The sequence below is a fragment of the Microtus oregoni genome, unplaced genomic scaffold (assembly GCF_018167655.1).
Source record: "Microtus oregoni isolate MIOR12 unplaced genomic scaffold, Mior012 000050F_ref0000143, whole genome shotgun sequence".
In the NCBI taxonomy this organism is placed as follows: Eukaryota; Metazoa; Chordata; class Mammalia; order Rodentia; family Cricetidae; genus Microtus; species Microtus oregoni.
Window position 1 is genome coordinate 10674331 of NW_024543256.1, and position 144179 is coordinate 10818509.

The following is a 144179-nucleotide window of genomic DNA, read 5'->3' on the forward strand; positions in this document are numbered from 1 at the left end:
GTAAACTTCTCAAAAGATAACAGATACATTTTATAAAATTCAACACTCATTTTGGGTTCAAATGTCTCAAAACACCTGCACTATAGCTCAATAGTAGATCAATTGTTTACATGAGGACCTGGGTTTGATCCTCACCAGGAAAAGCTTTAAAAACATATGTCAGAAAACTACGGCTAGAGAGGGAGCTTCTATAGTCAAAGTAACACATCTATGAAAACTACAGCTGTCGTGGTACTTAATAGTAAAACTGGTGCTTTCCGACTACTGTCAGACATCATTCAAGAATAATGCTCTTACCGCTGCTATTCTACAATGTACTAGGAATCCTCGTTAACAATCAGGCAAAGAAAAGCCAGTATGTATGTGGATAGGGAAAAGAAGTAAAATTATATATATTTGCAGAAAATCATGAGTGTATACATAGAGCAGTCCAAGAAACAATGAAAGATTTTAAAACTATTAAGTGAACTTAGCATGATGTCAAGATAAAGGGTCACAAAAATCAAGTACACATTTTATCCTAGAAATAAACAGCTTAAAGTTGAAAAAATTAAATGCCATTTGCAATTGCATAAGAATATATAGTAGTTAGGGTTAGATTTTATGAAATGTATGAACATTTGCACTGGGAAACTATAGTAGATCAAGATTAGCTATGAAACACCTAAATGAATGGATTGGCATACCATTCTCATGAATCAGGAGATTCAATAGTATTAAGTGTCATTTCTTCTCAGTTGATCTGCCATATTCAGGTTCATTTCAGCGACGAGTCCCTCAGGTGTCTAATTCAACAAAGTGATGTTAAGCTTTATGTATAGAACTACAAACATTGTATCTACCATTCCAGTTTGCCATTTTTGAATATATTATTCCTGATGTCTCAAGCATATGACTGAAATGGTCCCCTCATTTATGAAAGCTCTGCAAGATTCATGTAAAATGTAAGCAAGTAATGTGCATAAATACATGGGGTCAGCACTGGATTCTGATCATCAAATGAGGCCATTCCTTCAGTCCCATTCGTAACTTACTTCCAACACAGAATTACATTCTAAAGACAAATGACCAAGGCTGGAGAGATGGCTTAGCCATTACAAACACATAATGCTTTTTGCAGAGGACCTGAACTGCTTCCAACACTGATGTTGGGTGGGCTCACAACTGCCTATAACTCCAGCTTCAGTTGGTATGCCTTCTGGTCATCTCAGACACCTGTGTGTATAGTACACACACACACACACACACACACACACAGAGGTACATACACACATGCATACATGTATGCACACATACATGCACACACATATGTATAAGTTAAAACATAATTTCAAATCTTTAAAAAGTATAAACAAATGGCCCTAAGACCTAATTATATCATGCCTACTTCTTTATATTTATCAGCCACTTCCTTTCAACCATTACTTATGAGCTAGACTAAATTCAATGACTTTCTGGGGTCCTGAAAGATTTCCCATACCACTGGCATACCCTACAACCCACAGGGACCAGCCATTGTGGAGAGGACCAAGAGAGCTCTTAAGTAGCTGTGTTGGCAAGGACTATCTCACTAGAGGCTAGGAGAGATCTTCATCTAGCCTTGACAAAGGTCCTTTTTCATAAGAACTTTCTCAGTTTTTTTTTTTTTTTTTGGTTTTTCGAGACAGGGTTTCTCTGTAGCTTTGGTGCCTGTCCCGGAACTAGCTCTTGTAGACCAGGCTGGCCTCGAACTCCCAGAGATCCGCCTGCCTCTGCCTCCCGAGTGCTGGGATTAACAAGGGACTCAGCCCAGCTTACAAGCACTGGGAATCCCTTCCAAGAAACACACCCCTGCCCCTGGTGATATGGAGAGATCCTATCTCCTTCCAGTGGCAGCCACCAGCCACCCTGCTAACCTATGGGAGAGGCTATGCTTGTTTTTTCCTCAGACTGCCACAACACCAGTGTGGGACCCAGTAAGAGACATATGTCCAGCCACCGATCAGCCTGCTTCCACCAAGGAGGGAATAACCCAGGAAGGGTCATGTATATACTCGCCTTCCTTGCTCTCATTGCCCCCTAACAAATTGATTTATTAAGGGCAGAGGTTATGGCCTTTGACTCATCATTTAAAAAAACAGTTTGGCATAATATAAAAAGGCTGGTCCAAATCAGGAGCAGAAGGAGACGGAGCACGAGCAAGGAACTCAGGACCACGAGGGGTGCACCCACACACTAAGACAATGGGGATGTTCTATTGGGATCTCACCAAGGCCAGCTGGCCTAGGTCTGAAAAAGCATGGGATTAATCCGGACTAGCTGAACATAGCGGACAATGAGGAATACTGAGAACTCAAGAACAATTGCAGTGGGTTTTTGATCCTACTGCACGTACTGGTTTTGTGGGAGCCTAGGCAGTTTGGATGCTCACCTTATGAGACCTGGATAGAGGTGGGCAGTCCTTGGGCTTCCCACAGGTCAGGGAACCCTGATTGCTCTTCGAGCAGATGAGGGAGGGGGACTTGATCGGGGGAGGGGGAGGGAAATGGGAAGCGGTTGCAGGGACGAGGCAGAAATCCTTAATAAATAAATAAATTTAAATAAAAAAAAGGCTGCCAGATCCCTCCTGGATGTTCACATATGCATTAATTGACGGAGTGGTATTGTTTACCCCTTTTCTCCTTAAATGTCTCCTGCAGCAGTCCAACATCAGCAAACAGCAACTAAGGCAACTCTTCAGGTGTTAATGGCTCCTAGGCATCCTTCTTGCTGTCCTCCACAGGAGGCTATGCATGCCTGGTTATTTGTAATTCAAAAGACTACTGCTTAGTACCCCCCAGCCCTGGCTCTGCTCTCCAGGAATGAATGCTCAAGGGTGAGTAGTCAAGACTAAGAGCTTGTTCAGCAGGCCAATCTAAGACAAACACAGTCCAGTTGCTGAGCCCTCCTGAGGTGGGGGTCAATAAGGCCTGAGCAAAGAACTCTGGCTCCCACTGAACACCCTAAGTAATAAATAAAACAGGGTGGGTATGTAGGAAGTTAAGACCTACCAGGCTAAAAGGAATCAACCTGGAGTCTGCTTGCAACTGTCAAAGGTCCTGTCTGTGCCTAGCCAATAAGGAGCCACCAAGTGGTATTTTCTAAGTGCCTAGCAGCAGGTGTTGTCAGAGGTCCTGATCAAGCCTAGTCAATAAGAGACAAGCATGAGATGTCAACTGTCAACTATTACCCAGTCTGGGTGCTGGGAAGGTATTTAAGTTTTTCCCTGTTGTTAAATACACAAGTCTGCTATAAGCCTTCTGCCTGATTCCTAGTGTTCTTTGACGTTGTGCCTTTTCACTCCTTCCCCCAAGGAAAACATTAGGACCCAGCAACATGTGTGGACTGATAAGCATAGACAGAAAGCATGTCTGCTCTCTTGGGAGGTGGTCCAGAGTTCTGTTTGCAGCTTCCAGCACCCACCGAGCAGAGAACTGCAGCTCTCTACTTTTGTTGTGAGTTTTTCCACAAATAAATATTTGTTCTCCTTTGTTCTAGGCTCTCATGGACTTCCTTAACTATGCCTACAGTAGTAGACTGAATATGGCCAGCAGACTGGACCTGACCATAAAAGAAACAACAGCAGAGCAAAGAGATGAGGGAGCATCTTGAGGGGAGATGGAAGGGAGTGAGGGAGACCTGAGAGGAAAACAAAGACAGAGTGGGCAAAAAGATGGGCTTAGCTGTAGTAGGAAGGTTATATAGAAAATGAGTGAGGGCGAGGCAAGGCCATGAGCTGGAGAAGCTTAGGGTAGGGGAACAGTCTAGAAGAGCTGAGAAAAGTTAGGATGCCAGCATGGACTCTGAAATGCGCGACAGGTACTTGTGATACTGAAGGAGCCTATGGCCAGCATGAGATGTGGTGTGCTAATAGGCACCACAGAGAGTCACTTGTCTCTTCCATCAGTGATAAGGGAAATGGCTTCTTGTGGTAGAAGGGAACCAGCTTCACAAGTCCCTGAGGAAAGATGGCTTCTGTGCAACCACCAAAATCTGGGGAAAGGGAGTTTCCTTGGGACCAGACAGTCTATATAGTAAATTCCAGGCCAACCAGAGATACATGTTAAAACTCTGCCTCAAAAAGGTTTATAAATCATACTAATAATATAAAGCCTTTATACGTTGTGTTGAAACAACATTGTTCCTCTGTAACCTATTTCTCAAAGCCCATAAATCTAGTTTCACAATGGGAAAAACAGAACATTTTCTGTACTGGAGCAGTCTACAAGACATCAGACCAGTACCATGGTGAAGGTCATCAAAAGCAAAGAAAAACCTAAACTGACCAACTAAGAGTAAGACATTGTTATAAGAGGGAAATTTACAACAGAAAAAGAATATTCATAAAACAAAGGACATTGGAACAAACTCGTTAAAATAGCAAGGCATTAATAATGAGAGAAATGTGGTTTGCAATGGGTGGGAACTCTCTGTACTCTCTTTTCAATTTTTCTACATATCTGTAACAATTCTCAAAAACCAAGTCTATTTTAAAAGCAAAGAAAAGGCCATGGCAAAAGAGAAACGCCACAGCACAAACTTTATGTCGTGTTACATTTAATAGTTCTCGCTCTTTTCTAAATAAAAGGCCTTCCACTGTCAGTTCAAATTGATACAAATTGTATGTCCAGTCCTTCTCATGCCATCTCCAATAATGGTTAGGGATATTTTGGGGGGGGTTTAGGAATCCCCAAGTTGAAGACTAGCTGTTGTCCTGCCCAGAAAGATAGAAAAGCTTAAGCGCTGTATTCCCAATTTATCTGGATTCCACATAGTGCTTCAACTGCTTCAGTCTGGGAATGTCTCCAGTAGGCCAAACTTTATTCCTGGGAAGCCTGGTTTAGTGTGGTGGAATGTGAAGTAACTGCAGTCTGGAACTACTTTTACTACAGGCTGACCTGACTTCCAGGGAGGAGAGCATAAATAGAAGCAAAGAGAGGGTTTGGAGGATCCTAGATAGATCTCCAGAACTTCCATTATTAGTGAATAATACCATGAATTCTGCCCAGCCCCAAGCCTGCTGCTGGCTTCCTTCGGCCCCTGTGTAGACCACCTTCTCTGTTGCCATGTTTTCAAAAGCTCAAGGTGTCTATCCCTCCTCCGCCCTCCCCCCTCCCCCCCCCGCTGTTCTTTACAGTCCTTTCTTTCTCTGGAAACATGCAGGGCACTTACATAGTGTGTGTGTGTTTGTGTACATATAGGCTCTGGTTAAGATGAGACCAGAAGCAGAAAAGGAAAGGCTCATGTCAATGCATTCCCATTTTGACACTCCCCTAACGCCTGGGTCAGGGGATCAGGAATGCTGAGATACAAAGGTGTAAGCATTGCAGCTTGAATGAAAAGGGATCCTGGCAGTCCTGAGCCAAGGATATCACAAAGACATCGTAAACATAGCAGCTTACAGCCCTGCTCCAGGGAAAGGTTTCCCCAAAGCAACAGCTCTGCTCCAGCAGGGGGAGGGGTTTCTAAGAGAAGTTGCTACAGTTTTGCTCAGGTCCCCAGGGGTGTAACACCTCTGCTCCATTAGGGGAAGGTTTCCTAATGAAAGTGTTATGGTCCTGCTCTGCTCCGCCAAGGTTCCATCTCTACTCAGGCGAAAGAAGGTCTCACCCAAACCTCATTCTGGAGATTTGTTGGGAGGGAAGACCATGGTTGCCTCTGCCAGGGTGGGAAAAGGCAGCAATCCAATGACCAGGCACAGGGCTTCTATAAGGGCTTCTTAGGGGTATTTTCTCCAGCGTGAAGATTTTCAGGGTGGAAATTATTCGGATCTCAATCCCTGAATTTAGACAAACTCAGAGACTGACTGGATTTGGTGCTCAGGGATTGGTTGGGTTTTGTGCTGAGTTGGTCAAGGGCAGAGTGCATTCTTTGGCTCTAGTTTCAGGGCCAGAATCTGCTTCTCTCACTGGCCCTATTAACTTTCTGACTGTTTGCAGGACCAGTGTTTCTTTCACTGACTCTATGTCAGGGCCAATGTATGTTTCTTTGGTTCTGGTTTCAGGATCAAGGTGTGTTTCTTTAGCTGGCCTTTTTACATAACAGAAAGAGAACAGGAGAGCTAAAGGCTGGGCAGGGCCCACTGCAGTGAACAGATGCTTGCCTGATAGCAAGAACTGCCATCATGTGCTTTGGGGAAAGAATACAGAGGAGGCAGCAACAGAGCGCCCTGGGCTGAGGGAACCCAGGCGGACAAGTCCTGCTGTGTGAAAATAGAGGCAATTAGAGGGAAGGCAGGCTCTGTTCCTGCTATTGGAGCAGGGAGCCGCGGACTAGAAATTCTCCCTGGACTCCATCAGATTCCACCAGAGAAAGCAAGGGCCTGGTGACTGTTGCCATGGCAGCAGTTATCCAGGGTTAACAGCTTCTCCTTTCTCTGCATGGACGCCCTGTCTGTCTTCTGAAACCCTCAGTTTCTGCTTCCAGAAAAAGGCTTTTTATCCTGCCTCGGCTGTGTGTAAACATGGCTGGAAACATTCAGGAGCAGCTTTTAAAAGTATTTACATGCAAGACTATTCCTACGCAATGCTTAGGTGTTGTGTTTTGCATAGTTTTGTTTCAGTGCTATGTATCTAACCCTTCACCGATGCTAGGTATGTGCTCGACCGTTCAGATATGCTCCCAGCCTCTGTCCACTGTGTGCGTGTGTGTGTGTGTGTGTGTTGTACACATGTCTGTACAAGTGTACTCTCCCGTGTATGTGTAGAGCTATAGCAATAGCCAGCATTTTATCTGCTGGACCAGCTCCCCCAAACCCCCATACTCAGGTTTAATAACCCATTTGGGGGGATAATATTAAATTTTATTTCAAATTTATAGAAATTGTGAACAATATTGCATTCTCCCACATCAAAACACAATTTACTGAACTATTTCTTGGCCTAAATAAGACCTTACTGATGTATATAACTGAAATAAGTTTATGCTTTTCAAGGTAAAGCAAAATAGTAAATGACTGCTTTAAATTTTTAAATCCAGACATAAACATATGACTGCATTATTAGTACCCTACTTGCTCCATTACTGCACTTGCATTATTAGTTAGCACCCATTTATAATAGATACATTCTTTTTCTATTACTGAAAATAGATTTGTTTCAGACAATATATTATGATTATGGTTGCCTCTCCCCCAACTTTTCCAATATCCTCCCCACCTCCCCTCCCATCTTGATCCACACCCTTTCTGTCTCCTATTAGAAAAAAGAAGCAAGCATCTGAAGAGTAATAAAAAATAAAATAAGATAAAAACAAAGTAAACAAATCGGAATAGGACAAAAGAAGCAAAGAAAAGAAAAAGCATAAGAAACACATAAAGGCGCATATACTCAGTTCACACCCACAGAAAACCCACACAAACACATATCCAGAAGCCATTATGTTTATATACACACAAAGGGCCTGAAAGGTTTTAAAAAATGTCCTGACTTTACAGTATGAGACAAAAAACCATCACAAATAATCGCTTTAAGAATGTAATTGAGTTTGTTTTGTGTTGGTCATCTACTGCTGGGAATGGGTCTGCCTTTAAATGTGGTTTTGTCCCCCGTGAGATTCTGTTGAAGAAAACTAATTTTTTATTTGCAAGTGGTTATCAATTAAAGACAGCTTCGGAATTAGGGACAGGAGCTTGTGTCCACTCTTCCTCTCAGTACTGGGACCTCATCTGTCACAGAACTGTGCAGGCCCTGTGCATGCCACCACAATTTCTGTGAGTTCATATGTGAGCCAGTCCTGTGGTGTTTAGGTTTTGTTTCTTTCTTTTTTTTTTTTTTTTTTTTGTGGGAGAGCCGTACCCATGAGAATTGCCATTTATTTCCGAAGTTGCCAAAATCATCACCAAGGATTCACCAAGGGGTGCCAAGGGAACGAGGAGGCTCAAACACTGATTGGGGGTTGTCAGGAGTTTGGAGGAAGGTGGAATGGGTGGGGGAACCCAGGCTGTTCCTCCCCCATCTAATGCCACAGAAAAGATCCTCCTCTGGCCGGCTCCCCTCCCCATCCCCCATGTCCAGTTTTTCTCAGGAGGAGGTGGGTTGGGGACTTGGGAAGAGGGTGTAGTGTGAGTGGGCCCCAGGAGGGGGAAGGGCACTGGGGGAAGGGTCCCCCGTTTCACATGCACTCACAACACTGATCTCCAAGGGAACAGAAGTTAGGGAAGCCAGCTGAACCAGGCCTTCCTCCTACCCTGGTTTATAGGAGGAAGGGATTAGTGTTGGGGGCTGGGGGACCCGGGGGCATCATAGGAGGCAGGCCAGGGCCTCCACCAAGAGGAGAAATGTAGGTGGGTGGCGCTCCAGGAACTGGGGGCACAGGACTGAGACGGAGCTGGTTCAAGGTAAGCGTTGCAGGGGGTGCTGGCTGGAAAGGATTGGTGACGGAGGGGCCAGTAGCTGGAGCTCCGCTTGGCAGGAATGGGTTGGAAGCCTTGGATCCTGGTGGTGTGGGGCCTGGCCGGCTCACCAGCGAGTCCAGGTCCACGAGAGCTGCGTTGGGGCCTAGGAATGACTCCGGAGTCTTCCGTGTGGGAGGGGTGGGAGTCGGGGTTGCAGCAGGTGGAGGACTCCCCACAGCCTCAGCCAGAGACCCCCCAACCCCACTCATGTCGAATGCACCAGGGCTACGGGCGGGCACCTCTCCTGCGAGCAACTCCAGTTCCCCTGTGCTGCTCCCAGAAGTTGGCAGGGTAGTGCGGAGTCGGTCAAAGTCTGAGAACTCATCAGGCTCTGTGTCAAAGCCCCCGACTGCTGCAGTGCCATTGCTGCTGGGCTTGGCAGGTGAACCTCCCCAGGGGTCTGAGAAAGCCGGGGCAGGTGCCCAGGGGTCAGAAGATGGGGGTCCACTGACAGGGGCCCCACCATCAGAGCTTCCCCATGGGTCAGGTGTGGGCCCCTCTCCAGCTGCAGGAGCTGGAGTCCCACCCCAAGGGTCAACAGAGGGCCCTGTAGGGGCTGCAGGCCTCCAGGGATCTCCAGAGGCTGGCGTGGGGGCTGGACCACCCCAAGGATCAGCAGCTGGAGGGACAGCAGGTCCCCCCCAAGGGTCTGAGGCAGAAGCAGCCAGAGGGATGGCAGTAGCCACAGATGCTGGGCCCCCCCAGGGGTCTGAGGCCTGTGGAGGCGCTGGGGTCGTGAAGACGTCAGCAAGATCCATGAGAGATGACTCCTCTTTGCCCCCAGTCTCCCTCTTGCTCTCTTCTATTGCCATCTGCAGCCTCAGGTCATCCCCACGGCGGATCCGTTCTTCCTTATCGTGCTCCTCTCGGCTCAAACTAAGGGCCAGCTGGAGCTGGACGTCATCCTCGGGACCGCAGGACGGGGGCTGGTCAGCTTCCTCCTTGCTCATGGCCAGGGCCAGCTGGAGCTGCAGCTCCTCCTCCCCACTGCTTTGTGGCCAGGCCTGCTCTGCCTCAGGGGGTGGCCCAGAGCCCACAGCTGCTGAGGAGGCCGTGGCAGTCTGTGCCAGTTTCTCCTTGGTCTTGAGCGCATGGGCGCGCTCCTCCCGAAGCCGATCCTCATCACGCAGCAAAGCCACCAGCTGCTTGGCCTTCTCCCGCACATTCACACCCTGGTCCTTGCCATCACGGTCCACATACTGGAAGTCCTTCAGCGTCTGCACAGCATACATGTTCTCTTTGCACTGTTGTGATACACGCTCAGAGCCAGTCTTGATGAGGTACTCCATCAACGTCATGGCCTTGTAGACGTGCCTCCAGTTCTTGCCGTGGTCATTGAGCCGCTTCCAGATCATGCTCATGATCTCGGAGAAGGCCACAACATTGTAGGTGAGGTCAGCAATTTCTGACATGAGGGAGCTGGATGGGCCCCAGGGATCATTGCTTGTGGCTTCCCGGACCTTGATCTCAGCCTCTGAGTAGTTGTGGACGATATTCTTCATCTGACGCCGAAGCGATGAGGTCGACATTTTGCCCAGTGGTGTTGGTGTCAAGGGGCACCAGGCCCCTGGGGCATGGAGAGATGAGGCGACTCACAGAGGGAGACCGTAATGGATGCTGGTAGATCACCACATCTCACAACTGGAGCAGCCTGGGTCCAGAGTAGGCTCCGATCAGTCTAGGCCTCTCCAACAAGCCATGGAGGGAGATTTACTGAGCCCTACCATGATCCGACCTCGGCCCGCTCACACCGGGCTCCCGGGGGTCATGACGGTCAGCCCCCTGCCCCCGCTCGGCCTCGGTGTCACGGGGCGCGCGCCGGGCAGCGGGAGGCAGAGGTGCGCACAGGCGCACGCACAGACGCAAGGACGCACGGAGGGACGCACGGCGACTGCCCCGCCGCCCCGGCGCCTGGGAGGGGCGCTGAGAGCCGGGCGGGGGGAGGGGGAGGGGACTAGGTTTTGTTTCTTTGGTGTTCTCCATATCCTCTGTTGCAATCTTTCTGCATCCTCTCCTGCAGAATTCCATGAACCCTGAGGATCTGATTAGAGATTTCCATTTTAGGACTGAATGTTCCAAGATATCTCTCTCTCTCTCTCTCTCTCTCTCCCTCTCTCCTGTCCATTTATCACTTTCTCTGAGCACATTGTCAATCTGTGGGTCTCTGCGTTTGTTCCCATCTAATGCAGGAGGCAACCTCTCCAATGATGGCTGAGCAAGGCATTGATCTATGACTATAGCAGAATGTTGTTATGATTCATTTTATTGCTATGATCGTTTAGCAGAACAGTAGTATTTTGTTTTCCCCTAGATTGATGGCCTATCTGCTCTCCTGTTCTTGGCCACCAAAGCCATGGGGATGGGTTCCATCTTATAGAGTGTTCCTAGTATCATCTCAGATATTGGTTGGTTTCCGCATAAGCTTTGTGCCACTATTGCACTAGCACATCTTGCAGGTAGGTCATCACTGTAGATCAAAGGTATTGGTGTTTACCTTTCTCCTTTGGTAGTTATATCTTCTTCAGTTTCTTTCTTCAAAGTCTTAAAGTTTTTATCATACAAGTGTAAGTGAGTGTGAGTGTTACAGCTCTGGAGCTGCAAAGCTGTCCTGACTTATGGGGAAGCCAGGGTATACCTAGAGCCATAGTAGGACAGCTCTGGAGGGGTAGAGTCGCAATAGGACTGTTCTGAAGACTGGAGCCTCAATAGGATAGCTCAGCCCTGAGTTCAAGGTCAGGGATTGGTTGATTTCCTGCTCAGGGATTGGTTGGTTTTGTGTTTCTGTCGGTCAGGGGCAGAGTTGGCTCTGGTTTTAGATCCTGTGTGTGTTTCTTCACGAACTCTGGATGCAGAGTCCGAGTGGGTTTCTTTGGCTGCACATTTTATCCTACAACAAGTCTTTCATTTGCTTGGTTAGAATAACTCCAATATATTTTACATTATTTGAGGTTACTGTGAAAGGTGTTTTCCTGATTTCTTTCTCGGTCTATTTGTCATTTGTATATAAGAAGACTACTGATTTTTGTGTATTAATTTCGTATCCTGCTACTTTGCTGAAAGTGTTTATCAGCTCTAGGACTTTCCTGGTGGAATTTTTTTAAGTTGTTGATGCATACAAGCATATCATCTACAAATAAAGATGCTTTCACTTCTTTTCTTCCTATTCGCATCCCTTTGATCTTCTTCAGTTGTCTTATTGTTCTAGCTAAGACTTTAAGTACTACATTGAATATGTATGGAGACAGTGAACAACTTTGTCTTGTTTCTGATTTAAGTAGAATTGCTTTGAGTTTATCTCCATATGGGTTAATGTTGGTTATGGGCTTGCTACAAATTTCCTTTATTATGTTGAGCTACATCCATTGTATCCCTAATCTTTCTGGGACTTTTATCATGAAGGGTTAGATTTTGTCAAAGGCCTTTCTGTAGCAAATAAGATGATCATGTGGTCTTGTTTTTCAGTCTGTTTATATGGTGGGTTATATTTATCAGTTTAAGGATGTTGAGACAACCTTGCCTGTCTGTGATGAGACCTACTTTATCATGGTGGCTGGTCTTTTTGATGTATTCTCAGATTCAGTTTCCAAGCATTTTGTAGAGAACTTTTGTATCAATGTACATAAGGGAAATTGGTCTGTACTTCTTTCTCTTTGTTGGGTCTTTATGTAGTTTAGGTACCAGGGTAACTGTGACCTTGTAAAAATAATTGAGCATTTGAGCATTGTTCCTTTTGTTCCTGTTTTGTAAAACAATTTAAGGAATATTGACATTCCCGTCTTTGAAAGTCTGGTAGAATTCTGCACTAAAACGTTCTGGCGCTGGATTTTTTGGGTTGGGAGACTTTTATTGTTGGCTTCTAATTCACTAGGGATTATAGGACTGTTTAAATTGCTTATCTGATGTTGATTTAACTTTGCTAGATCACATACATTCAGAACACTATACCTTTCATTTAAATTTCCCAATTTTCTGTAGTCTAGGTTTTTAAGCTATATTCTTACGATTCTCTGGATTTTTTTGGTGTCTATTGTTATGTCCCCTTTTTAATCCCTAATTTTGTTAATTTGGATCTTTGCTCTCCACCATTTAGTTAATTTTGCTAAGGTTTTGTCAATCTTATTGATTTTTCTCAATGAAATAGCTCATCTCATTGATCTTTTTTATTTTTGTGTGTTCATTTCTATTTTATTGATTTCAGTCTGCGTTCTTGCCATCTACTCCTCTTGCATGTTATTTCTTCTTTTTGTTCCTGAGCTTTCAGGTGTGCTGTTGAATTACTAATATCTCTCCTCTTTTATGCATACATTTAGTCTATGAACTTGCTTCTTAGAGCAGCTTTCATTGTATTCCTTAAGTTTGTATGTGTTGTGTTTTCATTTACATTCAATTCTAAAAAGTTTCTAATTTCTTTCTTAATTTCTGTTTTAACCCATTTTTCGTTCAGTGGTCACGCTGTCTTAATATTATCTGGTCATTTGGAATATAGCACAAAAGGTAAACAATTCATAAATCACTCTGGTTTTTACTCCATTTTCAACTGTGTGGCAAATATATCATATATAAAAGAAACATTCTAATTAACATTTAGTACCCTTAACTTCATTTTAATATTTTCCCTCTATTCTGGATATTTTGACAATTTAAAATTAAATGATTGCTATTTTAATATTTTTGAAGGTGGCTAAATTTCAAAATATAACTTGACTAAAATAAAAATTCCAATTAGCTCACTGTCAGATAAAAATTAAAACAAAAGTTTCTGATTGCCCATCTTGTACATTAGCTGGTTTTCAAACATAACACATGTGCAGACAAGAACTATTCTGTAAAAAGATCTAATAATTTTAGGAATTTGTTTCTAAAACCGGTTGCCAACATGTCTGAACACACAAAAAAAATGAATTAAACTTTGAGGTTTTTACAGAGAAATAAATACTACCTGGACCAAAGATTCTGAAAACTATACAGGTAAAATCTGGGCTAATTTATTTGAAATAGGGCTAGTTATTAGAAATATGTAGTGTATTAAAGCAGTATGCTTCCTTCTTTTGAAGTTACCTGACTTGAAATGCTATATGCCTGTGACGCACAATCACAATGTATGATGATAGATTTCTATAACAGAGAGACAATATTGGGTAAGCTATGCAAAAATCAAGAAAGAACATTTTTTTCCTTGAAAGGGGAAAAATATTAAATAGAAGTGTCAAAGGAAAGAAAAACATGATCAAATAAAAAGACCTTTAATTTAAGGCAGCAATACTCCTTTGGCATTTAAAAGCATTTGCCTCGTATATCATCTAATGTATCACAACCACCATGAATACATTTTTTAAAAATATAGATACTGAATGATGACTAAGCAATGATGGAATAAATTCATAGTCTAAACCACATAGGTAACAAGTCACTTATATCTTAACTGCTTGCTTAGCACTAAATGATTTTTTTAAATAAACACTCTCGTTTTCAAATCACATTATAAAAATTCTGTTTGCAGTGTTTTATTTTGCTGAATTACATTTGAAAGGAAGAAGTTATCTGCTTCACCTACTTTGATACTAGTATATTCTGGATTCTGTTATACAAATCTATGTATAGACATCGTTTAGTCTGTATCATTGGTATGCATTTGCAAAACATTTTTACACTGTAAACTTTACAAATTTTCATATTAAGCATGGGGAAAGGATTATATGCTACTACAATAATGCTAGTGTATGTCTACACAAGGCATCATAGTGATATCAATTTGAAGCAGGAGTTTATCAATGATTTGCTTGACAGCCATCATTTCCTGAAGAGATGAACTATGCGTCTTGCCTTCATAGATTTTTGAAGATTACATTGCCTGCTTTTACCACCGCTTTTAGATTTTAATAGTAAGAGAAACAAACATTAGAAGAACCAAAGAGTCACAATCTCCATAGCAGTGGAGAATAGAAATATCTTTAATAAAACTGATATAGCTCTGAGAAAAATCTTCCTAAAATTATTGTTAGAAGAAAGCCATTCTTCATCTCTTGATCCATCAAAGATTTTCCATTTTCTGCTGTTTAATCACAGATCATGATCCTGGAAATATGGTTAAAGTTCAATAATATGAAAGAAAGAAGGCATAGTCAAATTCACATTTAATGTAATCAGTTCTGCAGAGAGAACATTAAGAGCAGTTATATTCCACCTTCTGTATTTATTGTCACCAACATTTTTATGAGAACAATTTGTACCTTTCTAGAACTTACCGTTAAAATGTTTTCCTTTTTTGTATAGTGAGAATTGAACCCAGTACCTCATGCACGCTAGGCAAATGTGTCACTGCTGGGCCCTAAGGTGTATTCTGTAGATTTACACCTTCCTTTGAAAGTAGGACCCAGCAATATCTTCATCACAGGTTATAAGTTACAAGTATTAAGTCGGATCTTTTCACTTCCACACTCAGACCCCAAATGTTCAGAAATAAATCCCGCTTTTATTTCCTCAAAATTCCTCTATCTTACCCTCCAACTTACCATGTTCTAACCAAGAATAAATTTTATACAACTTTAGAAACTTTCAAAGACAATTCTATCTTCTTTTTTTCATCCTACAACTCTTCCCAGATCCTCCCCCACCTCCCCACCCAACAAACTCCAGGCTTCCTTTCTCTTTCTCATCATATAATAAACAAAAAACAAGCCAGAATTTTAAAAAAGACTCCCCCACAAAACCATAAAATCACTATATTGGTAACCATAGTCTACAAGCAAAATACCAGCAGGATTTATTTTATTAAATGCCCAAATAAAGCAACATGAGACCAAAAAAAAATGTTCAAAAATGCTATTGAATTAGCTTTTTTTTAGGTTTTTGTTGTTGTTATTGTTGTAGTTGTTGAGTTTTTTGGTTTTTGGTTTTTTGGGTTTTTTGTTTTTGTTTTTGTGAGACAGAGTTTCTCTGAGCAGTCCTAGCTGTCCTGGATTAGATTAGGCTCTCCTGGAACTCATAGATCTGCCACTTGGAGATCCACCTGCCTCTGCCTCTGCCTCTGCTGGGATTTAACATACCACCACCTGGTCCATTGAGTTAATTTTGTGTTGGTCATTCAACATATGGCATGAACCCTGTCCTTAAGTGTGGTTTATATACCCAGTAAGACTCCATTCGAAAGAACTAAATTTTCCTTCCAATCTTCAATCTGCAGAAAAGGAAAGTATGCATTCCCACCCTGAGAAGCTGTGCTTAAAAATAAGAGGAAGGGAACCAAATTACAGGGGGACCTCTTGAATGCCTCACACAGAAAGGAAAAGATATTCTTTTTGCACAGAATCAATTTTTTTTAACTGAGATTTCTCCTGAACTTGCTAAGTTCATCTTATTGTTTGGTACTGTTGGCAGACCTTAAATGAATATTTTGTAGCAGGCATTCTTGAGTCTCACTGGGGAAACAAATCACTCTTAAGGGAAGACCCGATCCCCAGAAGTAGATGGCTAACACAAAGCAAACTCAACACCATCTTTGAAAGTTTTTTCTCATAATGTTGTCAGGGTATTTTATTTATTGTTGTTGTTATCATCATCATCATCCTTATAGGTCCTTTTGTATATGTATCACGGTTTCTAGTTTTGTGTATTTATGGTATCCCTATGTGTGTAATCCTGTGTGTTTCTGTGTACACATGCACTTTGTATGCTTATTCTTTGGTTCCTTTTCCTTTAGTTGTTTTGTCTTATTCAAATTTGTTTGCTTTTATTTTAATAGCTTATTTTGTTACTATTCCTTAGTTGCCTGTTTCTTTTCCAAAAGAAAAGGACAGGGTGTTGATCCAGATATGAGAGGAGGTGAGAAGGAACTTGGAAGGGCAGGGTGATGTGGGATTCCCCTCTATATGCTGTGAATATCATTAGTTAATAAAGTAACTGCTTTGGCCTATAGCAAGGCAGAACTTTACTAGGCAGGGAAAACTAAAATGAATGCTGGGGAAAAGAAGGCAGTCAGGAGAAACCATGTAGCCCCACAGGAGACAAATGCTGGAACTTTACCCAGTAAGCCACAGCTTTGTGGCGATACACAGATTAATGGGGATGGGTTAATTTAAGATATGAGTTAGCCAGAAAAACGCTTAATCTATTGGCCAAACACTATTGCAAATAATATGATTTCTGTGTGATTATTCCGCGGCTGAGTAGCTGGGAACAAGCAAGCAGCCTCCATACAACAGCAGGGGGAGGGAAAACCATAATCAGAATATATTATATGAAAAAAATCTATTTTTAATAAAAGAAAACTGTACTACAAACTAGACATCTACAGCCGTCTAGTGTCTATACTAGAATGAATAGAATGAAGAGGGTGGAAGAAACCACTGTGCTCCACATTAAGCAGAATATGCAATATTTTTGGACAGTTACAAATTCAGGAGGATGTAAAAATCTGTCACCTCGTCAATCATCTGGATTGATTCAGTTGATCTGGCTGGCTTAGGTAGGTGTCTCCTTACTCCCTCACCACTCCGTGAGGACTCCTTCCTGAGGCAGTATATTCGGTGGAAGAGAGCAACCTTCCCTAATGGAGGAAGCAACTGTTCTTTAGTCAGGAGTCCATGAATAGCTGAGGGTCCCTGCTAGAATTTTTCAACAAGCTCAGCAACTCAGGAACCTGTAGGGAGTACCCTTCAACATAAATGCCAATTCAGAAATAGCTGAAATAATTAATTTGGGGAAGTTAACCCTAAAAATGAGGCCTCAGAGGGACTATATTTGTATAAATAGTACATAAAGTATCACTTTGAGATTAAGCCAAGTAGTACTGTTACTAAATCCAAGTCCATTTACTCATGGCTGAAAAGGGAATCAAAGAAATGAGAACAAGTTGTTAGGCCAAGAAAAAATGATTTATTTGTAATACCAACAAAATGAGAAAAGACTAGGACTTCCCAGGGGAAAAACATTTCAACTCAGTCCAGGTTTCAAGGTCTTTTTTATCCTCAGGAAAGGAGAAATAAATGACTGTAGATTAAGGCACCCCTCCAGTGGTCTGAAATGGAGTATTGTGAAACCTAGATGTTGGTACACACAGAAGCATGGAATTGTGATGCTTCTGTGAACCTTGGAAATATTTTTGGTTGCCTTTGTCTTGTCATTTTCGGCCTCAGAAGGAGAAGTTTCCGTGCATTTCTTGTGCAGCTAACATGACTATGTGCTGAGTTGAACAGAAATCAGACCCAAAAGTTAAGCTAGCAAAAATAGCGTGAACACAGAAGTGACAAGCTTTTCTAAAACCTTGTTTTTGTCACAATTTGTAGCCTCAAATGAAGAATGAGTACTTTCAGCGAAAGTGGACTTCATGTCCCTGAAAAGTAACTTAAGCAAAATGCACACATCAGATTATTATCTACAGCAATGCTAGTGGGAGACTCATATTATTTGGCAGTGTGACCTTCAAATGTAGTGACTTTATTTTCAAGGGTGTTAAATGAACCGCTATTTTTCTCTAATGGGAGTCCAGAAATCATCAGACATTGGAAGAATTTCCTTTTTTTTTAAACTTTCTTTTTATTTAGTCTTTGTGTCTTTCACATCAGGCATCTTGATTCCATTCATCTCCCCATCCCTTCATATCTGCCTTCTGCTCTTGCAACCTCCTCCCCCAAAAAATAAAATAAAATTTGAAAGAAATAAGAGAGAGAGAGAAATCTCATCGTGGAAGCTGTAGTGTGACAGAGTTTATCCTTCTGTCCATACATTTTTACTTGCGGATGTTCATTGCAAAGAGTCATTTCTCTGGTCCAAGGTCTCTGGTTTCAGCTATACCTTAAATACTGGTTGCTCACTGGGGCTCCTCTTGGATGCCCTGTTGTTGCCCTGTGTCATGAAGATCCTGCAGCTTTGGGTCTCCAGGACCGGCACCTTCATACGCTCCAGCAGATCATAGATGGGGTGGATATTAGGGTGGATCATCTCATAACCCTGGTTCTGAGCCTGGGTAGCTATAGGGTTGGCCAGCCTGCTAGATCTCTTGTCCCTTGCCCCTACCACCTACAGCAGATAAGGGAGCTGATCCTCCCTCTCTCCAGCTGCAGCACTCCAGAAAGTGTGCCCTGTAACTTTTCTCGGCAGCACAGTAGACCTGACCTTTTTGACAAGGGTGCAGGGGAAAAACCCTAAGAATGTGAGCCTGGGAGATCTGGTCCCATCCCTCATCTGCCATATGGTAGCACGGGCAAATGAGAGTAATCTTCCATCTCCCCATCCCTTGCTGCCTATGGCAGTTGGGAAATTGGCCCTGAGGTCATAAAAGCAGGAGAGCTGTCCCTGTCCCTCACCAGCTGCAGCACTTGAGAGACTGACCACTACACCTCGCCTAGATAACACAGTAGAGCTGGCCCTGAAGATGTAAAAGTGGAAGAGCCAACCCTGAGAAAACACAAAAGCAGGAGAAATACAGTGACTTTTAAAGCAAGTGAACCAAGGGAGTTTATTCAGCATTTCATTTGGTTAAAATATTTATAGTAAGTTCTTGCCCACTACCACTTCTTCCCTTCTCTTTTGGACTATGTCTCCTTATGTAGATCCAGCTGATTCAGAATCCTCTATGTAGACTAGACTGGTCTCAAACTCAAAGAGGGATGACTGCCTCTGTGTCTGCCTCTACATGTACCTCCTGAGTGCTGAGATTAAAGAGATGCACGACCACAACTGGTTAGCAATACTTAAAGTAAAAGAAGACTTAGAGTATTGATAATACTATGCCATGCTACCTTAACTACACCTACTACATTAGAGTTAACTTACAGAACACTTTCCATATGCTAATCACTATATACTATCTCGTTGACTTGTTTACTCCTCTTATTGATCCTACAGGGTAGGTACTATTATTTTATACAATTTTTTTCATAAAGAAGTTAAGTCACTGAAAAATCTACTAAAGATTACTCACTATGCAGATGGAAGTTTCTGCCCCACCTGGTCCCGCAACCATTCAGTCCCGAAGAAACACACAAAGGCATATATATAAACTATTTGGCCTATTAGCTCAGGCTCATTATTAACTAGCTCTTAGGACTTAAATTCAGCCATCTGGCTTAGTACCTTTTCTCAGTGCAGCATTCTCATCTTGCTTCCTCTACATCTGGCTGGTGACTGCATCTCTGCCTTTCTTCTTCCCAGAATTCTCCTAGTCTGGTCACCCTGCCTATACTTCCTGCCTGGTTACTGTCCAATCAGCATTTCATTAAACCAATATGAGTGACAAATCTTTACAGTGAACAAGAACATTATCCCACAGCATCACTGTATCTCACAGATGGGAAAGGGAAATAACCAAACAAAAAATTCTAGCAGTTTACATGGTATCAAGGGTTCTTACCAAGGCTAACAGGTATTTGTTACTTTATGCATTTTTGTAACATCCCACAGGACAGAGCAAGTGCCAATGTATGTAAACAATAGAGAGTGAGATTTCAACTGAAGACAAGTGTAAATAATCAGTTTCTGTATAAACTTTGAATGTCAAAAACTAAATGGAATGTCTTAGCCACTGTACATTGTTCACAGGATGTAAAGAGAATAATGACAGGAATGAAAACATTAATGAATTTGGAATTCTCTAAAAAAGAAACCACACAAATGAAAAATAAACCCTTCATGATAGACTAAAGAAAGCACAGGTGAACTTGATTTTAAAGACACACAGCACAGAAAAAAATGGAAAATCCAAAAATTTTGGATAAACTATACAAGTAAATTAACTTGTATTTCAATACAAACTAAGTCCACAGTAAAGCAATAAAAAGTTAATAAAACTGGATATTTCACATGTGAATTTCTGTTCAGAAACATAGTAAATAGCCAATGTTTTGACAAAGAATAAATTTCAAAATCCTCACAAATTTGATATTTCAAATATGAATTTATGTTCAGAAAGATCTCAAAACTGCTTAGGTTTAGAAAAAAAGTAGATTTCAGAACTCTCACAGATCTGATGCCTAGTTACCCTGGAAGTATAAAACAGAAAAAAAAAAAGAGTTCCCTCTCTGGAAGAAAAATCTGCATAAGGAAGTGGCATTCATGCTTTTTAGATAGGTGAGAAGTAGGCTTCAGGTTAAAGATCATAAAAAGGTACAGGCCAAAACATGTACCATTTGTGACAACAACAAACTATGTATACATGATTTTAATCCTGCTATTATGTGGTCAGCTGAGTTATTACATAGTTTAATACACAATGTCTTATCTGTTGCATCTATCTTTTGGGGTTCGGCTACCTCAAGACCCAAATATTTGTTGGTTTAACAAATTAATGTCAGCCTTTTCAACCACAAGACCGAAAGTTCATTATTAAGAGTTTAGGGTTTCTGTGAAATCTATTTCTTCCACTATGAAATGAGGGTGATTTATACGGAGGGGAGAATAATAACACATTGTGCACTAAGTGCTCTCCCACTTCACAGAACAAAAAAGTTCTCTTGACTATTGTAGATGGACACATGCGTGTTTTGATGTATATCAAAGTACAGTCATTAGATTTACATACTTTATACACTTAAGAGGTGTAGAATTGGATGCTGACTAATTTATCCTAGACTTTCTATTTATGACATAGTTGACGGGCTCAAAAACAAAAAAAAAAGAGTTGGAAAGAAAAATGAAAGATTAACTATCATGGAAATGACAGGATATTAGAAAGGTGAAGTAATGGGGATGTAGGTTAAGCACAAAAATCAGTATTTGAGGGGTATTTTTTTCAGATTCATTTACCTTATGTGTGAGTTTTACTGGATGTGTGTCTGTGCACTATGCGTGTGCCTGCTGTCGTTGGGGGTAGGATACCTAGAAACAGTTATGGGGGGTTGTGAGCTCCTGCGTGGGCGCTAGGAATCACACACAGTTCCTCTGCAAAGACAAGTACTCTTACGTGCTCAGCCATCTGTCCTGTGCCCTTGAAAAGTTTTGTTTTGTTTTGCTGCCAGAATTTTGCTGTGTAGTTCAGAGTGACCTGGTACTGGCTATGGAGAGAGAACAGGTTGCCCTCTCATTTGAGGCAATTCTATTGTCTCTGTACCCCGAGTGCTGGGATTACAGGCATCTGTCATGTTGCCGATACTGACCACGTTAACTTGGTTTATGGGGGTGGAACAGTGACATTTCAGTGCAGGGTCTAAAGGAAAGGGGACACCTGAAGTCTCAGTAGCTGAGTGGAAAGTGAGACTGAGACATAGCTTTGGCGATGCAGTGGGAAAGAGGTAACCCTGGGGAACAAGATGCCAGTCCTCTCTAGCAACCCAGAAAAGGCAAATAAAGGGGGGGAGTGTAAGTGAAAATGTCCGTTGTGTCTGAGGTCAAAAGATTCTGGCAAATGGTGCCAAATTGTCGCCAAAGTGGTTACTAGGGATCTGAGCCTGGGAGTGATGCGCGCCCCTCATGTGACCAGGAGCCTACATCTGCCCAAGTCCCTCTCGTCCCAGTCATTTTTGCCTGTCCAGACACCGTCTTTCTATTACCCTTTGGTCGAGAAGGAAAGCAGAAGTAAGTAAGTTCCCTGGATCCTCTAGATTTGGTGATTGTCAGAGGTGACTTGTAACCAGCGGGATCGTACCTGCATGGCAGAATCCGAGCTTCCACTAACCTCCAGCCCCGCCCCCTCCCCCTCCCCCCCTCACAATTTCGGTGCAGAAAATGGTGGTCTTGGGAGTGGGGTGGGGTACAAAGGATGATGTTCTATGTGAGGTCTGAGGAAGGTGAACCCCAAGGGATCTGTCTCTGGGTTAGCTGATCCCCCACAAAAAGGGGTGTGCATCACCGGGTCCGCTTCTCCCCCTATCCCCGCCCCGTACTCTGTCTGGCGTCTATTTGTAGATTTTCGGGTCTCACGCAGGCTCCTCAAAAGGGGCCACACGGGCCGGAGTCGGGGTAAGGTTGGGCAGTGGGACAGGATTGGGGGGTGGGGGGGCGGACTGAGACCGAACTCGGAGGGGAACAGTTCGCAGACCTCACCGCTCAGCCCCGGTTACTGCAGGAGAGGCCTTGTGGCAAGGCCTGCCGGGAAAAATGGTGGTCTTTCGTGAAGGAGGGGCTGCTCCGCAGCCGCAGGCGGGAGAGCCTAAGAGTCTGGGAGTAAGCTAAGGTTTAAAACCACCCGCTCAATCGGGCAAAGGCAGGGATTGAAACTCGGAGCCAGGGTGTTTATGCAGCCCACCAAGTATTGTGACTCTGGTCTGCTTTTTCTTGTCTCAAGAACAGCTGCTTGAAGAAGAAAATTCTCAGCATGGAAAACTCGGGCAAAGAATATGAAGAACTAACACAGAGCACTCAGACCGAGGAAGAGCAGCCTCCTGAAAATCAGTTCTCCGAGGAGGAGCAGTCCTCAGAGGATCTGTCCTCCGAGGAGGAGTCCTCAGTTGAGGAGTTCTTTCCTGAAGAGCTGCTGCCAGAGGTGCTGCTGTCGGAAGATCGTCCTCCGCAGGAGTGCCTCTCGCACAAGAACCTATTCGAGGGCCATCCAGCCATGGAGCAACCTCCCTGTGGGTTGGGCGAACACAAGCTAGAGGAGGGAAGTTTCAAAGAAAGGCTGGCCCGTTTCTGCCCTCGGTTCAGAGGAGTCATCCATGGCAGAAATTTAAGCAATGAAGAAATGATACAGGCAGCGATGAGTTGGAAGAGATGAAGCGAGTACGAAATAAACTGATGATAATGCATTGGAAGGCAAAACGGAACCGCCCTTACCCTATTTAATGTGTTCCACCTTTCTTTGTTTTGCTTGATAAGAGTATTGCTCCCTGAACTCATCTTCTTACATGCCTTTTTCTTTCTTAGTTGTAATTTTTTGTGCAGTTTTATTTCAGGTATTTGACTTGTAACTGGCACAGGATTCCTTTTATTGTTTTTTTCTTTAACGTTCTAAAATCCGAGTCCGATCCATTTGCATGGAAAGAGAAACATTATATATGTGAGGTGATAAAAGCAAAAGGTATATACATAAATAGCATCCCATTTTTGTAATAGTAAAACACATTTATATATTAATATGCAAAGAAAAGCTTAAAACTATATACTTAAAGGCTAACTGACATTGGTTATCTGTGTGGTAAAGGATAATAGGTGATTTTTATATTTTTTAAATTTTGCTTTATCTAAAGTCTCACTTTTCATGATGAATACATTTTATTTATGTTGCTTAACAAACAATGTAGTGAAAATGTGAAGCAATTCTAAAAAAACAAAACTTGCTAGTCAGCTTATAAAGACAATGTGATCCTTAATAAATATTTATCAGAACTTAAAAGTTAATACTATGTTTCTTCTGAATCTTTTTCTAAGATTTTTTTATTTTATTTTATGTGTATGGGTGTTTTGCCTACACCAGGTGTATGCGTAGTGCCTGTGGAGGTCAGAAGAAGATATCCGAGCCTCTGGAACTAGAGTTTCAGATGGTTGTGAGCCCCCATGTGGTGCTGGGATTTGAACCCAAGTCCTCTGGAAAAGCAACACATGCTCTTAACCAGTGAGCCATCTCCCTAGCCCCTCTTCTGAATCTCTTAGGCAGAAATATAAATGAGCTCTTTACTATCAGTAGGAAAAACATTTTCCAAGTTAAATACTAGTAAAAAAAAAAAAAAAACCTTCCAGAGCTGCTGGGAAACTAAGAGGAAAAGATCCTTTGAACTCTTTTTTTTTTTCTGTAGGTCCTTCCAATCTCTAGAGAATCCTTTGGAGCACAGGAGAATAAGAACTAAAGAAATCTCTCTTGTGCTCACCCAAGATTCCTGTGAGATTCCAAGTGAGTGCCATAGTCTGTTCATGCTCTGCTGTGCTCATATGCATTGCCATACCTACCAGGCCTAGCTGCCCTTGCTGCTAGATCCTGATGTTTCCACTGGACCATATTCTGCAAATATCCTCACGGTGGAATACCAGGTTTGTAATCCCTAGTGAGCCACAACTGTAGTGTGCCTCCTCTGTATCTATGGAGAATATTCTTTCCTCCAGCTTTACTATTAAACACACCCAAGTGTATATAGTCACAAGGCTGTTAAGGCTTTGATACAGTAAAAGAATGCATAATTTTTTTTAAGATGCTAGGCAAAATGGCTCATTCCATGATTTTTTTTCTCTTAAAGTCTCTTGTTCCTTCCTGTACTCAAGCATGAGGTCACAGAGACCTGGGATAGGAAGTCAGATTTGTAAGATGCTGTGTGATTAGAGTAGAAACTCCCTTTCCACATAACCAAGGTTAACTGTAATCTCAATCGCCTTATCGACCTTAGAGTGTGTTTTCTCTCAGGAGCTTCTTGCATAATTGCCTCATCTATTCAGTTAACAGGTGTAAAGTAAAGAGGAAGATAGACGTTAATGCCCATGTGATAGTAAATGAAGCCTGAAATCCCAACTCTTGGGAAGTTGAGGAAGAGGGTTGCCTCAAGATGGGGGCCAGACTGGGCTACACAGTGAGTTCTAGGCCAGTATGAGTGAGACTCTATGTGAAAAATAAATCAAAACAAAGTCTCCCAACAAAATACAAACTGGTACATTCCTGTCTTTAATAGTATATGGAAAACAGTAGGCAGGCAGTTCTCTGTAAGTTCAAGACTGCTCTGCTCTACATAGTGAGTTCTGCGTCAACCAGAGCTACACAGTGAGGTCTTGTCTCAAAAATGTCTCAAAAATGTGAATAACAAATATTAAAAATATTGTATTAATACATGTAAAACTGAAATAAAATATTGGAAATATGTTATATATTCACAAAAGAAACACCTCAGTTTATCTATTGGAAAATGGTCAAATAAGTTAATCCACATGAGAAGCAATGAAAATCCTATAGAAAATAAGCACACATGTATACTATTTTCCATATACAAAACGCAATCATAGATGGCATTGTATATGTGTATATAACATGCATACATATAAATGTATATTAATAGGATCTAACTGACACTGCATTAAAAATGCCACATCCTGTATTTCATCCATTGAAACATTTTTTATGGACAGCACGGTAGAGATGACCTTAGTGCGTGGGGATTGCACGGGGGGGGGGGCAGTGGAAAGGTGAGCTTGAGAGATCTGGTCCCGCCCCTCATCTGCCTTATGATGGTGTGGGAGGGGAGAGATGCCCCTCAGGGACTGTGGCAGGTGGGAGAGCTGTCCCTGCCATTCACCAGTTGCAGCACTTGGGAGAGTGGTCCCCATACCTTGCCTGAAGGTGTAGGTGTGGATGAGCTGACCCCGAGGGAAAGCACGAAAAATGGCCCTGCCATTCCCTCATCACTGTTAGGCTTGAACTAGCCAGGGCAATGCTGGAGAACATATCTTAGAGGCGAGGACAGGGTAGAACTAGCAGGCTCACCAACCCTGCAACTACCCAGACCCAGAACTAGAGTTATGAGTTGGCCCATGCCAACATCCACCCTAGCTATGATCTGCCAGAGTATGTGAAGGTGCTGATCCTGGAGACCCAACACTGAGCAGCAACAGGATATCCAAGAGGAGCCCCAGTGAGGGCTCGGCATTGACAGTGTAGCAGAAACCAGAGGCCTTGAAGCAGACCAATGAATGACTCTTTGCCTAAACATATATGGACAAAAGGGTATACTGTGTGACTCACTGTGTCACGCTACAGCTTCCATGACGAGATTTTTCTTTTTTATTTCTCTTAAATTTTATTTTATTTTTAGGGGTGCGGAGGTTGCAAAGGGCAGAGGGCAGATGCAAAGGTACAAGGAAATGAATGGGATTGAGAGTCATGGTGTGGAAGACACAAGGAATAAATAAAAAGGAAGTTCAAAAAGAAATATTTTAACCCAATAATATGTCCTGAAAATCCGCACATTGCATATGAACCTAGTACAGATATAAATGATGTGTATGTTGCATACTCTGAACATATTGTAGTTTATTACAGTGGCCATTCATTTTTAAAATTTGTATTAAATTTGCTCTCTGACAATTTCAAACAGACATAAAAATGCATTCTGATTACTAAAACTCTCCACCTTCTCCAGTCTCACTTCTACCTCTATTAATCATCCTTCTTTCCTCCACGTTTTTTTTTTCATTCCAAATGTTCCTTTTTCGTTTTTGAGAACCATGGAGTTTATCCAGGATCATCCGTGTTACCTTTGGCATGGAACTATCCACTGGGGCCTCATGAGCTCATCATTGAGTGAAGACAATGACTTCCCTTCACCGGAATCCATCAGTAGCCAAGAGTTTATCAGGGAAAGGGAGGACATTCCCTGGTCTATGAGCAACTGTTGACAGACCTACTACTATGTAGACCTAGAGCATATAAGCACAGAGGTTGTGAAGTCATGCCTGAAATTGACTTTGCCCTGCCCAGAAGTTTTCACAAACATTCTTCTCATTTTTGAAACAGAGTTTTTCTGTGTAGCCCTGGCTGTCCTGGAACTTACTCTGTAGACCAAGCTGGAAGGTTTATTTTATTATTTTCATCTCTGTCTTGCTCTGTGTCTCTGTCTCTCCATCCATATCTGTCTCTCATGCTCCCTTTCTCTCTCTCTCTCTCTCTCTCTCTCTCTCTCTCTCTCTCTCTCTCCTATGTGTGTGCTGGTGCCCACAGAGGGCAGAGGAGGATTTGGATTCTCTGAAGTGGAATTTACAGTCAGCTGTGAGTCACCTGACAACATGGGTGCAGAGAACTAAATTCAGGTCCTCTCAAAGAAAAGCAACTTCTCTTAACTTCTGAGCCATCTCTCTAGCACCATTCTCTTCCAGCTTTTATGTTCTTTCTGACCCCTTTTCTTGGATGATCACTGACTACTGGATGGGGTGTTATGGATGTTCTGTTTAAGGCTGAGTACTTTGAGCACACAGGTGTTATTCACCACCACACAATAGCCAGTCCTGATTATACTTCCTTGTATTTTTTATTTATTTCTCCCTGTATAATATGTCTTTGTTCAAGCCCCTGCATCTGCCTAGAAGGTCCTCACCCCTTCTGTTCAGCAAAATCCCATTCAGTCAGTCCCAGAGGATATCCCTAACAGTCACCAAACCAAGTTGTTAAGTGTTCTTTCCTGGCACTTCTAACGCACCAAGCACCTTAAACTTTCATTATTATTGTTGTTGTTATGTGTCGAAATTATTTTAGGCATCTACTTTCTCTGTAAATCAGTGCGCTTCTCAAAGAATCCTGTCTCTTGCTCCCTAGCACACCCAGGACATAGCGCAGAGCAAATAGTCATTAAATATAATCTCCTTGAACCAGATAGTCTGATGCTATCTCCTCCACTCCAACCTCAGCTACCCACATCTCAGGCTGCGGTTGGTTATTCTGGGTCTTTAGTGAGTTCCTGGTATACAAAGTAGCTGTATAATGCACTAGAGCACAGCAATGAAAGCCACCCTGGAGCAAATACTTTCCTTTGAGACTATCTGGATTCCAGGAAAGGTGGTAGAAACCTGCCTGGAGGACATTTTCATACAAATCAAATGGTGCTTTTGTTATCTCACAATAGCTGAGTCATCTCACTAAATCATAGAGGCCAGTTATTGGAAAGGCATAGTGGTGGTACAGAATAGACTTTAGTGTAATGAGCTAAGTGATCAGACCTGGCTGCATGATCATCTTAAGGAACACCCATGCTAACAAATTCACGTGAAGATCTTATGTAAGAACTTTAAATTGCTGGTTGTTATTTCATATGTATGAGTATTTCTTGTATGTGTAGGTGTGTACCACATACATGCAGTGACTGCAGAGACCACAGAAGGACATTAGAATCCCTGGAACTGTGGTTACAGAAGGTTTTGAAGTGCTATATGGGTAGTGGGAATCAAACCTGGGTCCCTCTTCAGCAAATGCTCTTAACTGCCGAGCCATCTCTCCAGAACCGTATTTCAGAACTTTTATGGCAGTGGAATTTAGTCACTGATGAATCAGTGCCAGGGCACGCATTAATCAGGCAGTGGTCCATTTCTGAGGCACATCCTGATATTATCTGAAGGTCACCAGATGGTCTGGGTCCCATAAATCTGAAGGAAGATTACAGATTATGAAGTCTTATGACCAATACTTCTCTTGTCCCTTTTTTTTCTGGAATCCTTGACCCTAGAAACTAATATTTTAATCATTTAAGGGCATATTTTCTCCATAATTTAAAATGTTGGGCAAAGGTAAAGAAAATAAACAGTAAGTTTACAAGGACAATCTGCAAAGGTCGAGTTAGCTCATTAGAAGGTTTCATTACCAAAGGGGGCCTCTTTTCAATGTGTCGGGAGTGCAGCAACACATCATTCTAAACCTAGGAGTCACCTCATTTATGCTTCTACTACAGCCTCATTTTAGGGAACAAAAGAGAATAGACAGAGGCAAGAAGAGGAGTTCAAGGCGCCAATGTATGCATTCAGAATCTCCACTGAATGAATTCCAGCATGAAGTCTGCCAAGGCCCCAGAGTGTAACTGGCTCCTTTCAGACCAGATGGGACCATATTCTCTGTCCCCATTGTTTCCAAAAGCTCGAGTTGCTATCCAACCCTTCTTCAGAGGCCATCTTTGCTTTTCTGGAAACATCCAGGTGTGTGTGTGTGTGTGTGTGTGTGTGTGTGTGTGTGTCTGTGTGTGTGTGTCTGTGTGTGTGTGTCTGTGTTTCTAGGCCCCAGTTAAGATAATACAAGAAGAAAAAAGAGAAGGTTCATGTCATTGCAAGACTGAGGCTGAGACAGTAGAACAGGAGAGCTAAAGGCTGGGCAGGGCCCACTGCAGTGAACAGAGGCTTGCCTGATAGCAAGAACTGCCATCATGTGCTTTGGGGAAAGAATACAGAGGAGGCAGCAACAGAGTGCCCTGGGCTGAGGGAACCCAGGCAGACAAGTCCTGCTGTGTGAAAATAGAGGCAATTAGAGGGAAGGCAGGCTCTGTTCCTGCTATTGGAGCAGGGAGCCGCGGACTAAAAATTCTCCCTGGACTCCATCAGATTCCACCAGAGAAAGCAGAGGCCTGGTGACTGTTGCCATGGCAGCAGTTATCCAGGGTTAACAGCTTCTCCTTTCTCTGCATGGATGCCCTGTCTGTCTTCTGAAACCTTCAGTTTCTGCTTCCAGAAAAAGGCCTGTTCAGCTTCCCCTGACTGTGGGGATTGTGGCTGGGACTCATTTACATAGGTTTGGTTTTAGCAGAATACCTCAGTGCTATATTCCAGAACAAAGTATAGAAGGTGAAGTGTGGGGAGAAATGTCTTCCTGAATCACACAAACTAGTCATAGCCTAGAAGGAATCACTCATCGTAGAAAGAATCGCTCATCTTCCACAGCCGCGTTACAATGTTAACTCTTTATGTGACTTTCTTTTTTTTCCGTTTATTTATTTATTAAAGATTTCTGTCTCTTCCCCGCCACCTCCTCCCATTTCCCTCCTCCTCCCCCAATCAAGTTCCCCTCCCTTGTCAGCCCATAGAGCTATCAGGGTTCCCTGCCCAGTGGGAAGTCCAAGGACCACCCACCTCCATCCAGGTCTAGTAAGGTGAGCTTCCAAACTGCCTAGGCTCCCACAAAGCCAGTACGTGCAGTAGGATCAAAAACCCACTGCCATTGTTCTTGAGTTCTCAGTAGTCCTCACTAAAATGAACCTAGCCATTTAATTCTGTTTCTGTTTTCTCAATGCTAAGTGTGATTAGAATCAGTTTATAGTCCTTAGAACAAGATGTGCTTGGCAGCATCTTCTCCCAAAATAAAATGGAATTATGTTCTTATAGCATGTACAAATATATGTTTACAAATTTTCAGAGTCTAGTCTAAATCTAGGACTGTGCACAAATGGCAGTTTGTAACTGGTTCAAATTAGCATTGGATTGATTGATACTAAGGCAACAAATATGCATTGCAACTAATAGATGGTGGGGCCTCATCATCTCAATAGTCCACATAAGTAACATGCTGGCCAGATCAGAGGAATGGGAGAATTGTAGATAAAATCAACTTTCTTTTCCCTGTGTTAGAAATTAAATCCAGGCCTTGTCTTAGGGTTACTGCTTTTTAAACTCTCTGTCCTTTAAGGTCTCAAAAACAACTTTGATATAGCCCACAAGGAAATCCATCTGCTGTTTATTAAGCCATTTCACTTAGGCTCTTGGTCTAAACCTTCTTTCTCTGACTGAACTTGAAACAGCATTCCTTATCTGTGTTTGCTCTGCAAGGGAATTTTCCATGCATACCAGCTTAGGGGCTTTTTATAACAAGGTTGGCCATAGTCTACGTCAGTGGAGGATAATTCTTTTCACCTATGCTCAGTCTGGCATAAGAAATGTCTTGGGATATTTATTTTGGAGTGACTAGGAAGGAATTAGCTAAGGATTCATGACTGAATGGGGGAAGAGATCAAAGGTGCTCCAGCTGAAGATCTGTTTGTAACCTTGCAGTGATGAAACCAGATACAAGAAGTGGGTCCACAATGTTCTGCAAAAATCTCTTTCGCAAGCCTGAACTAAACTATTGGATTCCTTCAGAAATATGGCCGCGTTATCACTGAACTGGTTACTAATGGCTCTTGGGCTGTGTGGTCTATTTTAATGTTTCAGAAATATCTCCCAAAGAAAGTCATTTATGTGATGCTGATCTTGAGAACGCCAGACTTAGGGAAGTTACTTATTCTAGAGGCAAAGGTCCAGAAAGAAATGCATAAAGTATGGTTGTGTTACACTGATTGGGTGGTCTCTGTTGGCTAATGCAGAGGAAAATCCATGACAAAACCTAGAATTTATGATCCAGCCCAGATTCTTAAAAGCTTTGCAAATAAGGGGATGAAATCAGGGAAGGGGAATACATTTAGTCATTTTTATGGGCTTAGAAAAAAACTTGTTCTAGCAATTCCAGTCTACACTGCCACCACTTTCTTCAAATTCCTATTGACCTGGTAAGAATTCACTTTTACAGAGTAATGAAAAAGGCGGGTGTGGGCTAACCCCTATGCCTACATGAAGCAGACATGTGAGCATGTCTGTAGAGAATTATCTTACTGATGTCTGACACTGGAGGGCCCAGCTCACTGTGCAGTGGCACCATTCCTAAGCAGGTAGCCTTGGACTGTGTGAGGAAGCTAGTCCAGGGCAAGAGACGAGGCAAGGCACTCAGCAGCACTCCGCCATGTTTTCTGGTCCAGATTCCTGCCTCAGTTTCCTGCCTTGAGTTCCTGTTTTGGCTTCTCTTGCTGATGGATTGTAATTGGAGCACCTAGGCCAAATAAACCTTTTCTTCCACAAGTTACTTTTATTCAGAATGGTTTATGAAAATAACAGAAAAGCAGACTAGAATAAGTTGACTGACTGGTTACAACTTCAGTGATGTGAAGAAGTTGGAATGCTGCAAGCCCAGGGCCAAATTTTCTTGAACTATCTTTAGGCCCTTTAGGAGTCATTTATTGCCCTCCTTTGTAGATGAGCTAACATCTTTGTGATCACTAGGTAAATCATCTGGAATGTACAAACAGACCCCTGGTTTCCACCAAGTCAAAGGCTAAGATTGCAAACAGATAGTATCTGGGGCCTATAGCTGAGATTTCTCTGCTTTTCTGTAGCTTGCCAATGTGATGTGCCCACCAAAGTATCTGAAGTCTCTTGATTTACGGCTTTCATTGTTCTATTATTATATGGCTTCATGGAACTGTTACCACTTTGGAACATGGTATCTTGGAGACCCCTGAGTCTGTGTTCCTCATGGCCACTCCTATTTGGCTCTAAAATATACTATCTCTCCTGTTGGTTTGAGTTTAGAGCCGATTCTTTCATCAGCACTAACAAGCTTCTAAACTCTGAAAGCTCAATTTGCTTCTGTACTGAGGCATCATGTGGCTCAAGTAGCTGACTTCATGGAAAAGCCTCTCACATACACAAGGGGCCCTTAGGGGAGCTCCAGCTGCTCTGTACATTTCAAACTTCCAAAATAGTGGTGGCTTAAGAGGATCTATATTTGTATTATCACTGAGCAGCAGAAACAGGTGGCGGAGTTATTTGCTTATCCACATGAACTCTTTCATCCACCTCTTGTTTCTCAAATGGAAACAGATCTTTTTCTATTTTCTAATGACAAACAGGATGCAGGCTGACAATAGCAGCAGGAAGATTAAGTAGTGAGAAGGGACAGCGTGGACGAATAGTGAAGAGAAATAGCAGAAATCTCTCTCTCTTTCCCTTGCGACCTCATTCCCTGGGCCCTGTCTTTGCAGTATCTGTATAGGACTGCAAGGGAAGTGGGAGATTTTCGGGTCTTGGGGGTGGGGAGGTGGAAAGTCTTGGGGAATGAGAAATAAAAAAAAGGAATAGAAATTCTAGGAAGGTAGTATACTTTTAGTGTCTCCAGCAGGAACAGAAAGGATTAACGAATGAGAGGTAGGGAAAGGCTCCTGGGCTCCTGATGGAGTGCTGTTGGGTTAATTGAAAACCTAAGCTTACTGATAATACAGACTTCACTGAACAAAGAAAGAGCTGGCATGCATTTAAGTTACCATGGAATCAGTCCGAGTCTTCTTTTCCACCTGAGTGTCGTCTCCCTGTTGCCTTAGTAGCAGACAAATGTGTTACTAGGCAAAAAAAAAAAAAAAAAAAAAAAAAAAAAAAAAAGCAGTGCCTGCTCTGGATTTTAAGTGGTTTTAATGAGCTGGCGCTAGCTTAAGGCAGAGGCTAGGATAAAGATCACAGCAAGTCCGGGACTGCACAGCTGCATTTCAAATTAGAAATGTATAGTGAAAATTAAAGAATGGCTTTGGGGAGAGGTAGCTGGTAAGGGGACTGAACTCAGGTTTGGGCACAGAGCAGGATAGCCTCCGGCCCAGGTAAAGAGGAGAAGTGCTCGCAGCAAATCAGGGTGAAAAGTAGGAACCACTTGCAAAATTCTGGAATGGAAAAGACGTGGGAAATGGATGCTGCAGCTGGCCACGTACTGCCGTGCTGACACACCAGCTAAGCGCTCTGGCCGTTTCGATTCAGAAAATGGTGGGCACAAGGATTGTTGGGGAAGTGATCTGAATCCTGCATGGGTGTCAGCTTCCTTTTATAGAGGCTATGGGCATGTCGAGCATAAATGGGGAAAGAGGGAAGCAACTGAATCCCTGTTGGTGGGTACGAGAGTGGTTGGTGCCTGTAGCTCCCTGGTGGGTGTTGAGGAAGCTGATGCTTTCCTAGACTGCATTCCCTACAATTGCCCCCCCCATCTCCTCATTCCTTTTGGTTAAAAAAACAAAAACAAACCAAAAAATCATAGTGCCTCAACATGCCCAAGTTCTATTAGTAAAAGTTAAGGGTCAAAGAGGCCTGCTCCACTCCCCATGGTTTATTAGGGACTTGGGAAAATCAAGATTCACAATCTGGGTTATTACTGATCATTGTGGCAGTGGAGACCTTCCTGAAAGTCTCCGACTCACCACACAGTAGTCTAAAGAGAGCCTGTTACTACTCACAGCCTATTAGCAGAAACTGAAAAAGTGCCTTCACCTACCACCGAGGTCTAGATGGCTTGAAATATAGTTTCCTGTGTAGGAGAGGTAAACTATAAAGTGAGAAATTTTTCTTACAAAATATTGATAAGAATTCAAAGGAAAACACTTTTCTAATGCATTAAAAAGGAACAGACAAAAAACCGAAGAGAAAAGTTATGTTTCTATAAAGTAAGTAAAAATATGCCCTTTATTCATACATACTCCCTTCTCCTTCCCTCCACTCCGACGCTATTTTGGGAACTGTTCATGTCTTCAGGTCTCTCTCTTTAAGGCTATGGCAGCCTGCTGCATGCTGGAGGGGCTGGAATTCCTTCTAGAGTGAGGTAAGGTTTCGGGCACAAGTGCCAGGTTTATTATAAGAAAGGGTAAATCCACCCCCTTAGGGTTCAAAGGGGGCAATCTTACAGGAAGAGCTTCCCAATCCTCGGTGGGATGCTTCTGCTCTTTGTGCTCCAGCCTTCAGGAGGCATCAGGTCCTCTAGGGTTGATGACAGGGCTGTTCCAGATAGATTTACTTGGAGACCAACTGTCTTCTTTGCTGGTTAGAGTATGCTGCCCTGCTCCTCATTGTCCTTCCTTTTTTCAGTCCTTGTTTTACAGGGGAGGAGGAACACTCCAGAGCTCCCTCAGTAGACACAGTGATCGGGGACTGTCTTTGGGTCTATTTGGTGTCTCATTGGGCCTGACTATAGCACTTGGGGTTGAAGCAGAAAGAAGTAGCTGATCTTTTTCCCCAGAGTCCAGTGAAGTAGCCTCTAGAATTACTGGCAAAAATGAGCTTAGCCAGCAGACAAGACCTTGCCCATCCCTCACCTATTCACCTTGCTCTGACTTGAGGCGGGCTTGGGATGTGCCCTGGCCTGTTTCCGTGATTCTGTGATGACTTAGCTCTGTGGCTGCCTGGTGCAGACCATCTTTAGTCTGAGTCATCACAGGCTCAGAAGTATGGGAGACCCCACCAAAGGGGACTTGCAAAGACCTGTGTGTGTGGGCCTCTAACATAGTAGGAAAAGGCTGCTGCCTCTTGTTCAAACGTCCCCGTGCACTGCATGGGGCACTTGACTTGAACACCAAGGCAGTCAGACTCTGAACTGGGGTTTGAAAAACTTGGCTCCAGGCCACGCTTCATTTCCTTTCCCACAAAAAAGGCTAGTATCTCAGTCACATGTCCAAGAACTGATTTGCCTGACTAACTTTTTGACAGAAAACATCACTAAGGTCTCAGGAATCTAGAAGGAAAGAAAGGGGGGGGGACAAGAAAGAAAGAGAAAGAAAGAGCTCTATGCTAACTATAATCACCCTGCAAGAGTCTTAGGAGACAGTAACTTGAGAGGCAGCTTCTACGATGATGATGTAGCATAGAACAGATAAGACTCATGGCCTTAGCAACATAGTGAGGCCTTGCTCAGTGGGAGGTATGTGGATAACTACAAGGAAACTGTCCCTGTAATGACCCTTACACAGATTACTCACAAGGTTGTGAATCCTGAGACTATTACAAATACCATGACTGAGCCTACTAGATTATGAGAACTAAGTCTTTACAGCTTGATGTGGGGGTCTTTCATATTTGCTTACATTTTCATTAGGCTGTTGGTGGTTCTCATTAATACACTGTTGTCTGAAACTCCTCTTGCTTACGTTCTTCCTTCTGTCTTCCACAAGTGTGAGATATGTAACACTCTCCTCGTCTCCCTCCTTTTATCCATGCAAAGCCCCTCCCCAGCTTTTCTTTGGTGTCTGTCGACTCAGATCTTGGCATAAAGCTTCTAGGAGGACCCACACTCTCCTTCACAGATAGTCTAAGGTCTCACTGTTTCACGTAGTCCTACAGCTTTTCCGAGGCAGGAGAGTACAGAGGTTAAAAGTACTCAAAATAACTGCGGACTGGATTTAAGTCTTCTACTACTCTGAGCTGTGTGTCTTTGTCCCCTAAGCTGCCATTTTTTGGTGGTGATGATTGAACTCAGAGCCTCATCCAAGCTAAACACATGCTCGAAGCCGGGCGGTGGTGGCGCACGCCTTTAATCCCAGCACTCGGGAGGCAGAGGCAGGTGGATATCTATGAGTTCGAGGTCAGCCTCATCTACAAAGGGAGTTCCAGGACAAGCTCCAAAGCTACAGAGAAACCCTGTCTCAAAAAACCAAAAATAACAAAATAAAACAAAACAAAAAAAAAAACAAAAACGTATGCTCGACCACTGAACTATACTGTTTTATTGCATTTTGAAATGATCATGGTTACATAACTGCACCTTAGGGTTGTTGTAACGTTTATGTAGATCACTTAATGCCAGCACGTGGTGTGCTCTATCTTCTATTTTCCATCTTCAAAAGATGAGGTCGGAGGTGGAGCAAAGCTCTCACTAGGCCTTAAAACTTTTGTTGAGTTTAGAGCTGGAAATCTTGTTCTTAATCTATGGAGCTCAAAGTATATTTACTTCAATGTGTTTTTAAATTTAGAATTTAAATTAAGATTCAGGAAAACACATGAAACAAAAACAATGATTTCTGTCTTCTATTTTTGACTCTCCAAATGAAAATGTTATTTCTTATACATAATCCACTACATATTTTTTCTGGGATACAGTAATGGCCTGGAAGATCATATCTGCGTTTTTCATTTCTTGTTGTATCTTACTAAGACAAGCAGTGGTTTTCAACCTGAGGATTGAATGACCCTTTCACAGTGGTTGCCTAAGACCACTGGAAAACACAAATATTTACATTATGAATCATAACATTAGCAAAATTAGAGTTATGAAGTAGCAATAGAAATAATTATATGGGGGGTCACCACAACATGAGGAACTGTATTAAAGGGTAACAGTATCAGGAAGGTTGAGAACCACTTAAAGGAAGGGAAGAGGCAAATTATGTAGGAAACATGTGCTTGAGTGTCCAGCAATGGTTACATGCAGTGTTTGGTGCTCTATGTTGGTTTTATCTCTGATTCTTGTAAACAAAAAGAATCCTATAAGATAGCAATGATCCTGCCAAATGAAGAAGAAACAGAATTCAGAGGTTGACTACATAGATTAAGTCCTTAATCTAGTAAATTGTAGAGCCTGGATTTTTGGCACTTTTGTCATAGTTCTCAAGCCCGTGCTTTCCACCCTACTCAGTCTTTTGACCCTTTTCATGTGCATTGGTGTTTTGCCAGCATGTTATGTTTGTGAGGGTGTTGGATCCCCTGGGACTGGAGCTCCAGATGCATGTGAGCTGCCATGAGGGTGCTGGGAATTGAAGCCAGGTCCTTTGGAAGAACAGCTACTGCTCTTAACTGCTGAGCCATCTCTCCACCCCCGGGTCCCCCCACACTGCCTTTTAAATGTCTCTTAGACATTGGATGGTAACGTTCCAGGACTAAGGGCATGGCCTGTTTAAATTCACAGGACAATACGTCAAATCAGAAGTTTATTCGTAAGTATTAAGATGTGACAGCTATGTAGTTAAATCCATATTTCAAACAACAAGCCAGCAGCTCTAGAACCAATAAGGAGGTTTCAAAGGTCAAGAGTAGAGCTATGAAGAGGGAAGTTTTATTTTTTTTTTGAAGAGTTTTTCTTTTTTCTTCTTTGGGGTGGTGTAATGCTGGATGTTGGGGATGAAGCCCAGGGCCTTGTAAATGTTAGGCAAGTACACCATTGGGATATATTCCTAACCCATTCTGAACAGGATATCTCTTAGCTAGGCTTTCAAGGATACAGAGTTGTATTGCTCTTCCCTTCACCCAAAAGGTTCAGCTAGACCTCTTGAAGTTGAAACTGAGAAGCACAATGGAATATTATGCTTGCGGCGTGAGGAAACTTGGCGCTTAAAGAATGGAGCTGTGTGGGGGCGGGAGAGATGGCTCAGTGGTTAAGAGCATTGCCTGCTCTTCCAAAGGTCCTGAGTTCAATTCCTGGCAACCACATGGTGGCTCACAACCATCTGGAATGAGGTCTGGTGCCCTCTTCTGGCCTGCAGACATACACACAGACAGAATATTGTATACATAATAAATAAATATTTTAAAAAAGTTTCTGAGTCTGAGTTTCTAGTTCATCAAGAAGAAAAAGATACATGAGTTGTCCTGTGTGCCAGAGATGGGTCAGGAAGGAGAGCAAAGCGCTTGGTATTGAAACTTTCCAGAGAAATGTTTGGCTGTGCTATGAGTCTCAACAGAGAAACTGTATGGAATGCACAGGTGATTGGGGGAACAATAGAATGTTTCACTGCTGTGCAAATTTCGGTCCAGTAGCCTGTAATGAGAGTGTGCTTGAAGTAGCGGCTAGACCCAATAGCTGTGAAATAGGTTTGCTATGCTACATGTCAAGAAGCCGAAGCCGTTGTCCTGCTTACTTCCTTTTCACCCCAATGGTGGACCTGCCTACAGTCAAAATCAGTCAGCTGGGGGAGGAGGATGGGCCACGAGAAGAAACTTGGCACATTCCCTACCAGTGGGGAGGGTCATCGAAAGTTGGTGCGAGCTGAACAGAGAAGGCTGAATCCTAAATCAAGCTCAGGAGGCCCTTTATTATTTAGTATTGGATATTCTAATCACTTAAGGCTCAATTTGTGATTAAAAGTAAATTGTACAGCTATTTAGAGGACAGAAAAAAATCATAAACCTGAGGGAAAAAATAAGTTTAAATGTATCATATTACACAAACTTAAAGCTGCATTTTCGTATCTTCTTCCCAGTATTTTTGTCAATATATGTGCATTTGCTTGGCACAGTGTCTGTCACATTCCATGTTTCTATGAATGAATACTATTGGTGATTTAACTATGATTATTGTGGGATGATGTACACCGTGTGAAGATGTTTTCTTATGATTAGTTTAATAAAAAGCTGAACAGCCAATAGTCAGACAGGAGAAAGGAAGAGGGGCAGGAATCTAGGCGTGCAAGAGACGCCAGGAGATATGGAGAGGAAAAAGGAGGTGCAAGATGGAAGAGGTTAACACCACATGGTAGAATGTAGATTAATAAAAATGTATGGGTTTATTTAGGTTCTATGAGCTAGTCAGGAACAAGTCTAAGCTAAGGCCAAGGGTTCATAATTAACAAGTCTTCGAGTCGTTATTTGGGGGCTGACCATCCAAAGATAGTCCGACAAGAAAGCTTGCTACATATGACTTTGTTGTTCCAACTTCCTTCTGCTTATTGTTTGCCTGCTATATATTTATCCGTCGTATTTTTTTTGGTGCTGGATATTGAACTAAGCAAGCTTCCTGTCACTGAAATACACTTCATCCTCTTCCCCTTGTTTTATTTTAAACTCTTCCAGGTATTTCTAATTACACCTTAAAAACAATCCTGAACTCTATGTCCTGTAAAATAATTCAGCCTGGGGTTTTCTTTCAATAAGAGGGTTTAATTCATATGGATTATTGGCATATTATACATCTATTTCTGCCTTCACAGTTCTTTGTGTTTGCTATTTGCCATGTTTTCTATGCATCTTTCCATCCCTTTTTTTCTTGCCTACTGAGTATTCTTTGAAAACTGAAAGAATTTTTTTGGGGGGGTTGGTTTTTCAAGACAGGGTTTCTCTATGTAGAAATTTTTTTTTCCAAAGTAGAAAGATAACTTTACTCAAAGGAAACAGTATAGATTAGCAAAAGATATACTGTCAAAATTGACAGTGGCTAAAATCAGGTTACAACTCGGGGTGTCCTTTTATGAGGTCTAAAAGAAGCTTTGTTACTTGTACATCTGTTTTTAATTTTTAATAATAATTAAAAAGAGTTTTCCAAAATTATTTAGCTATCTATATTTTTAGCATGAACTAGAGTAAAATATCTCCCAAGCCTATTATATTCTTCCTTGTACATATTTTTACATTATATTTTGGAATATATACTGCATATATATTATTATGTTTACCTTGGAAATTAATTTAAATGACAAAAATGAGGACAAAGGAACTCTCCCTTTTCTGTTGTTGTACATCTACTATAAGTGTTTTTCTATAAGTCTTCATTAACACTCCAAGTTTTTGAGACAGAATCATTTTATGTAGGCCAGGCTTGAGCCTCTAGCTGTGTAAGTGCTGGGATTACATGCATAAACTATCATACCTAGTTTTCTTCAATTCTTTGTGGTATCTTTACAAAGCCTTAGTCTGGAGAACTGGGAACTTTCTCTTAGGCTGGGAACTTTATCTCTTGATGATAGATACACTTTACCTTTGGTAAGGGAGAAAGGACAGAGAATAATCATTTCTGAATATTTATTCTGTGCCAAAAATAGCCCTGGCTGGCCTGGTATTTGCTATATAAGCAGCTGGCCTCAAACTCACAGAGATCCTCCTGTGTCTGCCTCCTGAGCGCTGGGATTAAAGGCGTGTACCACTACATATGGCTGATTCATTTTATTTCTAAATATGTGTATGAATGTATATCTGTATGTTGGTATGCACATATACTGGGTACAGGTGCCTATGGAGGCCGGATGAGGGTGTCAGATTCCCTGGATCCAGTGTAATTCTCCTGGCTTGGGTGTGGGAACTGAACACAGGTCCTCTGTAAAAGCGGTATGAACTTATACTGCTGAGACATCTCTCTAGTCCCTAAAAGCAATTTAAAAATGTAATATCTCTTACATACTTAGGCATGTGAGCTAAACCCTACTCTGGTAGGCCTCTCGTTTGAAGTTTTCATAACAAATTCTGTTCATCCTTTGGGATGTTTCATGAGTATCATTTATACAGTGCTTCCTGAACTGGATTAAAGTCCTTCTTAAGAATTCATCTGGTTAACAAAATAAAGTGGCTATCATAAACCCTATTAAAAAGTTTTAAAAGATTTACCTTAAAAAAAAAAGCTCATCTGGATGGTATAATCCTAGATTGCAAAGAGGATGTGAAGACCAAGGGTCTCCAAACTTGTCAATCACTAATTTAGAATTTGAATACCTTCAGCCATCTGATCTAAAGAATTCACCTATCTAAATGAGGTACTTACTAAGATACAAAGAATAAATGAAATTATGCCCTGGAGATGCTGAAGCATGCATGGGCAGCCCATATATGTCAGTTCTGTTGAACATGTCCATATTGGGTTTCATGGTCTAAGTTGATGAGGACGACTGACCAGGTCTCTTCCTCAAGATACAAAGACTCTATTCACTGAGCAATTTACATGTTCCATGCATGAGGGTTAAAAAGTGATAGTAATTAGGTAATCAATAAAGTGCATAGAATTATCAACAAAACCCCTTTATTGTTTATGCAGGTCCTGCTGCTACTCCTCCTCTGTCCCTTAACCAAAACAACTGGAATTTTGGAAGGACTAATTAACATATAGTATGTTTAGTCATTGCACAATGGCCATACTGGAGCTGGCTTCTACTATCGTCGGACAAATATACTGATGGAGTGCCTAAAAGCGTTTTCAGGCAAGTAACTGCCCATTACAAAAAGCTGATGGTGATGGTAGGAAGGATTTTTATTTTGTGGGGTAATGGTGGCACACACCTTTAATCCCAGGACTCAGGGGCAGAGGCAGGTGGATCTCTGTGAGTTCAAGGCCAGTCTGGTCTACAGAGGGAGTTCCAGGACAGGCTCCAAAGCTACACAGAAAAACCCTGTCTCAAAAATCTTTTTTAAAAAAGGATATATTATTTTAGATCTAAGGCTGCATATGGTGAGGAATGCCTTTAATCCTAAAATTTGGGAGGCAGAGACAGGCAGATCTCTGTTCTAGTTAGGATTACTATTGCTGTGAAAAAACATGGCCAAAATCAAGTTGGAGAGGAAAAGGTTTGGCTTACACTTCCACATTGAAGCCCATCATTTAAAGGAAGTGGGGACAGGAACTCAAGCAGGACAGTAATCTGGAGGCAGGGGCTGATGCAGAGGCCATGGAAGAGTGCTGCTTACTGGCTTGCTTAGGCTTTTCTTATAGAACCCAGGACCATCAGTTCCACAATGTATAGGGCCCTTCTCTGTCAATCACTAAGGAAATCCTCTACAGGCTTGTCCATAGCCAATCTATTTATAAAGGCATGTTCTCAGCTGAGGGTCCCATCTCTCAAATGACTTTAGCTTATTTAGTTGACAAAAAACTAGTCAGTACAAAGGCCATCCTGGTCTACATGGCAAGTATCAGATCAGCCAGGGCAACACAGAGAGATGCTGTCTCAAAAGAATTTATGACTAGGATAAAGAAAAGCTACTTTTTAAAAATTACCCTGTATTTTTAAGCTTTACTTTCCTAGTCCACTGTTACTCGTAGAAAAATAATTAAGGATACCAACTATGTGGCCTTCATATATGCTGTGGATATATGAACATGCTATTGATATTATGACCAGTCTCACAACTTCCTCCATGTCGCTTCATGATGAAGCTATTTAAATATTTATGTACTTAAATCTACCCATTTTTGATGGACACTTTGCCAATAATCTTATGTTCAGAAAGGGCATATCTGAGTCAAGATGATACAAACCTCTACTTTAGGGCAGCATCCTTTGGTCTCATTGATGAAATGTGAACCATTAATCCATTTAGAATGTATTCTATATAGTAAAATATAATGCAAAGAACTCCTTCCTCAAACCACTCCCAGAAATAGTTTCTCAAAATGTTTCTTGATTCTATTATTCTTTCACTGATTCCTATGTCCCAACACATGAAATACATATATTCATTCACTTAAAAATTCTGTTCCTCTATTTTGGTGGCTAAAATACTTTTTTAATTAAGTGCCACTTTATACCAAATTTTGCTCTGCAAAAACTTTTTTAAAATATTTATTTTGTTTTCTGTGTGTTTTGCATGCATGTGTGATCCTCAGAACTGAAGTTATACATGGCTGTGTGCTACCATGTAGGTGCTGGGATCAAGCCCATGTCCTCTGCAAGGGCAACAAGTGCTCTTACTGCTGAGCTGACTCTTTAGGCCTCTCCTTACTTTTCAGAATTTTCCCACTTGACATATTCTTTCCACTCCCAATTTAAAAAGAGACCATGAGTTTGACAGCAAGCAAGGCAGGGTATATGGAAAGGATCAAAGGGAAGAAAATGGAAATATATAGTTCCAAAAATCTTAAAAGTAGCTTTTTAAAAATGGAAAGAGAAAAGCACCTCCCAAAGCCACAAAATAGGAGTCCTTTTTATATCAATCTCAGGGACAAAAACATTTAAATTATATATATATATATATATATATATATATATATATATCTCACCTTTATTAAAATATGCATTCATAATTCTATGGGCATATGGTAAAGTAGTAATTATGGTTATTTCGTGTACGCTAGACAGCCCCATTGTACCTCACCACCTTCATCCATTTCTCTTTGCTCGTGTACCTGAGGCTTCCCAATATAGCCTACATATAAAAGGTCCTCCTTCTCTGGCTTCCAGTTTGGTAAAAGGGAGGAGGCTATCTGTATACTGGGAATATGCAGAAGTAAAATAGAGGTTAGTCATTTCTTAGTTTGGCATCTTTGTTTTCAGGATTCAGATGTACATCACAACTGCTGTCAGATGGCCCCTTCCCCCACAGCTGTATACCATTCCAGTAACCTTTGCCCCACACCCCATCTCCCCCTTTGCCTATTACAACTCAAAACGTAGTTACATTTCAAAACAGTCTTTACAGAAATAATTAAGTGATGTTACCACACCAGGCCCTAATCCAATGACTGGGACCTTGTAAGAAATTTGGAAATAAATATACAGAGATGGTCGTGGACACTGCTTAAGAGCCAGCTGTCAGCATCATGATCCTTTGTGGTACAGAACTAAGAAATTTCTGTCCACCAGTCTATAGCATTGTTATGCTTGTCCAAACTGAACAATATACGCCATGACTCTGCCTCTCTGCCAATGAGAAAAAAGCTCCAGGACTCTGCCTGATTTCATAGGATTCAGGAGTCTTCCAATTTGCCCTTAATCACATTTTCCAAATTTCAACAAAAATCCTTTTAATACTTTTCCGGCTAAAAGTGTAAAAACAGCCATATGGGGAAAAAACATGACCAGGAACTTCTCCTAGGACTTAGAAAAGCAATCAATCTAGCCCAGAGAAGCCACACTGAGGGGAAGTGAACTGACAGGACAAAACCCTATCTCCTACAGCAAGCATTTTGAAAAGATTTTCTCTTTTAATTATGTGTATGTGTGGGCCATGTCCATGCAATTACCTGAGATGGCCAGAAGGTACCAGATCCCTTGGGGCTGCTGCTACAGGTGGTCATGAACTGCTGGGAACCAAACCTGGGTCCTCTGAAAGAGCAGTACAGGCTGAGCCATCTCCAGTCCAAGTAAGGGACTTTTCTTCTGGGAGACAAATGCTTCTGTGCCATCTAAATATTTAATGAGCCTGCATTTGTTAGACTCAGTAATACAAAAGGCACACCAGAAAAGTTTTTGCTTAGAAATTTAGAAACAAGTTTATTTAAGATCTGAAATACAATTCCTAAAATATCAACTTTTCAGAAAACTGTGGCTACACACTAATGCATTGCCTCTATCATGTTAGAACGTGCATTAGACTCAAACACAAAAGCCAGAAAACAAATCACCATCCTTCCACAATTTGAGCAAAGAGAGAATGAATGCCTAAGGAACAACAAAGATGGATTGCAGAGGATGGGCTGTTTACATCAAGCACAAAAAAAAAAGAAGCACAAATGCATGGGTTTGCGGGTATATACATTAAGTTGAACCTTTGGCACTAGGAACCAGGGCATCTTATCATGTAGCATTAACACATATTAGAAAACTGTGTAGTGTCAAAGGGATAGGACCACCAGCATTCAAGCAATGTTGTCAACTAGGCAATAAAATGTTCTACTGAATTTCTTCTTTGTCTAATTACTGCATACACTGGTAGCAACTCTGAAATGAGGAAAGGAGCCGAGCACTCCTTTTATTTTCTGCTTACAACAGAACAGCAAACAAACTGAAACATAAGCCCTGTTTTACACTGACAGTTTTAAGGAACATCAATTATACAATGAAAGGACTAAACAGAAGTGTTTACAGATACCAGACAATAGTGAGCGGTCAGTAGACCTTCACAGGGCTTTGCGATGATACTCAGCAGAAGCCACTTTGTAATCACTGGCAGTAAAGAGAGAGGCAGAATTCTTTGCCAGATACTTAAGGAAATCATGCAAATAGCCCAACAGTAATGCAAGGCTTTTCTCATCAAGGGGCGTATAAGCCAACATTGCCCCAATTCTCACAAATAATCTCAGTAGGTGTGGTGCCCCATAGATCTGCGACATTGGCGCATCGGGGTGAGCCAGAAGGATCTCAGCATACTGAGGCCTCTCAAACTTGTAGAGCAGCTGAGTGCCCAGCATCACATTGAAGTACTCCTTTATCCCTCCCACCACCTCATTCACTGCATACTCCTTATTATCAACATTTCCCTGCGATCTCTTACAATTGGCATACTCCTCAAGAATGGCATCCACATTCTTTTTAGCAGGGAGCTGGAACAACTGCTTCTGCCGAGTAACCAAGTCCCAGTCCTCCACCAGCCATGGTTTTAATTCTTCAGGAATCTTCACTTTCACCTCCATTCTATTCTTAAATGCCTCCTCACTCTCCATAGTGGGGTCAGCCCGTGCCCTCTTCTTACGTGGGGGCTGGGGCATTTCGCTGGTGCTGCCGCCATCGCCGTTACCAGGAGCTTTCTGCTTGTTCTTGCGTGTCTTCCGCACAGAACCAGAAGGGGGGGGTTCTCAGCAGAGCGACCGCCCCATCTTCCTGGGAGGGCTGGTTCAAGATTCTTTGGCTGGGAACCAGCTGACTTCTTTCTGGAGGCAGCTCCCCTCATCTTGCTTCTCTGCATGTTGCCTCGAGTTGGCTTCTTAAAGTTGTCTTCTTCAGCAGATTGTTGTCCACGAGTTTGAGAAGTCTGCTTTCTGGAACTCATTCAACCCTGTTTTTATTCCAACCACTGTAATATATAAAGTATTTTATTTGGTTGTTTACTATTGTGACTTTGAGGCCCATCAGAACACAACACATGCCCAAATCTGTTGGCTATGGATTCCAGGTCCTATTTCTGGACCATTTATAAGTGCATTTCTATCTTCTCCTTTCTCTAATCCTTACTACCACCCACAACCCTTGCCTCACTCAACAACTCATGAGACATGCCCACAAAATCGTTTCTTGATGCTATTTAAAAGACAGGGATTTAATTTTAGAAAAAGATATTGTGACAAAACCATAGAAGGAAGTGGAGGTGAAATTCAAGACTGGAACAAGAGTAAGAATTTCAAAGTATAAGGAAGAATGGCTTAATGGGTTGTAGGTAAAATGAATTAACAGTAAAAGTCTGTGTGTACAAGTCTAGGTATGCCTTAAGTAGTGTAATGGCAAAGAAACGACACACACCTCACACAGAGGAATACAATAATTGAAGGTTAGAGTCAAACTGGCTTCTGTAGCACTAGGTCTGGGTAGCTAATTAAAGCACAGATTTTTAAGGGTTAGTTTGACACCATCAGAAAACAAGATTAGCCCAGTGATCGTTACACAAAGAAAACAGCTCAGTAACTGCTTACTGGAAGAGGAGAGCCTCGGGTAGGTGTGAGCCACAACTTTCAGGTTTTGAGGATGGATGACCTTATTTGTACCATCATCAGATGAGATGTATGCACAAGTAAAGTGCTCAGAGGAGAAAGATGCTTGGTTTGGGACTTTTTATATTGGGGGCGTGCACTTGAACAGAGAAATGTTCACACTCAGGTAAGAGGCAAAGAAGCAGAGATTTAAGTAGCTGTTGTACAGCTGGTAGCATATACTATGAACCAGTGAACCATTTCATTGAGAACAGAGGAATTTCATATAGAATTCTGGAAAACCTAAGGAAGGCATTAGGTATTAAAAAGGAATTATCAAGAAAGAGACCACAGATAAAATAAAATGGTGAGATCTTCATTGGAGAGGAAGAATGTGATTTTGGAAGCCAAAGTTAGGTTTCAAGAGAAAGAATGTTCAGTGAAAATGAGCTAAAAAATAAATCTCCTGCTACTCTTATAGCATGACTCATTAAACAATCCCCTGGACTTACACAATCTTCCTTCTTTCCCTTCCAAGGACTCCTAGTAATTTCCCAGATGGAATCTTAGAGATCTCCTAGGATGGTCTGGAAGGAAGAAGTGAGAATACAACCTAAAAAGGAAAGTAGGTATCCGCAATGAAGATGAACTTTTGTGAAAACATTCAAGAAAAAAAATTACAAATGTGTCTTACACATATGAAGGAAAATATTAAGATTTTTTGATCTGCCAAATGGAGTTGGAAGAACTCAAACAAATGATACATGGCAAACGATTCCTGGTCTGTTACAGGTGGCTATAAGCATGTCATGCTGTGGCTGAACAGCTTAGCACAGCACCTCACACAAACATTTCCACATGTGAATGTAGATACAAAGATTTCACTCAAGTGGCTGCACACATTTACATATTCAACAGGCAGACAGTAATATGAACTACATATACATACTACTGAATAAAGGTTCATATACTGACACTTAAAACTCCATTGGTTAAATAGGTAAGAAGCACAGAAAGGGACCCTAAAATGGACAGATAGCACAGGAAGAACTCAGCCCAATTCTTATGACCAATGCGATCCCATTTGTTTTAAACAGGTGTGTAAATGTGTAAAACATGGCTGTTACATATCCATGGCAACCTCTGAGAATAGGATGACAGCCTATCGTTAATTAAAGCCAGATTCAGCCAATCATGTGGGTAGGTATCGTGGAATTCCCGTGGGGGAAAATTCAGACTTAAAGACTGGCTTAGAAATGAAAGCCACAGGTGCTTAGAATATTAGGCAGTTCAAGGAAATACCGTTTAATTCAAAAGACACGAAGGAAGCTCCATGCAGATAGTGAAAGGTGATACCAGCCCTTTAAGCACTGAAATTGGTGAATACAGAAGCTAACAGTATGGGAATGAAAATCATTATGCTAAGAGATAAAAAAAATATGCCCTGTAAAAGTTTGGTGGTGATGGTAGCTAGAAATGCTATTTTCTTGTAAACTCTCATCCTCACAAAATGCTGCTGCTAGGTTTTTCTTTTCTTCTTTAAAATGTAGATTTGTGAGTAGGAGAGAAAGAGTGAAATCCAAAAAGCTCATCCTGGGGCTATTTAACTAAACTAAAAAAATAATATATAAAACAAAACACCCAGGAACCATTTTGGAAGCCACAGTGATCATCAGCACTTCTTTACCAATGAACTTGAGAATGACAGCTGAACTTATTAGATTGCTATTGATTATATTCTATTATCCATACATATTCATATGCTAAATGCAATGGCTTGACATTTCTATACACTCCAGAACTGGGATTAAAGTTCTACATCCAGTTCTATTCTCTATGCTCTGTACCTTTCCCACAAATTTACCACCACCCCATGAACTTTGTATGTCTCTTCCCTGCACCTCAAACATTGCTACTAAATGTTGTTCAATTAGCTTACCTACCTTTTACTCCAGACTTCCTCTCCCTCATTTAAATAAAATTCAAAGTTCTAACAGTAAATCTTGGATCTTTTGCAGTAGCACACAGGTCTTAGACCAATACACCACTTCCCCACTAAATCCCTGCATACTAGCTCTAGAATAATCCAAACAATCTATTATTTTGTTTGCCCCTATTTGTGTATTGAAGTAGAGGTAAGCACATGTTATCTAATCTTGGATCTCATCCTCTAAAAAAAAATCTTTTAAAGAAAATTATGTCCCCATGTTAAGGTTATAATACGCACCTTAGGCTATGTTCAGACATTTTTTCTTATATTTCTTCTAACACTCCAAGCTGCTTTACTTAGTGGACCAAGGTGCAACATATCTAAGGTGTTTTACCTGGTGCTAAATTGTTTTCCCTTAAAAAAACTATGAATTTACAAACCTAACTGAGTAAACATGACCAGTTACACACTACATCCTCTGGTAAACACTAGAAAATCTTTTTATTTTTGCCCTGCATGTAAAGCAAGTCTTCTACTGCTGAGTTATATTCCCGAGCCTTAACACCTTTAATTCAGGGCCTCCCACATCTTAGGCAAGCACTCAACTGCTAAGGCAACTAGATCCCAAGCTGCGAACATTATTTGCTTTTTCATTTGAAATGCATGATCTCAAGCCATCTTTTCTTATTTCACTGGTCAGACCTCTTTTTCTCACATGAGCATTTTTATTTCCTTTTCTTCTAGGGTGCTTCTTGTTTCACATTGATCATACCACCAGTTTTTTTGTTAAGATCCCAGCTGGCTTTTCCTTTGCAACCTTTGGCTTTGTTATGCTCAGGGGAAATGATGCTAAACAAATTTTGTAAATTAGTGCCTCTATTATTTCTTTGTATGTTTTTAGGTTCTCCCAAATTTACAGAAGTATTTTCTCAATGTTCATTACTGATGAGCCCATTCTTTCCTCAATGAGAAATGCTATTCTATAAATATAGGTATTCATAAGTTTAAGTGACTTGACTTTTAAGGGGCTCTCTTCCCAAGCCCAGGCTAGCCTGAAATTTGCATCAAACCTCCTGCTTTTGCTTTCCAGCCACTGAAATTACAGGCCCAAGCTGCCACACCCATTTGTAGGCCGTATCAGTGATAATTCTGGTTGTGCTCGTAACAGTATAATGGTTCAATTATTATGGTTTAAGGGCATAAATGTTGCTCTAGAATATTATCTGTAAATGGATATAAAAGGTAGTTTATGTGTTATTATTTTAGCAGCAAAATACTGGGGATAACCTTACAGTGATTTGAGGAAAGGTGATACATTTGTAATGTGGAATATCATGTCAGATAAAGAAATGTCACTGTGAAAGAAATACCATGAAAGAAGTTAGACACGAGATCTATGAATGGAAAAAAAAGACACTCAACGACTATTTGTTAAACAAACATAGGTAATTAACAGTATCTATATTGAAACCATAGTCTGTACTTAATAAAAACCATAAAATATTCTTGTGCACATCTGTACACTTTAGATTGTAATTAGGTAATCTAGAAGGAAATGAAGAAAGCTGGTAATTGACTGTAGAGAGAAGGGTTAGTGAGAAAAAAAAAACACACACACACCCCAAAACCCTGAGCCATACACATTATTCATGACTTTGTGATGTGCTCATCCATGGATTTTACATATATTTTCATTTCATTACCACTGCACACTGTGTGCTTCATAGGCACACTACTCAGATGGTTCCCAAAGGCCCAAGTCAAGAGCCTTTTCCTCTGTGAGGTTTCCCTATTTCCGAGCTCTCTGGCCCTTGCTTTGTCAGTCCCTATTGATCCACTTTCAGCCCCCAATCATTCTCCAAATTGCTCTTCTACCAGGGAAGCGCTCTCCGCAGAAACCTAGCTTTTACAAAGGAGAAAAATTAAGAGAATTATATAACTCCTTTAAAAATGTTGCTGTGAATAGACTGGGACACACCCCTTCCTTTCACTGCTTCATGCAATCCGACTCCAAATGCAGTTATCAATCCCGACAATTCACTGGCAGAAACCTTTAGTTAACTGTACATGTGGGGACCACATCGTTTACACCATTTTTCCCATCTCTTGGTCTCTGTGTAAAATCAGGCATATATAAATCTCATTTGCATTATGAAACATTTCTTATGCTTAAAACCATTTTTTTTAGAAAGGGTCTCATCTCAAGTGCTCCAGGTTAAACTCAAACCCACTATAAAGCTGAGGGTAACTCTGAGCCTCTGAAATTCCTGCCTCCACCCCCCCCAAATATTTGATTGCAGGCATGTGCTCCCACAGTTGGCTTGTGCACAGCTGGGGAATCAAACGTGGAACTTCATGTATGCTAGGGAAGTACTCATTCCCAACCCAACAGATCATTTTCAGTCTGAACAAAAGAGGAAAATGATATTAAAGAAAATGGTTAGCTGATGGTAGCTAAAATTATAGTTCTGGAAATTTCCTCAAAAGTAATTATACTTAAAACTTTGATCAGATAAAGCCAGAAGTCTTAATTTCAGAATTCAGCTCTAGTAGTAAATTGCTGCTTCTGGAAAATGAGAGAAACAAAAAATATTAATTAAAAAAATTCCATGAAAATTATATTCATGATTTCACAAAAATGTGTTCTTGTGTGTGTGTATAAAATGTTTCATGACTACTAAAGCTAGAAGTATTATTCCATCAAATACTTGTATGAGGACATTCTGGAACAAAGGAAGTTTCTTGTTCACAATTACACAGTAAGTGGCACCGCCGGTAATCAAATCCATCAATCCCTCATTTGCTCTTGAGAAAAAATATTCCATTATTTGAATCTGTGAAACCATTACGTAGCACTAATTTTCAATTTTTTTTTGAGATGAAGATTACATGGCCCATATCTAATGTGTATCCTCACCCTTTCAGAATTTAGAGCACTTTCTCAGATGGGAGCTTATTAATCTTCAAAATATTCCTAGCCATTTAGGAAGGTTATGTGATATGATCTTGTTTGTGAACTGAGGCCAGAAGGAAAGCACTTACCCTGTATTCTGCAAACAGGAATGGTTCTGCAACCAGGGTCAGATCTCCTGATCCTTATTGTATAGCAAACTTAGCTTTTCTGATGATGACCTAGAAGGTCAAACAAAAAGATGGAAAAGGACAGAAAAGATGTGAGACGGTGATTTTCTTTTCCATCCGTCACTGCAATTTTATCTCACACAAAGGACATCAAAGCTGATAAATGCGCAATTTTTATTTTCCTGTGGTTATATTTTCAAATGTACTTTATTGTTTCTTTATCAATTTTTGAAAAAAAATTAATAATTTCTCTTAAGGATAATGTGAAATAAATAAAACTGTAACGGAACACCATTACAAATGGATGCGAATCCATCATCCAGCTTCAACAATTACCAACTGAAGGCCATCTTGTTTCATCTGTAACCCCACCCACTGCCCCCCCCCGTTTTTTAAGCTACCGAAAAAATGACTTAAGAATTATGAAAAAATTCAAATATATACCAGGGGGAAAAGACAAATACAGGAAACCCCATCTGCCCACCCCTCAGCTTAAAAACGATTATTAATCGAAGGTCCCAGTTATACCCCTCCCATCTCTCTCCACCGCTGAAATTATTCTGAAGCAAATCCTAGTCATCCACGTATTCTGAAGCCATTTTCAGACATTATTTAATCTTTACGCAAATATATACAAATATACATAGATTTCCACAAAATAAAGCAATCTGAAAACATAACCACACCGCTACCAGAAACGTCTAAAAAAAATCTGACACCCGATTTCATTAAAGAATATTAATTCCGCATTTAAAAATTCCCGATGAGTCTTAAAGAAAATTTTACAATTGGCGTGCTCGATCAGGTTTCCAACAAGGCCTACTCATCGCATGTGCTTCATACCTAGCTTGTTCTCATTCTCCTTCCCCTACCTTTCTCTCCCGCCGCTCGCTCGCGCGCGCTCTCTCTCTCTCTCTCTTTTTTTTTTTGGTTTAATGTGGGAAAATTCCAACCCCCAGCTATTTTGAAGCGATTCTCGGCTAGCAAATTTTATTCATAAAATAATTTCTTCTAAAAAAAAAAGGATGCGACGAAAATGATAGCGAATCTGCGTAATTTATAATTTTCTTCGGCTGAGCAAATATCTTTAATAACAACTGCTAATATCTTTCGAGAGACAGGCTTCACAATTAATGCCGAACATGCACTATTTTGCTGTGCACATTTGAGTGCACTGCTGAGATGGATACTATTATCGCCGTTTCACAAACATGGAAACCGAGACACAGGAGCCTTGCCCGAGTTGGGCGTTGGCGAGCAGGAATACGAATCCAGCTTTGCCTGAATGTGAAGCCGCTAGCTAATCCTGTCCAAAGACGCGGAGAAAAGAGGAAATCATCGACCCTTCCTCCCCACCCCCACCCCGAAACCTGAAGCGAGAATCCAGTTCTTTCCAGCAGCTGACGTGTGTTCACCGCTGCTGCTCCAACTGCCATAGTAAAGCCAGGTTTCTCTGGCAACTGATATCCATAGGCAGACAGGGCACCCTGGGGGGCGGGCTTAGCCTTTCAGCCAATCACAGTCGTCTTGTCTCCGGTTTAGAATGTTCCATAACCAAATGATTGGCCTGCCACCCCATGTCAGCAGTGATGCTCCGCCGCAGTAAAGGCGGGTGCTAGCAACCTGCTTCTTCATGGTTCGGGCCTAAATCAAACCAATTACCGTCCTTCTTCAGTGCCGATTCCAGCCAATGACAGTCTCCCTTTTAGGCTCTTAGCCCGCCCTCCAAATGCGCTGCAGCTGTTGGGTCAGAAGTCTATAGGGCAGCGTGTTCACGTGGCCTGTTTTCACGACCCAGAGTTCCCCTGACCGTGGGTTTTTTTTTTCCCCACCTCCTTTCCCTAGCTCTCTCCTTTTCTCCTGCAGGGAGGCATTATGGGTTTGTGTGTCCGTTCCCCTCCCCCGCCCAGGCACCACTGGGAAAGGAAGTGTCTACGTGGCTTGCGGAAATAGGATAGGCGGAAATGAGCTAAGGTTCCCGCGAGTGGGAAGAGCGAGGTCAAAGCGAGGGCCACGCCCCCGAGCCTGTTGCGCAACTCTCGGAACAGGAGAAAAAAAAGGAATAATGAAGGTTTTGATGTGTGTGTGTGTATGTGTGTGTGAGGGTGGTGAGTGCCACAAGCGGATGGCATGAGAACCTGGGTGTAGGTGCACGGGCACGCTCGCGTGGCCGTGGACTGTGGGTGTGGGCGCCTACCAGCCCTCGTGGCGCCGGAGGTGGTGGGTGTGCGCAGGCATGCACGCCGTGCGGTGGCGGGAGGGGCCCGATTGTGTGTTGTAGGTGAGATGCTTTATATTGGATTTCTGCTTTTTTATATTGGCAAACTGCATTAATGGAAAGGAAGATAATTAAGACTAAGTACTAGTAACATAAGTAAAGGGCTTTTGTTAGAAAAGGCCTGCGATTTCATTTAAGTTATTTACTCCCCTCCCCCTCCCTTTTTTTTTTCTTGAGACCCGGTCTCACTATGGGTCTTGGCTGGCCTGAAATTCGAGACCCACCAGTCTCTTTTTCTTCCTCTCGAGTACCTGGGATTAAAAGCATGCGCCATTCCACCCAGTCTGATTTAATTTTAGACCATATAGATGCCCTTTATTCCCACGTTTTAGTTCACCAAAATGAACCCCTCTGGTTAAGATACAACACTATATTAGCTACTTAAAACGGCGCGTCTTTAAAATTTTCAAGTATACTCCCCTTCTCGCCATCACTGAGACCTCCCCTTTGCAGCTCACGCATTTTACTGCATAATCAGCAGAAATAATTTGCAAAGCGAACATACGGAATTAAATTCCCCTCTGATAGAGCCACCTCCAAATTTTTGCGGGCTCTAAGCTTCACCTACCTTTTGTCCTAGTCTCCAAGCATCGTGATCCTCAGGCAAATAGGCTTTCGGTCAGTTTTCCAGAAAGTTCACTGGGTGAGGTTTATATCTCTTGAATCTGCCACTAGATGTCACCAAATTCCAGCAAAGGATTTGCTGTTTGGTTCCCGGGGATGGTGAGATTTATTTCTTTTTGCCCTACCCACTTCTTATTTGATGAATTCAATAACCTCTGGTTTCACATATATCATAAATCCCCAAAGAAGAATGAAATCACTAGGCAGGGAATTATATATCCAGATATTTTTGTTATTTCCTTTCCTTACAAAGAAAAAAGTCATCGGTTCTTCCAGATTTTCCTTCTCCCTTGTATTTTTTTTTAACTCAGAGTTGATAGGAGCCTAAACACTGGTGCTAAAGTCCTCTGTGGGCTTTGGTGGTGCATCTGTAATAACAACCCTCAGGAGGTAGAAGGACCCCAAGTTGAAAGCCAGTTTAGATTATATGTTGAGATCCTGTCTCTATATTTAAAAAAAAGCCTAATGAAAGAATATCCTTTTTGGGTTTTTGCCCACTTCATTTTCAAATACTGACTGTTCCTCCCAGTGGTAATTGCAGACGACTATATTCAGTCTGTAAAGATAACCCAGAGGTAAAGTTAGACCTCCGTATTGAAAATTATTGTCCTTTCCTCTTGAAATTTTTAGCAGATACGCGTGTTTGCTCCCTAATTTAATGCGATGTCTCCGTGTTGCTGACAGTAAGATAGGTATGCTTAGTCGGCTTAAGAAAGTTCTATTTTCTTATGCGGAGGGCCATCACACAAAGTTCACACTCTTTAAGTTCCTAATTATAGTCTTAAGCCTTTCTCCCCAAGGTTGCTCACCTGTGCGGTGTATCTTCGAAGATCAGGTCCAGTCTCTAACAGAAGTCTCTGATTAGAGGGACGGGATCCCAGGGAGACGCTCCAGCCGAAGGCTAAATCAAGGTGCCGTCTCCAGGTGCACAGAGGAAGAACAGTGCTCGTGGTCTCTTTTTATAGACTGCTCAGAGGGCGTCAGAGGATTCTAGTCCTGTGTCTGGTTATCTTGAAAGTGATGTCACTGGGTTCTGGTTATCAGGTATAGCCTTGGGTGTAGTGGACTTCCTGACGAAGCTCTTTTTGTGTGTCTAAAAGGCGTTTTTTTTTCCTATGCTCATTGCATTTTGCATAACTTGGTTGTGTCTTTAAAAATCAGATCGTAGATAGTGAAACATGTTTCACACTTAATTGTGCTATGTTTCAGGGCAACTGAGGAGGTAGCCCTGTGGGGTTTTTTTTTGTTTTTTGTTCTTTTTTCTTTTGCTTTCTGTGTGTATGCACATGTGTGTAGGAGTGTTTGTGCATATGCATGTTGGGGCTAAAGGTAATCTTCATTTTAGGTCTCTTCCTCTGTTTCTGTCCACCTTATATTTTAAGAGGCAGGGTCTCTCAGTGAACTTAGGCTGTTCTACATGGGCTATACTGGCTTGTCGATGAACTCCTGGGATCTGCCTGTCTCTACCAGTAGTCCCCTTAAAACACTATATGTGCCCCATGTTAGCTTTTATGTAGGTGCTAGGGAATTGAACTGAGGTCCTCTTGCTTGAGCAACAGACACACTTTACCCCCTGAGACATCTCCCCAGCCAGACCCTCAATTTTTAAATATTTTCTGTATAGTAGATGTTGAAGTCAATGCTTTTTTCTTAACAAAATTGTATACCATTTTCAACCAGCAAATATCAGCTTCACTTATCAATGATATGTACTTGTGCACATGCCGGTAAAGGTTGTTTTTTTAGGATTTTAATTTCATTGTTTTTAATTATGTATAGGTGTATATATCTACATATGGGTATGTGACATGAGTTCAGAGGTCAGAGGCTTTGGATCCCCTGGAGCTGGAATTGCAGACTGTTCTGAGACACCTGGCATGCGTGATGGGAACCTAACTCGGGTCTTCCGGAAGAGCAGCGAGTGGACCTCCTTGCTGAGCCCTCTCTCCAGCCACAATGGTGAAAGGTTTTTACAGCAGCCTGCAGCTATATTTCCCAGGCCGACCGGAAGCATCAGTATCACCCGGTAAGTGGTCAGAAAATTAGACTCGTAGGCCCAACCTCAAATCTCATAAACCAAAGATTCTCTGGATGGAGTTTGGAAATCCATGCCACTACAAGTTGTTCCACTGAATCCAAGGCTCTCTAAAATTTAAGAACCACGGCTTTGTAGGGCAAAAATGCATCCCTTACATCTGTACACCACTAGAGGGCGCCATAGAATGCAAAGCAGAATCAAAAGGACCTCTGTTTGGACATACCCTGCATAGTATCAGTCTTGTTTTGCAGATTAAGGAATGTAAAAGTGTCACCATAAGTGTTTATCTTTCAGAGTCTGAAGCAATCTTTGCATTACAGATTGTTCTCTGCTTTGACTATGTTGACTGAACCATTAAGAAGATAGTAGAAAAGCAAACTAAGTATGTGGAAATGAATAGCTTGATGATTTTCATATCTTTCCTCCTCTCCCTTCTATAATATAACACAAAAGTCTAGGAGTAGTCTCCTTGCTATTGCTTATTTCTCAATGTTCTTTCTGTTCTGTAGTTACCCATTTTAGCGTGTGTCATAATATTTTATATATATATAATAAAGGCCTGAGGGTGGTGAGTAAAACAGAAATTTGAAAAACCCAATACAGTGGGTCACCCACTGTATTTCCCTATACACAGAAGTCCCAATAGTAAGCTTATAACTTAGGTGAAACTTAACATCTTTTTATAGTGATGAGAGTGAGTTCTGGGGTCCAGTTGCTTTCATTCATCATATAATTTACAGGTGATAAGATCTGACTAATTCCTGCATTTGTAATTCTAATATTCAGTTAAGCTTTCTAGTTCTCTGGTTTAGTTTCTATTTAAGTGATTTTCCTTCTTTCTTATTTGCGAGACATTGATACTTTTTGACCCAAGAGAAAATGTAGAGAAGTATCTCTCTTATGTTTTGGCCAGGTTTGATCTGACCCCAGATACGCACTCTCTGGGCCCCCTCCTCTCAGCCCTCCAATGGTAGGATTTTGGCTCATCCAAGCACTTTTTAGAACCAGTTGAAGGAATCTGACATTGAGTGAGGCTGATCAAGTATTATGACACACCACATTGGGGTGCTTTGTAGAATAACAAGTGTATTCAAGACCAGAAGTGTTTCAGACTTCAAAGTTAGTCAAATTTAAGTGATTAAAAAAAAACAAGTTCTAGATTTTATAAGTTTTAGTGTCATACCACCTATTAATGGAAACAAACATTTTGATTTCGTGATCTTAGAGCCACCTTGTATAATACAGTATCCAAGTAGCGTATGTGACTATTAAAGTCACAATTCATTAGACCACAAAAAAGATCGGTTCAGTTGGTTACTCTGACTGTATTCCAAAGGTGGCTACATAGTGTTACTAGCTGTCATGTGAAATGGAATGTAGACCTTTTCCACCGTCACAGCATGCTCTGCCGCACAGTGCTGGTGTAGATGACAGAAGGGATGGAAAAGGGCCTAGTGTCTATAGTACATGCCTCTTGACAGCTGTCCTCCAACGGTGATTTTTTCCCCTGCTCTTCTCAGGATTAGAGCTGGGGTGTTCCATCATGTTGACAGGGTCAGAAAAGGGAAGTAAGGTAGCTGAGGTACTTTAACAAGGGATATCCTGCTGCTGGACCCTGTATTTGTGGCTGCTGTTGCGGTTTTCTCATAGGTCTGTCCTTGTGCTTTCCTGGGTAGGGTTGCAAGAGCAAGACCATGAATAATGTGAACTAGTTTTAGAATCAGAGTTGTAGCAAAAAAAAATGGCCTAGAAACAATGTTTTCTGTATTCCAGGTAGCACAGGACTTAGCTCTTTCCAGCTGTTATCTTAGCAAATCCTCTCGGAAGCCTGGAGAAGTTAAACAGTCACCTCAAGTTGCTCAACCAGTAAATTGCTGAGCAAGACCAGACTTGTTCCTGGCTTCAAAGCCCAGGCTTTTTCGTCTTAGACTGTGTTACCCCCTCAATGTGACCATTCCCCTGCACCCTTAACATTTTAGTGGGATAGAGCCTCAAGTAGATTCCTCACCTAGAGTCGGTTCTCAGAAAATGAGAACCTTTCTTTAGAACTTACAGCTGCACCATTATCTTTGCATGATTTCAACTCGAAGAGAAAGATAGCTTAATTTTATTTGGTTCCAAGGCCCAAGGCCAGACAGAAAGTATTTAAGGTCTCAGCCCTCACAGGATATTCATTGGCTCCATGAACCCTGTATTAATTTGCAAAATCAACGTTAGCTCATATAATGCCTTTGTGGTAATCAGAAGTATAGGCCACCTAAGGGCAGGCAAATTGCAGAGATATGTGCACTCCAGTGGAACAACGAGAAAGTGCCCCTTTCCTTGCCCTTGCTGACCGCTGCAACCTCACCAAGGTAGTTAGTTGAAAAAGACATTCCAGCCAGGAATTTTGTCCTCTTAGTTGAGTACCATTATGTAGGCATGTAACCTGCCTGCTGTTGTATGTAGTCCTTGCTTGTAGTACCTTGTGAATAATAAAACCATCCTTAGCCGGGCGGTGGTGGAGCACGCCTTTAGTCCCAGCACTTGGGAGGCAGAGGCAGGCGGATCTCTGATTGTTCGAGACCAGCCTGGTCTACAAGAGCTAGTTCCAGGACAGGCTCCAAAACCACAGAGAAACCCTGTCTCGAAAAACCAAAAAATAAATAAATAAAGCCATCCTTGGTTCAAAAAGTAGTGATCTGTAGTGGTCAGACTGTTCTTTTGTCTATCCCCAGTGGCCTCCCATGTCTCATACGTAGTAAACAAAATTGCTCTATCCTAAGCTTTATTTGATATCATATATAATTTTATTTTTTGTATGTACGCTTCATCTACATGCATGTGTGTGCACTGTATATGTGCCTGGTACCTCTGGAGGCCAGAAGAGGGCATTGGATCCCTTGGGACTGGTAGTACATACAGTTTTAAGCCAATATATGGGTGCACCAGCCCTAAATCAGAACCAAACTTTAAAAATATCAAGGAGAAGCTGGAGAAATGACTCAACATTTAAGAGCACTCACTGCTCATACAGAAGACTAGGGTTCAGTTCCCAGCACTCATCTGGTGGCTCAGAACCATCTATAACTCCAATTCCATGGGGCATGACACTTTTTTTTAACCTCTGTGAACACAAGGCACACATGTGATGTATATGCAGACAAAACACTCATGCAATACAATTAAATAAATAAGTCTTAAAGTGTTTAAAAATTGGTTCTGATTATCTTATATAATATTTCCTAAAACAATGATTGTTTAATATACAAGTTAAAACCAAATCCTAATATTTCAAGGCAAAGCAAAAATTGCATTTCTACGATAAAGATGTCTTTCTATTTATATCACCTCGTTCCATAGGAATTTCAAAAGGCCATTCCTGCGAATTTCTCTGAATCAGTCTAGTTTGTTAGTCCATGACAGAGCAAATGGAAATAGTGTGGGGGAAAAATTGTCCTTTTAGTGATATCTGTTTTCTCTTCTGTAATTAAACTACCACCTCATGGCTCCATTTGACGTAAAAAAGCTTATTTCAAATGACCAAACCATTGAGAATTGAACCTAGTCAGCGATGACCTTAGATGACCTTGAGATGCCAGAGTTGCACATGATCCCTTGTTTTTCTCCTTCTGAGTTAATAGTTTAGCTTGGAGCGTGCCAAAATTCATGGTTCTGTCAGCAGCACTCTTTACTTGGAAGGATCACTTTAAGCCACCCATGGTATACATTAACTCAGAAAGATAAAGACTGCTTTTCGCCCATGATAGCTTCTGTCTGTAGTTCGAACTTTGCATCAAGTGGTTGCTTTGAATCGTTTTTCTCTAGCTAAGTTTATGTTTGTAATTTCCTCAGAGTCTGCATTTGACTAGAAGTGATAAAAATTATGACTTTTGAAACTATTAACTGCCATATTTAAAAGTACATGTCTATACTGTTTAATGGTAGATACAGGGTTGCTTGTACTATTTCCCTACTTTTGTGTAGTACTGAATGTTTCCATAATAATTCTTTAAAGAAGAAAAAATTGAAAACTACTTCATCAGTCATGGGTTAGAGTACAAACACGGGTTTCTCTTTAGCCAAGACATTGAGTATAATTTATACTTTGTAGTAGAGATGGATCATATCAAATTTAGGGAAAGAATCCAATTGAAAAACTAAAACAAAACCTCTTTACTAGAACTTGATATGGTCTCCTGAATGTACAGTCTCTCCCTACCTCTTCCCCTCCACGAGACGCCATAGGAAGCCTTGCTGTAATGAGCTACATAAGTGGCCACTTCCAATCCCTCAGGCAATTAGGACCAGAGAGAGGTTGAAAGCCACAGAATGAACCATCCGCTTACTGGTGAAACTATTAGCCAGAAGGCAGAAGAACACAGGAATGGAAGCTAGAGGCAAGAGAGAGCCTCATTGAGTGCTGCGGAAGGCAGCGCTGCTATGGAAACAGGAGACAAGATGGTGGAATATGTGACAGAGTTCGTCTTATCTCTTTGGGGAAGATGCCTTTCCTACCTTATTTCTGGTTTTGAAGAGCAGGGAGACCATCTGAAAGCAAAATGTATGATCATGCACATGTGAGTGAAAATGTAAGCATTTAAAGAAAAGGTGTCTTATCGCGCTGCTTAGAATGACAGGTTCGACAAACTATACATTGAAACAGTGCTTTTGGTCTATTTGTGGCAGTGTTTTACCATATGGGGAAGCAAATGAGACTGTTTATACACCACTGTGACAGAGTAGTGGTGTGGGGCCCTCGGAGGACGTGTTCCTTCAAGGCCCTGAGGTTGAGGTAAAATGATTGGTAACAGAACAGAGAAGAGAGTAGGAGCAGCTCCTAAAAGGTACAAAGCTGAGGTACACCCAGCTGCTCCCAGCCTAGCGTTCTTGGTGGGACGTCAGTGGGACCCAGGAGGCTACAGCCAGCTTTCAATAAAGCTGGTCTGTGAAAGCTGGCTGGCTAAGAGGACAGAGGAAAATTGATGTTTGCTCCAGAGTGGGGCTGTCAGCTGTGCTCACCGCCTCCCCAGGCTCCCAGCTGTAAACAAAAGTCCTGGCCCTTCATGGCACTGCAGAGCAGTCCAGGCTGGCGTAAGTCTCTGAGGACAGCTAGACCATTTTCTCATCCTGGCTGACAACCAGGAGACAGAAGAAACAATAGAAGGTAGAGAGGGGGAAGGGGCGGAATGCAAGGGAACAGAGACCATTGGGAGAGATTTGTGTATTTCAGACCTTAGGTCTTTGGATGAAAGTAGTAGAGAAATATCTCCAGACCCCCTTCCTTGTGTAACTATCCCAGATAATAGTGAATGACAGAGGGGCTTCAGAGACTCTAGTGTATCACCCACTCCTTCAGTTGCAAGCACATATGGTCATCACCATGCTAGCTGTTCTGGGTGATGCTAAAGGAATCAATGATAGCTTACACATTCAAGGGTCTTATAAGGAGTTTAGGGACATGTGTGACATTGAGTCTTAACAATACCAAATAGACTATTTATTTATTTGTTAGTTTGTTTTGAGACAGAGTCTCATGCAGCCCAGGCCACCTTTGAACTTTCTATGTAGCCAAGGATGGCCTTGAACTCTTCAGTGATCTGCTTCCTCTCTCCACAGTGCTGAGATTACAGACACATAATGCTATGCTCAGCAAATAATAGACCTTTTAAAATACTAAGCGACTAACTTGAAATAGAAGTATCGGAGCAACCTGTCTGGCTGTGGTCACAGAAGGTGGGATTTGAGAGCACTGCAGTAAGTTAGACATGGCTTGGCTATGAAGAAAAGCCATCTGGTATTTCCAGTAGAACAACATTATTAGTAAAGTTGAGACTGGTTTTGGTTGAAACAGTCGATTAGAATGCTACAGACTCTGTTTATTTCTTACCTCCTTGCACTCCTCATCATGTCTGATCCAGTATTCAAGTCTCCCTGTAGTGTCACTTCCTCCCCATGTTCCTGCCTCATCTCTAGGAGCAAGTTAAGTACCTTATTCTACGTTCCTAGAGTCCCCGCTGGTTTTGCCTTTCCAAGATACCACCATTTTCACTTGATGAACTAATTATATTTCTTTATATTATGCAAGTAGGAAGATTTGACTGTTTTTCCTCCTCCTTTTTGCAAAATTGAAATCTGTTCTTTCACGTGCCCTTAAACTGTCTTGTTCCTGCTCAGCTCTGGTGGCAGAGGCAGGCAGATCTCTGTGATTCCCAGTCCAGAGTGGTCTACATAGTGATGGTAGCAGAGGCAGGCAGATCTCTGTGATTCCCAGTCCAGAGTGGTCTACATAGTGAGTTCTAGGACAGCCAGGGCTTGTAGGAACTTACAGGAAAATTGCCTGAGTTTAATAATATGCTAGAGGATTTCCCCTATACTCTGAGTGGGTCTAAAGTAAGAATAGCTTTAAGATAACTTCTGAGGCCATTAGACATCCTCACATTGGGGTAGGTCTTAATGCCAGGGGATTGGCTTGTTTTCGTCTTTGATTCAGGTCCCAAGCGGTTGGAAGGCCAGCGAATGAGAATGTCAGTGGGGCAATACCCACCTATCACTGTCAACGACAGGCCACAATGACTTATAATTCAGCACGCGACACAACAGGAGGGTCTTCTCTAATCATTCACTCTTGTCTCTTTATCAGACATAAGGTTATTGAGGGCTTGCCTGAAAGCTCAGGCCCTCCTTATAATTTCCCTTACCCCAAAGATGAATAAAAAGAAACAATAATATTGTAGCTAAATTAGTATTACTCGGTTGAAGAATAACATCAGACAGTGACATTTTTGAAGACATATTTGTTAGTTTTGACCCCCCTTTTCTTTTACTTGACTCCTTTTCCTTTTCTCTACCACCAGGATATTTTAAAGAAAGTTTGTGGCTTTCACAGGTCGATGTGAAAGCGCACCTGTGATTAATTACTTTTCTCTCTTAGGTCTCTGTCGGGTCAGGACAGTTGGTCCTGAATCGCAGGCCCATCAGCTGGCCTAGGAACAGATGAAGTGATAGAACAGATTTGGTTCCTATCACAGGGAACGCTAAATGAAATAGAAATCGAATGGATCCCTAAACTCATGAAGAACCTCTGCTGAAGGAAACATGCAGAGCTCAGCATGATTCCCGGAATATTGCCCTAGATCAGCCCGAAATTTGTGCTCTCAGGAACTGTGGCTATTTGGTTTTTATTTTTGTTTTCTGAGGCAGGGTTTCTCTGCGTAGTTCTGGAGCCTATCCCAACTGACTTGTGAACCAGGCTGGCTTCGAACAGAACTGTGGCAAAAGATAAGGAAAGTAGGGACTGAGGACTAAGTGGTTACAATCCATCCCCACAAATTACCATTAGCATGAATCTGTTACAGACTAAGCCAGGGCAGTCCCCAAATGAATGTGTATAGCTAATAAGTAACACTTTGTTAGGGAACAAAGGGGAGTAAAGACAAGGGCCTGAGCTTTCAGTCTAGCCCTCAATAACCTTATGTTTGCTAAAGAGATGAGATTCAATGATGAGAGAAGACCCTTCTGTTGTGTCAGGTGCTAGGATAATAAGACATGGGGTTTCTTGACGGGTGGCTTACGGGAAAGCCTATGAGATAGTAGCTTTCTAAAAGAGTCAAATATTTGTTACTCTGTATGAGAATGAGATGAGCATTAAATGCACTCAAGATAACCGATGTATTGCTGTGAGCAGCGTCTGAAACAGTCTTGCTCTTCTTAGTGGTTCAAGTCGTATATCTGACAGTGAATCTCCTATCTGAAGTGGTTCAGGAATTGTGAAAAACTGGGCAGACGGTGGGTGGTACACACTTGTAATCCCAGTACTCAGGAGGCGGAGGCAGATGGATCTCTGAGTTCGAGACCAGCCTGGTCTACAGAAAAAGTTCCAGGACAGTCAGGGCTACACAGAGAAACTCTGTCTCGAAAGAATAACAACAAAATTGTGAGAAACTGAGGACTGATATGGCAGAGATCAGCCAGTGGACATTGTTCGCAAGTGTAAAGGGAAGTCCATTAGTATATCTTTTTAGACTTCTATAAGTTGATCGCTTGAAAAGGGAATTACAGTAAGAAAGTTACCTAATTATTAGAGTTTTTGTCACAGCTATTTTTCCCCACTTTCGTCTGTTTGCTCCTGTGATGATTAATCTTTGTTGTCAACTTGGCTGGATTTAGGATTACCTAGGAAATTACTGAGGGCACTTCTGTGAAGGAATTCCCAGGGAGGATTAACTGGAGGGAATATCCACTTTTAATGCAGGTGATAGCATCCCCTGAGGCAGGGTCTCAGACTGCCTAAAAGGGGCAAGAAAAGAAAAGCAGCATCAAGAGTTCCCTCTAGAGCTCCGCTTCCCGTGCACCATCCAGTGAAAAGCTCCCATTCCGGTCAGCTCTCACTCTTACCTCCAGGCACATAGGGTCAGGAGATCGTGGATGGAAGCCATTGAAGTTGTGAGCCAATATCACTCTTTCCTCCCTCAGCTTATTTGTGTCAGAGATTCTGGTCATGGGATTAACAAGCCAGTTAATATGCCCCCAAACAAGGCTTTCATATATCAACCAAATGTATAACTGGAGCACCCTTTGACATTAAATGGCTTATATCTGAAAGTTATAGACAATACAGTTTTGGTTTGTCACAAATTTCAAAGCACCAGTAAAAGCAGTAAACTATCTCCCCATCTCCACCAAACAAAATGCTGTAGTAAAGCAATTCTATGAGCTAAAAGTAGGGTTACTCTGATTGAATTCATGCATCAGTGAGTGTGTGTGCGGATGTGGGAGGGTGCCTGCTTTTTCTTCCCTTAAGACCTTGGAGTCTGTTGAAGATGTGAAAATCTCTTGCCCCGCTGATAAGGCAATGCACTAAGAAAGAGTGTTTTGCTTCTGTTGTGAGACTAGAGTACGTTACTTCAATTTTTTTTGTTCCCTACCCTCACTTCTTGCCTGGATACCTCAAAGGTTTATCTTCATGGTGAAATGCTACTGAAATGTTGGCAACTCCCCCACCCAAACAAAGCATGCAAGAATGCATGGCAGTCGAAGAATATGACCCTTTTCAAGGAAAATATATTTGGAAAGAACTAGCATTGCAATTCAGTGGTTGAAAAAAATTTAAGAGCTACAATGTCCATTACATAAAATATTATATAGCAAACACTAATTCCTTTTATGAATAGATTTGGTATGGGTCAGATAGTGATACATACATTTTGATTCCTAGCTTCAAACTCAAATTTCTGTGTGAGAGACACAGGCAAAACAGCATATATAATCTTATATATAGAGAGCTAATACAGAACATTATTGGTGAGTCTAAATCTATCTGAACACTTCACAGAAAACATGATTTCTGGGTAAGTTTTGACAGAATGAAAAAAATCCCTGAGGTGGCAGAAGTCAAGGCAAGTATTTCAACACTAGGGGATAAGCATGCACAAAAGCATGGCGTGTGAGACAGGCTCTGTTTGGTATCTGTGGCGGGATTCATGATTCTGTAGCTAGATCACCATGATTAAATGGAGAAAGTAGTTTAGAGACAGGAGTGGTAAATGAGTAGACACGCTGGTGGGGCCCAGAAGGAAAAATCCAGGGTAGGCCATTTGAGGAACATGGGCTTTTTCCTGAGGTGTGGAGGAAGCTACTCATGGCTTGAAAACTCAGATGTGTGAGAAATAGACCGTTTATAGTGAAATTGACAACACTGTGGAAGGTAGGACAACCATGGACTCAGTGCTTGAAGAAAATGCAGTCAGGGAAGATAGGGGAAAGGGGGCTATTTTAAAAGTATAGTATTGGCAGGCGGATCTCTGTGAGTTCGAGACCAGCCTGGTCTACAAGAGCTAGTTCCAGGACAGGCTCCAAAACCACAGAGAAACCCTGTCTCGAAAAACCAAAAAAAAAAAAAAAAGTATAGTATTCAGTAGGAGTTGGTGATTGATGTGTTTGTGGGCTATGGAAGGAGTTGTTAAAGATCTTTGACTCTAAGATGTCTGGCTTTGGTGACTGAGTAGGTAGCCTCCTTCCTTCCTTGTTAGGATTATTCAAGTCCCCCTTGTCGGGATTGAGAGGACTGGGCAAGAATAGCAAAGTTGGAAGGACATTATAAGTTGTTCAGTTCTGAGAATGTTGAATTTGGGATATTTGTGGAATGGAGTAGTAAATAAGAACCAATATTGGTTGTCCTAGCCATGAAAATGGTTACAAACATTGAAGCTTTAGTGTACAGTGAAGATCTGTGAACTCAGCAATGAATAGAATGTCTGAAGAATAAGAACTCAAGGGGCTGGGGAGATGGCTCAATACGGAATACCACTAACTGCGTAATAGGAGGAGCTGAGTTAAATACCTCCAACAGCCATGTTAAAAATCCCAGAATGGACAGGGTGGTGGTGGCACATACCTTTAATCCCAGTACCTGGGAGGCCGAGGCAGACGGGTCTCTGTGAGTTTTGGCAGCATAGTCAACAGAGGGAGTTCCAGGACAGCCAGTGCTACACAGAGAAACCCTGTCTCAAAAAACAAAACTAAAGAGAACGGAACAAATTCAATAATGTCTGGCTATAAATGCCTGTAAGCCCAGCATTTGTGGGGCTGAGTCAGGCAGATCTTGGGAGCTGCTGGGCAGCCTGTCTAGTCAAAACAGTGAGCTCTCAGTTTAGTGAGAAACCTGGGGCTCAGGAAGTAAGGCAGAGAGTGGTAGAGGAAGACACTTGACATCCTCTTCTGGCCTTCACATGTGTGCATATAGGTGCGTTACCTGCATAGTCATGTATATGCTCTACACACACACACACTCACACACACACAACTAACAAATGGTCAGAGAAGCAAGAACTGGAGACTGAAAGCCACGGCAGAAGAGATGTGGCAAAGCAGATGTGGCAGCTGTGGCAAATGTGAGAGAGTGAAGCATGAGAGATTAGAAAAGCTTTGACTTAATATAGCAATTCTGAAGGCAGTATAAGGAATACAGAGAGAGCATTTGAAGACTGGGTAGGAGGAAGAAGCAAGAGATTACAACAATAAGGAGTAATTGGTGAGGAGGGGTGTGGGAATCATAGTGAAGGCATTTATTTGAAGGAACTTGATGGTAACTGGAAGTGGGGCACTAGAATAATACTTACAGAGAAGTCCAAAGGCAGATGGATAGTAGTTTTTTTTCCCTTTGGTTTTTTGAGACAGGGTTTCTCTGTAGCCTTGGAGCCTGTCCTGGAACTAGCTCTTGTAGACCAGGCTGGTCTTGAACTCACAGAGATCCACCTGTCTCTGCCTCCTGAGTGCTGGGATTAAAGGCGTGCACCACCACCGCCCAGCAGATAGGAGTTTCTATTCTTCATTTTGAGAGAAATTCATGTTCATTCCCCCCATTTCTCTGTTGTTTGACATTGGCAGCATGGTGTTGTGGTCTACAAATGTGTTGTAGAAATTTATACCTGTCCTGTAACATAGACAGACTATTAGCTGCAGGTTGTACGTGCCTGAAACCAAACAAAGCATAAAGAAACTGACTAAGGCTCAGAGATATTCAGCAATTTCCCATGGACAGTTTTTTAAAGCATGCTGTATCTTAGTAAGTGTCTAGTGCCACCGAAAAGACTGATAATGTAAGAGAAGTGATTGTAGCCTGGCTTTTCTTGCGAGTGCGGCTTTAGAGAGAAGCCCATACTTAATTTGGAAATGTGAAGTCCTAAACAGGTCCAAGTATTAGAAACTTGACAGGTGAGGAAGAGAGACTTTTAGGCAATAGCTAATTTTTATTGAGCAATTTACCGTGTGCTACATTCTGAGTTAAGTACTTGCATTGTCGAATTCCCACAGTGACACTCCGAGGTAGTTACTGTTATCTTTCACTAACAGATGTGATGGCCAAGGTGCAGAATAGTTCAGTCATTTGGTCAAGGTTATATAGTTACTGTGTCGTGGATTTCTTCAAGCATTGTAGAAGAAACCGAGGCTGAGGGAATTGTCGTTCAGATCTAGGCTCTGTCTGGTACTAAAGTATCGCACTGTCTTCAACATCAAATTGTCATGAAAGGAAGCTAGTAAAATAGAGACTTTGCTTGTGTTTTTTCCAGATCCATTCTGTAAGACAAGAATGGTCCCCAGATTCAAGTGATGGCAAGAATTTCCCGTTATTCTAGGAAATGAATAGTGAGATCATTTTTTTTTAAGTAACACACCACAAAGCATAGCACAGCAGGGCATTTGTATAAAGCTTTACAGTGACAACAGGGGACAGAAAAGAGCTACTCAGTAGTAGTGATAGTTGAGTTCTCATGTGGCTTCTTCAGGTGGCTTCATGTCAGCAGACTTTCTTTGCTTTCCACAGGGAAGATCGTTTGTGAGGGAGAATTGGCCCAGAGGCTGTTTCTCCCTCAGCTTAAGGCCCACTAACAAGCTGATCTGACTAATAAGCCATCAGCCTGCATTTGTAGACTATAAACATTCGAGCTGGAGACTGTGGGAGAGCAGAATGTGAGGCTGGGAGGAACATCTTAATTGCTTTCCCTTCCGAGATGACTGTCTCCTAAACAGAAACAACATGTAGAACAGGCGGAAGCAGATGGTAGCGCTGTCTAAATTCCCACTACTCTACTCACGTGTCACTGACAGTGTTTATCTAGTGATTGGGACTTTAATTATAGCTTGATCCAAGTCTTAATATATGGTATAGTATTAATGTTTAATAAGAACATTATAATTCTTTTTTTTCAGTGATGAACCTCCAAGGTTTTAGTGTCTTCTTAATTTTGTTTCTGTTATATCTGGAGATTGCATTGTGTACATATCTATATGAATTCTGATTTTGTAGGCTTTCTTCCAGATCTCTTTTTCTGTGCTCGATAAATTAATGGAAAGGGAATGAACAGAAACATATGATATAGCAAGTGGAAAGATAGGCTTTTATTCTAATTGCATATATTGTGTATTACTAGGCACTAAGAGCTATGCAGGCTACAAAGTTATATAAAATGCATCTCTTGCCCTCAACCACTGAACTGATGAGTGGAACCTTGCGTTCTAATCCCTGGGGGGCTCCTGAACTAGATTGGTAAGTGTTCCTTAACAGTGCATCCTAACAAAATGAATCCCAAAGTAGTCAAGTCCAGTTTTTGAGATTTTGGTAGCTAGAATAATGAGATAAGACTAATAATACCAACACTGATACAGACCATTGAGTGGTGGGATAAAAAATTTTGAAGTAATATATTCTGGATAAAGTTGAGGGAGGCATTTCACAACTCAGCACAAAGAAAAAGTAAATTTGAATCAGTCTAACACTTTAAACAGAAGGGTGCCTGCTCTTTTTCGATAGGTGGGAAATGTTTATGGTAAAGATAAAGGGGGGGTATTTTATTCAGTATATTTCTTCCACTTAGAAAGCTCCTTTTTGCTTGGCCTGTGAATGTGGAGAGAGCAAAAGAACCTACTAGTAGATTAAAGGGAAAGAAGAGGCTAAACCCACGGCAATTCTATAAGGCAGGACAAGCTGGAAGGGAGGTGGAGATACCAGTAGCCTTAACAACTGAATAAATAAAGCCTTTCCTCTTAAAATATATTTATGAAAAACTTATCCAACATTAAATATTAACAAAGAATTAATGAAAATATCCCAAACACTTTATCTTCAAAGGAAGCTCCCACCCCCGTTTAAAAATGCTGTTTAAATCTCAGAATCACATCAGATGTGATTCAGACATAAACTAGTATTGGTCTCGGGGGGTGGTAAGTACTGCAAGAAAGCTGCTAAGTGGGCATGACCTCCAAGTGAGACTCTTCTGTCACCTTTTATCAATTCATTGGTAAGAAGGACCCAAAATTTAGCAATTTTGTGATTGAACAGATTGCTAAATGTCAAACTCCCTCAATAAGACCTGTACATATGTGGGAAGAATAAAAAAAATTGAAATCCATTTGCACTGGATTCGATTTTGGCATTATGCAAATACTTCCTCTGCAGGGCCTCCAGTGAGAAGGATAATACCTTCCACCTGGCATTGACTCTGAGTGGCTTTGTGAATTCCTTTGGTCTATTATGTTGGTTGGTACTTTGGCTTCTTCGGCACCCAGCACCAGCTGATGCCCTGATCTGAGTCCCAGTTGGACAGCCTTTATTGCTCAGTACTGTAGCTGTCTCCAGGGCATTGTTCTTGAGACTTCCAACAGCGCAGATTTGTGTAGTTGGCCCATCTGGACAAGATCTGTAACAAGTAGAGCTCTGTGCAGTAAGCTCATCTCCATAGTCCACCCCCACTGTCCCCGCCTTCGGGCTGCAGCAGCCTGACACCCCAGCCCCTTCAGGGACAGTATCAAAGAGATAGTCTCTGCTTCTTTCAAAGGGGTATTGCTTGTGGCCTCTCATTGATTGGCACTACCTGGGCAGAAATAGGAACACAGGGGCTCTCTTTTCCCTTTTCAATTTAATCTCCTCCTATAAATGAATTCTTAAATTTGATTCTTTGTATGTGAGTGCTAACATGTCTGGTAAAAGTAATTTCTAGATCTGAATATGGTAATACACACTGTTAATCCTAACACCATGAAGGCTGAGACAGGAGGAATATGAGTTCAAGGCTAGCCTGGGCTGCAAATAAGTACCAGGATATCTTAAGATATATAGAAAGACCTTGTCTCAAAAAAAAGAGAGAAAGAAGAAAGAAAGAAAGAAAGAAAATGGAAGGAAAGGAAAGGAAAAAGAAAGAAAGAAAGAAAGAAAGAAAGAAAGAAAGGCCAGCTACCTTGGTCATTCCAAAGTACTGTCTCCCAAATCAAGGGTGATCAAAGGGTATCTCAATGAATAAGATAAATTCAGTAAGAAAATGGAGAAAGAAGGCTGGTCTTGTCTGTGTACTATAGAATTTACATTGACCATTGGACTTAATTGACTTGAATTAGGAATGTATGTGGAATGGAGAAACAATTAAGAGCTGAGATAGAAGAAAGGGAGAAATGGGAGAAAGAAGGAGGGGAGTTGGAAGGGAGGGAAGAGAACTCATATTACATAGTTAATTATTATTCTGGACCCAGAGAAAAGGACACAGTATTTTAAGAGGTTATTTGTCTGTGTGTTCCAACTGCTATCATCATATCTGTATTTTTCTCATCTCATTTCTCTGTTCTTCACAGATCACTTCAGCGAATACATTGTACTAGACCAGTGCATCCCTATGACACAGAGTGACACACCAACCCACTCTATCCTGACCTTTCTTGTATCTGAATCCTATGAAGAAGAAAGGGAAGCACAAAAAGGGTAAAGAAACAACCCAAACTATGGCTCTCTAAGTTGTACAACTACAATCCGAGGTAGGTTGAGTTCTCTAGATGCCTAGATAGGGACACCCTCTGCATGCCTGGTTTCTCCTCAGGAACATTGAAGCCTATGCGATTCAGAACAAGGTTTTATGGTGCCATTATTCGCTTGCCAAGAGGAGGTGCAGTTAGAGATTCCTGGAAATTAAGAGACTTCAGAGAAAAAGAAGAAAACGTAAGCGTCTCTCTAAATATTGCTTCTGAACTCTTCCTAGTTTTAGTACCTTTCATCTCCCCTCTTCTGGATGATCAAATGCATTTCTTAAAGAATAAGCTCCCCCCCCACACACACCTTTTTCCTACCCAGCAGCATAACAAAGCCTGTGGCTACCCTAATTAAGAACTAGAGAAAATACTTCTGGGACAAGGAAGTTTAGTTAGATCTAGAAGGGTAAACTTTCTGAGAGTCCTAGGTTTTTGCCCCAGTTCTAAAAATGGTAGCTTTTCTAGAAGTGAACCTCTCTGCTGGACCAGTCCCCTAGCCCAGAGCAGCCGGTGACTGCCACATCCTTGTTAAGTAGTGGGAACGCGTGCTTTTGGTGCTTTTGTCTCTCTCTCAGTAAGGGCCTCTGACTAGGTCATTTAGAGAAGTACTTGTGGACTAAAAGGACTCCATATCTGAGCTTGCAGTGGGAGGGAGAGAAGTGCCAAATAAAGGGCAGGCTCTGGATGGGAGTAGGAAAGATGAAGATGACCAAACCCAGAGTCCAGTAGTCTAAATATTCTTCACAGAGGATCCCCAGCAATGACAGACAGTCACTCTGGCATCAGGCACATGGACAAACAATGAGAAATGCAGAGTAAGCAGGAAATCTGGATTGAGTAGATAAGCCGTGTTTGTAGTATAGCCACTGTTGGCACTAGGCAGTTCTAGTATAACTTGGGAACTGGTGGTTGAAGTTATGAGGGGGAAGTCAAGAAGAAACTGTTGAAGCTCCTGATAGAGTTTGATGGAAGGGAAAAGCCCACCCGGGTGAAAGCAGGAAGCCAGCAGCTGTATACTATAGCCCCCACCCTGTTCACAGTGCCTGGTGGATGTCTTCCGACCTTAGAACTTTATAGACAACCCAATAGAAGATATTGAAGACAAGAAAAGTAAAGGGAAAGACAGCCCTGGAGATGGTGTCAATTCTCTTGGCTCGGTCCACATAGAGTTTCCTCATGGTTTCTCCCTCCTTTTGAAGAGGAGCTGGAGGTTGGGGACTATAAATTCTGGAACCTTCCATTGGACCTCCATCCCTTGCTTGTAGGCAGTGTCCGAGGCCATAGCCACGAAAATAGAAGCTTCTTTCTCGTATGATGTCTTCTTCCTATAATTGCAAGAGATAAAAGGTGGTATTTGAAGCCAGAGTAAAAGCCAGACCACCCATAAATGCCTCATATCCAATGTCCTACAGACAAATGGCTCACTAAACTGGCCCACTACATGCTTTTTGTTGACCACAAAATTATATGCTAAGCAGCTATATGTTGTGCATAAGTGATATGATTTCATTACCTAGTTGCCTTTTGAAAATGTGTAACATCATTTGGAGTCATCTAAAACCACCAAAGTGTCAGCATCTCAATGTCAGATTATTTCTGACAGGGAAACAGAACAACAGCCACAGTGAAGCTGGGATATTTTGACTTGATGAAATTGACTTCAATGAATTTAAAAAGCTTTAGAATTAGATTGTTTGGTATATAGTACTTTTAAAAGTGATTTTGACTTAAAGCTAAGAATTCTAAAAGTTCTAAGTGACCAAATGAGCTAGACAAAGTAGGTTACAGTTGCTCACTCTTCAAAGAGCTGTATGATTCTTTACAAATTAGCTGATCTTAAAAATAAATAAATTAATTAAAAAAAACAAATAAGCTGATTTGAAAAGGGAATCAGTAAATCTATAATAACACTTATTACCCAATGTGCATTACATTTCTGTAGAATGTATGTCTTTTGATAAACACATTAACAGAGATGAGGTGTGTTTTATATTTTATTCAAGTAGTGAGCAGTATGTTGTAGACAGCAGAAAGTCTATTAATACAACCCCTGACTTACAACATTGAGTAGCTGTGCCACAGCTGGGAAGCAGAAAGTAGGGACAGAAAGAGATAAAAGAAATAGATGGGGTCTGGGGGAGAAGAGGGAAGAAATACCCATATGAGAAATATGTCCTTTAAATAGAAGATGATTACATAAATGAAAGTATTGAATTCTCTGCAGGAAAAGCTTTAGCTAAGAGATTGCCTGAGATGAAATCTCCTTTCTTAGGATGTTTTCACCTACCAACTCAAGTTTACCCAGAACTGCGGAGGCTCCAGAGACTAGTAGTCTCTCATCGCTAACACTGGAGAAGTTCAAGGTAGAACAGGAAGAGTAAGTCACCCTAGTTACCTGATGTAGTTCTATAAATTATAAGCACAAGATACATGTATATTGTGTGGGCTTGCCACATGTGTGTATATATATGTGCTAAACATTTTGCACAGTTCAAGGGACATTGAGGGATCTTTATAACAAGGACTCTGCGGCTACAGAACCCAACTGAAAAGTTGTTTTGTAGATGAGATATTGGTATAGCTGGTCATAGTAACTCCTAACTATTACATCACTCAAAAGTGAACTGTTAGGGCAAGTCTGCTACTGGGCTTCAGTGGCACACAAACTCAGGCCAGAAAGTCACAAAGAAACCCTATCCCTTCCTCTGCCATCTGTTAATTCATATATAGACTTGTTCACTACTGTATTCCCAGTGACAGGTGCCATGCTTGGAACCTAATAGACACTCAGTAGATATCTGTTGAGTGGACAACTGGGCTAATGAACCACATGCTTCAGGACATAAGGAATGGAGTAACCTTTTGTTTTGTGATGCCCATATCTTGCCAGGGTCCCAAACTCAAGATTCCGCTCAGAAAGGGTTCTCACTCAGTCATGAAGCACTTGCCCCACTGTACAATGGCTCCATAGCCTTTGGCTTCTCCAAAGGGAGTAGCACTTTGAACAGAGGAAAAAATTAAAGTCTGCGCATCACAGAACTTTGCTGTCCTACTCTTGATTTATCAGGGTCTTCAGGGAGAGTTGTATGTGTGTATATATATGTTGTATGTATGTATGTCAGAGTGAGTTCACTACCCTGCTCTTCAACTTGGACTGGTTACAGTTTGGCGGCCTGAAGGCTTTGCTCACTTGCCATTTTAGCCTCTGTTATCAAAGATCTTGATTCATCTCACATGCGTTCTGCAATTAATTTTCACACTCTTTCTACAGGAGAGGTTTGCTGGGTCCATTATACAGGTAAAGAACCAGAGGCAAACAGAGTATCTCAGAAGGAATTGAAAAGTGAGAGCGGTAAGTAAAGTTTTTTAAAAGAATCCTCCTAGTGATCGAGTTCAGGACCTTGTACCCCACTCTTCACTAACCCAACTAGAAGATACAACTACAGAATATAGGTATTGAGAGAAAATCTTCTAATGGAGAAAGTTAGATTGAACTGCTAGTTCTTTTTTTATAAATCCAATTTTTCTCCTTTTATCCAGTAAATCTGAGGGAAATTATTTGGAAACATTTCCCAGGCTTAAAAATGTAATTTCATAGAGAAGGGAAAAATATATCTAGTAAAGTAAGCTGCTCTTGGCTCTTTTTAATTTTAATATGTATCTTTTATGGTCCAGGAAAGATGAATACCCTAAAATCCAAGGATAAAGAGGCCTGGTTTTGGATATTAGATATTTACGACAGATTCTGAGTAAGTATTTATGTGTTGGGGAGTGTCAATGTGCCATTCAATATTACTTTGCAATTTCCATGGTTATTGAAATAGAATTGAATTTTTCTGCATATCTAGGAGCAGAGTGCTGAGAGGCTAGAGAAGGAAGCTAGACCCTAGCCAGCCTGGGAAATAAATGCCCAGTGGAGAAGGGGTATGAAGATGGGAAGGAGTGATAAATGTCAGGGGAGACAAGCAGGATAAGAAATTGGAAATGGAGTGGAGTACTCAATAGCGGATGGAGAGGTGAACAAGCTTCCGAAAGTAAGTCCCCGAGAGGATTTGCTGCTATTTTGTAATTTTTCTAGTTCTCAAGTTATTGTATTAATAACATCAAGAAGTTTTGTCTGTGCAGTTTGACAGCCTTTGCCTTTGGCTGCTGTGTTCAGAGCCAGGGGCTAACCCTGCAGGGATGGTGAGAATCCACCCTTTCCTCTGAATCATTTAGACCATCTGGGAAGACAAAGCAGAAGCATGTGCAAAACACCCACTATTTTTGGCAGCACTGCGGGAGAAGACCACTATGTTGGGGAGACAAGTGGTTGAGGAGAGGTTAGAAAGACAATGACTAGGCCTAGAGCTAGACGGACAGTTGACTGGCTCCTGAAGAACCCTGTCGTGACCTTGACTCTGGGCTCCTGAGAATTATAATATTTCTCTCTTCTTCCATTGGGTTTTCCCAGGCTGAAGGTTTCTAATTCTTTTACTGGAACATCAAGGCCCCAAAAGAAGGTCTAGACAAACATGAGCTCTCTGTCAACTTCTTTAGCCAGTTTAGGGCATTCAGGATTCCTGTTTAGTACACTGGAGTCACATTAGCTTTAGGAAGCTCAAGAGAGGGGTATTATTGATGGCACAGATTTGGGTTTCAGGCTTTATTCACATTAATAATAAGCCACAGCCCACTTTTAGGCAAGCCACAGTGTCCTATTTAGGCATCAAGCAACTACTAAGTAACTTTGTAATAACTATACGGTGGCACACTCTGTTATAAGCACATGCCAACCTGCATATAAACACGAGCAAACAAAATGTGGGCAGTAGCTGGTTGAATGGGCACAGGATAGGAGGTGGGACTGAGGTCAAGCTGAGTAGCTCTGTGGTAACTAGCAATCTTTGTTACTGGGATGTCAACACAGGCATGTTAGGTAGAAAAGGGACTCTAGACTATTTGATGACCTGCTGTTCATTCCTAGGAAGGCAATGTTAAAATGCATCAAAAACTCCTATGAATGATTTTGGTACCTGCAGACAAGTTTCACACAACTAAAGAAGAGGTCAAGATAGTCTAAAATAATAAAGATATTATTTTAGAAAAGGGATAATCTGTTTTCTTTTCCTCTGCTAACTCTGTACATGTTTTCCTGTCCCCACTATGAGGCAATAAGTCTTTTAAAAAACCCAACTTTTTTCGTCATAATACCCAATCCAAATTCCCACTCCCTCCCCTCTTCGCATTCCCTCCACCCCAACCCACCCACCTTCCATCCATTCCCCAGAGAGGACAAGGCACACTGTGACCCTGGGGAAGGTCTAAGGCCCTCCCCACTATATCTAGGCTGAGCAAGGTGTCGATCCAAAGAGAACAGGCTCCCAAAAAGCCAGCACAAGCAGCAGAGGCGAATCCTGGTGGCAATTCCAGTGGCCCTTCAGTCTGCCCCAGCCATGTAACTGTCAACCACATTCAGAGGGACTGGTTTCATCCCATGCTTGTTCCTTCCCAGGCCAGCTGGTGTTATAAGAGTACTACTCAGCAGTAAAAAAAACAATGACATCTTGAATTTTGCATGCAAATGGATGGAATAGAAAATACCATCCTGAGTGAGGTAACCCAGACCCAAAAAGATAAAGATGGTATGTACTCATAAGTAGATACTAGCTATAAACAAAGGATAGTGAGCCTATAGTTCATGATCTTAGAGAAGCTAAGTAACAAGGTGAACCCAAAGAAAAACATATAGATCCACCTGAAAAGTCAAAATAGACAAGATCACCTGGTAAAATGGAGAACATAACAGTGGAGGGAGAAGGGAGGGGAAAAAAGGAAGAGGAGGGGAGAAGGGAGGAGTTGAGGAGGGAACCATTATGGGGTTAGCAAGAAACCTGGCTCTAGAGAAATTCCCAGAGATTCACAAGGATGACCTCAGCTAAGACCCTAAGCAGTAGAGGAGATGGTGCCCAAACTGGCCTTGCCCTGTGGTCAAACTGATGAATATCTTAAATATCACCATAGAACCTTCATCCAGCAACTGATGGAAACAGAGGCAGAGACCCGCAGTAGAGCACTGGACTGAGCCCCCAAGGTTCAGTTGAAGAATGGAAGGAGTGAGAATATGAGCAAAGAGGTCAAGACCATGATGGAGTCACCCACTGAAGCAGTCTACCTGAGCTAATGAGGCAAGAAGTCTTATGGAAAAATGTATTCAAAGAAATGCAGTTGTAGATCCATCTACTAGAGGGCTCACTATTTAGGACCCGTGAATAAACTAAAGAGCAAAGAATTGGTATTCAGAAAAATATACATGAGACAGGAGCCGTTTTCCCCAGAAAGAAATGTGAAATCATGCAGTTTGTGTGATCATTAGAAGTCATATGGGAGGGGTGCTCTAGGAGCAACCGAGGTGGGAGTTGGGTATTAGGAAGAACAAAGTATTACTATGTCTCTGATAGGCTAGAGTCAGAATTTGTGTGTGTATGTGTCTGTGTGACACTGTGGATCAAATTCATGATTTATGTATATGCTAGGCAAGCACTTTGCCCCTGAGCTACATCTGCTGCCCCCTAGAGTCAAGATTTTTAACAGTAGGTTTGGTTAATTTGGTTTTTGTCCTCCAAAAGTACTCATGTGCTTGGCTTTTTGGTTTTGAAGCCTCTGGATTAGGCAGAAAACAAGGAGTCAAAGCTTGAGACATTGTGCTTCTAAAGATTAAGCAACCAGGAGCAAGGCTTTTGATTTTGCTGTAATTGGAGCTTGCTTTTTTTTCTCTGGGTGGCTCAGACATCTCTGTTGTCATGACAACTTACCTAGTGCCTGTTGTCTGGGCAATTGAGGGAAAACTGCTTCTGTTGTCATGACAACTTCCTCTTCTATCTCCCCCCCCTTGGTGATCACTCTGCTATGGAAGGAATGGGGCTAACAAACAGGAGTGAGGAAGGACACCACTCAAGCCTAACAACTCCGAAGTGTCTGTTGAAGATCAGCACACATCCCACCAGTCAGAAGAGGCAAGTAGTGATCTTTCAAATACAATTCAAATACAGTACTCCTCTTGAAAGGTACTAGTGTCTGACTCTGAGTTCTTGCCAGTAGGACAACTTAGAGTACCTTCCTTCTTGATATAAGGAAAACCAGAAACAACGATTATTATTACAACCAGAAACTGAGTATTGCAGCTCAGATGGAAAGGGATCCTGGTATTTGGGAGCCCAGGAGTACCACAGAGTCACCTTAAGTGTAGCAGCTTATAGTCCTGCCCCAGGAAAAGGTTTTCCCAATGTAACAACTCTACTCTGGCAAGGGAAGGTGTCCCCAGCAAAGTTGTTACAGTTCTGCTCAACTCGGCTCTGCTCCAGCCACTCCATTCTGGTGAAAGAAGATCTCACCCAAACCTCATTCAAGAGATTTATTGGGAGGGAAGAATCCAGGAGGGTGGCTGCCTCTGCCAGGGTGGGAAAAGAGCAACAGCAAACTCAACAGGCACAGGGCTTATATAGGGCTTCATAGGGGTGAAGTTTTTCCAGGGTGAAAATTTTCAGGGTGGGAATTGGTCAGATTTCAATCCCTGAGTTTGGACAATCTCAGATATTGGCTGGATTTCATGTTCAGGGATTGGTTGGTTTTTGTGCTGAGTTGATCAGGGACAGAGTGTGTTTCTTTGGCTCCCATTTCAGGACCAAAGTATGTTTTTTTTTTACTGACCCTTTTTAACCCTTTGGCTCTGGATTCAGGGCCAGGGTGTCTTTCTTTCACTGGCTCTGGTTTCAGGGTCAGGGTGTGTGTTTTGGCTGGCCCTTTTTACCCTACAGTTACTTCTGAAAGCAGTAACATTTGTGCTAAGTCAATAAGGATCTAATACTGGCAAATATGCTTTTGTTTATTTATTTTTTGAGACAGGATTTGTATGTAGTCCTGGCTGCCCTGGAACTCTCTCTGTAGATCAGACTGATCCCAAACTCACAGAGATCCTCTTGCCTCTGCCTCCCAAGTGCTGGGATTAAGGGCATGCACCATTATGCATAACCTTGGTTAACATATTTTAAGTGCTTACTATATGCCATACTCTTAATCCCTCCACTACCTTATAGGGGTTAATGTCCCATTGGATAGATAAAACAAACAAGTATTTAATTTTACTGTCACCAGCCTGGGACTAGAATCTGGGATTCCTGGTTGCCCAGTACTAGAGCCCTAGATTGGGACTTGGTTTGTGGGAGGGTTAATAAGGAGGAAGGAGTTCAAAGGAGAAAGGAAGTAGAACCCTCCCTGTTGGTACTCACCATGCGTTGCCGTCTCTGCCTTCTACGAAGTCTCATAAATTCCTTGTGCTGACGAGAGACAAAATTGACGGCAGCATACTCAAGCAGGGCAGCGAATACAAAGAGTAGGCATACAGCCATCCAGATGTCAATTGCCTTCACATAGGATACCTGAAATATCCATCAATAGAGCAGTTATCCTTCTGGAGTCCTTCCATAGACTATTCAGTGGATTTCCAGTCCATATCAATTGCTTGTTATTGTTCAGTTTTATCCTGAAACTTCTGTGATTTAAATAAGTATGTCATGATATGGATGCCTATCTGAAGGCCATGTCAATGAGCCTGGGCTCATCCTTTCTCAGCAGCCTCCACCCTTTGTGTCTATGAGCCTTTCCTCCCTACTCTTCCTGTATTTATTCTTCCTGCATTCCTCTTTTGCCTTCTGATTCTTCCCTTGCAGTAAGTAGCAATCATCAAAAATCATATTTGTTGGCTCTCTGGTGTCCCCTGAGTTTCTCATAGCCGCAGTGATAATTGGGGAGAGTTCACAATTCCCATGTGAGGTATGTGGACATTTAATACTCAGAGAGAAATGCTCTTCTAGCAGAGATCACTTAGTTAGAAAGGCGGTATTAGGACTGGGCAATTCTGAGCTTTCAAATCAATGACCTTGACAGTTACCTAGGTACAGGTTTACTGGCAGATAGGAGCTCCTCCATTCCCATCCTCTGTTGATCCTGTGAAGTTTGCTGCTGCCTTTTCAGGCCTCCCTGCTAAGCCTCCATCTCTCACCTTGGACAGAATGGCAGAATCCTGAAGGAGTGCCACCTAGCCTTTGTCGTGACCTTCAGTAATGGCATCCACCCATCTGGTTCCAGCTGTGCTCCTCTAGTACCTGCCCTCGGCAGCTTTTAAGAGTAGTTGACCACCAACCTCTCCAGGAACATGTTACAGCTAGGTGGTTCTAAGAGAAGGGACAGAACTTTAGTATATTAAGATCCTTTCACTTCCTTAACCAGGGGCATTCCCTGTGTAGTTTTGAGCTCTCTCCATATAGCTTCCTGTCAGGAGCAGGATTCCTGAAGAGTAACTTCTTTCTATCAGCTTCTGCACTACATGGCACTGAAGGTGCTGCAGATCCTGGGGAAGGAAAGGTTCCATGGGGTAGGTTTTCTACTTGTTAGCTTTCTGTGATAGTGGAGATTGACCTCATGACTTCATATATGCATAGTGCTTTACCAGTAAGCTATATCCCTATCCTCCCATCTTAGTGGTTCTTAACTGGAAACCACTGCTCCACCCACAAGAGCGTTTAGCAATGTTTACCAAAAAATTTGGCAACATGATTTTAGAGTGATGCTAGCTACTGGTGCATCATGGGTAGAGGACAAGGATACTGTTAAGCATTCTAAAGTGCATACCATTCTTCCCTCTAAAGCATACACACACCAGAACTATCTGCTCCAACTGAGGTGTTAAAGTTGGTAAACCCTGCTTTCATTTCTGGACAGTTCCACAGAAAGAGCGAGTAGTATTGTGTTACTGGCTAACTCTGATTAAGAATTCCTTGGTGCTGTCTTCGCTCTGCCACCTGTGAAGACAGCATCTCATGTAACTGTCTATCCGCCCAGGCCCACTGGGATCTCAGGGTTTTTAAAGACCTTCTATGAAGATCAGTAATGAGGCAGTTATAAGGGACAGTAATGAAGGGCTTTAGCCTGTTAATAAAAGGTACACCTTATGTGTTTATGGCTTATTAATAATAAATGTGTCATTAATACATTTAAAAAAATCCCTGTGATCATATCACAACCCCCCAAGACCCTTTGGAGGTTCTCTATAACCCTTGTGATCTAGATGTGTTACACTTACTGTCTTTGATCTCTGCCTACCTCTTCAGCCTCAGTGTGCCGCTTATAACCTATGATCCCGCAACAGTGAAATATTTCAGTGTTTTTAAAGAAGCCAGTCTCCTCTCCTCTCTGAGATTTGGCAGAAATTTGGCTTATTCTTTAGCTTCCACATAAGATGCCCTATTTTTGCGAGGCCTTCCATAATCATCCTAGTGTTCATTTTCCTCCTATATGGACTGGCTTACCTAGATCTCTTTAGCATTCATCACATACCTAAACATTTCTTTCACTAGCCTGAGCTTTTCCATGTCAGGAACTATTTTTACAGTGTTCAGTGTTCTATCCCCAGTACCTGAGTGCTTGGCACACAAGAAGTAGTTTTTGAATGAATGGATAGAAGATGTAGCGATGTGATTGTCTTTGCCGGCTCCTACTTGCTGTCTCTTTCCTTCTTTCCTTTCTTTGTCTCATGAGCTAAAGGCAAGATATAGAGAATTTTATCCTCCCTCCCTAGTGCAATTTTATATCATATCTTTCATTTAGCTTTTCCTCTTGCTGCTGTGGAAATCAAGAGCCTGGCAAAGAGATGGAAATCAGTGCCTTTAGGGTGTTGCACAAAGCAATGAAGGGATGGTTTCTGGAGACTATGGAGAAAGACTACCCCAGCTGAGTTTCCTTTCAAAGAAATCTCCTTTGCTCTCATCCTAGATAGTACAGTTATGTTTTTGGGTGGGAGTGTTGTTGCTATCAGATGCCTCTGGCATCTCCTTTGTCTAATGTTGCACAGACTCAGGGTCCATGGATCTGGTTAGCAAGACTAGTCATTTTAGGGTCCATGGATCTGGTGAGCAAGACTAATCAGTTTAGGGTCCATGGATCTGGTTAGCAAGACTAGTCAGTTTAGGGTCCATGCCTGAATATTTTGCCTACTGGCTAATGAGGCTATTCAGAAGTCACGAAAATATGACAAGTAGTAGTCACGGTTGTAAACAAATAACCTCTTAGCAAAGTTATTTCTCTGTATGAGGAAGCTCTGCCACCTTGGAATGGATGGATAGTGCTCACTTGCAAGGGGGAACCAGAAAGGAAATTCTTTTCAAAAGAAGGCATAAATTGTGGTATCTTCCTGGGTTACAAAGAATCTTCTTACTTGACAGAGATAAAAAAATTGGGGCAGGCTCTTAATGCAGTGATCCCCATATAAGGCTATTATAATAAGTATCATAGCCCAGACTGGCCCAATGGCTCTCCTCTAGAGATGAATGTAGTGTTTTTTCATTTGTGTTTTAATAAATAAAACTTGCCTGAAGATCAGAGAGTAAAACAGACCCACTGGTCAACTTTACAGACCAGGCAGTGGTGACACACACCTTTAATCTCAGTGGCCACATACTCTATTTTTCATAATAACCCCATGGAGGAGGTAGAATTCTTACTTTCATATTATAGGCAAGGCAACTGAGAGACACTTTACCCAAGGTCATACTATTAGTAAATAATGAGGCTGGGATTTAAACCTAAATGTATCTGCCTGACTCTGTTCTTCTACATTTAAATGCCCTACAGCAATTTCATAAACATGTCATCAGTATCCATATTACACATTGCTTAAGTCTCCAATAAAGAAGTTGTATTTGGAGCAACCAATGAGAGATAGCATTTCTCAGGGCCAGATTCCCAACAAATCGGAATAAGAGGGAATATATTTAAGGCAAGAGTTATTATTCTTCCATGACCTGGTCCGTAGTATGTGCTCAACAACTATTTATTGAATGAAACAAATGACTTCACTTCCTGATTTGCTCTGAGCCTTGCTGACCATAAGGACTTTGAGGTGACCTTTAACTTCCCTACATGAATACACATTGCAGGGAGAACTGTTCTTAGTCCTATCAGCACAAATTTTTCTGCATAGTCAAAACATTAACAGGCCCCAGATGATCAGAGTCTACTGTCTTTAATTGCTATTATATTTGCAACCTCAAAATATTCTCCTACCCCCAAAATAAACACTATATTTAGAACACTTTGTAATAGTACCTTACTTATTAAAGAAGGGGACAGAATTTGGTTCAAAACGCAGCTATTTCTTTGGTTGTTTCTGGTCAGAATTGACCTTGAGGAAGTCATCTAACCTCTCTGATCTTCATTCTCACCTGTACTCTGTGAGAATGGAACTTTCTATGTGAGAAGGGTCTTTTGATATGGAGCATGCTAGTATTTCCGAAAGAAAATTAAGTAAGGCACTGACTCTGCTCATTCCCAAGCCAGCAACATTCACACTGTTAATGCTGTTATTAATAGTACGTCATGGAGAAGAGGAGATGTTGGATGCCAGCTATTGCTTATCCCCAGTTATAACCTTAAATCCGGGGTAGAAAGGGAGTAGCTCAGTGCGGAGCATGCGATGCATGGGAAATCGGGGCTTGGTGTCAAGCAGGCTCTCTTGCGTATCTCTTCACCTTGGGCAAAGAGGCCCTCGATCCAGAGCTCTGGGTTGTCATGGTGAGGACAGTGGTGATGCCGAGGCCTACACGGGCAGGGGCAGCATCCATGTTGATCCAGAAGGAGACCCAGGACAGGATGACAATGAGTAGGCTGGGAATGTACATCTGAATCAGATAGTAGCCCATCTGCCGCTCCAGGTGAAACTTCACTTCTATGCAGGTGAATTTTCCTGTAAGAAAGAAATGAAGTATTAGGCTCTGAGTCCCCAGACTGCAGCTTAGCCTGAGGGAGTGTGGGTCAGGAATAGGGCAGCTCTGCTGAACCAACCTCTGGGATCCTCAGCTGGCCAATAAATGATACTTTCAAAATGGCCCCAGGTAATGCCAGATACTGTACTATGAAGGCTCCCAAATCAGCCATAAGGATTGCCTTCTCGCTCCCAGAATTTTAGCATAGAGCATAAGATCTTTCAAGTAACAATTCCAGAAAGAGGATAAAGAATAAGAGGGCTCCAGACTCAGACTCTCTGGGGTTGAATCTCGGGTTTTCGCTTAATAGCTATGTGATCTTGAATAATTCACCCAAGCCTTTTGATTGTTACGCCTTTTGTTCTTGAGACAAGGTCTTTTTATGTAGCCCAGGGCAACATCAAATTTGGAATTCTCTGCTGTACCACCATGCCAAGTTCTACCCAAACTTTTTGAGCTAGTTTCCTTGCCTGGAAAGCAGAGTAATTAGCAATATCAACTCCATCATTGGGCTGTTAGAAAAGTTAAATGAAATACTGTAGTCGAGGTGCTGAGCACAGAAGCTGTTTGTACTATTAAATCATCGTTATGAAAGAACTAGTTTGGACTTCATTTATATCTCACCATCCTTCCTTGTACTTGCTCATATCCCTGAATCTCTAGCAATAGCTGGAATAAACACTCCCTGTGTCTTAAGCAAGTGAGAAGAGCAAGCTAGTATACAGTGGGAAAGGATTTGCAACAGAGATCAGCTCTGGATACTGGAAAGCAGGTTCCCATAGAGGATAAGGAAGCACTATGCTGTTTCACCATAAAAAATGCATTGGTTCTAGGCACATATCTCAGCGTTCTTCCTTTTTGCATGCCAGCCCTCTTTAATTTAGCCTGCTTCCCACGACTCTGAAGCTAAGAAATATTCATTAGCAGCTTTTCTCAAAACTAGAGACTTGGGATAACACAAGAGGAAAAGCAGATTTGTACAGCCATCTCTATTCATTGGGAGATGGCTTTCAAGCCCCCCCCCACAGATACTAAAATCTGTAGATACCCAAATCTCTTATAGCAAGTGACATCACATTTGTATTTAAATGATGCATACCCTTCTATATACTTTAAATTAGATCTGTATTATTCATTTTAAACATTTGTGTGTGTGTGCATCATATGTGTTGAAGTTGGAGGACAACTTTTATTAGTCAGTTCTCTCCTTCCACCATGTGGAACTGGTGGGAACTGAACTCAGCTCATTTATCCTCTGAGCCGTCTTTTCAGCTCTAGATTACTTATGATATAACACAATGTAAGTTCTATGTCAATGATTGTTACACTGGATTTTTAGGTACTAATGATAAGGAAAAGTCTGTATCTGTACAGCACAGATGAAATTTATTATTAATGCTTGTGTTCTGAGGTTGGATGGACCCTTAGACATAGAACATGTGAACATGGAGAACCAACTCTGTGCTTTGATGTTATTCTGACTAAGGCTTAACTCCTATCTGATTACTCAAGATCAGTGATTTGAACTGTTACTGCTTCGGGCTTTGGCATGCTGTATGATTCTATGACCTCCTACTCATTTCTGAGCTCACCGTGGGCTTCTTCCTGTGACATGCCTTTATTATATATTCATATTCTCTTCCTGTGCTTTCCTTCATTCTCTATTGTAATAATAGTGTGGGTTTTAATTATAAGATTAACATTTGTTTAATATAAAAGAATAAGAGACGGAATAACATTCTTAAGCTCATTATTTATCAAATCACTACTAAGTGACTGGAGTTTAATACTTTAAATCCTGTAGCACTTTTTGGGGGTGGGTAAAATGGTTATCTCTCATATTACAGATAAGGGTACTAAAGCATAAAGAGATTAAACTAAATTTTTCAAGGGTACCCAACAGTATTTAAAAAAGCTAGAATCTAAACTCAGGTTTATATTACTGAAAAGTTCTTGTTTTATACATTGTATCATACTGCTTTAGAAATATTTAGTAGTAGTATTTCCTTTCAGGGTTTTTAAATACATATTTTTGCTTTATTTTTATCACAGTATAGCCATGTTTTTTATGCAACATTATATCGTATCCCTTTTGTAGTTTGTGTTTTCCCATGAAGATCTAAGAACTGTGAAAGTATGACGCATACTATTTTACCATGACGGCATATTGTTTTACCAAGTAGGCACACTGTTTAATTTACTTCTACCCTATGGGTGGATATTTAGAGTAATTCCACGTTTTTGTTAGCACTAAAAGTGGCAGAGAAACCTTAGTGACTAAAGCCAGTGAGATATTTTGTAATATTTTCCTAAAATACATTCCTAAGGGTAGAATTCTTGTATTAAATAAGTAGGGAAAAATTAGCTTCTAGACTAACATTTCTCAAAATGTAGTGTTTCCTGAACTACCTGTATTACAGGCCTCATGATACTTGTTAACATGCAAATTTCTAGACATTTCCTCTAGTATATGTGATCAGAATCTCATAAGAATCAGTGTTTTTAAAAGACTCCCAGGAGAATATATTGAGTACAGAAGCTTGAAAACAATTCCCCTACATACAAACTGCCATTCTCCCACCCAAGTTTCTACCAGTTTCTAGGTGTAGTTTCTAAATTCAAGGAACTGTTCCTTCCCCACTCCCACACAGCTAAGTTGCTGAAGGGTATGAGGAACCAGCAACTATTAAGAAAGCTGAAGGATTGAGCTGTCCAGTCAGGAAAAAAAAATAACAAAAAACAAAACAGTTCCTCTCGATTTCCCATGCTCCACATTCAGGAAAAGAAGTTAGGTGAGGAGAGCCAGGCAGTGGATGTGACTGCAGAAAGTGTGCCTGGTCGGCTGCCTGCTCCCTCTGGCCTGGTTCCTCTCTATTTGTGCACAGCTCTTGACACCTCCTAAATGTAGACTTCCCTGCTTCCACAGGAAATTGGCCCTTAGAAAAATGAGACCCTTTGGCTGCTCATTGTCACAGCCTCTTCATTCTGCAGCATATGAGAGAGATACAAGCATGGGGTTTGGGATTGGATCTGGATTTGAATTTTAAATTTGACATCTTGTAATTGTGTGACAACTGATTCAAACTTTACCCCCCTTCATACCTTTTTTTAAAATTTATTTTACAGTTATTTTTTTCTACATGCATATGTGCGAGTATGAGCATGTCTCAGTGTGTGTGTGTGTGTGGCGGTCAGAGGACAGCTTGTGGGAGTCAGTTCTCTCTTTCCACAATGTGGGTTCTGGGGATGAAACTCAGGTTGTCAGTTGACCTGCTGAGCCATCTCTCTAGCCTTTCTGTGTTCTCTTTATGAAAGTGACACTGACGGCCTCTGCCGCAGTGAAATATAAGAAGCGTGTAGCATCGTATCTCTTCTATTCTATTGAGCCTCCAGTGGGACCTGGTTGCCTTGTCCCCTTGTCTCTCATTTTGAGACCCTCTAGTGCCTTATAAACGATAAACACCTGCCTGAGTCTTACCTGTGTTGTAATGCTTGGTACAATAACCTAGATCCTTCTCGTCCCGCAAGATAAATTGGGGAAGAGTCAATCCGTCAGCCACTTGGACAGCAGGAGCATCTTCTAGCCACTCAAATACGAGGTCATTCATCGTGTAGCCAACTGCAAGTGGCAAAGGTATCAAAGAACTTCAGAGTGCATGTTTTAGGTGAGGACAGAGGTGGAGTTAGTTAGCAAGGGTGCATAGCTGGGAAACAAGGTTTGGGGTTTAGAAATGGCACTCTAAATCTTGGAAAAGGGAATGTTTCTGAAGAGGGCATTTCCTCAATTGTCTTACGGGCTTGAACTAAATGAGCAAGTCAGAAACATCCTAGATTACCCTACTATGTACGTCTCAAGCTTGGTAAATGCCTAGAGAGAAATTACTCTGTTAGACTTAGGATATAGGCCAAGAAGTTTGGAAAGATGTCATGGACCCCAGCTGGGAACCTCCTGGCACTTCTTAAACCCAGAGGAGTAAGCATGTGTACCAAGCACATGTCCTGAGCTGAGCCTCGGAGCCAGGGCTTCTGCCGCTTCACCTCAGGGAAGAGAGAGCTATTTCTGTCCCTCCAGTCATGCATGGGAGAATGTGGTCACAGATTCCTAGCCAGGGACTTGAATTGGAAAAAATTGAGACTTAATAGCTGAGGATGCCAAATTGCTCACAGATTACCGGCAGTACATGAAGGCTCCTGTCACAGACATGACTGTGTTCTCACATGTAAGGGCCGACTGAGGGTTACAGTATCTAGAGAGGTGTGCTGTAGCTCTGTGGCTTCAGACGGGTCATCTTAGACTAGATTCCCACATCTACTCTTCTGTCAAATGAGGCTAGTGAAGGCTCCTCCACCAGGTTTTAAAATTGTGAGGGTTGATGAACCTGCCTGGAAAGATGGCGTATGAATTCTAGAGGGTGGACCATGGTGTACTTTCTTTCCATCACTGTTCCCATGTGCTACAAACAGTGCAACATGTTTTCTTCTCTGAGGGATGTCTCCTGATCTCAGGTTTATCTCACCCAGGTAACAGAGTGAAAGTAAATGATAACCTATCCTTGCCATCCTTTGGCTTTCTGCACATTTGCCTGCCCATATAGGTTGACACCTTTGCATAGAGGACCGTGACTGACTTGGCCACTCTAGACACTTTCCTGTGTGCCTGAAGCTGCCGCCTCATTCTTTCTAATCACTCTCTGTATTCATGGAGAATCAGAGCTCCTAGTGTATCTCCATCTTGCCCCAAGCTGGCATATATGGGCATCTTCAGTGTCTTAATCCTGGGAGGGTCAAGGTAAAGCTACTTCAGGGACTGCAGGAGAAAATGGGAACAGAGGAAACACCCTTCAGAGAGTGTCCATGGCCAGTTGAAGCACGTTTCTTCAGAAGGCTGGGAGTCATTATGTTGCCCAGCTCTATGCAATAGTCAGCCCAGAAAGTAATGTGGGAACACAGAAACCACACTGGGCTAGGTGGCAAGGAACCTTGGCTTCTAGTCTCATTCATGACAAGAATTGATGACGTGTGCTTGGGTAAGCCCCTTCATGTCTGAAATATCATTGGAGGATATTGACTAGCTGTTAATCTAGGCCTTGCCTTGCTGTTCACTAGAGACACTTACAGCTTTCCAGCTGCATCGTGCAGGTCTGGATGTCCATTGGGAAGTTCTTGAGGTCCATTGGGCAGGACAAAATGAGGGTCAGTCTGGTGGGAACAGAAAAAAAAGTACGTCAGTTTACTGGGTTGGCACATTGTATAGCATGAACCATCTTCCTACTCTTGTATCTCCATCTGGCTGCTGCTTCTTACTACAAAGTCCCCTTGCTATATATATACTAGGTGCACCTGATGCTGTAGAGCACATTCCCATTCTCGAAGATGCGGAGTAACTTGTTGTCTGTGGTCACCTCATGGAAGTTGGCCCCTTTCTCATTGGCAAAGAAGAGGTCTGGCTTCCAGATAGAGTCGAGCATGGAGGGATCTAAGTCCAGAGAGTCATCAGGATATTCTCGGTAGGCCAGACGTGGGTCATTCCACTGCTGCCGTAAGAAGACATTTACCCGGTAGTCCTGGAAGGGTGGCAAGGAGGGCCTATCACAGGCGGTGCTTTTCCCAGGGGTCCAGTAAGACCAGCATGAGCAGAAGGGCCATGAGGAGGAAATGCTGGAAATGCAGCTTGGGGCGAGTAGATATTTTCCAGTGGAAAAAGCCCACTTTGGCCAAGTATGGCAAAGAGGGGAAGGGAAATACATTCATTTAAATGTCTATTATATACCAGACTCTCAGCTAAGTGCTTTTTTTTGTAGGACTGGAGGTTGAACCCAGGTTTGTGAGCATGCTAGGCAAATACTGTATCACCCAGCCACTTCCTCAGCTCTAAGTGCTTTCCTCATAAGCATCGTCTTAGTTAAGCCTCTCGTCTTTCTTGCATAGAGAATGGTTTCATGATCTGCACTTTGCATATGGATAACAAAGACCAGGAAAGATTGAAGTCAACTTGCTTAACATGTCGGTGGCAGAATTAGAATTTGAACTCAGGTTTCCCGATTCAAAAGCCTGCACTCTGCATTGGGTTACTTCACATATCTGATGAACTGTTCTTGGACGAGTTTGCATTTAGTTAGGGACAACTAAGAGTAACCTCTCGGTCATCAATTCCAATTTCCTGTGGCTTAAGCTGTGATCACAAAGCAGGAAGAGGGCAATAGAAAGGAAATGCCTGCTATCTGGTGAGCTTCTCCCATTCACATGGGAATGGAAGTGGGGAATGGGAAGACCCCTTACCATGGTGGTCTCAGTGACGGAGCCAAAACTGTTGATGAAGATGTTGCAGGTCACATTCACAGGTGGGCCTAAGGGTAGCAAAGCACAGCCCATTGGCAGGGCATTCCAGAAAGCTGAGCCCAGGTTCCAAAACTCCCAATCCGAGCTGCAGATGAGCTCACTGCTGGGAAAAGACTGACAGCTACCTGGACCCAGAGGCAATAGGGAACAGAGGCTCTTTCTGAGCTCTGAGATCTAGCCTCAGACTTCCAGTCTTCTTCCTTAAGGCTGGCCACCAAGTACTGGCTAAGCAGTGTGCCACCCGAAGTAATAAGCATGGAGGAGATTTTAGTAGATGGATGTTTCTTACCTTTGAAATTGGGCCTAATCCTGGCATCATATCCAGATGTTCGTCCCATCAGCTTATCCAAGAAATCAGAAGGGGACATGAGCTGGGACCCTTTGGGCCCAGATTTGACATCCTCTTTTGCCAAAGCCACACTGGGGAACAGGAGAAGGAAAGAAGTTTGAGGATAGTTGTTTTCTACATTTATCACAGAATTTGCTTTCCCATCTCCATCCCCCTTTGATGAATCTGCCCCTCAGTCAGGAACAGAAGAGAATGGGTCTCTGGTGTACTGAATGAGTAGACAATCAGTTATGAGCTAACGTGGCTGCCCAGCAATAGTCCTGGGAAATGCTTTCCCACAGATGGGATGTTTTCGCACTTAATTCTCAATAACATGGCATTAGGCCTGTTATTTCCAATTTACAGGTGAGAAAACAGGCTTGAAAGGTAGTTACTTGCCCAAAGTCTCAGAACTTCTGAGTGACGTAGTTAGGACTCAAATACTGGACTAAGGACCTACTTAGTGATCTTTTCCTGAAGGAGCTTTGAAAGCAGTCAGAGAAGAATAGCATCTCACCAATGTGTTGCTAATGTAGCCTAGCCAAGGATTGGAGGGGCTTTAGGACAAACAGCTTCCCTGAGAGCTGGTGTCAGTTGCTTGGGCTTGCTGTGAGATTTGTAGGACTTAGGACCCAGCTTCTGTTGGGGGTTGGGGGAGGCTTGGTTTGTGCCATTTTCTTCTTTCTTGCCTAGCAAGGAGCTATGTTTAAGTATAGGGTCGTGGCTAATACAGGCAGGTGAATACAATAAATAAACAGTAATCTGTCACCATGGGAGAGTTTCCAAACAGAGTGATCATACTGAGGTAAACTCCCATCTTTCTCTACCTCACAGCTTGCTTTGGGGGAAAATGTCACTATGTTGTGGCCTGACATAGAATCTAGCCTCTTTCTTTGGTCAGTTTTCCTCCTAAGAGAGCCGAGGAGCTAGATCGATGGATACAGTGCTTGTTGCACAGGCACAGGGAACATCACGGAGACCCCCAACACCCAGGAAACGATCTGGTGGGCATGGAAGCACCCTTGGAATCCTTTCCCTGGGGAGTCTAGCTCTCCCGTGGCAAGCTGGATAGGTAGACAAGCTGAAACTGGCTAGATATGGGTTCAGCAAATGACCCTGCCTCAATATATAAGATAAAGAATGATCGAAGAAAACATATGACATCAGCCTCAGGCCTCTATACATGTATGCACACATGCATGTATACCCACACATATTTGTGCCCACACATGTGCAAACACTTATACACACATAAACACAAGTTTTCTTCTAGGAGCAGAAAAGCCCTTCCATATAACCGTTTACTTGTGTACTAGCCAACACATAGACTAAGGACCAGGGACTCTGCAAAAGCCGAGCAGGGGTAGATGGCATGACTGAACTCAGGCCAGACTCCTGGCTAGAGCAGGTACTTTATTGATGCATCTTACTGCCATCCCCACAGCTGCCACGGGTGCTGCACTGTGGGACTGAGCATCAGGGTGACAGCTGCCTTTCTGTGTCCTAGTCTCATTTAAGCCAGTGGCTCCCTTTCCCCAATAAGTCTGTGTTCTAGTCAGTGATTGATAGACTCATTAAAGGGTCCAAGGCACCATATTAAATGCCTCATAAGCCTTATCTAGGTTAATTCATACCAGTCCTCCCTGATTATCTCTTACAACTGGCTCTCTATATCTAAGGGACATTGGTTCTAGAACCCCTTTGTAGGTAATCAAATTTTCAGATGTTAAAACGGTATAGTGTTTGGATATAACCTGTGAATATCTTCCTGTATACTAGTAAATCATTTCTACGTTCTTACACCTGATGCACCGTGAATGTTATACACATAGTTGTTTAGAGAATACAGACAAGGAAAATCCAAATCACACCAGCAGAGGTACTATTATATGTCTTGTATCTGTGATACTTGAATCTTAAGATTTGGAACTGATGGATATGAAAGTCTGTACATAGATTGGAAGATAGGGGACCAATAAGGGGAAGGTGAAGTGACTTCTCCAGGAGCCTCCAGCTAGTGAATTGTAAAGCCAAAATTCAGAGCCAGAGCCGGTAACCTCAAGCCTCAACGTGTCGGTCATAGAACTATTACAAGGCAAGTAGCCGAGAATGATCTATCAAAGAACCAGAGTGAGGAACAGTCAACACCTGTCCCACCATGACTTCCTAGACTTCTGCCTTGAATCCCCAAAGCAGGCAAGAATCCCTTGCCCTGGAGACAGAGGCCACCCTGGCCCCCGGCAGGAGCAGCCAGAGCAGGTGGCTTAGGCAGGCTGGGGAAATCCAAGGAGGTCGGTAGTAATGCTGGGCAGGCAGAAGTCGGCGCCTTCACCACAGGATGTCCACACTAGCCAGGTGCGCTCTGCTGCTGCTGCTGTTGTTGCTTCTGTTGGGCATCTGCCACCTGCCTGCTGGGAGGGCATATGGCCCTGCCTATAGAGTAGCCAGACCTCTCTACTGTCCTCAGCCTCACTCAGGTCACCTCCACTAGGCCCTGTCCTAGAACTCTAGGATAGGCTATGAATCTTCTGTCTATTGTCCCAAACCTGTTTTGGTCCCCCATCTCCTGAGATCACCTTATTTAAGGAAACAAGACCAAGAGTTACTTTGTGAAACCACTCTATCCACTTTTTCACTCCTGAAAGTTCGCAAACACTGGCAGGAGCTAGACAGGTCAAGAACTCGTACAAGGCCCTTGGTTGGTGTAAGGAGAGAACTTTGACTCAGCTCCTGCATGGCTGAGCAACCTTGAGCAGGTCACTACCCTTCTTTATCAGCTTCCATCCATACAGTAAATGGCTTGAACTTAGGACTCTTTAGAGCCCCTCTTCCTCCAATGACCTCCAGTTTCTGAGTACACATGCTGCTTCTACCGCTTGTCCGTGGATCTTGAGGCAGTCTGCCCTCGACTAGGGTCAACTCCGTGACCCCTTTATGTCTGTCATGTCTGTATCCTTTCAGCTCCTCGGAGCTGCCATTCCACTCTGAGCTGCTTTCACTTCCACACATACTGGCCCCCTTTACACCCCTTCCTGCCTGCCATTGACTGTCCACAAGCAATGGGGCAGAAAGCGAAATGCCCCAGGCCACCCCTTGGGTGAAGGGGAGGAAGACATTGCTCCGACACTCTTTCCACTTTGTGAGCTATTCCTTTGAAGAGCAGTTCAGCCAAGCCATAGGCATCATTTCTACCCAGTGTACCCTGTCAGCCTCGACTAGCTCTTGTGATCATGGGAAGGGGCAAATGCTCAGGGGACGTTTACAAGGAGCCCCAAGAATTTCTTGCTTGCAAACCCAGGGAATGACTGCTACCTGGTTCCTCTAAAAGGACAGTGAGCAGCTATGTATACAAGGGCAGGGAGAGCTCAGAAAGCTAAGGTTCAGGTAACCCAGCTCCATCCTGCAGGGATCCTGTCGCAAACCTGTGCCACCTGCAGCCTCATTGGCAGGCATCTGACAAATGTTCCTGCCATTTTAGGGATCCAGCTGGCAGGGAGATGATAGGGTTCAGTTACAGGACAAGCGACATCCATTTTAGATTTTAGGACTCAGCTACCTAGCCCCTACCCACGCTCATGCAATTCATTCATACAGAAGAAGCTCCACCCGCACTGGGGCCCTACATCTGTACTGGACAGCTCCTGGGTCCTGACTAAGGAGGGTCTTCCCCTCATGCCCTCCTGACCTTTTTTTTCAAACTTAGAAGAAAGTGTGCCAGCTACCCCGTCTGTTAGCACCAGCCACCAGTAAGTGTTTGCATGCACCTCCTTCTCACCCCCACTGAGCTCACCTGAGGAGGACCTTCCCTGGCAGGGTCCAGAGAAGAAGGAAGAGGGTTGCAGGAACAAGAGTTGCCATTCTGCAGGGACCTTGGAGTCCTTTCTCAGCCTGGCTGCCAAGGTGAGAGCAAGTATTCCTGTGGGAAAGGCAACAGTATAGAGCCCGTCTCCAACTTGGGCTAGAATAAGGAGCCTGTGTGGCTGGGTTAGGAGTTGAGCCCTCTTTCCTCTCCTGCCTCTTTTCTTCCCTGTCCTTAGCAGTCAGGGTCTAGAACTAGTCCCCTGGAACTGAACCTGACACGAAAAACCCTACCAGCTCCAGCTCCGGCTTGCACTTGTCTTGGACTGAGGAGGGCCTCAGCCTGCCGGTCAGGGAGCCAGAAAAGATTCTCTTTGGGTAGCAATCACCCTGCAAACCCTGGAGAGTCTTGGAGGGGAGGGAGGAAGGAGACGAGTAGAAAGATGTTTCCCTCCCTCCCACATCCCCCTAGATGCACCCTCCGAAAGCAGCAATTTAAAGGCACAGTCGCCAGCAGCTGGAGTGGGGTTCCCAGCTTGTCTGAATACTGGGGAGGAGCTTGGGATGATGAGCTGCTGCCTGGGGAGAGTCTGAGGTGTCAGGTCCAGCCTCCAACTCTCCAGGAGGAATGCACACATAGGCCCCTTGTTACCCCTGTGCCCAACAGCTTTCTCTTCAGCCTGGAGCCAAGATGGGGCACTAGAGTAAAAGTCTCAATGCTTTTTCTAAGGGGAAAAATACCCCAGAGGGGTCACGGGGGAGCACCAGGGTATCCTAAAAATGTCAGCTTCAGATCAAACAGGTGTAGAGGGGTTGACTGCAGGGGCTGCTTCTCTGTACCCTCTGGATGGAGGCACAGAGCGTGGCAGCCCACAGCCTGCCCCCCTCTCTCTTCTTCCCCTTCAGCCTGGTACCTATGTATTCTCTCTCCTGCTTGGTTTCCCTCCCTCAGGTAATCTTTGTGGAGCCTGGCACCTGTTTGAGCTCTCAAAATCCTTCTTCCTCAGTATCTATCTCTAGGCCTGCTTGTGGGAAGGACAACTGTCCTGGGTGGAGGTAAAGGACAGCCTGGCTGGGACATTGGTTTGTAAGCTTTAGAGAAATCTGAGGTGGGAATGACAAGTCTAGCAGCTCCACACCCCTGGGTGGAGGAAGAGAGAGTGTGACCTAGCTTCTTCCATGGCTTTCTGCACATTTGCCCTTGCCATCCAGATACATAAGGAGCTCCATTTTCTCCTGTCTGCCTGTTTGTCTGGTTTTCCCCATGCAGTGTCTAAAGAAAAGCAGGGACTTCTAGTGCCATTCCCTCCCTGCTTCCCTCCCTTCTCTTCCTCTCCCTGAACTTTTCCATCATCCACCTTTGTTTCATCTCGGTTTTCCTCTCTTCCTTCTCTGTATCTCACCTCCTATGTCAGTCTCCTTCTCCTTCCCCCTCTCTTTCGTTGTTTTCTTTCTCTAGCTCCCTTGTATCTTAAGTCACTCACACTCTCTTCCTAAATTATAGCAGTGAAAATCCAAAGACTTGCTTTTCGTTAGTGGAAACTCTCCTCCCAGCTCTGCAGAGTTCGGGTGCATGCTGGGGAAGAGATCAGTGCTACTTTATACTGATCAATTTGTCATCTGCCTGGCCGTAGCCTTTCCAGCCTCTCCAGAAGGAGATTTGGGAAGATTGGATGCTCTTGCAAGAGGGTCCTATTCCTATATAGGGGGATTAATAACAAGGCATTCGTGTATAGAGCGTGCAACAGCTCCTTTTTTTGCTGTGTTATTATTAAGGAAAAGGATTTTTCAAATTACAGATGAAAGCCAAAGAAGAGAATTTTCAAGAATAAATGCTGAAATATTGATGAGTGAGCCGAGCTTTTGGAATTGGGACTGAGAATGTTATATGCTTCGGTGCTTATATGGTAGGTAAAAGCAAAATACTAATCACCCTGGTAGCATCTTTAGCCACCCTTTCACCTGCTCACCCTTCCTCCTTGTTTCTCTTAAGCATCACATAACCCACTTTTAGGCAGGAACAAAACCTGAAACCTCTCAGGGCAGAGCAGCAGGCTGGGAAGCTGAGAACAAGGTTGCACTGGTCCTCCTTTGTGTAACTTCCCCAGCCTCTGCCAACCCTGAGCCTGTCTCTTCCCGTGCCTCAACAGTACCCCACTGCTCTCAGGTTGCGAGACAAGACCCTATAAAATTATCTAGTCATAGTTTTCACTTCACTGATTTGTCTAACACTGTTGTGTCTTCTCAGTTGGGGGCGTGTTTTCACTGGTTGCCTACCAAGTATTCTTCCCTGTAGTCTTGCCCATCTGGACTTCGGTGTTCTTTGTTGCTTTGTCAAGCAAGACATATGGAACCACCGTCATTGCCCCTAGGTTTGAGTTAGGAGACCCTTTGCGCATTCTCTAGGGTCCCTCTCCCTCCATCTCCTCAGCATACCACACTCGCTGATTTCCTTTTCTCTCCCCCACTCTGTCAAGAGCTCCCCGAGAGCAGAGACACATTATCTGCCAAATCCACGGCACAGGAGAGGCAATTAGGGAACACATTTTAAAAGATGCACCCTTGGCACCCAGATCCTCAAGTTTACCACCTATGAATCATTCTCTGTCAAGTTAGAATGATAAGTTCAACATCCAGAGAAAGGAGCAGCGTGAGGCAATGGTGAGAAGGAGAAATGAGGAAGCAGATTTTATTCCCTTGCCCCTTGGGCCCCTGGCCTCACAGTCATCTGGAATTCTTGGCTAATGGAAGGCATAGTCCCCTGGGGACTGATCCATTGTTGCAGGTCTCACCTTCTCTGTGTCTCATGGGATCCCTGCAAGCTAAAAGCGTGGCAGGGTCAGCTTCCTGGGAGGACAGGGTCTTTCTCATGAGAGGCTGCAGCAATGAGCAAATGTCTGGCTGGTCTGATGAAGAAGTCCAACCTCCTGAGGGTGCCCAGGGGCAGACTCTGAATAAAGAAGGAAGCTGCTGCTTGGTATTGGCAAGAGTCAGCTGAGATGTTAATTTTGAAATTTACTGTATTAAAAGGGAAGCGGTTTCTCTGAAATGATGGTGGAGGAAGGGTATAAAGTTGTGTCCAGCCTTGACCTGTAGCTGTTTTGCCTTCTCATTGCCACACTATGATGCATACCAATCTCCACATTCCAAAGAGCACTCTATCTTTTCCAGTTTGGCGACTGGAAGCTACTTTCACATGAAAACTGGCTTCCGTGCATTGCTGAGGTGGTATAGAAGTTACAATAAACAATGTGTTTTTTCACATTTTGTCTTGAAAAAAATCACTTCTTGAAGTGTAGTTTTATAAGTGCTTAAAGTGCATTAAACACATTTTCACAAATGTTTAGTTCCACAAAGGGGAACCACCAGTTTCGGTCCTATCCAGTGAAAACTGTAGCTGTACCCTGGTGACCAGCAGACTTCCAGAAACTTCCATGCGAGCAGCAGCATTTCATTATTAGAATGGGTATTATTTATAAATTCTGTGCCTTCAGGGCTTCATTTGGGGAGGCAAACATGGAGAACGGTTTGGCATAACCTCCTGGACCTATCCCAATAACTGTGGATGTTGTGGTCTTGATACTGCCCATCAGAGTGTTTCTGTTAGATCTCCAAGGAACATGGCTACATTATTTTTCTGTATGTGAAATTTTCTTTTTAGAATCATTTTTAACTTTCCGGAATGTGATAGTTTATGTGAAAGGAGGAGTTCCACTTGGTGCTTGGGAGTATTGGCAGCAGAGACAGGAGGCCATTTAGCCCTCCACATATTGGAAGACTATGGCAAAGTACAGCATCAAAGATGCTGGGATTCTCAGAGTGCTAGATTCAGGTAGGGCAAGGGAGAACAAAATTGTACATGTTGCATGTGTTCATCCAAGCTTTAGAGAGTGATTGGTTCAAGTTTGATGCTTCAAAGATTGACCTGCTTTTCATGAAACATTTCAGGCATGGCCTTTGCAGGACTAATGTGGGATTATAAGCTTCTGAGAGGCTGAGGTTAACCGAGATCCTTTCCGTCTTCAAGGACCGGCCAGATCTCAGCACCAGAACAACATCATTGGGCAACCCTGTCTTTGTTGCTGGCTTCTGTACTCAGTGGCCAGACTAGAACAGTGTGCTCATGCTTTAGCTAGAGAATATGTATTGACGTGCACAGAGGTGTGCACTGGCTCTCCCCCACTACATTCTCAGAATCATCATCCACTCCAGTATTCACTTGAGGGCAATTGACTGGCTGTGCACAAGTTTCATTAAGGTTTCCCACAGATTTTGCTTTGATTCTCCTCAACTCTTGGCTCTACAACTACTCCACATTCTTCTTCAGAGTTGATAGGACCATGTCATGACTCCCCTCGAAGCTAAGTCTTCTTTTGTTTGTGGCCATGTTTGTGAATATTTTTTATTCACTTGTTTGGATGTTGTTGATAATCCGTGGCTGTGGAAAGTGAGAAGCCCTTACATAGCAAAAGCAACAGAATTTAGGAAAGTATTTATTGTATCAAATGGATTTCGTTTCTACTAGCTCATGCATGTGGCATGTGTTTCACAAGGGTGTATTGAGGGCAAGTCATATGGCAGATGTTCTAGATGCCGGAGACGTGATAGTGATGTCTGTGCTCTTCTGTACCATGTATTTTAGTGGGTTAGTAATACAATTCCTTTCCAAGAGGGCTCCTGCATTGGATTATCAGGTACAGACCTGAGTGCCTCTCATAGCATCTGAGCAGATTCCATATTGCAGGGCCTAGAAAACAAGCATCTTTTCAGCTGGCAGTAGTGAGCTTCATTTCCATCTATTGCAGGATCTACCTGCTCGTGATGATGCGCCTCATCACTCTGCAGACTCCTGCCAAAGTGCTTATCCTCTAGTCATCCAGCCATAAACACATTCTCCTCACTGGGACAGTTAGGTGAGATTCGCTGCACTGTTCACCGTGGGACCTCTCTAAGTAGTTTCTAATCATTTAGGATTGTGGTTGCCTTCCTTTCCTGTTCTTTTCCATCTTGATTTTAGTTTTTCTACCTTCCTTTCCCTTTTCATTTTGATTTAATTAAATGCCCACTGTGTTAGTTAAGACACCAGACACTGAAGCAACAACAACTTTGCTTGGTGACTATATAGAGCTATCTACAAAGTTGAATGCCAAGAGTTAGAAATTTGACTGAATGAACATTGGATTAGCCTAACCTTGAACCCTATGGGAATAGGGCTTGACATCTGTGCATGCACATATGTGTACATGCAGATAGCCTGAAGGTGATATTCCTGCTGCTAGCCATTATCATGCAAGAGCGACTGACTATAGCTGAAGAATTTGGATTTTGATAAGTAAACTTTTTGATTTCCTGCTGTGGTTTCTACATATACTGTGCTAATGAAGCCCTGTTAGCCAGGATAATTGGAATCCCTAGGTAAGGGGCAAATGGAACCACTTACTTTTGTACCAGGGATGATTACTCATTTTTGTGACGTTTGACTGCATATGGCCCCAAATAAAAAATTCTAACCAATATCAAGTACTTACCAAAGATGCTAATCAGATAACAGGCTGCTCCAAACCTCAGCAGGTCACACACATCAGCATTTGCTGCCATCTACTCCTGCAGTGTCAGCAGCAGCATCCTTCGACACTGGGTGTTGCTTTGAAAACTCTGACTTCTCTTTTCTCCCCATTGTCGGTTTCCTTCTGTAACCTTCACATTGCCTTTCTACCATGTATTACATCCCACGTGTTCTCTAATCCCCTCACTTTGCACAGCGGTGTGCCCACTGCTGAGTCAAAGGCAGGTGCTCTTCCACGACTGCACACCCAGTACAACTGCCTTCAATTATTGTCCAGTTTCAGGAGAGACAAATAGGATGCTGAGGTCTTAAGATTTTCAGGCAAGCAGTAGCACAGAGGCAGGAAATCTGCTCAGCCATTTCACTGTAAGCAAAGGGACTGGGGGACCATGTGTTCTCCATGTATTTCGCCAGGTCTACCTATGAAATAGTAAAAGGGAATAGAAGACAACTGTTTAGAAAGCTCACTGAGCAGGGATGAGCATTTTAGCCCTGCGGAGAAGCACCTATTAGGAAACCAGGAGTGTGAGCAGGGGAGTTCAGCCTAGGCAGGTGTGCTAGAAGGAGAGAATTTTCCTTGCTTTATTTTTCTTTTTCTGTTTTAATGGCTCTGATGCCAACAAAATGCTTGCTGTAAATCCATTCAAGATGAAATAGCAGTCAGAGGAGAAAGCTGAAGTGCTAAGCCTCGGATTGTCATGCATGCCTGCGTTCTCAGCACTTGGGAGACAGCAGCAGCAGGAAGATAGTATGTTTGAGGTCAACCTGGGATACATAGAGAGGATGAGGCCAGTTTCAGCAAGGGAGCAAGACTCTGTTAACAAAGCAAAACAGATAATATACATGTGCACAAACAAAACAAAACCCACAACAAAAAATACTCCACCACCACCAGAATGCCAGGATCCAGTCTCCCAGAGAAGCTTTTAATCAATGCTGAAATGTTTGCTGTCTAGGGATTCTTCATTCATGAGTCATGCTATAGAATTTAGTCTACTGTAGCCTCTAAGGACTCCAAAAGATGCTCCCCGTGACACTGTCCTGAGTGGATTGATTACCTTGTCCTGTAGAGACAAAAAAGTAAGCAGTTATTATGAGAAGTTTCAGGCATTCAAATGGGCTTAAATTGTTAGAGGTAAGGAAGTCATTGTGCCAAGTTGGTGGGGTACAGAACAATTATCTAATACATACCCCACTTTGATTTCCCCATACATAGCTATATAATGTTTACAAATTGGCAAAAAAAAACAAGATAGACAATAGAAGATAATATATAAAGCTTCTATTCTGTAGCTTGTGGCCAGGAAATATTTAGCTATCTAATGTTTAGTTCTGTGCTCTGTCTCTCCACTGCTCTGGACCAGAAGCTCTTTCAGAGTGTCACCTTCCAGAGATGGACTGAATTCTTCTGATGCCCAGCGAGAGCTAAAGATAATCTTTTCATTAAGAAAATCAGGTAGTAGGAAGTATAGAATGTTTGATTCCACCATACATCTCCCATGGTCTCAGGAGGTGATAGGAAGTAGAAAAGAAACAGCATTCAAGTTTTGAAGGAGTCTAAAGCCACCTTGGAGGCTTTTGTACAGAGGAACTACACCTTCCAGCCTGTGTTCCCCCCGGAATGTGGTTGTAGAATAGGCCTTTTTCCCAAAAATCAAACAAATTGCCCTGACCTCAGGAGGTAAAGACAGCCAGGCTTCACTAACTCTTCAAGGTCAAGTGAGACGAAACTGGATTCTTAACGTTTGCTTAAAGTATTACGGAGCAATAGCCAGAACCAGTGTTTGCTTCCTTACCAAACTTTGCTGTGGTTAGAGATGAAGTCGTCTCAATCCCAGTGAAGATATCCTTTCTTCCACAAGATAAACCATGAAGAGAATAGCTCGTTTTTCAAAGGGGCTTATTTCTCTTCTTTTTGAAGTCTCCTCCCCACAGTGCTAGTCCCCTTCAGTCCTGCCTAGTAGCTTGCCGCACACTAGCAATGATCAGAAATATCAGTAAAATTGACTGTCCTCTTAGGTGATGTAGACATGCCTTCTGACTTCTATTTAATGGTTGAAACATTTTGTTTAGTGAAGAATGGGAAGAAAAACTAATATTTGACAGAAGAGGATTTTTTTTCATGTGGCAAAAGAAGAAAAGTTAGACTTTCCTATACTCTTTAAAATCTTATATAAAAATCAAGTAAGATGGGGCCAGATCTTTAAGCTCAAATGCAAGTCCTTCTTTGTGAAGGCCACAGGTATGACTAGTAGAGTCACTGAGGCGAAAGGCTCAGGGTAACCCAAGGAAAGCTCCTCAACATAGTTTCATAATGAGGTGCCATACTCCACCCATAGTGGGCAGAGAGGCTCTTCTTTATCCCCAAGAAGTAAGCAACCTGTAGTGACGTGTTTCCTTCTCCAAGAGACAAGAAGTAGGTACATGATGTGGGGAACTGTTGAGTTCCCTGCTTTAAGAAAGCCCAACCTTACTGGGCATGGTGGTACAGGCCCGTAATCCTAGCATTTGGGGGGGTAGAATCAGGTGGATCAGGAGTTCTAAGCCAGCTTAGCTATATAACAAGTTTAAGGCCAGCCTGGGCTACATGAAACCTTGTCTCTAAATGCACAAAGCAAAACAAACAAAACCCATCCTACCAGTTGGTAGATGGCCCAGTACCAGCAGATCCATTCTGTCTCTGGCAGAATGTAGCATCAGGAACTTTTCTATGTAGAAGGGATTCTGGCCATACAAAGTTGACCGCTGTGTGCTAGACACTTTATATGGTACTTTTGTAGTCAGCAATCATTTTGTTTGACTCATAAATATCCTTATTCCTAGAAACAAGCTCAGAAATGGCCACTGACCATCTAGATCTTCTAGATAGGACTTTTGCCCCTACCAACTTCTCAAGTATATGTGGAAGTCTACGACCACCAAAACTTGGCTTATAGGGCATAATAACTGTAAGTATGTTGGGTGAATGGGAATGAGTGTTTGCAGGCACTGCCTGAAGAAAGAAGAGGCACACAGCTAGGGTTCCTCCACACCTTTTCCGCTCCGCTTCTCCTCTGCACTTGAGCAAAAGACCTGTTGTTTTGTGCTGCTGCTGCTGGTGATGGTAGTGGTGGCATTGGCGGCAGTATTTGTGGGTTTTGGGAGGGGTATTCTTTTTTTTTTTACAATACTTTTTTTTATTGGCCAACACATACTTCGAATAGTGCCAATTAATGCATTTTCTTTGCCCCCCATTATTCTCATTAAATAAGTCAGAACAGTATGTTCCTTAGTTCTCTTCAGAAAGTAGACAATGTGGCAGTCTTTGGGTAGCCTATTTGGGTTCAAATCTTTCTTTTGCTCTTTATTATGTGTCTTTTTATAGGACTTTTAACTCTCCTAAGTTTCTGTATCCCCAGTTTTTGTCTTGTTTGTTTTGCTTTGTTTTTAGACAGGATCTTGCTATGTAGTCCATGCTGCCCTAGAACTCTATGTATCCCAGACTGCCTTGGGCTCCTGACCCTCATAGCCTGGCCTCCCAAGTGCTGGGATTGCATGCATGCATCACCACACCCCATTCTCTACCCGTTTGTTAACTGAGCAAATCAGCTCCAGCAGGCTGTTGTGAATATTAGGTGTACTGAGAGACATTGAGCACTAGAGCATGGTCCGATACACAGCAGTTCATAAATGATGTTATGACTTTCAACCCTGGGGCCCTTCTTTCCTTTCTTTTGCTCTATGGTCTGAGATGGTTTTGCTATACTGTGTTTCTAGCTCAGTGGTGGGAATATATCAGAACAGAGAATGTGATCCTTACAAGAAATACCATTTAGAGCTCAGTTAGAGCAACAGCCAATACTTAGTAGGCCATTGGTGCTATGGCTGATAAAGCATCCTGAATGAGGGTGTGAATCTGAAAGAAGAGAGATAGAAATATTGCTAAGGGTACAGAGGACTGGAAATTGGGAGATCAGAGGGAAAAAGGCAAAGGAGACATAGTAGGGAAGGGAAAAATGGGAAGACAGGAAGAAAAGGATTGCAAAAGATAGTGAAGGGGTAGAACTAAAGAGACACTAAATTGCTCCTGGAACATTAAGCACAAATGAGGGAAAATAAAATTAACATCTTTATTGAAGAGGAAAACAAGGAAGTAGGAAATATTCTTGTTTAGGGAAATCTCATATAGAAAGGAGCAGGTGCTTGGGCCTTTGGAGGTTGGTTACCATGGTGATGCTATATGTCTTCTTTTCTATTACCTTGTGGTTCTGTCAGCAGATGGTTCCTTTCTGCTTTAGTTTCTCACACCAGGGCCTAGCCCTTATTGAAGCATTGGTATTCCCATCTCCAGTGCTTTTGTTACACTGTGAGACGTACTGGCTGTTGTCTAGCTCCTTTTTGCTAAGTTGCAAGTGTAGGAAGACAATGGAGAAACTTCATACTAGGAAGATGGGAGGCAGAAGCCTGTGGGTACCTCTTTTCAGATGAGTGGAAAGGCACGTTTAGCAGGCCAAGAGCACTTCATGTCTGTTGAGACTGAGAAAATTTTGTAACAGAAGCCTGTGTGTACCTCTTTTCAGATGAGTGGAAAGGCACGTTTAGCAGGCCAAGAGCACTTCATGTCAGGAGAGACTGAGAAAATTTTGTAACGTCTTTTTTAAAAACAAAAACTTTTTACTGCTTTTTTTGGTGGATTTTACCTCATGCATCCTGATCCCCTTCATCTTCCCATCCCTTCATATCTGCCTTCTACCCTTACAACCTCCCCTCAAAAGAAAATTTAAAAGAAAAGAAACAAACAAACGAGCAAATAGTCTCAGCAGGGAAGCTGTCGTGTGGTCCAGTGAGTCATATTCATCTTTACTTGCAGGTGTTCATTGCAATGAGTCATGGGGCTGGTTCGAGGCCTCTGGTCTCTGCTACACCACTGATAATGAGCTCTCACTGGGGCTCCTCTTGGATAACCTATTGTTGTGCTGTGTAGTGGAAGTCCTGTAGCTTTGGATCTGAGGTCTGTCCCCTTCACAAGCTCCAGCAGATCACAGATGAGGTGGATGCTGGGGTGGACTACTTCATAGCCCTGGTTCTGGGCCTGGGTGGTAGCTGAGTTGATCAGCCTGTGAACTCTCCCTCATCATCACCACCAGGGCAAGTTTGCCAGCACTTCCCTGGCCAGCTCACCCAGTGCAGTAGGTAGCAAGGAGCGGGGTCAGTTCTCCTCCTCTCATGCCTAGGGCAGGCTTAGCCATACCCACTCTACCAGGGCCAGCTCTACTGTTTTGCCCAGGTGAGGGGCAGGAGCAGCTCTCGTGCCATGAGACTAGGTAGCTCTCCCTCCTGCCACAGGTAGCAAGGGTGGATGAGGGAGGGCATCTTTCCCTCCCCCATGTCAACACATGGCAGACGGAGGTGGGCAGGGCCAGCTCTCACACCCTCATCGCCAGCTCACCTGTTCCCTCACTCTAGTGTGCTGCCTAGGTGAGATGCAGGGTCCACTCTCCCTTGTGCTGCGGCTGGTGAGGGGCAGTAGCATCTCTCTTTTAAAGATAAAGTAAGCACCTCCCTGGAAAACTTGGGTCAATAAACATCTTGGGTTGTTCAAGGCTAAGGGATTTCCATGGAAACAGAATTTTCGATGTTGTTATAATACTGAGCAGATACTAGGCAAAGCAAGATGGTTGTCCCCACTTCCCCCTCTCCCCTATGGAAAAAAACCATAAGTTTCAAATACACACTGAAAGATTAAAGAAGGCTCATGAGACAAACTCACCATTTGCCTGCAGTACGCAACATGGGTACTGATTTAGTACTAGTTAATTACTACTAGTTTAGTTTTTGCTATCAATTGATCATCCTCACCTTAACTCATCATGTGTAAAGCGATTCTCTGAGATCAAATATTGAAAGCAACTGAGATGTGGAAAAATGGAAACTTCAAGACCGCATTGTGATCTGCTTAATCAAAGTCACTGTCACAGTACAGCCCAGGCATCTGTACTTCCTCAAGTTTTTATGATTTCCCCCAAATCTGATAGGGGTTCAAATGGGGGAATGCTTTTTAGACACCTGAAACCCAAAGGGGGCATGCGGCCTTCAGAGAACTTGATTCCTCCAGTGCAGAAGCCCTGCAAACACCTTGGCTCCAGGGTGGATCCCTACTACTCTTGCCATCTGCACTCACCTTCCCTCACACTTGCCTCAATGTTGCTTTGTTTTTCGTGGGAACGAGACTAAAACATCTGTCCTCAGTTCTTTCCTGATCCCTACTTTGTCCTTGTTGGAATTTGTGATCCCACACATTACTGTATACATGAGTGTTCGTTCTCAACAGGGTCGAGACCAGGCCTGTTTCTCCCACTCCTGTGCATTTGCAGCATCTAGCATGGTGAACATGACAGCTAAGTATTGCTGAATCAATACACACATGACCGAATTGACAAAGAGGCACTGGGGCCCATCTTAGCCTGTGGAACAGTGCAAAAAGGCCATGTTTCCATGGGGCCAGTCCTAGAGGGTCTCTTTGCAAGGCCTCTAGCAAAACTCCCTTGTCCAGATGGGAGGATGGCTACAAGCCATCTGTGCCCTCACGTGGGAGAAGGAGACAGGAGAAAGAAGGAGACTCCCAACTCTGTTCTCTTTCTCCAGTAATGACACTAATCCCAGTGGGAGGACCCCACACTCATCTCAGTGAACCTCATTAACTCCCAGAGTCGTCGGATTTAAATAATTGTCATGCTGAGTGGGGGTAAGGGCTTCAGCATCTGAATTTTATGACCATCCAGTCCTTAAAGTCATTAATAGGTCTGGACAGATAGCTCAGTGGGTTAGAGTGCTTGCTTCACATGCAGGAGAACCTGACTTCAGATCTACCTAAACCTGTCTGTACATTTCTGTAACCCCAACATTGAAGTAGGTATGGGTAGAGAGAAGAGAATGCCTGGGTCCTGCTAGCTACCAGCATAGCAAATAAAATCCCCAGGTTCAGTGAGAGACCTTTTCTCAAGAGAATAAGACAGAGAGCAATTGAGGACATTCTGGCTTCCACGCTTCCACACCCATCCCAACCCACATACACAGACAAGTATGCATCACACACATAAACAGCGAAGTATAATGGGCTGAAAGGTGACTAAGCAAACAGTCAGAAGCAGAGCAAGCAGCACACCTAGTATCTTGGGAAAGAGAAAAGGGAAGACCCTCAGCTCCTGCTGACCAGTACCCGAGAGCCGGGGAAGGGAGCCAGCTGTTTCTTGCTGCATCTCTTGGCCTACCTGCTCCGCGTTCTCAGCCCCCCGAAACAGCCCTCGGCATTTATTGCCTGCAGTCTGGTGAGAGATGGAAGCACCAGTCCCCATGCAGTATTTCCAAAACTGAATATAATTCTGAAGGGTCGCCTTAGGCAACTCACGAGTGAATGTCATGTTCCTTCTGCAGAGACAGCTGAGAGCACCTTGCAAGGTGAAGCTCTAGGGATCAAGGGCTGCGGCCTCTGATGAGGACCCAGCATTTCGAGTATTCACCAGGGCCCGGCACTGACTGCGGTATTCATGTCTTCAGTCGTCTTTGAGATGGCTGCTGCTGTTGTCCTTCCTTACGGATGAGGAGACTGGGGCTTTGGCAGAGAAGACGGGTTGTCACCGTCACGCACTCAGAGGAACCAGAACTATACTGTGATCCTCGTGTCCTGTCCATAGAGCTCATGATCAGAATCCCCTTCCAAGAGTCTGTGCTGTCTGCTATGTAAGGAGAGGACTCGGGCTAGGGGAGGCCAGCCAGGGTCCTGGATTCAGACAGCCAGTTAATGCTAGCGCTGGAATCAGCAGTTAGGTCCCCTTCCCCTCTTCAGCTCTTCTCTATCTCAGGACCCCAGTGTCTCTAACTACATTAGTGATAATTTGTCCTGTGTCTCCAGCCACATAGGGTACAGCCAATCTAGACAGGGCACTGAGGTCTTGTAAGTCCCAGTGCTAGATCACCTGTGAGTGCTCAGTACTCAGAAGACTCCGGAACTATGAGTCCATGGTGAGAGTGGGCCCTTCAGGTCGGACCAAATTAGTGGAGAAGGATGTCAGCCCCAAGCACGACCATGACTACCCCAGAGTCACTCAGTGGATGGCATCTTCCAGAGGTTCCTTTCAGCCTTCCTTTTGTGCTAAGGTGACGCTGCTGGCCTCGCTATCGGCCTTCCTCTTAGGCTCTCCCCCTGTCTAGCTGTGGGGGCCGGATGGAGTTGCTCACCCCCACCAAGGGCTTTTAATGAGAGGTATCTGGTAGCAAAAATGAATAATTCAGCAAAGGAAGTCCAGGAATGTTAGTGTTTCCGAGCAGATTCCCTTGACAGTGGGAGAAGCAGAGAACCACGGCATCTTATGGGGGTGGGGTGACAGCCTCCGAGGGAAGGATCAGGAGGAGGGACACGCAGGAATCACTAGTGGAAATCTAGGAGAGCCTTGTCAAAATCTCTGTCAATTTGGAATTCAGCTGATTTAGACTGGTATAAAATGCTCACTAAGCTGTGGCTTTTGCTTTGTCAAGGAGTGGTCTCTTAGTGGCCATTGTCTGTCTCCAGAGAGCGGTGTTGTCATCTCTGGGTGGGAGTTAACCTCTTTTCTTAATTCATTGGACTTTCCAACTGATTAAGATGACTGGAAAATTTTATACAATGTATTTTGAACCCCTCCCGGTACCACCTTCCCATGCCTTCCCACCCATCTTGGTGATTTCTTTGTTTTTACCTTCTTTCTCTATTGAGTCTGGTTTGCGTTGCCCAGCTGTTCTTAAAGTGGTGCCTGTCTTGGTCTGTGTCAACCTATCAGGGGTCACCTTGTTAAAGAAAATCGACTCTCCCTCTCCCCGCAACTATCAAATGCAAGTAGCTCCTCAACTAATGGTGGGATCGCATGCCTCCCTCCCCCCTCGTATGCTGCAGTTCTTTCTGGCTATAGCTTGTGTGGGTCTTGTCCATGCTGTCACAATACCTGTGAATTCGTATAACTGCTCTGTCATGTCTGGAAAGCACTGCTTCCTTGATGGCAATGCCTCTTTTGGTCTTTTCACTCCCTGTTCCATGAAGGTTCATATGACAGCCCCTCCCCTGAGGTCCAATTTCTTGTTTAAGTACCAGGGCAGAAAAACAAATAGCACAGAAGCACATTGCTGCTAGCACAGATGCACATTGCTGCTCGTATTGTATCTGAGCATGAGCCCCTCCCCTGTTGTGCAGCAGCTGTTGGGGTCATTCTTAAACAGCACCGTTGAGGGTAAGACATAAATTGATTCTTCTACAAGGTGATGTGATTGTCATTCTGTTGGGGCATGGAGAGTTTCTTGCCATTAGGACAACGCACTGAAGCCTCAGCTGTTTGGATAAAAAGTGGCAGTCTCTTAGTGAGGAGTCAAAGGCAGGCTTTCCAGGGCTTTTGGTGCTAGTCACATAGGTTCTGGTGTTCTAGAATCAGAAAAGAATGATTTGACCCCAGCTCTCCGACTCTTATTACTCCTTAACCAAGTGACCTAGGAAATCAGCGTACTCTTCCCAAACTTCAATGTCGCACCCTTGGACTATTTGATAAAAGAAGGTGTGCGTGTGTGTGTGCGTGTGTGTGTGTGTGTGTGCGCGTGCGCGTGCATGCATGTGTGCATACATGCGTGTGTATGTGTATAAAACTAAGATTTGGCCCTTGTGTTTGGGATATTTATAGGAAGAAAGGTGCAAAACCTCCAAGTTCTCACCTGAGACCCTTGGGCCAGACTGGTTTGCTCGAGGTCAGAGCAAAGGACGTGGCTAAATAACTGTGCCAAGCTAACACACATGTCAAGGTGCCAGCTTAATGACTTTATTATTAGTGGCACTTCCTCATCACCAGAGAAACAGGAGAGGAAAGCTTTAGAGTCTAAGGGACCTGAGTTTGGTGCCAGACTCTGCCATTTTTAGTCATGTGAGTTTGAAAAAAAAAATTCTTGACTCTCATTTTCATCAATGGAATGGAAATAATAACACTTTCTACCTCTCATTATTTTTTTCTGAGTGTTAAATTAGAGTGTACATATGCCCTGACACATAGTAATTGCTCAAAGAGTCGGTATCTAGATGTTATTTCTATTTAATGTGATCAGGCTTTATATGTGTAATAGGATTAACTTTAAATTTTTTTTAAATTCACTGCATATTAAATGTGTGCCTAGAAGTACTGGAGACAGTGGTGGTGAACAAAATCATTTGCCATCACAGAGTCTAATGACTCTCAACAAGTTTGAGAGATAAAAGCAGAATCCCACACATACTCAGAAAATAGTATGTGTAAGATATTAGGTACCAGGGGTTGAAAAGATAGTTATTTTTTTCAGATTGTGAGATTCCGCCGTTCTCTCAGGATATGAGAAGAGTATGCAGATTCTATCACGCACAGGGTGGGGCACAGAAGAAGGGAGATGCATTTTTCAGGAGAAAGCTATGTCCTTTACAAATGAGGACATCAATTCCATTAAGAAAACAAAATGAGTAAGTAAGCTTTTACTGTCTGTGCAGATGAACAAAAATCCCAGCCCCCCATCCCTGAGTTTTTCCTCCACAACTTCCAGCCTTCTTTGTTAAATCATTGAGTCTGGGAATGTTAGGGATTCAACCATACCTCTTGAATATAGGACTAATGGGGGCTACCTAAGCATTAGCCTCATGTCTGATTTGTACGTAAAATCCTAGGTCATAGTGTTGGTCGCTGATTCTGCCTCTTACCCCATTTCTAGCTTCAGTCTCAATCTCTTGGGGTAAATAGTTAGGTAAGCAGTGAGAATAATACAGCCTATGACATCTCCTTAAAGCAGTGGTTCTCAATCTGTGGATTGTGACTACCATGGAGATCACATATCAGATATTCTGTGTGTCAGGTATTTCCATTACAATTTATAACAGTAGCAAAATTACAGTTATGAAGTAGCAATGAAATAATTTTATGGTTGGGGTCAACACAACGTGAGGAACTGAATTGAAGGGTCACAGCATTAGGAGAGTTGAGATCACTGCCTTAAAAACTGCCTACCATGGCACATGCCTGTCCATCCATGAAGCTCAGGGCCCTGTGATGGTCAGACAGAAGCATTAAGGGTTGTGGCAATGGTGCCTTTGGGAAAGTTGGTGAGGAGAGTTGGGGGTCAGAGAAATGAATTTCCTAAGGACTGTGCTGCTACTTCATTTCTTAGTTTCTTTTACTCTATTTCCTCTGCTTGATCTTGGAGAAAGAAAGAGCAATTGAACATGTGCTGTTCCTTGGTCCTCCCACACGCTCTGTTTTATCTTAGGCTGTAGAAGCATTTTTGGTGGCTTAGGGAAGAAAATGGTCAGGGTTGGCCTTTACCAAGAGTACTGAATTTTTACACAAGTTGGCATTGGAGACCCTCACCATCCTCCGAAGAGAATTCCTTGGGGGTGCTGTCTAGTAAAAACCTGCAGTTCCTAACCCCACTCTTCCCTTTGTTCTCTGGGGTTTCCCCTTTCAGTTTTCATATAGCCCCAGAACTGGCTTAATTTACCAGCTATTGAAATCATCCCAGGCAAGGCAAAGCAGTCAGCCTCTGTTCTTCACTATTGGCTGGGTTGAAGTCAACATACTGGTTGCCATGGCGAAGAGTAGACCCTGAGAGTGTTAAGAAGCTGGAAGCTTGAGCTTTCCTGTTTGTTGATTTTGATGAGTTCTGCTTGCTTTGTCTCCCCCCCCCCCACACACACATCTCCTTCTCTTCTGCTCCCCTTCTGCCTACTCCTCCAGAGCCTCAAATCACTAAAGCAGTAGGTGCTTACTAGGAGTAAAAGCAGGTCCCAATGCAAGTTATACTAAATACAGGCTGCCCTGCTGAGGATAATTGGGGTGTATTTGACAATGCAGACTCCCGGGAGGGCCAGGTTTGGAATACAAGTTGTTATACCTTTGTGGCATGGTGCAGCATCCTGAGATAAGTAAAGACACCTATGGAGAAAGGGAGACAGCTTAGTCCTGGAACTTTTGGCCCACGTCTTCATACCCTGAGGGATTTGGGGTTTGGTTTGGTTTTGACAGGTTCAGGCATCCAGTCCTCACAATTTTCCCCAATTAGTTATATTCTCTCCCACTGCTGACCTGGGTAGAACATATCTGTAGAGAAGGTATGGGTTCTGCAAGGACCATGTGCATATTATGTAATAATTATTGTTATCCCTATTATTATTATTTTATAAATAATTCCCTTCAGTTCCATCCATGCATCTGAAAAAAAAAAAGGGAGACAGCTGACTCAGGAAGATTTTGTGAACTGGACTGCAGTGAAAACTGACCTCGCTTCCTATTTAATTGGTACCCTGGGGCTGAAGGAGGAGCAATCTGAAGGGAAGGAAACCCTGAGCACACCAGCAAAGGCAGATCATGGCATATATAGGAGTTTCAGTGTTTGCTCTCTCTTGCACTTTCTGCTAATTGCATAATGCTACCTGAAATGGATGCGTGTAGCAGAGTAAAAGTTTCAAGCATTAGCCTCATACCCTTAGTCCAGCCCTTTTAACCATCCCAGCCTAGGAATAATGGTGTTTCTTTTTGTCTCTCCAAATATGTATTCTCAGTTTCCAAGCTCTTTTTTTATCCTTACATAGTTGTGAATTGATAACTATATATTCTTGAATCCTTTTCTCGCATCCGTGATTATTTTTCCCAATAGATGGCCTGTTTCCTGGAGGCAGGTTCTGTACCGTAAAATCCACCAGAAATGCTCTTGAGAGATGTACATGCCGTAGGAGCTCATGGAATGGATGTTAACTTTCTGCTTATGATCTGAGAGTCACAGGGAAGGTTTGTGCTACATGTAATGTATGGTACTGGGAAAATTGATTTGTTGCATACATAAAATGAGATTAAATTCTTGTTACTTGCTCGATATAAAATCATCTCAAAATATTGAAGACTTTAGCATGAAAGGCAGAATTGTGCAATTATTAGTAGAAAATGGAAGGGGATTTCTTTATTTTGTTAAAGTTCAGAGGTTTTCTTAAAGTGTAGAAAGCACAACCCATAAAGGAAAAGTAGATGGCTTTTGACTGTAGCCCATTAAAAGTGAAGATCTTTGTTCCACCGAGGAAATAAATGGGCAAGATAAAGGAAACCAGATAGAGAAAACAACATATGTACAGACAGACAACAGAAAAGGGAAGTTCAGGTAAGAAGTCCCTCAGTTTCATAATCAGGGAGAGACAAATCAGTATAGCTATAAGGTGTTATTTTGTACACATCAGACTGGTGAAATAGTTAAAAAGAATAATGTAGTAAAGGTTGGCAACAAATAGGGGGATCGGGATACTCATATTCCCTTAAGGATTATGCAAAGAAGCACAACCATTTTGGAGTGGAACTTGGAAACTTGGGAGGAAGGATTTGAATTTTTTTTAAATATTTATTTATTTATTATGCATACAATATTCTGTCTCTGTGTATGTCTGCTGGCCAGAAGAGGGCATCAGACCTCATTACAGATGATTGTGAGCCACCATGTGGTTGCCAGGAATTGAACTCAGGACCTCTGGAAGAGCAGGCAATGCTCTTAACCACTGAGCCATCTCTCCAGCCCAAGGATTTGAATTTTTATCTAACCTGTGACAAACCAAATCTATTTCTAGCTGTACACACCAAGAACTACACTCAGATTACACTAAGTGATTTGCATGAAAATATTTCTTAAAGTGTTGTAATGAGGTAGTTTGGAATCTACCTAAATGTAGGAGGAGGCTGCTTGTTTGTTCCCGGCCGCTTAGCCCTGAAATAATCACACGGAAACTGTATTATTAAAATCACTGCTTGTCCCATTAGCTCTAGCTCTTTTTGGCTAACTCTTACATCTTAATTTAACCCATTTCTATTAATCTGTGTATTGCCATGCAGCTGTGGCTTACTGGCTAAAGTTCCATCTGTCTCCAGCAGGGCTACATGGCTTCTCTCTGACTCTGCCTTCCTTCTTCCAGCATTCAGTTTACTTTCCCCCACCTAGCTCTGTTCCCCTATAGCTCTGCTATAGACCCAAAGCAGTTTCTTTACTCATTAACCAATAAAAGCAACACATAGACAGAAGGACCTCCCACATCACCTAAATATCCACACATGAGAATGGATGAGAATAAAATGTATAAAACATGTACAAAGCATGGTATCCTGTGCAGCAATTCAAACAAACACATTAAATCCTTAGCAAACAGTACAATTAGTTCAGTAGTGATTGTATTACATGAAATGAACAGCAAAAGATATACAGAATAATACTATGTATGTAATCCAGATAGATAAGAGTACTTACCATAAAGTCAATGTGGCTAGGACTGATGATAAAGAGAGAAATAAATGAAATAAACTTAATTGAAAACTAACCAGAAATCAAATTCAGTGAAATGGACCATCAGTGAGCTAATAGTAATAGTGACTCTACCAGAATTTCAGTAACATTGCAACCCTTTGCCCCTGAGCAACAACCCCAGTCCTGAAAAAAGGCAGGAGAGAAAGGAGGAAGGAAGGAAAAGATAAGCTTTAGTCTGGAAAAGTATTCAAAAACAGTATCTGCCTCCAGGCATTTGCTCAACAAGTGTTTCCTTTCTTCTCCTGCATTTCTTTCTTCTTACAGCAGGAAGTGTTAGTGAACAGGGAACCCTAAGGGCCATGATGCCAAACACCTGGTGGCTTAGTATATTTTCTTGTAGGGATAAGTCCCGCCCCTTAGGGGGCGTGTTCGCCTCGGGCTAATGTCTGCCTATAAATTTGGCGAGCAAGCTCCCAGCGCTTGCTTCTGCTTTCCTGGTCTCCGCGGGAACGGTGGTTCTGTAAGTCTATTTCTACATTAAAGCTATATATATATTTTTACACTCTTACATTTACGCCGTTACATTTTGGCGTCCAACGTCGGGCTATTTTGCCCCCAACTCAAGCAGGTAGCCCGCTAGCTAACACAGCACCCTCCCCGGTGCTGTTTTTCAGTTCGTGACTCCGGCCCCAGTGCCGAGTCCGAGACACACTCGCGACACAGGCCCATTCTGCCTGCCTTGGCTAAGTTTTGCAGCGGAACCCCACTGCCTGAATTAGCAGAAGCTCAAGTACTTGCGGTTTTGCAACAAAAGCTGCCACAGCGTCAGATTTGGTCTGTTACAAAGTGACTTGGCCGGTTGTGGTGGCCCACGCAGGTAGGATTTGCTGAAGGAGGCAGAGGCAGGAGGATCACAAGTTTGAGGCCGGCCAGGCAGTGGTAGAGCACGCCTTTAATCCCAGCACTTGGGAAGCAGAGGCAGGCAGATCTCTGTGAGTTTGAGGCCTGCCAGGCCTTGGTAGTGCACGCCTTCAATCCCAGCACTTGGGAGGCAGAGACAGGCGGATCTCTGTGAGTTCAAGGCCAGCCTGGTCTACAAGAGCTAGTTCTAGGACAGGCTCCAAAAACACAGAGACCACCACTGGCAGGAACCGATCTTTGCAGGTAAAAAAATTTTCTTTTATAAATAAAATGTCTGAACACATTACTATTCAAGAATTTAATGATTTTTTTAATTGTACCATGTGGGAGATTTTACAAGAGGTGTCTATCACCCCACATATATGGATCCTTCTGGGATTCGTAGTTTTCATTGGCACCAAATGGTTTGATAATAGAAATATGATAAAGTCTTTACGAGATGAATCCAGGATTCTTAAGGTAGAGATTGAACGCTTAAAAACAATTGAGAATGATAACAATCTTCTCAAGAATCAGTTTGAAGTTCTCCAGGCTGATAACAATCTTCTCAAGAATCAGGTTGAAGTTCTCCAGACTGATAACAATCTTTTCGAGAATCGGTTTGAAGTTCTCCAGGCTGATAACAATCTTCTCAAGAATCAGGTTGAAGTTCTTCAGGCTGATGTTAAGGAGAAATTCATTACTATGGAAGAGGGAACAGCTGATCTGGACCATAAGATTCAGTCCCTTTCTGTAGGAAATGAAACATTAACTGAGAGAATCAAAACTGCTGAATGTGACAATCGGATTTTGTCTAAAGCTTATGACAGATTGACGGAAAGATTGTCAATACAAGAAGGCACGGTTTATGCCATAAAAATTATGTCCAAAGATGAGATGTTATCTCTAACGGACAAACTTCATATTTTAGAATCCTCAATGAAGGCTTTGGAACATAATTCTGGACAGGAGATTCAGACATTGCAGAAGGCAATGGTGAATAGAATTGAAAAGATTGAGGAATTTCTAAATTCTGATGAGGAAGAGCAAAGGGTAGAAAGGAAAATTTTAACTACATCTGTGGGTAAGTCTCTCCGGGACAATTTCCACAAAGCTCTACCTACAGCTCTACCTGCCTTTCCAGTAATAACAACAGAGAAGGTGATTGGTTCCAAAAACCCTAGGGTCATCAAGGAGGATACATGGGAACCTGTGCGTATGAATGATCTCAAGGAAATAAAACAGGCTGTCATGACTTTTGGGATGCAAGCCTCTTTTGTTAAGGAGATGCTAAGATCTTGGGCCACGACAAGCAGAGCAACCCCCTCAGACTGGCTCCAGCTGAGCTCTGCGGTACTGGAGAGTGGACCGCAATTGAAATGGAAATGCTTATTCAGGCAAGAGGCTAGACTCTTAGAACAGCAGGAAAAAGCGAAGGGAATTGACATTTCCCTAGATCAAATTCTAGGTGAAGGGCTCTTTTCTGATCCTCAGGAACAAGCTAATTTGGATGAAAACACACTCTCCATGTGTACTACAGCAGCCTTAAGGGCTTGGGACAGGGTACAAGACCCAGGACAGAGAATGGAATCATTTGTCAGAGTTAAACAGGGTCAGAGAGAACCCTTTAGTGACTTTTTACAAAGATTAACTAAGGCTGTACAAATAGGAATATCTGACCCAGAAGCAAGACGTATAATGATTGAGTCTTTGGCTTATGAAAATGCAAATGTGGAATGCAAAAGGATTTTGGGTCCTTTAAAGCTCAGATCAGCACCGTTGGAAGAATGGGTCTTGCATACACTCAATGTTGATACATTTGATTATGGCACTGAAGCATGGGTAGAAGAAGCAATTTCCAATGGTAAAAGGAGACACCAGAATACCAAATGTTTTAATTGTGGAAAAATGGGTCATATTAAAAGGAATTTTAAACAACGGATTTTCAGAAATAATAATAATAATAATAATGCATCTTTCAGAAATAATAATAATAATGCATCTTCTAGAAATAACAGAAATAGGAGGACTCAGCCTTCAGGTTTATGTAGAAGATGTGGAAAGGGCAGACATTGGACGAATGAATGCAGGTCTACAAGAGATAGACAAGGCAACCTGATACAGCCGGGAAACGTGAGAGGGGGGGCCTCACAGGCCCCCATGGCAAACATGGTTCAGTCATATCCAGTTTCTGCAGAGAACGTGCCTCATCAGGACAATTAGGAAGCCCCATGCCTACTGTTACAAGCAATAATGATCAGAAAGATAAGTTACGTGTGTTTTGGCAAACTTCTATAAATGATCAAAGACCTAAACTGAGAGTGTGTGTAAATGGCATTTTTATTACTGGCCTGCTGGACACAGGTGCTGATGTAAGTATCATTACCCCAGAATCTTGGCATCCGTATTGGCCTCTTCAGAATGTAAATGTTCAGCTCCTGGGAATTGGAACCCTATCTCGAGTAAGGCAGAGCACGAGATGGGTTGAATGTATAGGGCCAGAGGGACAAATAGGAAAATTAAAGCCATATGTAGCCAATATTGCAATGAATTTATGGGGTCGTGACCTATTACAACAATGGAATACTGAAATTAACATTCCTGCTAAATCTAGAGCCTATATTTCTGAGAATAATATTAAAAGATATTACAAACTGAGAAAACCGGCCATTCGGGCTGTAAAAGAACAAGCAATTGATGTCCCGTCAGAGATACCAACAGCCTTGCCTCTAAAATGGTTGACTGAGAAACCAATATGGACAAAGCAATGGCCTTTAGCTGAGGAAAAGTTACAGGCTTTAGAACAGCTGGTACAAGAACAATTAGATGCTGGACATATAGAAGAATCTACCAGCCCTTGGAATTCTCCTGTATTTGTGGTTAAGAAAAAATCAGGTAAATGGAGAATGGTGACAGATCTCAGGGCCATCAACAAGGTTATTCAACCTATGGGCCCTCTGCAATCTGGAATTCCCTTGCCCTCTTTATTACCAAAAGGATGGCCTCTCATAGTTATTGATTTAAAGGATTGTTTTTTCACTATACCTTTGCAAAAAGAAGATAGAGAAAAATTTGCCTTCACAGTGCCTACTTATAACAATTCTCAACCTTCGAGGAGGTACCACTGGACCGTTCTCCCCCAGGGTATGTTAAATAGCCCCTCCCTGTGCCAATATTTTGTGAACCAACCATTACAAATAATACGCAAGAAATTTCCCAAATCTATAGTATACCATTACATGGACGACATCTTGTTATCCGATTCAAACATGGATACCTTGAACAGACTGTTTGAAGAAATAAAGATACTTTTACCTAAATGGGGATTGCAATTAGCTCCTGAAAAGATTCAGAAGGGAGATTCTGTTAATTATTTAGGTTATAAAATAGGTTTGCAAAAAATTAAGACACAAAAAGCACAAATTAGGAGAGATCGCCTACGGACTCTTAATGACTTTCAAAGACTGTTAGGAGACATTTCCAGTCTACGACCAGCTATTGGAATAACACCTGATTTAATAATTCATTTGAACAAAACCTTGGATGGTGATAAAGATTTAAACAGTCCCAGAGAATTAACAGCTGAAGCAGAAAAGGAACTGACAATGATTGAGGAAAAATTACAACAGGCACATGTGGACAGGGTGAATCCAGAGCTCGATTGTATTCTCGTCATACTACCATCAAAAATTTCTCCTACAGGAATTTTAATGCAGAGAGATGATATTATTTTGGAATGGATCTTTTTACCACATAAACCAAGTAAGAAACTGAAAACTTATGTGGAAAAAGTCTCTGAGTTAATTATAAAAGGCAAGCTGAGACTTCGTCAACTAGCAGGCATAGACCCAGCAGAAATTATAGTGCCTTTCACTGCTGATGAACTAAAGAAATTATGGGAAGATAATGAACCATGGCAAAGAGCTTGTGCTAATTTCTTGGGAGACATTAATAACAACTATCCAAAAAGCAAGCGGCTTAACTTCATAAAGAGAACTTCTTGGATTCTTCCTCGAATCGTCCGTGATGCTCCAATAACTGGAGCCCGTACATTCTATACTGATGCCAATAAATCAGGGAAGGCAGGTTACAAATCAGAAGACTTGGATAAGGTGGAACAAAGTCCGTATACTTCTGTCCAGAAGGCGGAATTATATGCCATTCTTATGGTGCTAAGGGATTTTAAAGAACCTATTAATATAGTTACAGATTCACAATACGCAGAAAGAGGTATTTTACATATTGAAACTGCTGAATTTATACCTGATGATACTGAACTAACCTCATTTTTCCTCCAGGTTCAAGATTTGATCAGGAACAGGCTTTGCCCTATGTACATAACACACATCCGATCCCATACGGGTCTGCCAGGTCCTCTAGCACAAGGTAATGCAGAAATTGATCAATTATTGATTGGTAGTGTGCTACAAGCCTCTGAATTTCATAAAAAACATCATGTTAATAGCAAAGGTTTGAAGAAAGAGTTTTCAATTACATGGCAACAAGCTAAGGAGATTGTAAAGAAATGCCCTACTTGCTCTTTCTATAACCAAACGCCACTGCCTGCAGGGGCTAATCCAAAGGGCACCCAAAGGAATGAAATCTGGCAGATGGATGTGTTCCATTTTGCAGAATTTGGCAAATTAAAATATGTACACCACACCATAGACACGTATTCAGGTTTTCAATGGGCTACTGCCCTGAGCTCAGAAAAGGCTGATTCAGTAATCACACATTTATTGGAAGTTATGGCCATCATGGGTATACCTGCGCAAATAAAGACAGATAATGGTCCAGCATATGTATCTAAGAAAATGAAACGCTTTTTTGATTATTATAATATAAAACACATTACAGGTATACCAAATAATCCTACAGGTCAGGCAGTTATAGAAAGATCAAATCGTACTATAAAGGATATGCTGAACAAACAGAAAGGGACTGAAAATACCCCCAGAAATAGATTACATAATGCTTTACTAACCTTGAATTTTCTTAACGCTAATGAGAAAGGAACGACAGCAGCAGAAAGACATTGGATAATGGAAAAGTCTGCTGAACTAAATCAACCGATTTATTTCAAAGATGTGCTGACCTCTCAGTGGAAGCCAGGAGATGTGCTACGTTGGGGAAGGGGTTTTGCTCTTGTTTCCACAGGAGAAGAAAAATTGTGGATACCATCAAAATTAATAAAGTTTCGATTTGAAGAGGAGAAACCTCTTGGAAAGGAGAAATGACAACTCATCCACAACGATGATATTCATACAGGTGGTAAGAAAAACATATAGAATGGGGGCAGGGTTCTGTTCTTATCTCCACAGGAAAACACTCATCTTTGAGAAATTCAAGGGACCCTGGATGTTTGGATACTGACAGATGGAAAAATACCTGCCCAATAGGAAATATCAAGACAACTGAATGGGTTGTGTAAGTAATATTAAACCATATTTCTAAATTTATAAAGCTGGTTTTGAAGTTGGACTCTGGCTCAGTCCCTCTCCAATTCCAAGCCTGTTAGTAAGAGAAAAACCCAGAGTTTCTGGAGTTTCTGTCTCATGTCAAGAGCCATGATATGGGACAGAAAGAAATATGAGTTTAGAAAACATCTTTGCTTCTCTTCATATCTATCATACTTTTCATTGAATATATCTATCATGTCTTTCATTGAATATATATATATGTCTATATGATTAATGTTTAAGTTTTTCATAATGAACAATGAGTTTTTCCTGAAGTGACATTTGAAGTTTCCAGGAAGAAGATGGGGCCCCATAACAACAACTCCACCTGGTTGATATGACGTCATGATACTGATAGCGCTACTACAAGACCTGCTTTTGGTACCAGCTGCACAAGACAGTTCCAACTTGGTTAGCTGAAATGGTGCACATCTTATACAACATTTTGGCCAGACCTGCACAAAATACTCAGAGACTATTTGCAATTTTAAAAGACATTATCTTGAAATTTAACCATCATTTTACTTTCACAGGATCCCCCAGAAAGAACGTCGCCCCTATGACAGCTGGAAGTAATTCTAGAGAACGACGTCCCCTCTCCCAGTAAAGTTTGCCCTTGGGTTTAGGGACATCATTTAGGGGTTGATTATAATTAGTATATGATTGAGGGTTGGGAGAGGAATTTTATAAGCTCAAGGATCATTTTGAAAAAAAAAAAAAAGAAGGAATGATGGGATAATAGATTTATAATTGTGAGTTACTGCTTTTAGACAAATATATTGGTATCAATTCTTGTATAATGAAACAAAGTTAAATTATATGGACTATTGTACGCATGCATGTTTCTACCTCTGTTTAAAACATTTTTATGTATTGACATATATTGTATTGATATATATATTGTATATATTTACCATATTGCAGTGTACATTTCTACCTCTGATTAAGATACTTATATAATATTTGTGTATTGATATATATTTACCTACTGCAATGTATATTTGTACATTGTTTATATTTGGAGGTCATTGTCCTCATTTGTTTCACAGTCGTTTATTGTCTTAGTCTTTAAGTTAGATAGATATTGAGAATTATATAGACTAATTGTCATCTAAGTTTGTCATTTATAATTAGACTAATCAGGTTCTTTAGATATATAGAGATTATACTCAGTATAGATAGATAATCTTCAACCTCTTCAAAGAGCTGTAGAATATGGCCTTTAATCTAACTCAGAGTTTCGTGATAGTGAGACACAATTGCTCCTGGCAACACCGCTCTATTCCCGAGAGAATGTTGAGCACCAAAAACACTCCACCTGGAGCCTTTCTATTTTGGCAGAACTGGCCTTTGGGCAAAGAAATGCCCATACCTCAACCACTGACACAGATACAGAGCATGCATCAATGGATAAAACAGGACTGTCATATCCTGCCAAGACAGGGTAAGATAGTTTTGAAAAGTTCCTTGCCTTTAATAATGGTATGTCAGTTATGTTAGGCCTTAGCCAAAATTGGTTGACTCAACGTTGCAAACGAGACTTTGGGTGATTGCCCAGGTAGTCAGTTGTCTCTGTCAATTGTTGCACATTTTGGATATATCTCGTTTGTTGAGTAGTGTTTATTCCCTTCTCAGATCTTTGACTGAGTTGAAGATTATATAATTGTAGTTACTCTTTACATTATTTGGACTCCTTGAGATAGAATGTTTAGCAAAGCTTTTGTTCTCAATATTGTTTGTTATATTTATTATTTGTTGTTATTGTATGTAGTTGTATTTGGTTTAGTTCTGTCTTATTTAGACAAAAAGGGGAGATGTAGGGATAAGTCCCGCCCCTTAGGGGGCGTGTTCGCCTCGGGCTAATGTCTGCCTATAAATTTGGCGAGCAAGCTCCGAGCGCTTGCTTCTGCTTTCCTGGTCTCCGCGGGAACGGTGGTTCTGTAAGTCTATTTCTACATTAAAGCTATATATATATTTTTACACTCTGTCTGCATTCATTTACGCCGTTACATTTTCTGCTGCTCTAACAGGATACCACAAACTGGAAAAGTAAAACAAAACAAAAACCCAGAAATTTCTCACTGTTTTCAAGACTAGGAAATTCAAGTTACGGTGGTGCAGATGGTTCAGTCTTCAGCTCCCCAGGTGTCTCCTTGCTGTTGCTTCCTCCATAAAAGATAACTTTTACTTCCTTCCTCATATAGAAGAAAGAAGAAGGGCAAGAAATGATGAATTCGCCCCAACAATATATATATATATATATATATATATATATATATATATATATATATATAGTGGTATTTATCCACACATGAACACCATCTCCAAACATTGTTTCTTAGGCACCTAAGTTTCTAACACATGTGTTTGAGGAGGGCACAGTCAGGCTAAAGAACCTGGGTATATGGACATGTCCTTGGATCCATTTGGTCTTCCTGGTGGAAGTGTCTCTGCTCAAGGGTCCCTAAGTGAAATAAGGAAGATGCCTCAGCTAGAGACCTTTCAGGATGCTCCAAATCCTCTCTGTGTCCCATTAGAAAGTGAGTTTTGGCTTTTCAGGTTCCAGTCTCCATTTTCAGTCTGAGAACTTGAGTCAAGGAGCCTAGCCTATAGTGCTGTCTGTCCGACAGAACTAAGCCAGTCTTGTACAAACTAGGAAAACAGTGTTGACAGAAAAGGAGCAGGTAAGTGTACATAGCGACATAAAAAGGGAAGCTTCTGGAAAGAGCAATTGCTGTTCTTTTCATTTCTTCTGAGTCAAGTCGTCTGGTTAGGATTCCCACTAAACCAATGCATGGACTGAACGTTGACCTTGATTTTAGTGGTACTAAGAGAAATGGGAGTCCTGGCCCGCAAAGCTAGTCATATGTCTTTCTGCAGGAAAGCAGACGCCATCATGTGATAAGCCCCCACATTTGTGTGCGCCTAGCTCCTTGCCGTCACTTTTCTCTCCAGCTCCTCCCCCACTCCCAAGCTGGGGGCCCTCAGTCCTCCTGGCTCTATATCTGTTGTCTTTCTGTCTCTCTTTGCCTCCAAGGTCAAACAATTGGGATTTGCTGATTTTTAAAAATTTGTAAATATTTTGTAGGCTGCCTGCCCAGGAACACAAATGGCACAGGGAGTACCTGTCCACTTTGTAAACTCTTGCCCAGTGTCCTTGGCAGATTAAGGGAGGAGGGAAGGGGGCTAGCACCAGATGATAAGGGAAACCTACCAGTTGTGAGTTGCAAAGTTCCTCTTCCTCAGCTTTTGTTATCAACTTCTCCTCGTCCTCCTCCTCACATTGGATTCCTCCTGGAGGGAAGCACCAAGGATAGGAGAGTGCAGAGAGAAAAATGCCTATTGTGTAGAGTAACTACAATGTTTCTATAACTATGATAGGAACTTTATATCTGTTTTGCTTGATGCTCACCATGGCTCTAAGACGCCAATGGTATTATCTTTCCTTGGGTTCAGTAAAGAAAGCTAAGCCTCATAGAGAATAAGTTACCTCCTCCGGGTTTCATGTGGAGCTGCGATTCAAACCTAGCTGACTTTAGCTACATTGCTTTTAATCACAGAGTTGCCACATTAGGAGCATTAACTTATGCTTGTGGCCATGTCACAATGGCTAGTAATGGAACAGTCTTCCTGGGCCTCAGTTTCTTCTGCATAAAGTAGGAAAAACAACCTTTGCCTTCCCAAACTTGGGGTCAGTTTTAGCTAGTGAATATGGAATAATAGTAATTCCTTAGGGTGGGAATGAGGGAGGAAAGTGAACACTGGTCCTAGATCTGATCTAGCTGCCTGAATTTTAGTGATGGCATTGCCCTTCACTATTTCTGTGTTGTTTGATGAGTCACCACAGGTTTCTGGACCTCAGCATAAAGTCAAGAAAGGGACATTGAATGTACCGTCCAGTTCTGTGGCTTTCTGATCATTTCCCTTATTTTTTGTTGTTTTTTTTTTTTTTGGATTTTTCGAGACAGGGTTTCTCTATAGCTTTTGGTTCCTGTCCTGGAACTAGCTCTTGTAGACCAGGCTGGGCTCGAACTCACAGAGATCCGCCTGCCTCTGCCTCCTGAGTGCTGGGATTAAAGGCGTGCGCCACCACCGCCCAGCCATTTCCCTTATTTTGATCAGCCTCTTTCTTTGGTATGCTTGTAATGACCGAGCCTCAAATGGTTTAGAATGAACAGGAAAGACTAAACATGCCCTGTATTTGCTATTGTCCCTCTTATTACCCTCGCCTATCAGTCTTGATCTTAAGAATTACTCATCCTCTCACCTCCTTGTTATTAACCAGGGAGAAAAACTGTGCCTTCGCTCAATTTTGTAATTTAGTACCATTCCATTTGTCTCTACTCCCTATATTAGAATGAGTGTCATTGTCTTCATTCTGTGTCATCCGATAGTGATCTTAGGGAAATGGGAAAGACCTAGTCCAAGGCTTGGGTTGTAAAATAGAGGCTCGACAGTCCTGTACAGTCCCAGTAAAATCTTTATGTCATGCATCATGGTTCTGTGGCAGATCTACTCTGTACAGAGTACTCAGTATTTGGCAGTAAGAAGGGAATCACCAGACAGGTGAGAATGTATTGGCGTAAATAAATGCAAGGCAGATATTAAAGAATATATACAACTTTAATGTTTAAATAAACTTACAAAACCGAGGTTCCCACGTAGCCATTTCACAGGAGGCAGGAAAAAGGGACGAGCCGCCTCCCATGTGCCCGATTTATCAGTACGCATTCGCCCGAGGCAAACCCGCCCCCTAAAGGGGCTGGCTTAACCCTACATCTCCCCCTTTTGTCTAAATAAGACAGAACTAAACCAAATATAACTATAAACAATAATAACAAATGATAAATATAACAAACAATATTGAGAACAAAAGTTTTGCTAGACATTCTATCTCAAGGAGTCTAAATAATGTAGAGAGTAACTACAATTAAATAATCTTCATTTCCATCAAAGATCTGAGAAGGGAATAAATATTACTTAACAAATGAGAGATATCCAAAATGTGCAACAAATGACAGAGACAACTGACTACCTGGGCAATCACCCAAAGTCTCGTTTGAATGGATAGGTAGTTATAGTTTTCCATTGTTATGATAAAAGATAAAATAGATATAAATATTGTAACTGTAATTCTTGCTTGATAACTGTTTTGTTATATGTAATTTTGCTATGTTAAAGTTAAAGCCTTCCTTTTTTTGTTTAAACAGAAAAAGGGGAAGTGATGTGGGAGTGTCATATATCAATCTGTTGATTTCATTGGTTAAGCAATAAAGAAACTGCTTGGCCCTCATAGGTTAAAACATAGGTGGGCAGAGAAAACAGAACAGAAGGCTGGGAGAAAGAAGCTGAGTCAGTGAGTCGTCATGATTCTCCCACTCCAGACAGATGCAGGTTAAAATCTTCTCTGGTAAGCCAGCTCGTGGTCTACACAGATTATAAGAAATGGGCTAGTCCAGGTGTGAGAGTTAGCCAAGAAAAAGCTAGATGTAATGGGCCAAGCGGTGTTTAAAAGAATACAGTTTCTGTGTAATTATTTCGGGTAAAGCTAGCCGGGTGGCGGGACGCAGCCCCGCTGCTCCTATTACAACAAGAGAAGCTTGGTAGCTGGGGTGAAACAAGTGAGTCTCTTAGCACAGTGTAGCACCCTGCGACCAGGCCCTTCAGAATTCCTCCTCATCTCCTTCTCAAAACCTTTTTTGGAAATAGAAGAGTGTCATCTTCGTTTCTCAGATGAGGAAACCAAACTTTAAGTATAATCCACGTGGAACTGTTTGCCTATGAAAGTAAGAGGGGAGCTTCAAAAAGTGTCAGTTGCAAAGAGGTTTAATAGTACATGATCCACAGATTCCAGACCCAAAATGGTGCTCTGCTGAAAGAGAAACATGGTGACAGTTTACTGTTAAGCTATCTTACTCTTCTGGAACTGGGGGATCGCTCACACACTGTGTGTGAGCACACACACAAGGAATGAAAGCTTGGAGAACTGATGGGGAGTGAGCAGGATGAGCAGAGTGAAGAAGGACTGGCACTTCTGGAACTATCCATTGAGCCTGACTTAGGGGACAATAGGAATGCACCAGGCTTTCTACAAACTTCTGCTCCCAGTGTCTTAAATGAACCAGTCATGCTGAGCAGCTGATGGTTTCCTCAGCATCTCTTCACAGGAGGTGTCCTCTCAGCCTCAGGAGTTCTGCAGGTCACCCAGCCCCCAACACCCAGGCCTCTTTCAAAAACATGGATGGAGGGCGCATGTGCCAAGTTCCCTGGCTAACACGCAGTCTCTTCTCTGGTAGGTCTTATGCTGGAGGAGAGCAGCTTGTGCATGCATTGTGCATGTCCTTGTGTGTGGGCGAAGTGGGCTCAGCAGCTGCCTGCCTGCGGTGACGTGAGGCTTCTTCCTACTTTCCAGTTACCTCGCAAGCTGCTTCCTTCTCTAGATACTTGATTTTGCTCCTTTCCATTCTTTCATTTCCTGGTCCTCCTCATGTTCTTGATAGGGGTTCCCTGAACCCCTAAGGGCACACTGTCTCAGAACCTTACCAGGGTAAACTCTAGGACTTTCTCTGAAATGGATGATGCTTCCAGGAAATGGGAAAAGATCCTGAGTAAAGAAGACTAAGACTAACTCAGGAGGTACAGGGCACCGAAAGGACATTCTAGTCCGGTGATGTGCCTAGTAGGGATGTAGGATTTAGAGTTAAATTGTTTAAGAAAAAATGTTTTATGTCCTTCTGGCTGTGTAACCTTATACAGCCTCAATTATCTCTGCCTTTAAACTGTATCTTCCTTATACAGCTTTCAGTGAATTTAAATAGGTAGGGTCTGCCTTCTAGGGGCAAGATTCAGGAGAATATATTCCCAACTTGCAAGCTCCAGGAGCTCTCATTAGACACATTCCTGCCTAGGTGAAGAGCCATGACAACTTCTAAAGGTTTCTGTCTAAGGATCAGATGCTAGCTGCAACCCAGTGTAAGCAGCATTGAAGCTCTGGGGATCTCTAGGAAGTACTTCCTGGGCTGATTCCACTGCTGTCATTGTCTGAGGGACACACAGAACATAATAGTCTCAATTATGGAAGGGTCTGTAAGCCTTATAGTCGGCAGCAGCAGGGGGCAGGGTGGGGAGGTGGCCCTTGACTGTAGGAGCTGAGGAGAGGTTGTCTCTTTCCCCAGTAAGAGCAAGCTCTGCAGCACCACCTACCAATGGAGTTCACATGAAGTGGTTACCTCGGGCCTGGGGCCTAAGGGAATGCCAGAGCCTCTAATCAAGGCTAACTCCAGTATAGAGGGAAGAAGAAAAGATGAGAGATCCAGGCCAACTTCGAGAAACAGAATTTAAAATAGCTGAGCTCTGTGTGTGTGTGTGTGTGTGTGAGAGAGAGAGAGAGAGGGGGGGGGGGAGAGAGGGAAGGAGAGAGAGAGAGAGAGAGAGAGAGAGAGAGAGAGAGAGATTAGGAAAAGGAAAGCATTGAGGACTAAAGCTAGACCGTCACAGAACTTTTTCAGGTTGTAGCCTAATATGTAAGTAAGGCACCTTAGAGTTGATCTCTGTCACCATAACAAATGTCATGCTCCCGTAGATGGCCAGTTATCCACATACTGGCAACACTAAGTGAACGGAGTGGGGTTTTTAAAAAGAGAGAGAAGAATGGTAGGGGGATCAGGAGGATTTGGAGGGGGAGAGAATGGGGGGATAGGAATAAATTTAATAGCTTGTCTTTTAAAACATAAAACTTTAAAAATTCTTACAAGACAAGAAAATAAACATTCATCGTGCTTTCTCTAGGAAAAGGTAGATGAGTATGAATTCAACCTTTTTTTCTTAACCACTGCACACAGCTGTCATGTCGCACCCTTGACGAGTGCTCCCCTTGTTACCAGAATTGTTTTGCAGTAACCAGTCTCCTTCGGGCTCTCTGACTGCAGTAGTCATATAAGTTGTGTCTTTCTGCTCCACTCAGTGGCATTGTGTTGGCTGACACTCCGTCCACAGCTGATCCCCGAGGAGTGATGCTAGCGTGAGACTGAACAACACTCTCAGTGTTCAGAGCCCGAAGAAAAAAAGGGGAGCAACAGAGCCTATTCCAGCCGTAGGAGTCAGCTCAGAGCATGCCAGGGAAGCCAACAGCCTGTGTCTAGAAGAGACACAATTAACCCTGCCAGGCCTTCTAAGGAGGCAGGTACTCAGTAGAGTGTAGCTTCACTTGGGTTTTTGTATTGGTCTGGAACAAGAAGAGGATGGAACATTGAGCATCAACTAGTTTCTAAGGATGAGGTAAAGGAAGATGCTGCTTTAAAGACACTACCCAGGAGGTATCTGGAAAGGCGGTAATTGAGGCAAGTGCATGCCAAGTCTAATCACTTTGTTATCAGGATTTTGGAAGGAACTACAGAACTATTATTTTTATTAGGCATCACTTAGCATGTCAGGGCTTCCTAGAAATGATAATCGTTACTCTTCCAATGAGCAGCTGCTGTGTGCCAGGCACTTTCTGCACACAGTCTCATTCAGTCTTTCCACCAGCTCACTGAGCTGGTCATTAACACCTTCACTTTTAAATCGAACAACACAAACAAGTCGATTGCCTTCACAGCTGGGTGCATTGGGATTTGAATACAATTCTGTCTGACTTATATTTGGTACTCATTGTACTACACTGCCATTCCTCAGGGAGGATAAACACTTCAAAAAGCTTTTTCCTAGGGGAAGCCACAGGAAAAAAAATATAGTGTCCTGATTGCATTGGTCATAGGTGAATAAGATATCGGTAGTGACTTTATAGTCTAGTCGCAATCCAGTGCTGCCTAGAAAGGGAAGAGATGGGCGACATGGTAGGCCTTAATCTTTACATAATTCTGGGACCAAGGTCTTTCCATAGTATTGCTTGGCTACATTTTATATCTTTGGGGTTCTTTGCTGTGTACTCTAAATTCTCACAGCTGATGAGAAAGAATTCAGAGGAGGCATACTGTTCTACTTTCAACTCTGTGGCTGTGACAAACACCACTACTAAAAAGCAACTTAGGAGTGGAAAGGATTTTTTTTTTGGCTTAGTTTTCAATCACAGTCTTGTCATTGAGGGAAATCAAAACAGGAGTCCAGCATTAACCTGAAGGCAGGCCTTCTTGCTATTCCATACATCACTACCTACCTCTAATGGGGAATGCAGAGTCAAGGAAGCACAGCACAGATCATGGAGGACTGCCACTTGATGGCTCGTTCACATACCCACCTTAGCTGGCTTTCTCTCGCAGCCCTTGCTCCATTGTCCCACAGTGGGCTGGGTCCTCCTAGAGCAATTACCGATCAAGACAGTCCCCCACACCAGGCCCACAAGTCAGATGATCTGGGAAATACGTCAGTTGAGAGTATCTTCTAGGGTGTGACTCAAGGCTGTGTCAAGTTAACAGTTAAAGGTAACCAAGATAGGCATGCACTCTTTATTTCCATGGGCTGGACAGTACTGAAAGAAGTCTACTCAGATTCTGAAGATAAGCCAGCCATCTCCTTAACAAGGGGGTCTCACCTTTTCCCCATTCTATGGAAATGTCTGTTCTCTGAAACAGACTTTGGGAATTCTTCTTCTCCCTCCAGTGAGGAGCTCTGATAAAACTTATCAATGCTTTGGGAATATTCTCACTGGGTTTTTATTGACAATTTTTTTTTTCATTTTTTTAAAACAGGGTCTCATTGTGTAACTCTGGTCATACTGGGCCAGGCTGGCCTTGAACTTACAGAGATCCACCTTTCTTTGCCTCCCCAGTATTGGGATTAAAGGCCTGTCCCAATATGCCCTACCTAGGTTCCTTTTAAAATGCAAACTATCTTCATAAGAGCAAGCCAGCCAAATCCAGTATGGATGGGGGAGGGTCTCATGAGTCCCCAGGCCTAGCTGAGAAGCTATTGATAAATGAATGGTTGCTGAAGGGGAAAGTCACCTTTCTTTGGCAATGTGAACCTTGAAGTTACTGTTCTCCAGTAGATGACCCCAGACTCATATACATATAGGCAGCACTACATGAATTCAATGGGTATTAAGTTTTATTTAAAAAAAAAAAGCATCTGAGGTCGGAAGGGAAAAGTGGTAGAAGGGATAGGATAGGAATTAAAGGGAATAGAATTGGAGATGGATGGATCAAAACACATTATATACATATGTGAATATCAAATAGAACATTGAAAAATAAATGCAAACTGCATAGGCTGGGCTGCTGGAGAAAGACAATGAAGAATTGTGTCTTTGTTGAGGTTGGAGCTTTCCACCGGTAGGAGCAGAATCCACATTGGTAGCTGCATGTGGTGGCTCAGAGATAAACAATAGACTACTAGTCCAGATGGACAAAGTCAGCCCTCCACTCCAAACTTTGTGACTGAAGTCCGGAGGGTGAAATCTCTGGAACACATGGGTCATCCTAGCTATCCCATGCCTCTCATTATCTGTGGTGCTCTCCGATTCTTTAATAAAAGAGCCATGCCAAGGAACGTACTAGTCTATGACCTTAAGAGGAGAGGATCTCCTATTAGAGCCTCTGCATGTGCGATTGGCCTAGCCCAGCCCCTGGCCTTACGACCACAGTGCCTTTATGGGAAGGTCTTGAGTATGGTCTTAGGGAGTCCACAACAACCACTCTCCCACCTGAGTCTCAAGACTGTATCTGAAATAATTCGGTCCCCAATGGCTCCCTCATAACACCTGAAAGCATGGGTGGCTGGGGGCATCAGTTCTACCCTAGTGTAAGTGACCACCTGCTTACCAAGCCAAACCAAACCAAAGAATCCAAATAAGGGAGATGGAGATAAAAGCAGCCTCTAGGCAGCCTGCCCTCCCTCTCCTAATGCACATTTCAGATTACTGTCCCTGAGGCTTGCTGAATAGACTGTTCCTCTCCCCGTATTCCTCCCTGACTGTGGAAACTTTTGTGCACGGCAGTTACCCTAGGTCACTGAATCCTGACACCTAAGTAGGAACCCCATGCCTGGGCTTCATGCCTAGTCAGCCCGTACACCTTCCCTCCCTCTTACCAGGAGAGCTTCTTTCAGCATTTCAATACTCTTCCCAGTTGGGGAGGAGAGACGAGAAAGTCTTTTCCCTGGGGCAGGCAGGAGTCTAAGGTAAGCTGCACAGAGCAGAAGTCATGTCTTACACTTCTTCCTAACCCCCCCCCCCGCCCCCTGTCCCCGTGTCTATCACAAAGTGACCAGCAGCCTGCCAGCAGAGGATTCACTCAGTCCTTGTTGCAAGCCTAGTTGTAATTCTCCTCCATCAGCACCAAATAGACCTTCTGCAGTGGTAGCTCTGGCCCCTCCCTTCCTTCTCCCTGGAAAGTCCTGTGCTGAGCTAGCAGCAGCCTTACCACGGCCTGCAGAGCTCCTAACCTCTCTCAGCACCAGCCCCGAAGAGACCTGAAGAAAAGAGCTTTTCCTGTTTATGTACTGTGCAGACATGCTCACAGTAACTCTGTTAGCCAGATGAAATTCCCAAAGAAATCAGGCAACACATCAGTATGCATCTCAGACCATAACACACAGAACATGAATGCGTGTATGTACACACACATGCATTTATGTATACACACAAGCCACTTTCCAGTTTTTTGATTAGCAAAAACACCAGGTTTATTGTAACATTTTCCTGATAAATGTTACTGTGGTTTTTTTTTTTTCTTTTTCTTTTTGGTTTTCTGAGATAGGGTTTCTCTGTAGCTTTGGAGCCTGTCCTGAAACTAGTTCTGTAGACCAGGCTGGCCTCGAACTCAGAGAGATCCGCCTGCCTCTGCCCCCCCCATCCCCCAGTGCTGGGATTAAAGGCGTGTGCCACCACCACCCGGCCTGTGTTTTTTCTTACTTGCCCCCTTTGCCCTTCCCACCTGTCTACCCCTTTGCTGGTCCCTTCCTCTCACAAGGTCCTCCCCTTGCGCTTTAATGTTCCATTCATTCCATTGCCTCCTCTTGTCTTCCTCTTCCTCATTTAGTTTTCTTTCTCCCCTCTCATAGTTCCCTTTCAGTTTCCATGTCCTAAACACACATGTTTGGAGGGGCTGGAAGGAGGTGCCTTTTTAAAAAATACAGACTGTGTCCGTAATATAGATTTAACCCTTAATTCTACATATGGAGAACGCGTGCAGCATTTGTCTTTTTACATCCTGTTTGTTTCATTTCCTATGTTCTCCAGTTCCCTACATTTTCCTTCCTATGTCATAACTTCATTTTTATTCACTGCTGAATAAAATTTCATTGTGTTTATGTACCACATTTTCTGCATATGGCTATATAAATATATCTCACTACTATGACCCACTACTATGATCAAGGCTAATTTGAGCTTTTAAATTGCTGAGGACAATCTTTTTTAAAGATTTTTTTTCTTATTTAATTAAAAAAATAGGTGGCGGTGCATATGGGAACAGAGCAGGTACCCACAGACGACAAAAGAATGTGGCAGATTCTCTACAGTAGAGTTACAGGAAGTTGGGAGCCATCTGATATAAGTGCTGAAGATTGAGCTTGAGTCCTCTGGAAGAGCAGTATGCACTCAATCACAAAGACATCTTTCCAGCCCCTGGCAAGGCCATTCATTGAAGGTATAGGAGAAGCTTGCGATGTAACTTGTCAGAAGGTGAAACTGTCTTTTGAGGAGCTGCCAGGAACATAATAGAACTTCTATTTATACAGTCTTCTAAAGGCTATGTAACCTAGTGCAAAGAGCAAATCCTGAGTTTTTGCATGGGTTTCTTTATTTATTTGCTTAATAATTTGAAGAAGAGATTTAAATTTAGGGTCTTGTGTTTATTATCTGTAAAATGAGAAGCAGTAAAAGTGAAGTAATAGATGTGTTACTCATTGCAGCAAGGGAGAATTAGGTTATACCCTCGTGAGATAGCATTAGGGATGTCATATAGGATTTGGGTTTGTCTTAATATAATGGTGAGGAGGGCCTCTGGGCAGGAACAGGACTTTTCTCTAGGTTGAGTGCTTTCAGGAAGCAGAGTCTCAAAGCATGTCTATTCTCTTTCACCTCCCTCCCTTCTTCTCCCATCCCCCTGTGAATGTGTGCACTTTATGTTTGTCTATGTATGCATGGATGCATATGTGTATGCATGGGTATACAGATCGCAACCCACTTTATCTGTGCATTTGTGTATGCCTCTGTATGTGTGTCTTATGTTTCCACAATGCATGCATGTGCATATATGTTGTATATGCATGTGCATTGGGTGTGCTCACTCATGTGTATGGAGGCCAGCAGCTGATGTCAGGATATCTTCTTCAATTGCTTTCACACCTTAATCTTTGGGACAGGTTCTCTCACTGAACCTGCAGCTGACCATTTTGTCTAGGGTGGCTGGTTAGTAAGCCTGTCTGTTCCCTAGTTCTGGGGTTGCATGCATGTCTTACCATGCCCAACTTTTCCTTGGGTGCTGAGGATCCAAACAGTGTTCTTTGCGTTTGCACAGAAGCACTTTACCTACTGAGCCAACTCCCCAGACTTTAGTTTTTGAGACAGGGTTTCTCAGTGAACCTGGAGCTTATTGATTCAGTTAGGCTGGCAGGCTGATGAGCTGAAGGAATCCCCCGTCTCTACTCAGGAAGCAAGCATTTCTACTATAAGACATCTTGGTAATGTTCTGCTATGAGGAGAAATATGAAAGCCAAGATAAAGGAGCACTCATTCCTATTAGCAAAGTTAGCAGTTAGTTCAGTCATGTCTGTGCTTTAAATGTTGCTCATATTTGTCTGTGTTCAGAACTAGTTACACCATAGTCTTGATCTTTTATACACACTGAATGGCCTTATTTGATGTTGACATTCTGTGACTTTGTTTAGCAGGGGACAGCGAAAGCTAACTGGTATGGCTAGGGAAGTTCTAGCGTTAGGGGCTGCTGCTTTTCTGTCCTAGTTCCTCACTTATGGCCTAGGGTAAACATAGGCAGTCTGCAGGACCAGAATTAGTGATAGACAAGCTTCAACACCACTGAGATCTTGTTTCCAGAACATAGTCTGTAGTTAGGATGACCTTAGTCTCTTCTGTTCCTTATGTTGCAGGATGAGATATCGAGCCCCTTCATAAAACAGTGGGTATACAACAGCATTTGAAAGTGGACAGAATATGTTAGTTCATCCCTGCGTAAGTTTTCAAAACTTTCAATTGTTTTGTTTATCTCTTAGCATCTAGGAATGGCAAGAATTATTTGTTACGACATATAATTCCCTTGACTAGTTAAGATGTTAAGTGAGGACAATATGACTGCTCATACAAAGCATAGATTCTGAATTTAGAATAGTTTGCTGTGCTTTCAGAGTAGAATGTTATTTATGACTTTTACTAGGGGTCAGAAGTAACCATTCCTGTGGGTTCCATGAGATTCACAGCTCGTGTAGTGGGCATGAAGAGGAAATCGGGCTTCCCTTGTGGGAGTTCTGAAAAGAATCCCATGTGTGCCTCACTTTGCAAGTAATTGGATATTTGGGGTAATTTTTTAAAAGAAATAGATATCCAGGTGTGGTGACATATGTCTTTAATCCCAGCACTTGGGAAGCAGAGGCAGGCGGACCTCCATGTACTCGAGGTACCCTGCTCTACATAGAGTTCCCTGTGAGACTTCATAGTGAGACCCTGTCTCAAGTAGCAGCAAAGGTTTTCTGAGACACTGTCCTCTGAAGGACTGAGTTTTTAAAAATATCTAATAGTCTCTAAAAGTATTCAGAACCTACAGGATGAAGTAGGATGTAGTATGTCTGATGAATACATAAGGAAAGACATCGACTGTATTGGAAGTAAAAAACAACATCTATAACAAATTGAGTGAGCCCTCAAAAATATTGTACTTTCCGTGCTGGGAATGGAACCCACCGTTTTGTATTTGGAACATAAGTGCTCTGCCTCCCCCAGTTAGTTAGTTCTTAGTAAAGTTAAGCTGTTCCCGTAAAGCAAGCTGAAGTGTCTCCGAGGATCTGCACAAGCTCATATAGTGACTACGATGAGGACGCACTCATGTTTAGAGCACAGCAGAAAGTGTGGAAGGAGCACTGTGGAGTTTCATAAGTGTGGCAACAAGCTGAGGAGTGATGAGGGTCAGGAGCACTGAATTTGTACAGTGTAGAGAACCCGTAGTTGAGTGGAAAGCTAGCCCTAAGCCAGTTCAAGATTTTACACAGTTTGCTGTTGCTCTTATGGCTCTGAGACAAAAGGAACTGTGTCTTTTCTCCTGCATCTGTTGAAAGCCTGAAATATGCGATGACTTCTGACCATTTTTATCAAATAAATACTCTTAGCACATATGCAGAAACTGTATAAATAGAAATGGAATAGAGGTTTTGATCTAAAATCCCAAGAAAGATTTTGGCACCCACGTATTTTACAGTCTTTGTGTTTACATTCTCAGTAAGGTTTTGCATGGTGTGCAGTCGCTGAAATCTGTTTCTATTTGCATACTTATAACTGCTTGATGAATTCTTCTAATTCGTCAGATTATTTTGAAACTAAATATGACAGACAGAATTCTTTTAATAGTTGTACTTAACTCAAAGAGAAGCTTAGATAACCCTAATTATCTTTCTACTCTTTCTTTAATAGGGTAAAGTTTTAAATCATTTAGTCATCTCAATGGCCACGTTAGAAAACCCAAAGAAAGCTAAGGCATGAAAAATACTGTAGTGATCGTATTATTCTTCAGTCAGGAAGGTGAATTAGCAACTTTCTGTTGCTGTGATAAAACACCATGATCAAACGCAATTTACAGAAGAAAGAGTTGATTTTGGCTCCTGGTTCAAGCAGGCTAGAATCCATAGAATGGAGGGGAAGGGATGGCATGCTGACAGGAGCTACCCAATGTTTTTGTCCACACACAGGAAGCAGTGAGAACAAACAGTAAGTGAGGCGAGGCTCTAAACCATCAAAATCTCCCTCTGCTGATGTTCTTTCTCCAACAAGGAAGGGTCCACTTCCCAAGATTCACTAGCCTCTCTCCAGCAGTGCCGCCAATAGCCGACTAGCTGTTCAAATACAGGACCTATCAGGGACATTGTCCCCGCAAACCACTTGAGGGATGTCAAATTAGGACTCGTTATTAGTAAGAGACAAGATATATGACATAAATACTATAAGAAAGATTTATAGTCAACATTGGAAAGCCATTCAGCAATAAACAGTGCTACCTTTGTATCAATTTTTGGTTTACTGATCTGGATGTCAAATAATTCATTTACTTTGTGTCAAAGTGACACATGTTGAAATTTTACTTTCTATACTTTATTCTTGTAAAATTTATGGGAAATTAATACTTACTATACCTTTATTCGTATAAACTTATGCATACACAAATATGTAAGCAAAATAGGTTATAATCTTAAGGTTTTAACTATGTTTGAATATTAATGATGTTAATTGAAAATATTAGCCACATGAAGAACTTCAATGGGACATCAGTTCAATTCACTGTGGACAGTCTTCCAATACATGTGGCATGTGACAGACTGTCATCTCAAAGAGGCAGATAGAAGGAATTTCAAGTGTGATCATTATTAGCTAGTGTTATGTTATAATGGCTATGAAAGATGTTTACTGTTGTTCTTTAACTGGGCGCTTACTGATTATCCCAGCAGTGGCCAATTTCAGAGTGAAAAGGAAAACTTCAGTTTACTCCATGCCCCACTTCCAGACCCCTACTCCACCGTGCAGGGCTGAGCGCTCCCCAGAGTCACGCCATGCTTCTGTCTGTCTATAGCATTTCCATTGCTTCTAATAAATCTCTAATAAAAAGATCAGTCTACCTGACCTCAGTGTCCTTCTTAAACTTTCAACATGAAACCTTTTGGTCACGAAATGGAAGATGTGGGTCCAAGGTAGAGATAGTTCTGGTGAATGTTGCCCAGCCTCCATTTCTGTCCATGGTTTCCAGCCAAAGATCACTAGTAGTACATTTGTGCTTGGTACACTTAGTTTGTTGCTCACTACTTGAGGGGAAATGCAGACAGTGGATGAGAATAGGATGTGTCCCTTTGCTGCAGTGAACGACAAACCTAGCTTTATCAACTCCAGATGTATTCTTCGTCATCTTTGACTGATGCTCACTGACAGCACATGCATATGAAACCAGCCAGCCTCTTACTTCTGCCTCTTACTAGATGGGAAACATCACATTGAGTCTCTGGTGCTCAGATTTCTTCTGTTCAGTATATATAGGAACAACATCCACTTTAGACTGCTGGGAGACCTCAAAACAAAATTGGTTTCCAAACAATACAAAAGTGGCTCACTAGAACTACAAAGTGGCATCTCCATGAAACAGCTCAGGAATGCTGTGACATAGTAGCTTTGTGTAGGGGTGGGATTTTGCTCTTCACAGAGAGTTTTGCAGTGCAAACTCTGGAAACTGGCCAGAGGAAGAGGCTGTAGACCACAGCAGGTAGACTCCTTTCCCTTACAAAGAGCTCTTCTACCAGGGAGCAGCTCTCCTCCTACCATCTCTGGTGTGTTAAATATATGTGTGTGTGTGTGTGTGTGTGTGTGTGTGTGTGTGTGTTTCTCTAGTTGTCCTTAATACATAATTTAGTACTTTCTGAAATATTTTCTCCCAGCAACATCTTTGGGTAATGGAAAGAACACTAGACTTAAAAGAACCAGGGTTGAATTTTATTTAGGTCTCCCAGGGTTACTTTAGAAGCTTAGCTTCAGGTTACTCGTGTGTGAAATAGGTATAGCAACCCTGTCTTATATGTTGATGGATCGATACTGATTGTTCATACCAGGGAAATGTAATAAAAACATGATTATTTCCTCAGCTCACATCAAGCCTTTGCTTAAGGAATTTCTTTCCTGTGGTATGATAGTGCATGTCTGTGTCTGTAGCACTTGGGGAACTGAAACAGAAAGATCTCAAGTTCAAGGCCAACCCCTGAAAAACCAAGATACTCGGTCTGAAAACAGTGGGAGGAGGAATCTGGTGAAAACGTGTGGAATATAGCAGAGATGGAGCTAAGATGCTATTCGTTAAGAACGAGCGTGGATTAGTGGTGAGCCAGAGAAAAACCAAGAAATGAGAGATAAGAGGGAGGAGCAGGAATAAATCTAGACATAGCCATTGGAGTTCACAGAGAAATTTCAAGTGACAATGGAACATCTGGTAATCAATTTTAATTGTTTTTATTGGTATAACATATGCCTCCATTTGTGTAAACCTTGATACATTATGTAAGTTACAAAGGCCTTCATATGAATGAGTTTTTAAAAGTCATGAATCAGGGAACAATGATGTTCCTGATGGTTCCTGTCATCTTCCAAACCAAAATAAAAAAAAGAATGAATAGATAAGTTGTGAATTCTGAAGTTTATTAGAAGTCCTAAACTGAACCACATAGGATTCTGAGCCCTTAAGATTTCCAAGAATATCTAAGGGAAACACTTAACTTTCCTGACATAGGTTAGGGTGGAGACTTAACCCAACTTTATTTGAAATCGAAAGGACAGGCTGCTGCTGTGCTTACTTCTGCTCCAGTATTCACCTAACACAGGGCCCAACACAGGCGTCATCCTCTGGTAGCTGTATCTGGTTAAGTGTTTCTAATAGGGTTTCCAGATGAGGCCCTAAGCTCTCTATTGACAAAGCCTACATTTGTAGACCATTCCATTTTTCTACACTTGACTCAGTGGCTGAGCAAATGACAAGTACAAGCCAAGAAGGGGCAAGAAAAGAGTAATGGTAGAAGATTGTAAGTGGAGACCGCTCATTGGTTTTCCAGCTGCCCAGACCTAAGTAATCACATAGAAACTATATTAATAATTACAACACTATTTGGCCAATGGCTCAAGCATGTTCCTAGCTAGCCCTTCCATCTTAAATTAACCCAATTCTATTAATCTATGGATCACTGTGAGGCTGTGGTCTACCAGTGAGGTTCCAGCGTTCTTCTCCTTCAGCAGCTACATGGTGTCTCTCTGACTCCACCTACTTTCTATATCTCTTCCAGCCTGGCTGTATTCTGCCCAGCTATAGGCCAAAGCAGCTTCTTTATTAACCAATGGTAATAAAACATATTAACAGAACACAAGGGAGAATCTCACATCAGAAGATCAGTATTAGCAATAATTGCCGCTTACTGTGCTATTGCCTAAGCTGGAGTGGGTTAATAGCCCAGCTTGATTGATGACAAAGTCCAGTGTCCCAAGCATTGTGCGGCCTGTCTCTGGGCCCATCTCGACTTCTCTTACCCTGGAAGAGCTCTCCTAGATGAGAGTAGGGCTGAGAGGCCAAAGGCAGGCCCATCAGATGAAGGAAATGGGGCTGAAATTCAGAGTAGAGCATCTGTCTATAGGAAACGATTTTTTTGTTTGAGGTTCCCTTAGCAGCATTTCTGGCACTTTCCCCAGAAGCCAGCTTGGCTTGCCATTGCCAGCTGACTGCCCTGACATGTAGAATTGCCAGATTAACAAATCAAAGAACACCCAGTTAACATTGGACTTTTGGATAAACGATGGCTTTTACAAATGTGAGCACGTTCCATCCCACATTTAGGACACACATATTAAACACTAATTCAGTTGATCTGGAATACCAATCCAATTGTGCCTCATGCATTTCATCTGGCAGCCCTGCTTTGTCTGGACATAATGTTGGCTGGCAACTCTTGAGATAGCTGCTGAAAGTGTAGAGTTCGGGTAGTTCTCTGGCATTGGTGGAAGCTAACCAACCTGTCTTGGGTTCCCCACAAGGTGCACCCAGTTTTCACAGTGAAAACCCTGCATCTTGGGAAATGGTTTTCTTGCTGGAAAATCGGCGGCTGGTGATGGCGTTTAGCTTAGAGGAGTTGGAGTCTTCGGAAAACAACCAGTGAATGATGAAGCTGGCCAGTGGGTCCCGAGGTATTTCACTGTTGCTACCAAGCACAGTTGCTAATTGCCTCTTTTCAAGAGAGGCAAGTTCTGGGGATCTTTAGAAGGCCTAGATCTGAAAGGTGTTGGTGCCAGAGATCACTAAATTCAGCCTCTGCCTGTTTAGGAAGCATTTGCAGGGTCAGTCCTCTGACCTGGTTGTTGCTACTGTTGCTTTTGTACCATAGCAGAGGCAGTGAACTAAGAATTTCATGTCCGTTAGCTTGTATGAATCCTGGTGGTCCCTGCACCCTATAATAATAACAATAGAAGGACAATCCACTGTGAAATCTGAAGTTAGTAAGCATATCAGCACCACTGTTATATCTTTTTTAGGAATGAGAAAGCAAAGACTTAAGAGTTCAATCGTTGCTTAGTGTCACAGAGCTGATGTGCTGGTCCTAGCAGGTCTGATTGTTTCGAAGGAAGGAAGCTGGGGTTTGGAGTTGTTTCTAGTGATAGGTTCTGAACCAGGATCCTTGCTATGCTTGACAGTGGTCACTGCGCCCCACCTTCCACCCCTCAACCTATGTTTTAAATCACTATCCTGTCTGTTCGTATAGATCCCTGAGCATGTGAAGGGCCACTTGATGGCTAGCTACAATCCTGAATGTTGCCATGAAAAGACCTTTCTTTTTGCTCAGTTATCGTGGACAGAGAGATGACTACTAGGGAACCAAGAAAAGTCAATTTCTCCAAGTGCAATTTTTGGGGAACGATCCCGTCCCCCTGAAGCCTCTCCCAGCCATCTCTCTGTTGTCCCTTTTATGAATATTTAAGACTGAACAGCTTCTAACCCCAAGATGGGTTTCTTTAAACTTAGGTCTGATGCCTCTTTGTAAGGCCATGACTGTAGAGGGATCAATCTCTAAAGCAGTGTGTTGAATAGACTTTCTTAGGACAGGCCAAGATGGTAGACCCAGTAAAAGTACATCGTGGTGAAGATTTTCATGTCTTTCTAATGGTTCAGCTTCAGGCAGGCCTGAGGGGCTGCAGGAAACTACTGGAACTGTACTCTTTCTGAAAGGTCCTTCTGAAAATTTACTGGATTCAGTCTGTAGAAGTAATTGCAATCCTTCCAACATTCTGAAGGATGTTGAAGGATCACCTAAGGAACCCTTTTTGGGGTCCTCCAAGAGGAATGCTTCTTAGACTCTACAGTTTTTGACAGTTACACTTTTGAAACAAAAGCATTTTCCCTCGAGGGCCAGGGTTCCCACAACCTCAAAAGTTAAGCCAGGGTTATATTAGCATTAGCACCTCCTGATTCAGGGGCTGGCCATCCACCTGGCATGTGTCCCTGAGGTGACTTCAGCTCCAGGGGCCAGAGCCCCTCATCTTACTCCTGGTCTCACAGAAGAAACCCAGCATCAGTGACGTCTCTGAGCAGCAGTAGTTTGAGAGTGGGGGAGCTCAACACAAACGAAAGCCCGCCCCGTCCTACCTAGACACAGAGGAGTTCTTGTCTTTCCCTGTACCAGCTCCAAGGCTGTCACTTCAGCCCAGGCGGCTGGGCAGAGCAGCTGTCCAGGCATGGCTTAGCTGAGGCATAGAGGGATCTAGGAAAGCAAGGACTTTGCGGCGGGTGGGGGGGGGCACTTGTCCTAAGCTCCAGCAGCATGGCATGCACTTACCTGAGGCATTTAGTTCTCAGCAGGGAAGACTGAGGTTTCCCCTGTTTCATTCTGGCTATTGACCTGGTTTCCCGGGAAAGGTCCATTAGCTTCAAGGTTGGACAGTCTGCTCTGTAGCACCCCAACTTGGAGCTGCAGCGTCAAAGCTCAGACCCTTCAGCTGGCACTGCAGATGGGTTTGACCACGTTCCTCTCTGAAAGGTCCAGAACATTTGCTTATTGCTTTTGTTGTAACCGGAAGGGGTTGACTCATCTCTGTAGAGACTGTCCAGGGATGTTGTAGCTAGAAGAGGTCTAGGCAGCTGCTAGATCCCATCCCTCGGGGGACGGATGCAGCCTTTAGTGAAACCCAGAGGGAGGCAGAAGGCTTTGTGCTTCTGGCAGGCTACCTCCTGGGTAAAGGGCTTCTTGGTTAGCATGGGCACATGTTTTCCCCAATGGAAAGCAGACCTAGGCAGCCACTCCTAACCCCTGCCCTAAGAGGGTTTCCTGAAGACCTCAACTCACCATGCCATCCTCATAAGCTGTGTATCAGAATCCAGCAGGCAGAAGGGTGTAGGCAGGGTGAATGTCAAGTGGGACAGTGGAGGGCCAGCCGTACCACTGTGCTAAGGGCTCCTGAAAGCAGCAGAAGACACCTGAATGGCCTATGGACTGTTGTCTGACGGAGTTTGCAGATGAAAATTTCAATAAAGTAGACATAAAATGTACATAATTATCAACTACAGCCATGATAAAGCACATGGAATAAAAAGGCTTCTCTTCAGCTCCAGATTTCCACCCCTTTCTCAAGGCTAGGTATACCCTTCCAGAAATAGACATCCCTATTGGGAATGGTTTCCTTTTTGTTTCTGGCTTAGTCTGAATTTTAACAGTAATGACTCTTCTTTTTCCGACTTCATATTTTAGTCATACCCAGAGTAGCAAAAATAATAAGATAAACATGCATGTTTTTATGCAGGTGTAATAGTTTCAAGTTTTGGCTGATGTTATTTTATCGAATGTTGCTACTACACTTTTCTGGAGTGGGCACAGCTCGGGGATTGTGACATTTGGCCATGAAGATTTCTAAAATAAAGACTCTTTAAAAAGCATCCCTGCACTTTAATCCCAGCATTTGGGAGGCAGAGGCAGGCGGATCTCTGTGAGTTCAAGACCAGCCTGGTCTACAAGAACTAGTTTCAGGACAGGCTCCAAAGCCACAGAGAAACCCTGTCTTGAAAAAAACAAACAAACAAAAAAAGCATCCCTACAGCTGGGGATGCAACTTGGTAGTGTTTGCCTAGAATCCCAAGGCTCTGAATCAACCCTGAAGCCACACACACACACTCACACTCAGTCCTGCTGTTACAGCCACACCTAACAAGCACCCAACAGTCTTTCTGTCATATGGCCCCTCCTGACTCCCACTTCCTTCAAATCCAACAAGATATATAAAAACCACTGCATTTCGAACCTACTCTTTGTACGTTGCTTTGAGGAGTATGAAGGTTAGAAGCTTGGGCCATAGCAGCTAGAAGCCCGCCCATCCTCCCCCTTGCTATTCTCGTTCAGGAAAGAGGCTCTGTATTCAAACATTCTGGATAGAGGTATCTTCTAAAGGTAGTTTTG

The 144179-nt window shown here is 42.5% G+C and overlaps 3 protein-coding genes, 1 long non-coding RNA gene and 1 pseudogene across 8 annotated transcripts; 2 read left to right on the forward strand and 3 right to left on the reverse strand.

Annotated features, from left to right (window-relative positions):
- Window positions 1–7766: 7766 nt before the first annotated feature.
- Window positions 7767–10289, reverse strand: LOC121437244 (epsin-1-like). Its single transcript, XM_041637112.1, has 2 exons — window positions 10149–10289; window positions 7767–10047 (listed from the first exon to the last, which is right to left on the reverse strand). Exon 2 carries the CDS (start codon window positions 9940–9942, stop codon window positions 8212–8214), a length of 1731 nt encoding a protein of 576 aa, XP_041493046.1. The 5' UTR covers window positions 9943–10047; window positions 10149–10289; the 3' UTR covers window positions 7767–8211.
- An 11554-nt stretch (window positions 10290–21843) lies between these two features.
- LOC121437237 (transcription elongation factor A protein-like 1) lies at window positions 21844–23386 on the forward strand. Of its 5 annotated transcripts, none has more exons than XM_041637103.1 (2): window positions 21844–21922; window positions 22632–23386. In XM_041637103.1, the coding sequence occupies exon 2, from the start codon at window positions 22662–22664 to the stop codon at window positions 23058–23060; it is 399 nt and encodes a 132-aa protein (XP_041493037.1). In that variant the 5' UTR covers window positions 21844–21922; window positions 22632–22661; the 3' UTR covers window positions 23061–23386. The 5 variants fall into 5 exon arrangements, with proteins under 5 accessions (XP_041493037.1, XP_041493039.1, XP_041493038.1 ...); XM_041637105.1 differs by having other exon boundaries at window positions 21846–21922; window positions 22637–23386; XM_041637104.1 differs by having other exon boundaries at window positions 21871–21926.
- A 21308-nt stretch (window positions 23387–44694) lies between these two features.
- LOC121437276 lies at window positions 44695–51410 on the reverse strand (annotated as a pseudogene).
- Window positions 51411–53412: 2002 nt separating this feature from the next.
- On the forward strand, window positions 53413–71464 carry LOC121437280. Its single transcript, XR_005972948.1, has 3 exons — window positions 53413–53452; window positions 56063–56309; window positions 71424–71464. It is a non-coding gene; the product is annotated as an uncharacterized LOC121437280 (long non-coding RNA).
- Window positions 71465–72628: 1164 nt separating this feature from the next.
- On the reverse strand, window positions 72629–94916 carry LOC121437180 (glycine receptor subunit alpha-4-like). The gene is made up of 9 exons (XM_041637031.1): window positions 94849–94916; window positions 91020–91150; window positions 90671–90738; window positions 89732–89955; window positions 89508–89590; window positions 87870–88010; window positions 84158–84372; window positions 79862–80011; window positions 72629–72919 (listed from the first exon to the last, which is right to left on the reverse strand). Exons 1-9 carry the CDS (start codon window positions 94914–94916, stop codon window positions 72629–72631), a joined length of 1371 nt encoding a protein of 456 aa, XP_041492965.1.
- Window positions 94917–144179: the final 49263 nt, after the last annotated feature.

Bases quoted from the DNA above. Each gene is read 5' to 3' on its own strand.
- LOC121437244 (XM_041637112.1), bottom strand. From the start codon at position 9,942: ATGTCGACCTCATCGCTTCGGCGTCAGATGAAGAATATCGTCCACAAC.
- LOC121437237 (XM_041637103.1), top strand. From the start codon at position 22,662: ATGGAAAACTCGGGCAAAGAATATGAAGAACTAACACAGAGCACTCAG.
- LOC121437180 (XM_041637031.1), bottom strand. From the start codon at position 94,916: ATGGCAACTCTTGTTCCTGCAACCCTCTTCCTTCTTCTCTGGACCCTG. The intron at 88,011-89,507 runs GTAAGTGTCTCT...TGCCACTTGCAG, and splicing joins CACGATGCAGCTGGAAAGCT to TTGGCTACACGATGAATGAC. The intron at 80,012-84,157 runs GTGAAGAGATAC...TGGATATTTCAG, and splicing joins CGAGGGCCTCTTTGCCCAAG to GTATCCTATGTGAAGGCAAT.